Source organism: Hemiscyllium ocellatum, chromosome 44 (assembly GCF_020745735.1).
Source record: "Hemiscyllium ocellatum isolate sHemOce1 chromosome 44, sHemOce1.pat.X.cur, whole genome shotgun sequence".
In the NCBI taxonomy this organism is placed as follows: Eukaryota; Metazoa; Chordata; class Chondrichthyes; order Orectolobiformes; family Hemiscylliidae; genus Hemiscyllium; species Hemiscyllium ocellatum.
The window spans coordinates 2,599,507-2,742,009 of record NC_083444.1 but is presented as its reverse complement, the minus strand read 5'-3'; the positions used below and the strand labels follow the sequence as shown (position 1 = coordinate 2,742,009).

The 142,503-nt window shown below is 48.1% G+C and overlaps 4 protein-coding genes across 5 annotated transcripts; all 4 read left to right on the top strand.

The window, feature by feature from the left end:
• Positions 1-8,616: 8,616 nt before the first annotated feature.
• On the top strand, positions 8,617-42,257 carry polr2a (RNA polymerase II subunit A). Its single transcript, XM_060854457.1, has 29 exons — positions 8,617-9,335; positions 14,844-14,976; positions 16,981-17,117; positions 17,490-17,663; positions 18,996-19,277; positions 19,887-20,048; positions 21,400-21,620; positions 21,873-22,005; positions 22,397-22,521; positions 23,062-23,272; positions 23,761-23,970; positions 25,005-25,173; positions 27,156-27,250; positions 27,358-27,561; positions 27,867-28,089; positions 28,652-28,835; positions 30,614-30,785; positions 31,484-31,589; positions 32,517-32,722; positions 33,806-34,030; positions 34,439-34,685; positions 34,867-34,967; positions 35,385-35,492; positions 36,608-36,790; positions 37,465-37,668; positions 38,401-38,587; positions 39,055-39,168; positions 39,263-39,412; positions 40,359-42,257. Exons 1-29 carry the CDS (start codon positions 9,249-9,251, stop codon positions 41,471-41,473), a joined length of 5,868 nt encoding a protein of 1,955 aa, XP_060710440.1. The 5' UTR covers positions 8,617-9,248; the 3' UTR covers positions 41,474-42,257.
• A 3,986-nt stretch (positions 42,258-46,243) lies between these two features.
• Positions 46,244-51,791, top strand: LOC132835193 (zona pellucida sperm-binding protein 3-like). The gene is made up of 9 exons (XM_060854558.1): positions 46,244-46,678; positions 47,237-47,352; positions 47,445-47,548; positions 48,865-49,042; positions 49,126-49,246; positions 49,835-49,926; positions 49,996-50,126; positions 50,822-50,953; positions 51,685-51,791. The coding sequence occupies exons 1-9, from the start codon at positions 46,244-46,246 to the stop codon at positions 51,789-51,791; spliced, it is 1,416 nt and encodes a 471-aa protein (XP_060710541.1).
• Positions 51,792-67,598: 15,807 nt separating this feature from the next.
• LOC132835176 (uncharacterized) lies at positions 67,599-114,279 on the top strand. Of its 2 annotated transcripts, none has more exons than XM_060854525.1 (11): positions 67,599-67,717; positions 83,645-85,041; positions 93,497-93,847; positions 94,347-94,458; positions 98,201-98,348; positions 100,641-100,688; positions 101,969-102,046; positions 102,673-102,810; positions 104,086-104,169; positions 107,966-108,016; positions 111,003-114,279. In XM_060854525.1, the coding sequence occupies exons 2-11, from the start codon at positions 83,760-83,762 to the stop codon at positions 111,111-111,113; spliced, it is 2,403 nt and encodes an 800-aa protein (XP_060710508.1). In that variant the 5' UTR covers positions 67,599-67,717; positions 83,645-83,759; the 3' UTR covers positions 111,114-114,279. The 2 variants fall into 2 exon arrangements, with proteins under 2 accessions (XP_060710508.1, XP_060710509.1); XM_060854526.1 differs by having other exon boundaries at positions 67,599-67,729.
• Positions 114,280-124,308: 10,029 nt separating this feature from the next.
• On the top strand, positions 124,309-132,794 carry LOC132835138 (eukaryotic initiation factor 4A-I-like). Its single transcript, XM_060854458.1, has 11 exons — positions 124,309-124,456; positions 126,292-126,343; positions 127,127-127,259; positions 127,813-127,952; positions 128,179-128,347; positions 128,955-129,064; positions 129,558-129,701; positions 129,990-130,127; positions 130,968-131,057; positions 131,551-131,630; positions 131,760-132,794. The coding sequence occupies exons 1-11, from the start codon at positions 124,431-124,433 to the stop codon at positions 131,902-131,904; spliced, it is 1,227 nt and encodes a 408-aa protein (XP_060710441.1). The 5' UTR covers positions 124,309-124,430; the 3' UTR covers positions 131,905-132,794.
• Positions 132,795-142,503: the final 9,709 nt, after the last annotated feature.

The following is a 142,503-nucleotide window of genomic DNA, read 5'->3' as shown; positions in this document are numbered from 1 at the left end:
AAAGACATGCAAGGTTAGGTGGATTGGCTGTGCTAAATTACTCAAGAGTCCAGGGACGCACAGCAAGGTGGATACGGCATGGGAACTGCAGGATCACAGAGCAAGGGTAAGAGGGTGGATCTGGGCAGGATGCTCTTCAGAGGGGTGGTGTGGACTCGATGAGCTGAATGGCTTGCCTCCACACCGTGGGGATTCTAGGAAAAAGCACAAAGCTGACAGATCTGAAAACCAAAAAACAACAGGAGAAAGTTCAGTGATCGCAACCTCAACAAGTTTGAAAGAGGACCTCAAAGTGTGTGACGGCTGAGGGAAAACGAGGCCTTGTTGGGGACAGGAGACACCAATCCGTCTGTGTTTTCAGGAATTGCTGGTGGGGTTATCAGAAAGCCAAAGGGATGTGCTTCCTCGGCTGGGATCTATTTTAGGAATTAAGCTCACCCAAAAGAATGCATGAATCATAACATTCCAACAGACCTAAACTCCCAACAGCAAGAACAGAACAATTACAAAAGGGAAACAGGAGTGAGGCCATTCAGCCAGTCCTCTTCCCTACTAGCCTCCTCATCTGTCACCAGAATGATTCAAGTTGTTCAGCTACAAAACCAAAAGCATTTTAAAAAAATCATGCAAAACCAAATCCAGTACATATTCCCTGGTACGTCTATTTTAAAACAGATGTTGTCATCCTACCATCTGTGTAGTAAATCCGTAAGTTTTTTGGGGGGGCCACTCCCTGTACGTGGTGTTTTGGAGCAGCTGGGTGCTAGGGTCTGCCACGAGTGGAGGGCACTCCCTGTACGTGGTGTTTTGGAGCAGCTGGGTGCTAGGGTCTGCCACCAGTGGAGGGCACTCCCTGTACGTGGTGTTTTGGAGCAGCTGGGTGCTAGGGTCTGCCACCAGTGGAGGGCACTCCCTGTACGTGGTGTTTTGGAGCAGCTGGGTGCTAGGGTCTGCCACGAGTGGAGTGACTTTTGGCTATCATTGTGAATAGTTTACATTCCCCAGTGTTTACACCAGTGATGGCTGGTTACAGTGCCTTTCCTTCAGTCATTGGCTGGTTGCACCCAAGTGTTGATTTTTAATACCACAACGTCAAGCAGGCAAGTTTCCTTTGAGCAGAGTTTTGGGCATCCTCTCCCTACCTTACAACACAGAAAATCCTTCAAGTATATCTACCTTCCACCCTGCGAGTACCACCCAAGCCAGCAGTGCCCTTTACTGGGGGAGTTTCTCCATACTTGGAGGCACTTGCTATCGAGGGGACTGCAACATTGGATTTTTTGATCTTCCCCAAAGTGCCCAAAAGCAAACAGCAACAATCAAACCCAGTCACCTTCCTTTCAGCCAGAAGAGGCACTTAGAACAAAGGCCTAATCAGACACAGCTCAGTCCCATGAGCAAGCTTGATCTTATTACACGCGTGGTTTGGAGAGTCAGGAAAAGGTGGTAGCTTTTCCCTGTGGACGTATCCTGTAGGCTTCAACATCTGTAGCTGAGATTTCAGAAACAACTTCTGAAAACCGCTGATTTCATCATCAACCAACAACAACAGAAATCAAAAATACTGCCAATAGGCTGTCATCTCAAAATCCATTTTCTTCTACATTAAATAAGCTGTGCAATTTCTAGTATCTTCTCTTTCATGATTGCAGTACCTGTAATAGTTATTCTGATATTATTTCTAAAGCCACAAGGTGATCTGGCTTTTTGCTAACTGAGATGGTCATTCAGCCCAAACCTGCTCTTGACATTAATTCTGATTCCGTATTCTATATCCACATTGGCTATGACCATCCACGGCTGGCTAAAACCTCAGATTTAAAATTACCAACTGAAGTGACAAACCAGTGTGTGTGCAGGAAGAGAGGACTGCAGATGCTGAAAATCAGAGTCCAGAGTGTGGTGCTGGAAAAGCGCAGCAGAGCAGGCAGCATCCCAGGAGCAGGAGATTCCTGATGAAGAGCTCTTGCCCGAAACATCAAGTCTCCTGCTCTTTGGATGCTACCTGACCTGCTGTGCTTTTCTAGCACCACACTCTCAAAATCAATACATGTGGGAGAATGCTAAACTTCTAACACCAGTAGGACTTAACAATCCTCCTGAAGGGCCCAGGAATAATTAACAATCCTCCTGAAGGGCCCAGGAATAATTAACAATCCTCCTGAAGGGCCCAGGAATAATTAACAATCCTCCTGAAGGGCCCAGGAATAATTTTAATAATTCCAACCACACACACACACACACACACACCCATTCCTAATCTCTATTATCATCAGGGCCATTGTCTCGATCATACAAACCAAAGCAACAGAAATAAACCATTTATGAGAGGCAGTGGCATATTGCTAATGTCACTAGACTACTCACCCAGGCCTGATGTTCTGTGGTCATGCAGATTGAATCTCACCACAGCAGAGTGTAAAATTTGAAATCATAGAGCTATACAGTATGGAAACAGACCCTTCAGTCCATGCCAACCATAATCTCAAAATAAACTGGTCTCACCTGCCTGTCTCTCCAAATCTTCCTTATTCATGTAACTTATTCAAATGCCTTTTAAACACGAATTGTACCAGCATCCATCACTTCCTCTGGAAGTTTATTCCACACATGAACTACCCTCTGTGTAAAAAAGGTTGCTCACGTCCTTTTTAAAATCTTGGGGAAGCACAGTGGCTCAGTGCTGCCTCACAGCGCCAGGAACCCGGGTTCGATTCCAGCATCAGGCAACCATCTGTGTGGAGTTTGCACATTCCCCCCGTGTCTGCGTGGGTTTCCTCCGGGTGCTCCGGTTTCCTCCCACAGTCCAAAGACGTACAGGTTAGGTGAATTGGCCATGCTAAATTGCCCGTAGTGTTAGGTGCATTAACAGAGGGAAATGAGTCTGGGTAAGTAACACTTTGGAGGGTCAGCGTGGACTTGTTGGGCCGAAGGGGCTGTTCCCACTCTGTAGGGAATCTAATCTAGTCCTCTCACCTTAAAAACATGCCTCCTAGTCTTGGAACCCCCACCACAGGGAAAAGACACCTGTCATTCAGCTTATCTATACACCTCATGACTTTAAAAAAAGGGGACTTCCATAAGGTCACCTCTCAACCTCCTACACTTCAGTGAAAAAGGTGCCAACCTATCCAGCCTCTCCCAATGACACAAACCTTCCATTCCCAGCAAAATCTCGGTAAATCTTTTCTAACCCTCTCCAGCTTGATATTATCCTTCCTACAACAGGCAACTCAAACTGGGCAGTCAATATACAATTAGTCTAGCACAGACCCGAAAACCACCTCCTACTGTTGTGAGAACCCATCTGATTCACTCCTTGGGGAAAGAAACTTACCGTAACCTGGCTTACATGACTCCAGACCCACACCCAATGTGATTGATTCTTAACTGACCTCTGGGCAATAAGGGATGGAAAAGAATTTCCGGCCTAGCCCATCTGGCCTGATTGTGGTTTCAACTCAAATTCCCATCAACCCCCAAGGGCATGCAATTTCCTTGTTAGTCAATAAGCTAACTAGCTCCACCTTAAAAATATTCAATTATTCCAGTTTCACTACCGTCGGGAATAGAGAATTACAAAGAGTCAGGAACCCCCAGAAGAAATAAATTCTCCTTACCTCCATCTCAAATGGAATCCCTCTTATTTGTAAACCCTGTTCTTGGTTCTGTCACTTCCACAACATCCTTTCAGCATCTGTATTCCCTCGGGATTTTCCATGTTTCATTAAGGTAGCCTCCCATTCTTCTAAACTCTCATGGATACACTCGTAAGATCACCTGCTCTCCCAGCTATCTATTAAGTGATCCTTCTCCGGACAGCTTTCACACCGCTGATATCCTTATTTAAATGAAGGAAACCAAAACCCTACACAGTGCCTCACTGATGCACTGAACAATGAAAGAAAGCCGGGAACAAAAACAGAAATTGCTGGAAAAGCTCAGCATGTCTGGCAGCATCTGTGGAGAGAACTCAGAGTTAACATTTCGGGTTAAGTGACCCTTCTTCAGAAGTTCTGTTTCTGATTTACCACATCCTCAGTTCCTACGGTTTTTAATAAAAGAAAGCCATCTGCACTGACATCCTTACAACAAATGCCATCACCCACTGGTTTTCCTAACCACTTTAACCCATGTACTAACCTTGTGACACTGGCTCCAGGACACCTAGATCCCTCTGTCCAGAGATCTTACTCCATCTCTGTTGGATTAATATGCTGTTGTTCTATCCATCCTGACAAAGTGGATACATTTTCCAAACTGCATTTTCCAAACTGCATTTTCCATGTGACAATGTGTTTCATAAGCCTTTTCAGACACTCTGTCCTCTTGAAAACTCACGAGTAAAAAATGAGGTCTGCAGATGCTGGAGATCACAGCTGCAAATGTGTTGCTGGTCAAAGCACAGCAGGTTAGGCAGCATCTCAGGAATAGAGAATTCGACGTTTCGAGCATAAGCCCTTCATCAGGATGATGAAGGGCATCATCCTGATGAAGGGCTTATGCTCGAAACGTCGAATTCTCTATTCCTGAGATGCTGCCTAACCTGCTGTGCTTTGACCAGCAACACATTTGCAGCTCTTGAAAACTCACTCTACCTAATGTTGTGCCAGCAGCAAATTTAGGAAAAACACACCAGACGCCTTCATCCAAATTAATAATACCAATCGTGGAATGTCAAGGCCCCAGCACTGATTCCTGTAGCACTCTACTTGTAACAACCTACCAAGCCAAAACAGATCTATTTGAGACTAATCAATTTCCCTACAGCTAACCAACCATCCATCCACCAATTCTAACGAGTTACTCCCTACACCGTGAGCTGTTAGTTTACACAGTAACCTTTGATGTAGCACCTTATCAAATTTGGAGATGCCGGTGTTGGACTGGGACGTACAAAGTTAAAACTCAGACAACACCAAGTTACAGTCCAACAGGTTTAATTGGAAGCACTAGCTTTTGGAGCGACGTCCTTCATCAGGTGGTTGTGGAGGACACAATTGTAAGACACAGAATTTGTAGCAAATAAGTTCTGTGCCTTACAATTATATCCTCCACAACTACCTGATGAAGGAGCGTCGCTCCAAAACCTAGTGCTTCCAATTAAACCTGTTGGACTCTCACCTGGGGGTGAGATTTTTAACTCTGTACACCCTATCAAATGCCTCCAGGAAAACCAAGTACAGCACTTGCTGGCTGCTCCCTCAAAAGACTCAAATAAGTTATTCAAATATGACCTCCCTTTCACCAAGACCATGTCTCTGCCCGAGTTCAATGCCCCATTGGTAGCACATGAAAACACCTAACCTGCTGACCAAACATTGCAAATTTGGATAAACATATCAGAAGACATGCTTCCAATTCTCTAATACCTTTCATGACTGCAGAACAACCCATAGCATTATACCTCAACTGATGTAGCTTTCCAAGTGTTGTCATTATCATAACACAAGATATCCAGCATCCAACTTTTGCATAGTAAACGCCCACAAACATGATAATAGAATGACTACAGCCTGGAAACAGGCCATTTGGCCCAACAAGTTCACACCAAGCCCGAAAAGAGTATTCGACCCAGACCCATTCCCCTACCGTGTTACTCTACATTTCCCCTAATTGCCCATGCTAAATTGCCCATAGCATTAGGTGCATTAGTCAGAGAGAATGGGTCTGGATGGATTACTCTTCAGAGGGTCGGTGTGGACTTGTTGGGCCGAAGGTCATGTTTCCAAACTGTAGGGAATCTAAATAATCTAATGTCCCTAACCTATACATCCATGAACACTGGGTAATTTAGCATGGCCAATCCTCCTAACCAGCACATCTTTGGACTGTGCGATGAAACTGGAGCACCCAGAGGAAACTCACGCAGACACGGGGAGAATGTGCAAAATCCACACAGTCGCCGGAGGCTGGAATCGAACCCGGGTCCCTAGCGCTGTGAGGCAGCAGTGCTAACCATTGAGCCACCATGCTGCCACCCCCCCCACCCCCCATGACAACGACATCCATTTTTTGAGATATTAGTTGGGAGATAAATACTGACCCCAGGGAGTACCCTCATATTCTTCTTTAATGGAATATTTAATCATCACGAAACTACCTTAGTTTGAGATCTCACCTGAAAGACGCATTTCTGGCACTGCGGAAATATCTCAGCACTGAACAGCCAAGTCAAGGATGCTACCAGGGCTGGAGGATCTCAGCTATAGGGAGAGGCTGAACAGGCTGGGGCTGTTTTCCCAGGACCGTCAGAGGCTGAGGGGTGACCGTATAGAGGTTTACAAAATCATGAGGGGCATGGATAGGATAAATAGACAAAGTCTTTTTTCTGGAGTCAGGAAGTCCAGAACTAGAGGGCAAACATTTAGGGTGAGAGGTGAAAGATATAAAAGAGACCTAAGGGGCAACTTTTTCACGCAGAGGATGGTACGTGTATGGAATGAGCTGCCAGAGGAAGTGGTAGAGGCTGGTACAATTGCAACATTTAAGAGGCATTTGGATGGGTATATGAATAGGAAGGGTTTGGAGCGATATGGGCCGGGTGTTGGCAGGTGGGACTAGATTGGGTTGGGATATCTGTTCGGCATGGATGAGTTGGACCAAAGGGTCTGTTTCCATGCTGTACATCTCTGACTCTAATTGAGTGTGTGGTGCTGGAAAAGCACAGCTGGTCAGGCAGCATCCGAGGGACAGGAGAATCAACGTTTTGAGCAAAAGCCCTTCAACCAAGGTTTTTTTCCCCAGACTGGGGAGCCCAAAACTAGAGGACTTAGGTTTACGGTGAAAGATTTAAAATGGACCTACGGTACAACATTTTCACGCAGAAGATGGTGTGTACATGGAATGAACTGCCAAAGGAAACGGCAGAGGCTGGTGCATTTAATAGCATCCGATGGGCACATGAATAGGAAGGATTTAGAGGGATACTGGCAAATGGGACTAGATTAATTCAGGATAACTGCTCAGTGAGTTGGCCTGAAGGGTCTGTTTCCATGTTGTACTTCTCTATGATTCTAGTCACGATGATGTGAATGTGCTGGCATTGGACTGGGGTGGACAAAGTTAAAAAATCACAACAGCACTGCGAAAGCCCATACGCCCAAATAAACCTGCTGGACTATAAACTGTTGTTGTGTGATGTTTAACTCTCATAATGATGGCATCTTTAATACGAACAAGAAGGCAGGCAAGACCTTGGTTTGAGATCTCACCTGAAAGTGGCATCTCTGGCACTCCCTCACCACTGAAGTGATTACCCAGGGCTAAACATCAGACCAATGGCTCCCCAAACATCCTGGAATGGCAATACAAGAGGGATTCTAACAACACAGCCATCCTAATTCAGTCTCCCAGAAATATTTCAACAAAAAAAAAGACATTGCTGGAAAAGTTCTGCAGGTCCGGCTGCATCTGGGGAGACAAATCAGAGTTAATCCTTCAGATCAAATGAACCCTCCTCAGAAATATTGGCCATGCCTTACACCTCTAGTACTACACTGTTCAAAAAGATGTCAAAAAAAATGAAACATTAGAGCAGCAAGGAAAGATTACAGTAACAGGAAGCGACTGAAAGTGCCAACTCGTAATGGTCTTGAACTGTTCAACCATACACAGAGAGAAAATGAACAGATTCACTGCCTTAGTTTTGTAAAAAAAACAAACATGGGAACTTACCCTGTAGGACAAGTTACACCAGAGTGTCAAAGTGTGGGCATGGCAAATTCTCAAAACTCGTTAAGCAAATTATTTTTATTTTTAGAAGTAACCTTGGTAGGTTTGAAGCCTCAGGAAAATTTGGTCCCCCACCCTCAAGAAATACTTTAAAAAGATGGGCAATGATCCTTGTTTTTTCAGATAAACGTGGGTCAAAAAGATTTGAAGAAAAGAGATTTTTAAAGAGGTGTTTTTGTTTTGACAAAACACCCAAGATATAGGAGTTTGAACACGAAAGAGAAAAGGTATTACGACATACTTTGCCTGGAGATATTTGTCTGATTTTTTGGGGTTAATTGGATGGTGATGGGGGAGGGGGTGGTTTTTGTTGAAAGATTTCAGGAAATGAGTGACGAAATGGATCTTATTCTTTTAAAAAATTAAAAAGTTTGTGAAATTAAAAAGGTTGGGGGAGGTGTTGGTGGAAAGACCAAGTTCATTGTTGTCTCAGGAGCTGTCTCTGAAATCACTCGCCTCCATTTTCTGGCGAAACGCACAGATCAGGAACATTCCCACAAAATGTCTCTCCCTTCTGTTAAAAGGAATTCGAAACTAACTCCAGATCAGACAGGAAAAACAAAACAAACAAAACGCGGCCGCTTACGAAGGGGCGATAAATCCGTTGCCCACACCAAAACCCCCCTCGCTCCCCCGATAACCCCCTCCAAGACTCCGGCCTCGCATCCAGGCTTCCAGCGGGTTTTCCTAGAGGCGCCTCGGGGCCTCAGCGACGCTCAGCCCCGGGGCGCCTCTTACGACAGGCCGAGGCTTCGTTGAGGTACCGGATTTTTTTTTCCGACGACGACGACAGCGATTTGGGTGATGGGGGGGGGTGCTGCGTGGAAAACAAGAGTCGACTTTGGGTGGGGAGGAGGGGATTGGGGTAGCGGAAAGGTTAGGGTCGGCCGGCCTGGGATCGGCATAACCGAGTGAGGTAGAGGCGACGGCAAACGCGGCCTAGGCCTCAGGCTCCATTAACGCATCCAAGCAGCTCGAGCCACCGAGCGCTCGCGTTCTCTCTCTTTCGCACACTCCCTGGGTCCGCCAAAAAAAACCCGCTTCGGCCGCGATCGGGTATTTCCGTCAGACCTCCCCCTTCCCACCCGCGAGAAAAGGGGGCGGGTTCCCGATGATTAATCGGATACGAGCGGCTCGACCAATCGCCGCTGTACCGGCCGCCTCATTTCCATACGCCGGCGTTCGAGCCCGTGCGGTGCCGGCGATGGTGACCCCGTAGCCGACTGAAATCTATATAAAGCGGCGCACAAGCGCTGGAGCTTTCAGATGCGCTTTGAGCGCACCCGGAGTAGGAGGGAAAAAAAGGGAGGGGGCCAAATCTTAGGTTGGGGGCGGGCTAGTTCCTTCGAAGGCTGGCCCACGGTTGGGAGGGCTTACCGGTGCGGTTGTGACCGCTTCGTCTGTGAAAGTAGGGGTTTTTTTAACCGTTTTCGCTTTTAAAGAAAAATTACGCTTTTATATCCCTCTCTCTCCGCCCCTGACGAGACGCCGCTTGACTGCTGGGAGTTTGAACCATGCAAGGACCTCCTTCCGGAGATAGCGCATGCCCACTGCGCACCATCAAAAGGGTCCAATTTGGAATCCTCAGTCCAGATGAGATGGTATGTGCTGGGTTTGATTTCTACTTTGCCAAAGGTGAAGAGAGGGGGTTTTAGAGGTTTTTTCACTTGCTATTGGCTTTTCTCAACTCAAATTGCACCTAACTATTAATTTTTTTCTTTTAATTTGTGTAATGCTACCCTTTATTAAGCTAGGTGGAAAGTCTTGTCTGTTACTTATCTTATTTCCTTTCAGTATGTATGTCAGACCAAGCATTTGCTTGCGTTTTACATATAATCTATCTTTTAAGACTTGTAAAAGTGTTATAATTTGTGTAAATTCTTCAAATGAGTTACTCTTGGGGTAACTGATGTATAAAGTGTGTTTTTACACTGAATGCTTTCTCTCTGCCCCCAGCCCTGTTCCTTTTAAAACTTTTCTTTACGCAACTCAGATTTACATGTGGCATGGTTTTGGACTGTTGCCAGTTCAGTGTTGACTTTATCTGGAGAAAGTGGAGCCTCGTACACTTCACCCATCCAGTTGTATAATCCTCCTTTCATAACTGATTTAAAGGGATGTTGTCTTGGACCCAGTGCGTGTTCTTTCATTGAGTCGGCAAATTACTGCCTTGACTGTGGAATTCAGCTGTTGCACTTCAGAAGGTTTTTTGTTTTAAACTTAAAAATATTAAGTCTCATTTTTGGGCCACTTTTTTAAAAAAAACACTTTCCCAGTTTTTGTGATCAACTTGTAAGCTCTTAAACTGATTTGACTAGGACATGATATGAAATTTTTAACCCTTTATTTCTTCAGATGCACCTGACCCCTGAATATTTTAGCACTTTCCATTTCACTTGAGTTTGTGATATGAAAGTGTTCGCTGAGCTCTTCCATTTTAGTATTGATTAAAATGGCGCAAAGTACTGATTTCCCCAATTTATACCCTGCAAAGCCATTGAGGCACAGATTCTTGAAGTCAAGTAGGCTGTCTTTGCTGTCAGATTGTAATGTGCTTGCACGCCTTTGGAGGCTTGCTATTTGGACTGGGCTAATTGGTCTGGCTGCAGATGATTCCATTTGGGCTACTGTTCTCAATCCCCATGTTCCTCATTCTGTAATGTATCAGGCTTCAACTGTAAACCAGCCCAAATTGATGTTGCCATCTCAATGTGAAAAACTGGATGTAGATGGTACCCACTTCCTGGTTTAACCAGGATTGTAAAGATGCTTCGTGGTCAAGTTCTAGACAGGGACTAGATTATTTTTAGACTTGCTGCAAACCTTTGTGCCTTTACCTGCATGGGGTAGCACAGTGGCTTGGTGCTGAGCACTTCTGCCTCCCACTGCCAGGGAGCCAAATTTGATGCCAGCCTTGGGCAACTGTTTGGAGTTTTTATTCCCCCTTTGCCTGTGTGGGTTTCCTGCCACAGACCAAAAGTGTGCAGGTTAGGGTGAGCTGACCATGCTAAATTGTCCCATAGTGTCCAGGCATGTGTAGGTTAGGTGAAACTGAGAAAATGCTGGAAAATCTCAGCAGGTTTGGCGACATCTGTAAGGAGAGAAGAGCTGACGTTTTGAGTCTTACTGACCCTTTGTCAGAGCTTTGATTAAAGGGTCAGTTAGACTTGAAACATCAGCTCTTTTCTCTCCTTACAGATGCTGTCAGACCTGTTGAGATTTTCCAGCATTTTCTCTTTTGGTTTCAGATTCCAGCATCTGCAGTAATTTGCTTTATAATGTGTAGGTTAGGTGCTTAAGTCAAGGTAAATATTGGATAATAGGGTAGGGGGAATGGATCTGGGTGGGTTACTCTTCAGAGGGTTGGTGTGGACTTGGTTGGGGCTGAAGGGCCTGTTTGCACACAGTAGGGATTCTATACATTGTAATGTTCTTTCAAGGATTATGGAAACCTGACTGGTAGGTGTCAACATGATCTAGTTGAGTATTGGAGCAAACTTGAGCCTGAATTGTATAAAGTGCTCTTCCAGTTGGATAATCTCTAACATTTTTCTTTGAAGTTGCTTGGAATGTTGAAAGTGTTGAGTAAAGTGCTTTGTTTCTCCGTCCTGACCTTTCATCCCCTTTAATGGCCACAAATGGGGTCCTACTGCAACATCCAATCTTCTGCAGGGTGATCTAATCTTCCACTTTGGACCTTCCACAGCTGCCTGAGAGTCAGAAATGGTGTTTCAACAGCAATCAGAAGACTGGAAATGTTTGTGCTGCTTTTTAAGCAGGGATGCTATGGAATGTTATCCTCAGCTGTGTATTGACCATATATGATGGACTGGTTCATGCATTAACTTACATAAATGCCCCTTCAGAAATGCTCTAAATTACTCCTGGCATCTTGGACCTCCATCTATCTGTGCTACCCTGAGGCTTGTACAGCCCCAGTTTACTGACACCAGGAAAGTCTGCAATTATCATAGAATTGTACTGCTCAGTTCCATTGGTGATGCACAAGCCAGACCCAAGCTCTGAAATCCAGGCAACTACTCTGGATTAATGTGTATATTCTACTGGAGGTATCTTGGAATGTTGGTTGAGACTGATGTTGAGTGTGAAGTGCTGTAAATGTACAAAGATTTGCTCTCCGTGGGGTATATTAATGATTTTTGTATTCTTGAGTCTGTGATAAATAAAGTGGAAATTACTAATTGAACTCTGTCGCAATTGTTTTATATTTTGCCCCATTCTTACCTGCCCTCACCATTGCTAGTTTCAAAACAATGCTATTCTATGGTTATCACTGGACAGAATCCATTAAGGTAGACAACACTGCTTCCCTCGCTCCAGCTAGCTTTCCACGTTCAGTGCAATAGTCCAGACTAACTTGCATATTGTACTTCACAATCCAGCCTTCTGAATGTGCTGATTGGCTCCCCATCAATAATACATTTCCATAATGTACTTTACTACAACAATAGTTCCAAGAGTGAAAGTTCAGTATCACAAGAGCACATTGTAAACCCCTCTAGCCCAAATTAACCAGAAAGTTCCAGAGCTCAGACAGCTAAGGATGAAATTGGAGGCTGGATCTCCAGCAAACCCTGGCTCCAATCTGGTAATTTAGTAGTAAATGCTTTTTGTGCGGTCTGAGATATTGTCAGTCTGCTCATAAACTTCACAGCACAGATGACTGTTCAGTCTGTCAGCTTGTCTCTTCGACAATTCCTTGTTATCCCACTCAGTTTCCCCACAGCCCTGCAAAATGTTCCTGTGAAGTAAAAGTCCCGTTCTACACTTAATCTGCTTGTATCTCTCTCTACAGTGGTGAAATGTTTTATAGATAGCTACAGACCTAATTACAAACAGGTATATTAAAGCAAACCCAACTTACCTTTGAATTCGTTATCTTCCCTGAACGCAACTTTTACAACAATGCCTTTTTTGTTTGAGGTGGGCACGTATTCATTCCATCCAATTAGTTTCATGTTTTTAGATCCCTGCCTGTGATTCATAGCTCACTCCTTGTTCTTTGGGTCAGACCTGTTGAGAATGCAGAGTTATAGCTAACTGCTCCCAGTGGTCTGCATTGAGTGGTTAGAACTGGGATTGACCAGAAGCATAAAGGAGATGGAGTAGAGATACTCCTATCATGAGTGGCTTTGATAGAGTAAACCTGGAGAAATGATAACCACAGTTGGTAGGGTTGGGAGCTGGAGGGGTGTTGCTTTGACCAGCCCTCATGGAGCTGAATGGAGGCAGGATGTGTTTCCATGCAACATGATTCAGTACATGTTATCTGAAGGAGTGTTCAAAACTGCTTCAGTGGAAATTTGCTGAAGGAAATTGGGTCAACTCAAACATGAATTGAGCCAGGGTATGGTTTCAAGAGCCAGTCCAGGCATAATGGGCAGCACCTATTCTATGGATTGTACCCAGTATTACTGGGGTTTCTGACCTAACCCCACAAGGGCCTACTGACACAGTCCAATGTGCTGTCTGGTGGAGTTGGCTTCTGTGAAATGATCTGTGACTGAGTAATGGCTCCTGAGTTCTCTGGAGGCGACAGTTCCTACATCCCAGAGAAAACAATCCTGCATAACCCACTTTGGTACACCTGTAGCATTTAACAGGCTAACTGAATCATTGATCCATTTGTTGCTGTCAAGGGGCCGGTTAGTGGTTTCCTTGCACCTTCCATTTGTTTCACTCAGAGCCTCTACACCTTCTCTTCCCCACCCTGACCCCACAAAAAAGTATGGTGAGAGCTGTCTGAGATTGTACACTGAATCTCCCAAGAGTAGAAGAGACTGGGGTTTCAACCTTTATGCTTGATCTGACTTTACATGGCATGCAGCCAGCGCTGGTCATCTTTCCCCAGGAGATCTGTCTTGGAGGCTTATGTCCCATGCCATTGCTACAAAATGGTGTATAGCTAAAGGCTGCTTTGAGCCTATTTTTCCTGAGCAGGCAATTTATGTGGACCCTGAGAGGGCAAGAATCACATGATCTTGTGCCATTGCAGTTCTGAGACTTAAATGTGTTGGGACATCTCACCAGCTCTAACCCTGTCCAGACTTAAGTTGTGATTGGTTCTTTGAGCAGTCTCACAGTAACCTCTTAAAACATCAACTGGCCAAGCAGCATGAGATCAGAAAAGTGGATAACTTTTTTCAATCTGATTCTAGTTGGCAATTAAAAGGCCATTCTCTGAAGTGCAGAGATGAGCGTAGGAAGGTGAAAGCCCTAGGTAGGAGTGATGGTATGACCAGTTGGGTGATGGCCTAAAGGAGCCAAGGATTTTTTTAAAAAAGTGGCTACACCTGGGAGCAGTAGTTACCATCTGAGCCCAGAATAGAGGTGCTGCTTTAGTGTGTGGTGCTGTCACTGTTGGTACAGAGGTGAAAAATGAGAATTTGGATTTTGTCAGTCTGGCCTGTTCACAGAGGCCCTATCCTCTAAAACAGCTTGTTGAGTTCTCTGATCTTCCATGAGGAAGACCCATGTAATGGGGGCGGTTTGTGCTGCCAGTCTAACGATCGTTGTGCACCCTTCTGGTTGTTCCAGTATTTACACGATTCCTTGTGTCTGATTCCAAAGCACTGGCCAATCGGCTGTTCAGTCTGGAAGCTATTGGAATGTAAGAATAGCTTGCTACACAGCAAGATACCACATGTAAATGAACCAACCGACCCCTTTGACCTTGCTACTGCTAATAATCATAGTCAGGAGTTAAGGCAAGTTTCTTTACCCAGAGATTGCTTTCTCTTTCTGAGCAACTCCCATCTCTGACCAAGTCTTTTGGCCATCTTCCCTTACATCCCCTTACTGGGGTTGGTATCCATTTTTGTTTATCATTTAGTTGTGTAAAGAACTTTAGCATTTTTACCATAACATTCCATGTAAATACAAGCTAATGTAGAAATCTAATGGCACTAGTTTATACTTCTGGGGACAAGATAAACCAGGGAGAAAAGGGAACTATACTGGGAGGGTGACATGGAGAGTGTGGGCTGGAGGGAGTGCATGAAGGCTTGCATAGACCAACTGTAAGAAATTGGCATGTGTGTGCTGCAGACCTGCAGGTAAAGAATTCCTGTTTTACTGCCTTTCCCCAGAAACGAATGTCTGTTACTGAAGGAGGGATCAAGTACTCGGAGACCACAGAGGGAGGCCGGCCCAAACTGGGTGGCCTGATGGACCCTCGCCAAGGAGTCATCGAGCGCACGGGACGATGCCAGACCTGTGCAGGTGTGTGCTTTCCCCTGGAAACGTACCTCCCAGTGCTTAAAGCCAGATCTCTCGACACTCCCCATACTTCCTGTGTCCTTGTTTGATGGCTATTTCTGTCATGTCTCTATCATCTGTGCAATAATCCCTTTTATTTCTGTTGTCCTTCTCTTAATCAGATTTTTGCATGTTCTTGGAAACAGTTGTGATACTGTAATGATACTGGGTTTGTGGATCAGAAGACCAAGTCAAACTCCTGAAAGGTGGAGAATTTAAAGTTAATGCAATCAATTTTAGAATAAAAATGCTCAGGAATAGTGGAACTACCAGATGTTATAAAATTCTGCGTTGTGGGTCTCTAGGGCCTAAAGGAAAAGTTCCCGTCTTGGGAGGGAGATGTAGGGTTGGTGGCTAATATTCCTATCTCTAGTCGGTGTTATCTTGTTTGTGATGAGGTCCAGTTACACTGTTTACATTAGAAGTGACAATTCTGGAGCGTTTCCTGTTTTTGTTGGGAGTTGGAGCGTGCACACTTCCTGAAACAGGACTACCTGATCCAGGTCTGCACTGTTTCATTCCAGTTATAGGGAGAGGCTGGGCCTTTTTACCCTGGAGTGTCAGAGGCTGTGGTTGATGGAGGCTTATGAAATCAGGAGGGGCATGGATAAGGTGACTAACCAAGGTCTTTTCTCCAGGCTAGGGGTACCCAAAACTGGAGAGTGTAGTTTCAGCTGAGAAGAGTGGTTTTAAAAGGGACCTGGATAGTATTTTCAGTGGAGCGTGTATGGAATAAACTACCAGAAGATATAGTGGAAGTGAGTACAACTAGAACATTCAAAAGCTGTTTGGACAGGTATGTGGACAGAAAGGTTTAGGGATAACCTCATGACCGTGGTTGAATTGAGCTGTACGGTATAGTTTCTGTACTATATGACTTGACTCTGCTCAATACTCCCAATAGAGCCAACCTATAATAAGCTGCTAACACAGTAGAGTATCCCAGGATGTTGTACAGCGTTGCCAGGCTAAAGTCTGGCCCCTGACCGAACAAGAGCTGTTCCAGCAGGTAACCAATACCTACTTGTTGATCTTTGGAAGGAGGATAGAGTGAGTGTCCTTAAGGGATGAGTTCCAGAGCTTGGGGACCAGACAGCTGGAAGCAAGGCCACTGGTGGAATGAGGGAAATTGAGGGGAAGCGCCAGAGATTTGTAACCAGAAGCCAGGGTGGGTCAGTGACATCAGATGTGTAATTCAGCTTTTTGAAGTCAGTCTATTCTAGTCGTCTTACACTCCCCATTTCTCCAGGGTGTTGTAATTAAACACACAGCTTTCAAATGGTATCAAAAGGGAATTTCTCTTTTGATATTTGTCAGACTATCTCTGGTCTCCGCTCTCTCCAATACCCTCTGGATATCTCAAACCCCCAAATATTCTGGCTGTTTTCCACCAGCTGAGTTGGGGAATGAGGGGAAATTCAGACAGTTTGAACTTTCACCCACATTTCCTGCATTTCTCTCTCTTTTGGATTTGTAAGTTTTGAAATGATCTTGTCATTTCTAGCATCTATTTTGTACAGCACTCGTCCACTGGAAGTCACCAGTAGTTTTGTGTAGAGTCTGTGTCATTGACACTCTGACCCATTGTCGTTCTCCCTCCTTGGTGTGGAGGAGGTTTCTGGGTGGGGATTGGTGAGGGGGCTGGTTTAAGGTGGATTTGGATAGACCCTGTTGGGGAAACCTCTAGTTCTACCTCAGTAACATCCTCTGGCCTTCTCAGTATATGGAATGATTTAGTGGGTGGGATATGAATGAAATGCCTCTCAGAAAACAGGACATCATTTTAAAGCCATTCATTGTGGAATTGACTGGCCCCCTGTGTTTGTGGTTTCTTTAACTAGACCTGGTTGTGTTTTTGGGTGGCCCTCCTGTTCAGGAATAAGGAATCCTGGCTGATATTGCCTGAGAGGATCAGAAGTGAGCCATGTTCTCCGGTGTATCTGACAGTCTGTTGTCTCCACTTTGTAGGTAACATGACTGAATGTCCAGGTCACTTTGGACACATCGAACTGGCAAAGCCTGTCTTTCATGTTGGCTTTCTTACAAAGACGATGAAAGTTCTCCGATGTGTCTGTTTCTTCTGTTCCAAGTTGCTGGTAGATTCTGTAAGTAGCATTTTCTTTGCATTATATTTCCAGTCTCATGAGCGAGCTTCCTGCTAGTATTTCTGTTCCGAAGGATGGCAGGAGGCACATATCGGACTGTCCTATTCCTCCCTCCCCCTGTGTTTATCTAGCTTCCCTTCAATGCATTGATTACTGTAGAGTCTGTTGAGGGTGGGCAATGGTGCATTTCCTCATCATGTGGGACTGCTGCTGCTCTGTAGCTCCCTGAGGGTGAGAACTGTTGGTATCACTTGGTGAGAAAACTGGGCAGGAGGACACCGTTTGGGTTGCTTCACCTGTGCTTCAGGTGAAGATACACGCGTGTGAGCGGTTGGTCTAACCATCAGGAGATCTGTCTCTTCTTGTCACTAGAATAATCCCAAAATCAAAGACATCCTGATGAAGTCGAAAGGGCAGCCCCGGAAACGCCTGACTCATGTCTATGAGCTGTGTAAAGGGAAGAACATCTGTGAAGGTGGCGAGGAGATGGACAACAAGTTTGGAGTGGAGCAGCAGGAGGGTGAGGAAGATCTCACCAAGGAGAAGGTAATCACCTCCGCATTCCTATAAGGCCATTCGTACACTGGGTCACAGGTCACTCCAAGCAATCCGGTTCGATTCCCTTTCACCACACGTTGGCCCCTTGCGATGCTCTTTCTGATTTCATACCTTGCTGCTAAACTTGTCAAACCACTCCCTGGTGCCACATGGTTGGCATTCTCACCACTTCATTTCTCCTGAATCCCTGTTGGTGGGGGGGGGGCGGGGTATAAAGTCAATGTACAGCACAGGAACAGACCTCTAGGTCCAACCAGTCCATGCACAGCAGATATCCAAAATTAATCTAGTCCCATTTGTCAGCATTTGGCCCATATCCCTCCAAACCCTTCCTATTCTTATACCCAAACAGCATTTAAAAGGCATCTGGAATTGTACTAGCCTCCACTTCCTCTGGTAGCTCATTGCGCACACGCACCACTCTCTGCATGAAAATGTTGCCTCCTACGTCCTTTTGTTTTTCCCCATTCACCTTTAAATGTATACCCTCTAGTTTTGAGCTCCCCTACCCTGGGGAAAGACCTAGGGTGAATAGCTAATCTATGCCCCCCATTGAGCTTCTATATGGTCACGTGTCAGTTTCCAGTGCTCCAGGGAAACAGCCGCAGCCCACCCAGACTTTCCTCATTGTTCAACCCTCCAGCCTCTCTCTGGGTTATCAGTGTTTGTTTCTGTCTTCCCCATTAGGCCACTGTTGGAATATTGTGTGCAATTCCAGTCTCCTTCCTCTCGGAAAGATGTTGTGAAACTTGAAAGGGTTCAGAAAAGATTTACAAGGACATTGCTGGGGTTGGAGGATCTGAGCTACAGGGAGAGGCTGAACAGGCTGGGGCTGTTTTCCCTGGAGCGTCGGAGGCTGAGGGATGACCTTATAGAGGCTTTCAAAATTGAGGGGCATGGATAGGATAAATAGGCAAAATCCTTTTCCCTGGGATCGGGGAGTGCAGAAATGGATGGCATATGTTTAGGGTGAGAGGGGAAAGATAAGAGACCTAAGGGGCAACTTTTTCGCACAGAGGGTGGTACGTGTATGGAATGAGCTGCCAGAGGAAGTGGTGGAGACCGGTACAATTGCAACATTTAAGAGGCATCTGGATGGGTATATGAATAGGAAGGGTTTGGAGGGATATGGGCTGGGTGCTGGCAGGTGGGACTTGATTGGGTTGGGATATCTGGTCGGCATGGACGGGTTGGACCGAAGGGTCTGTTTCCATGCAGTACATTCTGACTCAGTGACTCTATATCAACCTGGCCAAGTCTTTATTAGTGGAATGTGCTGTGGCTGGTAAGTGTGAGTTGTGTGGTTTGTCCCTGCTTCAGGGTCATGGAGGCTGTGGTCGCTACCAGCCTCGCATCCGGAGGGTGGGTCTGGAGCTCTACGCAGAATGGAAACACGTAAATGAAGACTCTCAGGAGAAGAAGATCCTGCTGAACCCCGAGAGGGTGTACGAGATCTTCAAGCGGATAACAGATGAGGAGTGTGTGATCCTGGGCATGGATCCTAAGTACGCCAAGCCAGAGTGGATGATTCTGACAGTCCTTCCTGTCCCACCACTCTCTGTGCGTCCAGCTGTTGTCATGCAAGGCTCTGCCCGGAACCAGGTACTGTCCTCACTGGGAGTTGCCATCAGAGCATTGGGCATTTCATGGAAAAGCAGAATATAATGGGTAGTGCAGAGACAGGAGGGCGGACAATGGGGAGAAGTGAGGAGGCACAGACTAGGGAATGAGGGAGACACGAGGGACAGGCCTCAGGATTGGGGTTGTGGTTGAGTGGAAGTCGGGGTGGGTGGGGAGGAGGAGAATGATTGTTTTTTTTTGTACAGGGATGAGTGGTAAGGCATGGAGCCAGAGTAGGCAGCATCAAGCGCAGAGCAAGAGATGGGTGTGTGGTTCCAGAGTAGCAATTTGCCAGTGTTTGTCCTCCTGAATGGTATCCAAGTTGAACATCCACTTAGATGGCTGGGGTCTGTATCCAGTCAGCTTTGGATTACTGAGCACTGGTATATACACATGGCTGGTCGTTTGTGTGGGGAATCACGGCAGCTGTCTCCCAGCAGGACTCTGTCATATGGAAAATGAGAAAGGGGGTCAGCGAGAAAGGGAGCATGAGCAGGATGGGGTAAGCCCAGTGTTTCCAGCTGCTGTTTGCCAGTCAGGGTTGGCGTGCTTGGTGACAACTTGGAAATCTAACCTGGAGTTTTCTTTCAGGATGACCTGACCCACAAACTGGCTGACATTGTGAAAATTAACAACCAACTGCGTCGGAATGAACAGAATGGAGCTGCAGCTCATGTCATTGCTGAGGATGTCAAACTCCTGCAGTTTCACGTGGCCACCATGGTTGATAATGAGTTACCTGGACTACCGAGGGTAAGTGTGGCTGGGCACTGTCAACTGCTGAGGGGAAGAGGGGAAAAGCAGAGATCGCTTCATCTGTGTTCCCATCTGTGGGAATGGATGCCAGTCATGAGTTCCAGCTGTGTCACATTAAAGCTATAAGGACAGTGGTGAGGCCTGTTCCGGAGTACCGTGTGCAGTTCTGGTCACCCTGTTACAGGAAGGAGATTATTAAACTCAATAGAGCGTTCAGAAAGAGATTTACCAAGATGTTGCTGGGACAGGAGAGAGTAGACAGATCGGGACTTCCTTCTCTGGAGTGGGGGTGGTTGAGAGGTGACCTTAGAGCTTTATAAAATCATGAGGGCTATAGAGAAGGTAAATGGCAGGTTTCTTTTCCCTTGGGTGGGGGTTCGAAGACTAGGGAGTATATTAAGGTGAGGGGAGAAAGATTTTAAAGACAAGGAGCAAATGTTTATGCTGGTTCAAGTGTGGAATGAACTTTCTGGGAAGTGGTGGGTGTGGGTACGTCTTGAGAAGGACATTTGGATAAGTGCGTGAATACAAAATGTTGGGAGGGATCTGGCCAGGAGCAGGCAGGAGGGACTGGTTTAGTTTGGGTTTATGCTCGGCGTGGATTGGTTGGGCCATCTCTTTCTGTGCTGGATGACTCTTGGTTCCTAACCAGTAAGTGTTGTGGGGAGTAGAGGAGAAGCTGAAAGTGTTCACCTTTGGGAGTGACAGTTTTAAAGACTGAGAATATCAGCTTAGCCCACTGACCAGAGCTAATGTCCATGCTGGATCTACCAGGATCAGCATCCGAATCCAGGACTTCACCCTGGACTCTCTGAGCATGGGCTGCCCTGTGAAAGTTGCCACTGTTTGAGGCATTAAAGCAGGGTCATGTGTGGCATGAAGGATCCCACCACTGTGGTAGAAAGGAGAGCTTATTCCTCAGTGATGTCACGATGCTGGATTCTCTTTTCAAATCCTTTGAGATGTGGGCACTGCTGGCTGGGCCCAGGAATTATTCTGTCCCTAATTGGCCCTTGGGACGATTGTGGACTGTCTCCTTGAATCACTACAGTTTGATTACTTGATGTTTATGGAACCTTAGTGCCCAAACATCATCTTAAAAAAGCCACCAGGCTGACAGCTGTGGATTATTTGTGCTTCAGGATGTGGGGAGTCAAGACAGGTGCTATACAAGGGACCAAGCTTTCACTCTGGTGCTCATGAGGTAACATCTGTTCTGTGTTTCAAACCAGCAGCAGTTTGAAGTCTTACCATCCAGTCGTGAGAGCAAGTACCCGGTTTGCCGAGTCAATGCTGCCACTCCTGTGCTGTGGAGTTCTGCTGATTCTGCTTTTGTTTTAAATCTCAGGCGATGCAAAAGTCAGGCCGCCCACTGAAGTCCCTCAAACAGAGGCTGAAGGGGAAGGAGGGGCGTGTCCGTGGGAACCTGATGGGCAAACGTGTGGATTTCTCAGCCCGTACTGTCATCACACCTGATCCCAACCTCTCCATCGATCAGGTCGGTGTGCCACGGTCCATCGCTGCCAACATGACCTTCCCAGAAATCGTCACACCATTCAACATCGACAGGTTGGTGCATCTCGCCTGCACAGCAGTGGCTGCCTGGTTTTATTCCCTGTTGGATAGGGAGTATCCCCTCTCTGATCAAAGTGTCTCTGAAATGCCTTGACCATGTGGGGCAGTTAACACATTGATAATGATGCTCATTGAAAGATCACTGGTTAACCCTGCAAGGCCTGGGTCATTATTCAGCATCATTGAGGGGTCTCTGATGCTCTGTGCTGTACAGCAGTTTGACTGTTGGTTTGTGATTTCTTACAGACTCCAGGAGTTGGTGAGGAGAGGTAACAACCAATATCCAGGCGCCAAGTACATCATCCGAGACAACGGGGATCGAATCGATTTGCGATTTCATCCCAAACCCAGCGACCTTCATCTGCAAATTGGCTACAGGGTCAGTGGGAAATGCTTGTTTTAAGAGGTGCCTGTAGCTGGGGTTTAACCTGACCAGAAGTGTCACTGCTACTGTAGAACTAGAGCACAGTCCAGATCTCAAATGTGCTCTTGCTTGGTGTTGTGGGCGCAAAAGGTGCTACAGAAATGCACATCCTTCCCCCAGCATGTTTAGAGTTCTCAAGATTGTTTGGCCTTTAGGAAGGGAACCTGTCCTGTCAGCTCAGCCCAGAGTAAACTATCCTGTTCCTCAGGTGTTTGTACTTGGAAGCTGCAGTTCAGACCAGGCTGAACGTGCTGTACTGTGTGGGAGAGCAGGATGTTTAGTCTCATTGAAAGCTGCCTTGTGCTGTGCGTGCACCTGCCACTTACAGTATGTCCGTACATTCTAGGTGGAAAGGCACATGTGCGATGGTGATATTGTCATCTTCAACCGACAGCCCACCCTGCACAAAATGTCCATGATGGGGCACAAAGTGCGGATCCTGCCCTGGTCAACCTTTCGTCTCAATCTCAGGTGAGTGTCTGTATGTTTCTGTCGATGTTAGCCCTGTATATGTGGCTGTGTACTCAGCCCCTCAGCCTTCTGCCATTACCCTCAATCGTGCAAGTGCTTTGCAATTGGCTAGTTGGTCAGTGTCTTTGGAAGGGGGGATTGACTGCATGTGACATCTGTATTTGTCTGGAGTATTGCGGGTGCTTTAGCTGACTGAGATTACCCTCTGTTGAATTGCTGGCCATGGGAGCAGAGTCTGCTTTCAATCCTTATCGTGATGACTTCTCACTCAGCTCATGTTGCTGATCTAGAATATTTCTGACTCCAGATTGATGCATCAATGAGGCACTGAGTTAAGAACTAAAGCAAAAACCAGGTATAATGTGCAATGTCTGTGCAGTAAAAGAACCAGGTGATGGTAAAACATGACTGGCTTGGATAATCCAGCCAGGACTCCATGTACAGACTGCTGTACTCTTGTGGTCTCTGGCAGTATATTGTTCCGTAGGGTTGGCAGTGTTTTTAAAGGAGTCTCAGCAGCTTTTCTTTGTCTCTGTACAGTGTGACCACTCCGTACAATGCCGATTTTGATGGTGATGAAATGAATCTTCACTTGCCCCAGTCCCTGGAAACCCGAGCTGAGATCCAGGAGCTGGCCATGGTGCCCAGGATGATCGTCACCCCTCAGTCCAACAGACCCGTTATGGGCATTGTGCAGGACACACTGACAGCTGTCCGCAAGTTCACCAAGCGAGATGTCTTCATGGACCGGGTAAGACCTGCAGTTTGTTTTCAAACAGACCGTTCAAGTTCTGGGTTCTAAATTGTCCTTCTGATGCCATCCCCCTCCATTCCCTATCAGCTTTGAGCTGAGTGAACCAACTGCAGTCAGGACTGAGAATCAAAGATGGTCATTCTCATCGGCGACAAAATCCCAGGCTGGTTCCCGATGCTTCCGTGGGGTTTTACTGGGGTGGACTCGGCAGCAGCTTAGCAGGGGAAGCCATTTCTCAACCAGCGCTCGAATCTGTGGAGAGTTTCCCAGCACGGGGAACACCCATTACTCCAGTGCTTCAGAACAGTGACTATGCAGGGTGGCTGTAATGCCCTTCATGGTAGAATAGCCATCCAATGTTAGTATCTTCAGGCTGAGTCAATATCTGGAACACACACTCCCTTGGGGTGTAAGTGGTAATGCCATTGATGTTTGATTCCAGGAAACCTCTGACTTATCTTTTTTTTTGTTCCTCCTTGCCCCAGGGTGAAGTCATGAATCTTTTGATGCATCTCTCAACCTGGGATGGGAAAGTTCCCCAGCCTTCCATCCTGAAACCAAGGCCACTGTGGACTGGCAAGCAGATCTTCACCCTGGTCATCCCAGGCCACATCAACTGTATCCGGACACACAGCACCCACCCAGATGAAGAGGACAATGGCCCTTATAAACACATCTCACCGGGTGATACAAAGGTCAGTCCCAGCTGCTTTCTGCCTGAGTCCCCAGTTACTCGTGCCCAAAATTGTGCAGTTTTCAGTCTTCTTTGATTATCTGATTGGAAGATTTCTGGACCAGATTCTGCGCAGGAGCTGAGGATGGAGTTGGTTGTTGTATTTCCAGCAGCTGACATGGCTGTCCACTCCCCACTTGGCCTTCCTCCCTATTCCACCCTCCCATCCCCAAAACCTTCCTCACCCCATCAGCATAACCTTGTCCAACTTGTTTTTTGTTTTTGTTTTAACATGTATCAACATTCTCCTTGCCCTGAATGGGGCCAGCTTCCACATTGTGATCACTCTCTCTCTGGGTGAAAAAGCTTACATTGAGTTTGATTTGATGGCCTGTAGTTTTGGTTACCAAGTGGAGACTTGTCTCTGTCTACCCTATCAACACCTCCCTACCCCTGCACACCAAAATCATACGGGGCCTCTCCCATAGAGTCGCAGGAGCCCTAACCTGTTTCTGAAGTAAATTACCCTGTTCCCGAGTCATTCCCCTCCATGTTTATTGCCTCTATACCCTTGCTGTATGATGGAAACTGGAGCTTTGCACTGTATGCCACGTATGGAGTGTAATCCCCACTGGAACCGTCATTGTCACTGTCTCTTGGTTCTTGTTGGGATAATGTTAACGCTAGGGCAGTGAGAGTGTGGCAGCGGAGGTGGAGAAATATAGGTGAGATTACAACATATCCAAGCTCATTCTTTGTCTTTTTGTAAATATTGGAAGATTAAATTAGTTAGTTCCAGATCTGAGTAACACATTATTAAATATCTGAATCTTAGCGGCCTCCTCCAGCAGAGTTGGACAAAGCAAAGCCATCTGGGCCCCTGAAGTGTTAGTCCTGAGTTTGTTCCCTGGTACTGTAGAGCAGAGACTGTGCCTAATGCTGCACTGAGGAGGAAAGCAGCTTCAGTAAACACAAGGCAGGGTTGGCTCCTTGTGGATATGACTGACCAGCTGCCTCTGGTTGTTTCCTCTCTTTAACCCCCTCCCCCTCATTCAGGTGATTGTGGAGAATGGAGAGCTGATCATGGGTATCCTGTGCAAGAAGTCGCTGGGCACATCAGCTGGCTCCCTGGTCCACATCACCTTCCTGGAGATGGGTCATGACATCACCCGGCTCTTCTACAGCAACATCCAGACAGTCATCAACAACTGGCTATTGATTGAAGGTAACAGCTCACTGCACACTGGAGAAACGAGCTTGCCAACGTAGCTCAGCATTCAGCTCTCACTCTTCTGGCTTCTGTGCAGATTTCAAGCTGCTTTTTGTTCTGAGCCACCGTATACAAAAATCTGTCCCTGAGATCCATTCTGATCGGATACACTCAGACGGAGCTTATCGCCTGCAAAAGTCAAGTCAGGTGATCAGCTGGTCACTGGGAGGAGGGTCCCAGAGTCCCTTCAAAAGGGAAAGCAGGGCAATGTTTGAACAAAGGATCGACAAACACCAATCCACAGGGAAGTGGTTTTAAGAGCCCTTGCCCTCTGAGATAGCACAAGAGACTGATAGGCCAAATGGCCTCTGCACTGTAAACACCAGTTTGCAATTTGTCCGATACTTCTAGCTGCCCACTCCAGGATGACCATTCCGAGAGCTTGTCCCAAGGTGGGATGGGTTTAAACTAAGTCTCACTGTGGTCTGATCCTAGCTCACCGGTCTGCGGATTTCCATGGGTGCTCATCAAATGATTGTCTGGCTTTCTCCGTGCCCTGCCTCGCTGGTACTTTTTTGTCTGGCTTCTGCTGGGTGAGGGGTGTTCCGGGGGCAGGGTAGGGTTGGAATGAGAGTTGTTTCAGGAAGCTGAGTGGGATGGAGTGAGGGGAGGAGCACGGAGTTAAAGGGACACCAGGGACAGTGGAAGCAGATTCACAGAGCAATTGACCAAGTACATGGACGGGGGGGGGCCATGGCAATGAGACTTTAAGGGTTGGTCTCTGGCATTCTCCTCCCTAGACTGCAGTGAAGGCCAGATCATCGTTTTGAATATTTTCTGATCCTTGACCAAAAGGGCTACTGGAGAGCAGACAGTTGACATGAAGCTATAATCAGTTCCATCTTTAGTGAGTGCCATAAGCAGGAATGGGGTCTCCACCAGCTCCTGTTCAGTTTCCTGTGGAAGACTGGTCCGAACAGCAGCCTTCTGTGTGCTCTGGTGAACCCTCCTTCCCTCACATGGCTGTGTTTTAATCACACCGGTGTAGATTCATATAGGAGGTACAGTAATCCTGGAGTCAGTTACTGTGCTGCTCGACAGAATCCTACCCTGTGATCAGCGAAGCTGTTACTCCGACAACTTGGCAAGTTCACCTGTTGTTAGGCCTGAGGTGGGAGGGGGAGCCAGGGTTGTGTCGCTTGAATCTTATCTGTCACTGTCTTTCTCCTCTTCATCTCTGTCTCTCTCCAGAGTCAAATGATCTGTTCTGTGGGGTGCTCAGGCCTGATCAGTACATAATGTAGAAATGAGAGTCGAAGGTGAACACTCAGACCTGTGTGCACTGCAATAGTCAGTGGTTGGCTTTACCATCAATGCCTCTGTCATCTGTCAAGCCAATCCTTTGAAACTAAACATTTCCTCTATAATAAAGTGTAACACTGGATGTTGAAGATTGGATCTAAGAAAACATGCTGGTGAAATCCAGCAGGTTGGGGGTGGCAGTGTCTTGGAGAGGGAAACAGTTATTGTAGAGTCCAGTGACACTCGTCCTGAAGTCATGTTAAACTTGAAACATAAACACTGTTTCTCTCAGTCTGGATGCTGCCTGACCTGCTGAGTTTCTCCAGCATTTTATATTTATTTCTGTCTTTGAATATTCCTGCCACTGAAGAGTTCACCACCCTCCTGGGACAAAGCTTCCAACACTCTAAAGGAAATCTCGTTGTCTCCATCCTAAATGATCAACAACTTCATCTTTTCTAAAAAGTGTTCTTTGGAAGTAATTAGCTTTACTCTTGCCTATGTTATATTGAACATGTGTAATCCTAGTGTTAGCCGTGTGCAGGAATGAGTGATCCTCCTGAGATATATTTTGTCATCTTGCCAGGGTTGGAGCTTTGTAATCAGCAGGGGCACTGGCTGAGTGGCTCGTGCCTGGCATTCACAATCTTCCAAAGCTTGACAGCAATCTCTTATTTTGTTTTACCTTGTGACAGGCCACACTATTGGTATTGGAGACTCCATTGCTGACGCTAAAACCTACCAGGATATTCAGAACACTATCAAAAAGGCCAAACAGGATGTGATTGAGGTGAGTTTGCTGCCACAGTGCTTTGATTAGAAGGGAGCAGCCCTTTGCATGCTGGGACCTTTCTGTTTCTAGGCTGTCACTTGGCATTCTCCATTTTGTCGTTGTAGGTCATCGAGAAAGCTCACAACAACGAGTTGGAACCCACTCCTGGTAACACCTTGAGGCAAACCTTCGAGAACCAGGTCAACCGAATCTTGAACGATGCCCGTGATAAGACCGGTTCCTCTGCTCAGAAATCTCTCTCTGAATACAATAACTTCAAATCCATGGTGGTGGCTGGCTCCAAGGGATCGAAGATTAACATTTCACAGGTGAGGTTGGGAATTGGATGTCCCATACCCAGTGTTGGTTACTTCTCAGTGACCACTCTGGTAGAGAATTGGAGTTCTAGTGTGCTACCAACCTGGCGGTCATTACAATAAAGCTCCCTCTACTCTGTCAAACTCAAATTCTCTTCGCCTGTCTCCATTGAACACTCACGACACAGCACTGGGTCAGCTCTGCGGTAAAGCTGCCTCTACTTAGTTTCAACTGAAAGTAAAGCTCCCTCTGCACTGCCCCAGGACAGGGACAGATCTGGATGTGATAGAGTAACAGATCTCCTTTCTGCTTCCAGGTTATTGCTGTTGTCGGGCAGCAAAACGTGGAGGGGAAGCGAATTCCCTTCGGTTTCAAGCACCGCACCCTGCCGCACTTTATCAAAGATGACTACGGCCCCGAGAGCAGAGGCTTTGTGGAGAACTCTTATCTCGCTGGGCTAACCCCCACCGAGTTCTTTTTCCATGCTATGGGAGGCCGCGAGGGTCTGATCGATACTGCTGTCAAGACTGCTGAAACTGGTAATCAACAGTTTAACCACTTCACTCTTCCTGTTCCCCAGCCAATCTACCATTCCCAAACTAACGAGGTAGAATTTCACAAATCCTCCTTTCCTGCAATTAAAACACTTGGTGTCCTGTTGCATCTGCCACTACTGTGGGATTTTTCTGTGAATCCTCCCTAGCTGGTGAGATGTAGGAGAGGCCGTGGGTAATTTAAGCACAGCCCTATCCCACAGTGAGTGTATAATTCAGCTCTTGTTGGGGTGAAGGATGCAAATCTCCCCCTGGTCTTTGGGTTGGAGCTGGAGGGTGAAGATGGTCTCCTCCAGAGATGGACAGTGCAGCACTCTTTCCCTCCTGTACAGATTAATCAGTCAGGAGGGCAGATGGCCCCACAGTAACGACACTTCAAGAACCACCAAGCTGGGCTGGAAAGAGCTCTTGGGTGTGAGATTATTAAGTGCTGCATTAAACTCCTTTTACTGGCAATGTATTTTTCATCTTTTGGGGCTGGTGGATTGATGCTGCTGTTGCCTGATAATTTTATAATGGCGGGTTCTCCTCTTCCCCTGCCCCTCAGGTTATATCCAGAGAAGGTTAATCAAGTCCATGGAATCAGTGATGGTAAAATATGACGCAACGGTTCGCAACTCCATCAACCAAGTGATCCAGCTACGTTATGGAGAGGATGGGCTGGCAGGGGAGAGTGTGGAGTTCCAGAACTTGGCATCAGTGAAACCATCCCACAAAAACTTCGAGAAGAAGTGAGTGTTCTCTTTGCCCCCTGACTAGGTTCACGGGCATTTCACCCTCACTCCGTATCTAATGTTGGAAACGAACACGGGGCTCGGCAGGTCTCTGAAATGGCAGGAAAGAAACATCATGTTTCAGGTGATGACCATTGCGAAATGAACAACGATGCAGTACTGGGCCCGCTGTGGTTAGGGGGGGGTCTCTCACTGGGACACTGTGCAGTACTGGGCCCGCTGTGGTTAGGGGGGTCTCTCACTGGGACACTGCTGTACTGGGCCCGCTGTGGTTAGGGGGGGGTCTCTCACTGGGACACTGTGCTGTACTGGGCCCGCTGTGGTTAGGGGGGGTCTCTCACTGGGACACTGTGCTGTACTGGGCCCGCTGTGGTTAGGGGGGGTCTCTCACTGGGACACTGTGCAGTACAGGACACACTGTGGTTAGGGGTGTGTCTCACTGGGACACTGTGCAGTACAGGACACACTGTGGTTAGGGATGTGTCTCTCACTGGGACACTGCTGTACTGGGCCCGCTGTGGTTAGGGGGGTCTCTCACTGGGACACTGTGCCCGCTGTGGTTAGGGGTGTGTCTCACTGGGACACTGTGCTGTACTGGGCCCGCTGTGGTTAGGGGGGGTCTCTCACTGGGACACTGTGCTGTACTGGGCCCGCTGTGGTTAGGGGTGTGTCTCACTGGGACACTGTGCAGTACAGGACACACTGTGGTTAGGGGTGTGTCTCACTGGGACACTGTGCAGTACAGGACACACTGTGGTTAGGGGTGTGTCTCTCACTGGGACACTGCTGTACTGGGCCCGCTGTGGTTAGGGGGGTCTCTCACTGGGACACTGTGCCCGCTGTGGTTAGGGGTGTGTCTCACTGGGACACTGTGCTGTACTGGGCCCGCTGTGGTTAGGGGGGGTCTCTCACTGGGACACTGTGCTGTACTGGGCCCGCTGTGGTTAGGGGGGGTCTCTCACTGGGACACTGTGCTGTACTGGGCCCGCTGTGGTTAGGGGTGTGTCTCACTGGGACACTGTGCAGTACAGGACACACTGTGGTTAGGGGTGTGTCTCTCACTGGGACACTGCTGTACTGGGCCCGCTGTGGTTAGGGGGGTCTCTCACTGGGACACTGTGCCCGCTGTGGTTAGGGGTGTGTCTCACTGGGACACTGTGCTGTACTGGGCCCGCTGTGGTTAGGGGGGGTCTCTCACTGGGACGCTGTGCTGTACTGGGCCCGCTGTGGTTAGGGGTGTGTCTCACTGGGACACTGTGCAGTACAGGACACACTGTGGTTAGGGGTGTGTCTCACTGGGACACTGTGCAGTACAGGACACACTGTGGTTAGGGGTGTGTCTCTCACTGGGACACTGCTGTACTGGGCCCGCTGTGGTTAGGGGGGTCTCTCACTGGGACACTGTGCCCGCTGTGGTTAGGGGTGTGTCTCACTGGGACACTGTGCAGTACTGGGCCCGCTGTGGTTGGGGGTGGTCTCTCACTGGGACACTGTGCAGTACAGAGCACACTGTGGTTAGGGGTGTGTCTCACTGGGACACTGCAGTACAGGGCCCGCTGTGGTTAGGGGGGGTCTCTCACTGGGACAGTATAGTCTTGGCTGCTGAAGATGACAAGCTTTGTTCAGTTAGATTGACACTGCGGAAGGTGTGGGCGGTTTTCATTCCTTTGGATCTGGATAATGCTGGTGAGAGGTTTGAAGTTAACCCAGTGGAGGAACGATGTGGCAGGTTTTGGGGAAATTCTGACCCTATGACTGATTTGATCTCCCTGCAGGTTCAAACTGGAGTACACTAATGAGCGCAGTCTACGCAGGACCTTACAGGAAGACATTGTGAAGGAGATCCTCAGTAATGCTGCCATCCAGAATGACCTGGAGGTGGAGTTTGAGAAGATGAAGGAAGACCGAGAGGTTCTGAGGGCTGTGTTCCCCACTGGAGACAGCAAGGTAGGAGAGATGTGGTGTTTGTTTCTAATACATCTTGGAGCCCACTAAACAGCAATTAATCCATCCCCCTCTTGTGTTGGTAGGGAGTTCCCTCCATGGGGAGTAAGGCTGCTATCTCACCTATATGCTACATTCTCCCCACTCACTTTGTGCTGGCTCCCTGGGCAGTGCCGCAGGGGAGGGTGTGCTCCTTGTCAGTAATGCTTTCCCACAATTGATTCCCTTCCCTGCCATGTCTTGCCAGTTGATGCCAATCTTCTGTCCACCTGGGGGATGTCTGTGCCCTGAGGTTCTAGGTGGTGGTTTTGCTATCCATGCCATGTCAGTAAAGTTTTGTCAATCACCTCGATGTCTTTGAGACTTATTAACCAACACTACACCCTCTGCATTCTGTTCTCTCACCGGGACAGTCTGGAAGGTATGGTTTGTCTGGTTAGTGAGCATGTGACAATATTAAATCAAATTGGTGTGTTTTGAATAATTGGTGCTGAAGGTGGTTTTGTGGTGCATTTAGTGTCCCAACTTGGGACCAAGAAGCCTGGATTCACGTTCCATCTGCTCTGGGGATGTGAGAACAGCTTGGTTGAATATTTGAGGATATTTGATGGAAATTGCATTCTCCCCTGGTCCGGTCCAGTCCGAGACTGGTGATTTAGGTGCAGGATTGCTGCTTGCTAACTATCTTTCCCTGCCTTCAGGTGGTGCTGCCCTGTAACCTCTTGCGTATGATCTGGAACGCACAAAAAATCTTCCACATTAACACCCGGACAGTGACTGATCTGCATCCGATCCGTGTGATTGAAGGTCAGTAAGGTTTTGAAGCTGCTCTCCCTGTTAGGAGCTTAGTGTGAGAGTTGTTCAGCTCAGTGAGACTGGCTGGTGTTACTGAATGATCCGGATTTACCCGTGTGTGCACAGCCCCCTCTCTCCCACAAGAAAACCGGCATTTAATTCTAGTGAAAATGGAAAGGACGTTGGAGCTCTGCAAAGATCCATTGGAGTGCAGGGAGCTGAAACTATGGCTGAGTGGAGGGGTGAGAATTGAAGGAATGCAGAAAACTGGGCATTGGCAGAGCTTAAAGATGGAGAACAGCAGGAGGGCCTGAAGATGTTACACTGGGCTCGAGTGTTAAATTCTGCTCTTAGTTTTCCTACTTAGAAACATCTCAAGATTCTTCTGAGAAAGGGCAGCATTTGTTGGTCCTTCATTGCTCCTGAACTGAGCTGTATAGCCAGGCTGTTTTTTGTAGCCACTTTTGCAGTGGCTCTGGGCAGGAATGGCAGCTTTCCCTCCCCCAAAGGACATTAGTGAACCAGATGGATTTTTAAGACAACAGACAGTAACATGGCTGCCATTAAACTTTCTCAATGTGACACTTGAGTTCAGATTTCACCAGTTACAGCTGTGGGATTTGAACTTGTCCTCAGAGATCGGTCTGGAGGCTAGGCTGTTGGACCAGTGACTACACTAGCACCTCCCCATTGAAGGAAACATTTGCTGTTTTGTGAGGAGAGAGACTGAATTCCTTTACAAAGAGCTTGCTCTAGTCAGAGAGGCTGCTTCACTTTCCTCTCTGGTGGTTAGGGTCTGGAATAGGCTGTGTCCGGCTCTGCTGGAGGTTCCATTCAGGCTAGGAGAGAAACGCTCATTCACAGAGCCAGCACAGGCAGAGTAGGCCAAACAGCCTCTAACCATTCTGTGGTTTGATAGTGAGAATGCTGTCTTTGCAGGGGTGAAGGAGCTGAGTAAGAAGCTGATCATTGTGAACGGCGATGACCCACTGAGTCGTCAGGCTCAGGAGAACGCCACGCTGCTGTTTAACATCCACCTGCGCTCCACCCTGTGCAGCCGGCGGATGACCGAGGAGTTCCGACTCAGCGGAGAGGCCTTCGAGTGGCTGCTGGGGGAGATCGAAGCCAAGTTCAACCAGTCCATCGTACGTATTTGGCTGGGCGGGAGGGAGACCCCTGACTTAACAGGGAGAGATGGCCCACTCTGAACCAGTTCTCCAATCTCTTCCGTTGTGGCTGACCAGTGTATGTTTAACTCCATTGTCCCTCCTTGAAACTGGGCTCCTTGCCTAGTACTCCGTTCTGGAATGGCTGGGCCCTCATCCTGGGTCTGTGACCCTCCTCCGCTCTAACCTCCCATCAGTGAATCACCTGCCAGCTTCTGTCTGAACCTTGTATGTTTCAATACAATCACTCTTTGTTCCTCTACACACTCTAGACAATTGAAGGACAACTGGAACTCAATCCCTGCTATCCCAGGAATCAGGCTAAAATCCGTGCTGGGTCTGCTCACTGACAGTGTGGGGATCCTGCTCCTCTCTAATTGTACTCTGATGGCCAGCAGTAGGCACGGTCTCACCAGAGAATCCAGAGCCACCTTGTATACGAGGCTGAGGGTTGACCTTGAGAGGTGTATAAAAATGGAGGGGCATGGATACGGTGAATAGCCAAGGTCCTTTTTCCCCCAGGGTAGGGGAGTTCAAAACCAGAGAGCATAGGTTTACGGAGAGGGGGGAAAGCTTTTAACCATCCCTGAGGGCCAATTTATTTCAGGGTGGCTCACATGTGGAATGAGTGAGGGGAGGGGTGGGGGAGGAGGAGAGAGATGTGGCAACAAATAGAAATGTTGTAGAAGTACATGAAAAGGAAAAGTTTGGAGGGATGGAAGGGCCAGGAGCAGGCAGGTTGGGACTAGTGTCGTTTGGGATTATGATCAGTCTGGAGTAATTGGGCCCAAGGGTCTGTCTCCATGTTGCATGACGGTCTGTCTGTGTCTTGTGATGTCCACTGCAGTCAAAGGACTGGTCGTTGCCAAAAATGTCAGATGAATAAGGTCTAGCTGAGTGATCTACTGGACCTAGTCTGTGAAAACAGCTAGTAGTTGTTGTACTAAGATAGGCAGGGTTACCCATCTCGGGAGAGATGGTATCTGTTCAGTTACAGAGTTGAAGTCTGTGCTTGAAACCTCACTAACTACTTTTCCCCTTCTCTCTGGTTCTGCTGTGTAGGCCCACCCTGGTGAGATGGTGGGTGCTTTGGCTGCCCAGTCGCTGGGAGAGCCTGCCACACAGATGACCCTGAACACCTTCCACTATGCTGGAGTGTCAGCCAAGAATGTCACCCTGGGTGTTCCCCGTCTGAAGGAGCTGATCAACATCTCGAAGAAGCCCAAGACCCCCTCCCTCACTGTCTTCCTGCTGGGCCAGTCTGCCCGGGACGCAGAACGTGCCAAGGTATGTGATCAAGCCTCTTGTACCAGGAGCAAGGGCGTTACAGTTTCAGACGGAGATGAGGTGATGCTGAACTTGTATATGGCACTGCTTTGACCCCAGCTGGAGTAGGGTGTGCAGCTGGCATCTCCAGGAAGGATAGTTAATTGCTATTCTGTTTAAGTAGCTGGTCGGGTGTAAATGGGCTTCTGCCTGTATAACAGCAGTGACTGCTGAAGTACCGAGGTTGTAAAAACACCTTGGGATTTGGGAAAGGTGCTGCTGCGTGCGCTTGTCCCTGTTACCTGAACATTGTGTTCAGTCTCGACTCTGTGTGAAGCAGAATACCCAGGCAGCCCTGTCCCAGTGTGAGGTGGTATCCCCAGGTCCAGAAACTTGCTGTGCTATGATGCCTGCTACCTGTTCTTCCAGGATATTCTCTGTCGATTGGAGCACACCACCCTGAGGAAGGTCACTGCCAATACTGCCATCTATTATGATCCTGACCCCCAGAACACTGTGGTGTCAGAGGACCAGGAGTGGGTCAATGTCTACTATGAAATGCCAGACTTTGATGTGACCAGGATCTCCCCCTGGCTCCTCCGTATCGAGCTTGACCGCAAGCACATGACTGACCGAAAGCTGACCATGGAGCAGATCGCAGAAAAAATCAACGCTGGTGAGAAACTTGGCAGTTATACTCTCCTTTCGGCCTGTCTGAAGGGATAATAGATGTGGGTTTCCTACTCAGCAGGGTGAAATGTGGCCAGTTGTGTTGTCAAAATCTGTCAATATAATGTCAGTCTCTAGCTCCGTGCCATCTCACAATATAACCTCACGTGATACATTGTACCCAACAGGTTTCGGTGATGATTTAAACTGCATCTTTAATGATGACAACGCGGAGAAACTGGTTCTCCGAATCCGGATCATGAACAGTGACGAGAATAAATTTCAAGAGGTGAGTTTAGATCTGGGACCCTGGGAGTGCTGCACCAGTAATGAGGGGGACAGTGTAGTGGGAGCTTTGTGCCTTACCCTGTACTGTCCCTGTTCTGGGAATGTAAGGAGAGCTTTACTCATAACTAACCCCATGCTGTCCCTGACCTGGGAGGGTTTAGGAGAAAGCGAAGATGACAGATGCTGGAGATCAGCGTCTCGTGTGCTGCTGGAAAAGGGCAGCAGGTCGGGCAGCATCTGAGGAGCAGGAGGATGCTGCTTGGCCTCCTGTGCTTTTCCAAGGGCGCACACTCGATTGCGAGGGTTTAGGCAGCGGGAGCCTGAGTGAAGCAGGAAGGATTGCCTTTTCTGTCCTGTGGAATGCTTTTGCCGGTGGATTTTGCCTGAAGTGACTGTAACGCTGCCTGTTTGGTTGCAGCAAGAGGAGGAGGTGGTGGATAAGATGGATGACGACGTATTCCTTCGCTGTATCGAGTCGAACATGCTGACCGACATGACACTCCAGGGGATAGAACAGATCAGTAAGGTGAGTCCCCAGATGGTCAGGGTGGTAATAGCCTGACCCCTGGTATCTGGATTGGAATGCTACATTCAGGTGGATGAAGCAATGCAGCATGTAATATAGGAACCAGGAGCAGAAGTAGGCCATTGGGCCTTTTCAGCCTGTTCTCCCATTTTAGTAGGATCATGTTAATCGTCTAAATTACCCCATTTTCAATCTCTCCCCTGTGTCCCTTGATTCTTAGGATTTAAGAATTATACCTTTCTTCCAAAGCAGAGGTTTCCCGGATAGTGGTGCACGTCGCTTCCATTCACTGGGGCCTTCGGTGAAATCCCGGCACTAACTCGTCAAATCTGAAATCTTCACATGGATAGGAGAGCCGGAATGGAGTTAAATAAAGTACTCTGCTGGTGTGAACCCGATGGGCTGAGTGGCAGCCTGCACCAGAACTATCTAGTGGTTCATTGGCAAACAAAATGCTGCCCGGTCTGCCAATCCAATACATGCCAGTTTACTTTGAATTGGAAAGTGGGGGAGTTGGTACAAGCCAGTGACAGACTAATTAATCCCATGAGGACCAAGGAGAAGCCATTTCATCCAGAGTGTGGGTAAATGTGGAATTCACTCCCCCAGGTAATGGCTGAGGCATTGACCCCCCCCCCCTCCCCAATACCCTCAACAGGCTGATGGATCAACATTGGAGGGAGGATAGAGACCAAGCATGCTGTGGGAAGGGTGAGGGCTCATGTGAAATGCCATCATGGAACAGATGGGCCAAATGGCCTGTGTGGGTGCTGTAGACCCAGTGATCGAAAGTTAGTGCACTCTAAAAAGCAAGGGTCTTTCTAAACTGGGACAGTGGCAAAATATCCTCCTTAAACAGAACACTGCAAAAATCCGGATTCTGCTTTATCAACATGGTTTCTCCCTCCTACCTCCTTCCTCTGTATTTACTCCAGCTTCAGGACATTGTCCTGCTCTGAATTACTCCTTACCTCGTGACAACCATAAACTTTCCCCTGGTGTCTGCCGTCTACCCTGGGCATTCTGGAATAGAAATGATAGCTCCCTGTAATAACCTGCCTGGTTTGTTGCTTTAATGTAACACACTCTCTCTCCCCCGTCTCTGCCCACTCCAGGTGTACATGCATCTCCCTCAGACTGACAACAAGAAGAAAATCATCATCACTGAGGATGGGGAGTTTAAGGCTCTGCAGGAGTGGATTCTGGAAACCGATGGAGTCAGCCTGATGAGGGTGCTGAGTGAGAAGGATGTGGATCCGGTCCGTACAACGTCTAACGACATTGTGGAGATCTTCACGGTAACTCCAGGATTCTGCTCCCTGTCATCCTGGGGTGAACCTTGATTAATTATGTTCAGCAGTGTTCCTGGTAATGCCTTGACCCCCACCTCACTGAGAGGCCCGGATTGCAGCTTTCCTCCGATTCCAGCCTCTTACACAATCTGGCTCGGAGTCACCGAGCTGGACAGCACGGAAACAGACCCTTCGGTCCAACTTGTCCATGCTGACCAGATATCCCAACCTAATATAGTCCCATCTGCCAGCACCCGGCCCATATTCCTCTAACCCTCCTATTCATATCCCCATCCAGATGCCTTTTAAATGCTGTAATTGTACCAGCCTCCCCCACTTCCTCTGGCAGCTCATTCCATACACGTACCACCCTCCCCATAAGAAAGATGCAACTTTTTAACGTTCCCCTTTCACCCTAAACCTATGCCCTCTAGTTCTGGGCTCCCCTACCCCAGGGAAAAGGCAGTGTCTATTTACCCTATCCATGCTGACGTTTTGCCTGTCCTCTTCTGTCCCAGAGTGGCTTTGTGAGATTGTCATTAAGTACTCGCCGAGGGGCTGTGAGACATTGAATTGTAAATTGGGCTCCTTAAAAGGTCTTGATTTTCAATGTCTGTGATCTTTTGACTGTTAGTATAATTTGAGGGTGTGGATTTGTTGATGGAATCTTCTTGTTTCAGGTCCTGGGGATTGAAGCAGTGCGGAAAGCCTTGGAGCGGGAGCTGTATCACGTCATCTCCTTCGATGGCTCCTACGTTAACTACCGCCACTTGTCACTGCTGTGTGACACCATGACGTGTCGGGGCCACTTGATGGCCATCACCCGTCACGGGGTGAACCGACAGGATACCGGGCCACTGATGAAGTGTTCCTTTGAGGAAACTGTAAGTGTGTGCGAGGAACATTCTCTGCATGGTGCAGTCAAACAAGCTGGGGTTTGCTACACGGGTTAAATGTGCTTGGGAAGGAGAGGGAAGCTGTCATTGAGTCCCTCCTGTAGTACTGGGGGAAGAATAGACTCTGAGGTGACATAGATGTGAGTCATGTGCTAATGATGGTGGGAGGGGAATGCTGGGAAGTCAGTGTCTCAGACTTGGCCTTCCTTTCACTTTTATATCTTGCCCACCCAAAATGGCTATAACAGTCCCCTGTTTTGGAGACGCGTAGGGAGCTCCGCACAAATGGGGCATTGTTTCCTTCAGGATACCAGCTGGGGTCTTTCCGTGAGGTTTTCATAGAGTATGGGAAGGTGTTTATAAGACTCCGCTTCTTCCCCCCCCCCCCCCCCCCATTGCAAGATGCTACCCAGCAGAGCAGAATTCCAGGTGAGAGTCTAGAGTCCTGCTGGAAAAGCACAGCAGGTCAGGCAGCATCTGAGTAGCAGGAAAATCAACCTTTTGGGCAAAAGCCCTTTATCAATCCTCAGTTTGCCTAGAATCCCAGGTGATCCTGATCCTGGTCTGGGAAGGTTTCGGGAAAAGACAGTGGATTACATCTCCAATAAGCAAGCTGAAGAAATGAAGGGGTCTGCTGGTGTATTCTCCTGGCCTGCTGCTCACTCTCTCTCTCTGTTCCTCCTTCCTCATCACTAACCCTTTGTCTCTGTCTGTCACCAGGTGGATGTTTTAATGGAGGCCTCAGCTCACGGGGAGATGGACCCAATGAAGGGGGTGTCTGAGAACATCATGTTGGGTCAGCTTGCCCCAGCAGGAACCGGCTCATTTGACCTGCTGCTCGATGCTGAGAAATGTAAATACGGCATGGAGATCCCAACCAACATCGGAGGCCTGGGAGTTGGAGGCCGTGAGTTTTCCCTTTTCATTTTCCAAGTACACATCCAACAGCCAAGTCACCCGGCTGAGGGTCTGCAGGCTGCTGCTATCGTCGGAGAGGAGAGGCATTCGGGCTGAGCTGAGTGTGAAGGGGTGCAGAGGTGGAGGGAAGGGAAGGTTAGCTTTTGTTTGGGAATTCCATTTGATCTCTCTCTCTGGGCACTAACACTCAACAGAAAGTGTGTAAAACAAGAGTCTCCAAGCAATGCTACGTGTGGTCAGGGGCAGAGGGAGAGGAGCAGGGTTTGGACACTGGCCAGTTAAACACTGTACAAGAGGCTGGAACAGGAGCTGGCTTGGGGTTGGCATGGGTGGGAAAGATTGTGGAGAGATTTGGAAACATAAATTTCAAAGTGAAGTCCTAGAGCTAATGGAGGCCAATAGCAGTGATCTGGTCTCTGGTCTGAATAACAAATGTTTTTTGTCTTTAATTTCCAGCGACTGGGATGTTCTTTGGTTCTGCCCCCAGCCCAATGGGAGGGATGTCACCAGCTATGACTCCATGGAACCAAGGGGCAACTCCTGCCTATGGAGCCTGGTCCCCGAGTGTGGGTAAGTTTCTCCCGATGCTGAATACTACCTTCACTGTGGCTTCACCATTTGAGAAGATTAATTTTTTTTTCCTTTCCCGTTCTTTCTATTCCAGGCAGTGGAATGACCCCAGGAGCTGCCGGCTTCTCTCCCAGCGCAGCATCCGATGCCAGTGGCTTCAGTCCCGGATACTCTCCGGCATGGTCCCCCACACCTGGGTCTCCCGGATCCCCTGGGCCATCCAGTCCCTACATTCCATCTCCAGGTCAGTGATATTCCCAATCCTGGGAACAGACTGATCAAGTTAGCAAACAGCAGATTAACTGCTGCAGGGTTTCCAGACCATTTGGCCTGACTGTGGTCACCGTTGTATACAAGGTTGAGGGCTGCGTATAGGATAGGATTGGAGTCATTTGAATTAAACTAAGAACTGTTTGTTCTAGTTGTAATAATGAAATCCTTCTGTCTACCTTTTTGTGGGCTGGTTGGGCCCATCTTTAGAGTTTGGAAGAATGATTAGTGATCGTTTTGAAAGCTAGAAGGTGAAGGGACTGGACAGGGTGAAATGCTGAATCCTCTCCCTGTGGTACTGACAGAAGGGACAGGACAGGGTGAAATGCTGACTCCTCTCCCTGTGGTACTGACAGAAGGGACAGGACAGGGTGAAATGCTGAATCCTCTCCCTGTGGTACTGACTGAAGGGATTGGACAGGGTGAAATGCTGACTCCTGCCCTGTGGTACTAACTGAAGGGACAGGACAGGGTGAAATGCTGAATCCTGTCCTGTGGTACTGACTGAAGGGACTGGACAGGGTGAAAATTGAACATTGAGACCAGGAGGTGGACAACCCCACCTCCTGGGTCTGTGAAGCTCTGTCTTCCTTCACTGAGGTAAAGGGAGATGTTTGACTAACAGCAGGGACTGGGTCCAGTTGAGACCACAGTCAGATTAGTCGTGATCTTATTCTGTAATGTAACTGCGTCACACAGCAGCATGGCTGCCTCCACTTGCCTTTCCAACTTGTTCTGAACTTTGGGAATCTCCCAGGTCCTGGCTCGTTCTAGTTTCTAAAGGGTAAAAGTACCCCCCCTGTTTGGTCTTTGCCAGTCGCTGTGACATTTTGTTTGGTTCACGTCCATGATGATTTTGGGTTTTCAGTTTGTCTGCACAGTGACTGACTATCTCTCTCTTTGGTTTTACCCTTTTCTAGGTGGAGCGATGTCTCCGAGTTACTCACCAACCTCTCCTGCCTATGAGCCAAGGTCTCCTGGTGGTTATACCCCTCAGAGCCCCAGCTACTCACCCACCTCCCCCTCATACAGTCCCACCTCCCCCTCCTACTCACCCACCAGCCCCAATTACAGCCCCACCAGCCCCAGCTACAGCCCCACCAGCCCCAGCTATAGCCCCACGTCCCCCAGTTACAGTCCCACTAGTCCGTCATACTCACCCACCTCCCCCTCATACTCTCCCACTAGCCCCAGCTACTCTCCCACTTCCCCGAGTTACTCACCAACTAGTCCCAGTTACAGCCCGACCTCACCCAGTTACTCACCAACCAGTCCCTCCTACTCCCCCACCTCACCGTCTTACTCCCCCACTTCTCCCTCCTACTCCCCCACCTCTCCATCTTACTCCCCTACAAGTCCTAGTTATTCCCCCACCTCCCCCAACTATACCCCCACCTCTCCCAACTACAGCCCCACCAGTCCTAGTTACAGCCCCACGTCCCCCAGTTATACCCCCACCTCTCCCAACTATAGTCCCACCTCACCCAGTTACAGTCCCACATCTCCCAGTTACAGCCCCACCTCACCCAGTTACTCCCCATCCAGCCCTCGCTACACCCCTCAGTCACCAACCTACACTCCCAGCTCTCCCAGTTACAGCCCCAGCTCTCCCAGTTACTCTCCGACCAGCCCCAAGTACTCCCCCACCAGCCCTTCCTACAGCCCCAGCTCTCCCGAGTACACGCCTACATCTCCCAAATACAGCCCCACCAGCCCCAAATATTCCCCCACCAGCCCCAAATATTCCCCCACCTCCCCCACCTACTCTCCCACCACACCAAAGTACTCCCCCACCAGCCCGACCTACTCTCCCACCTCCCCAGTCTACACACCCACCTCCCCAAAGTACTCCCCCACCTCGCCCACTTACTCTCCCACCTCCCCGAAATATTCGCCCACCTCTCCCACCTACTCGCCCACCAGCCCCAAGGGCTCGACCTACTCTCCCACTTCCCCGGGCTATTCCCCCACTTCCCCAACCTACAGCCTCACCAGCCCAGCCATCAGCCCAGAGGACAGCGACGAGGAGAACTGAGCGAGGACCTGGCTCTTCCACAGCCTGTCTGTGCAGTCAGCACCTGCCTGCACGACTTACTCTGGAGACTCTCGCCCGGTTTCACCTGGACTTGGACTTGCTGATGTTTCACAATGTTATTGGGGGAATGAAGGAGCAGTGCAATTCTGGAATGCTTTTTAAAAATAAATGCAAGATACGGAAGAAGGAAAAATCTAAACTGTATAATTTTGAATATATACTTTTTGTTTTGACCTTTGCGTTCTGGGTGCAGTCCCTGGGCTGCAGTGAGAATTTTAGACACTGTTTTGCTGTCCCCCTGCACCTGGATCAGTGTGAATTTCCATTCTTGTGTTCTGTGGGGAATAAATGCTCCTTGCCATTTTTGGTCAGGTGTTCCCTGGGTAACCAGGGCTCTGTCCAGCTCCTAATGGTTTCTTTATACATGGATGTAAAAATGCTTTAAGGATGGTGACCAGAGAGAGTGTAACCCCATTTGAGGGGAGCCCATGCCCTGGGTTACACTCGAGAGGGTTGGGCATCAGTGAATGAATCGAGTGGTCATGTGAAATAATGACCATTTCCTTCTCCTCTCTCCGGCCCACGTTCAGTGGAGAATGGGCCCTTGTTTTTTGAGGGTTGGGTGGGGTACTGGGCATTTCTTAAACAGACTTATTCTGATGTGACTCTTGTGACTTAACTGTAAAAACAGGATATGAAAGGTGTTTAAAAAAAGGGGCAGCATTTGCCTGCCTGATTTATGTACAGAACATTTACTAGTCTTTTCCTGTTTTCTCTTTGGAAATGTTGGAAATATACTTAAATAAAGTTTTACTAATTTTTGTGGAGTGTGGGCTCTGTTCTTACATTTGAAAAAGTTGTTTTTGTGCTTTTCAAATATCCTCCTGACTCTGTCCGTCCAACAACCTGGCTTTGTTTGTGATGAAATCACCACTGCGTAGCCCTCACGACAACATCCTGGGGGCTTTCCATTGACCAGGAATTGAACTGGATCAGTCATATAAACACTGGCTACAAGAGCAGATCAGAGGCTGGGAATCCTGTGGGAAAACTCACCTCCTGACTCCCTTTAATGCTGAGACAGTGGCATCTGCTCCAAGACACTACCACTAGGGGAAAATTCCTTCCTCCCCACTTGTCCTAGATGGGGGCAGCTCCAACAACACAAAAAGCTTGACACCATCCAGGGACAAAGCAGCCCCCACTTGATTTGGCCCCACACCCACAAACATCCCCTCCCTCCCTTACCCACCGATGCTCAGTAGCAGCAGTGTACCATCCCCTCCCTTACCCACCCCCCTCAGTAACAGCAGTGTGTACCATCCCCTCCCACCCTTACCCACCCACCCCCCCTCCTCAGTAACAGCAGTGTGGACCATCTACAAGATGTGCTGCAGAAACTCACCAAAGACCCTCAGGCAGCACCTTCCAAACCCACAGCCCCTTCCATCCAGAAGGACAAGGGGCAGCAGGTACATGGGAACCCCACCCCCTGCATGTTCCCCTCTGAGCCCCTCACCTTCCCGACTTAGAAATATATCACCGTTCCCTCAGTGTGGTTGGGTCAGAATCCTGGGATTCCCTCCCTCAGGGACATTGTGGGTCTACTCTCCAGCACATGGACTGCAGCAGGTCAAGAGAGCTCAACCCCCACCACCTTAAGGGGGGCAACTAGGAACAGGGTGATAATTGCTGGTCTTAAACATGCTGATGTCATAGGAATTAATATTTCAAAAAGACACTCTGCTTCAAGGAGTGAAGGAAAACTGCTGCAAATCGGAAATAAAAATAAAATGATGCAAATAGTCAGCAAGTCAAGCAGCCTCTGGTTTGAACAACTGGTGATGGTGTGGATTCTCAGCAAACCTCCCACGCTCTGCAAGGCTTGGCTTGACTGGGTGTGTGCTGTGTTGCTGTTATCCAGGCTCGAACATGAGAACTAGGACCAGGAGTAAGCTGTTCTGGCCCCTCAAGCCTGCTCCACTACTCCCATCACTTTGTGGACTCCACTCCACTCCACTCACCCACATTTTCACCGTATCCCTCAATTTATTTTCAAAGTATCTACCTTAGCTTTAAAAGCAATTACTGAAGTAGTGTCAACTACTTCCCTGGGTAAGGAATTCTATAGATTAACAAACCTTTGGGTGAAGAAATTCCTTTTCAGCTCAGTACTAAACCTGCTTCCTTTAATCTTGAGGCCACACCCTCTTGTCCTCGTTCCACCAAACGGCAGATACATCCTATCTATTTCTATTTTATCGATTCCCCCTTCATAATTTTGTGTTTCGACAAGATCCACCTCATCCTTCTAAATTCCAAATAACAAAATCCAATACACTTAGTCTCTCCTCATAAGCCAACCCCCTCAATTCCAGAATCAATCTCGTGAATCTCCTCTGCACCCCCTCCAGTGGCAGTACATCATTTCTTATGGAGACCAAATCTGCCTGCAGTAGTCCAGCACCTTGTACAGCTGTAACATTACCTCTCTGCTTTTAAACCCAACCCTTTTAGCAATGAAGGAGAAGATTCCATTTGCCTTCCTCATTACTTATAGTATTTACAGACCACCCCTCTGCAATATATACACCAAGACACCCAGGTCCCTCTGCAAGTCAACCTGCTCAACAAGTTGCAAGTTAGGGTAAAAAATGAGGTCTGCAGATGCTGGAGATCACAGTTGAAAATGTGTTGCTGGTTAAAGCACAGCAGGTCAGGCAGCAGGCTTATGCCCGAAACGTCGAATTTCCTATTCCTTGGATGCTGCCTGACCTGCTGTGCTTTAACCAGCAACACATTTTCAACAAGTTGCAAGTTAGGGCTATTAGCTAGATAGAAAGACCTTGAGGGGAGTGCCACATTGGTAATGTCATTGAACCTGTATTCTGGGAATGTGAATTCAAGGCCTGCCAAATCAGATGGTGAAATTTGATTTGACAAATTAAAACCTGTCCAATGTTGACTACATAATCACTGTCCATTGACATTAAGTCACACAATTGTTACAGTGCAGCAGGAGGCTGGTCTCCTCCCTTTCCCCCTTCTACCCATCCCTGTGCCATTTCTATCCAAATAACCATCCACTGCCCCTGTCAAATGCCTCAGTTGAACCTGACTTCTATCTGGTTCTCTAAGGGGGGGAAATCTGCTGTTCTTACCCAGTCTGGCCTACATGTGACTCCAAACCCACAACCCAATGTGGATGCCTCTGGATTCATACAAGTCTTTACAAATGGGTGGGTGGGTGAGTGGGATGAAAGGGTCTATTTCCATGCTGTAAAGCTCAATGGCTCTATAACTGAATGGAATCCACCTATACTGATGTACATATCAATTTCCACATATTGTCCATTGCAGTCTTCCCCAGAATTTCATGTTATACTGCTCATGCTGTTTCTGTGATAGTTTTACAAATTATCAAATCCACTTAACTTTGACAAAACCGTGAACCAGTAAATAATAGCAAGTGAACTTCAATTTAATCCAGCTGACACTATCAGAATAATTATTGGCCATGCAAATCGTCCAATAAAGTATCCCATGACTGTTTTCATAGCTTTGGATCATATGAGTCACATGACAGTAAAAATTCTACAGAGACAGATTAGTAACAGGAAGAGGCCATTCGGTCCCTCAAGCCTGCTCCACTGTTCAATAAGATCGCAGCGGCCCTGTTTGTGTTCCGAATCCCACATTGCCAGCAGTTCCATCGTACCTACTGATTCTGTGAAACGTGATGAGCAATGAGAAGGTACAAGTGATACCTTTATAATCATCACACACAATAAACCATTCATTATACATGCACAATGTTGACAATTTTCATTTTCCAAATGTGAATGTTGGTGGGAATGGGGAGTCAAGGATGAAAATGTGACTCAGGCACACCGAGCTGAGAGAACAAGCCTTTGGCCCGTCTGCTCTGTGCTGTTCCTGCTCCCTGATATATTTAACCACTTCAATGTATTGACACTATTCCCCTCAACCACTCCCTGAGGGAGGGAGTCCCACATTCCTCCCACTCTGGGGCAAAGCATTTCTCCTGAATTCTCCCATGTGATAGTAGAAGGAAGTAACACAAAGTCCTCGCAGTATGGAAGCAGGCCATTCGACCCATCAGGTTACACCAACCCTGCAAAGAGCATCCCACGTAGACCCAACCTCCTACCCTATCCCCATAACCTTGCATTTCCCTGGACTGTGGGAGGAAACTGGAGCACGCAGAGGAAACCCACACAGACACGGGGAGAGAGCAAACTCCACACAGACACCTGAGGGTGGAATCAAACCCAGGTCCCTGGCACCGCCGTGCTAGCCACTGAGTTAACATGACATCCCTAACCACAGAGTGATGAAGCAATCTTGGAAGAAATTTCACTTTGGGAGGTGGAAGAGTCTCCAAATTTCCTCCTGAACAGTTTTTGTTTGAATATACTTTTGAATTAAGATCAGAGTGGTGCTGGAAAAGCACAGCAGGTCAGGCAGCATCCAAGCCCTTCATCAGCAGTCCTCACTATCGCCTATATTGTTGAATTAACCTGTTCAGATTTGGAGCAAGAGGGACTGGCTCAGAGGGAGGGACACTACCACTGCACGATAATAGCCCGTAATTTCATCCTTAGATTCTCAGGGATCCCTCGTCGGAGGTTAATAAAGGGCCTATTGGGATGAGTTAGGATTTCCACATCTCAATCAATTAATGCTGTGATTGACCAGGTAATGCCTGGGTATTTTGTGGGAGGGAGTAAACTGCATTGAGCCTAAACGATGAATAACGGGAGGGCTCCAGATGCTCCATATAAACGGACCATTCGGCCCCCTCCCTTCATCCTATCAGGAGGCTTTCTAGTGATGTGGTTTCTGGGTAGACTCACTGTGTTCCTAGGGCTGCTTTTAGTCCTGCCAGCCCGTACCGCGAATGGCAGGAGAGGTATGAGACCACGGGGAGATAAGCTGGCCTCGGCTGGCCGTTCGGCCCTGCTGCTCCATACTAGCGCCGCCACCGGAGTGAAGCCCCGGGTTACCGTCCGGTGCGACGAGGGCTCCATGTCGGTAGCTGTGCCCTTGGATTTGTTTGGGACGGGTTACCTGGTCAATGCCAAGCACCTGAGACTCGGTAGCTGCACTTTCAGCCGAGTGGTGCCCCGGAATGGGACGCTGCTGTTCCGTACCCCACTGCATCAGTGTGGCGCCAGGAGGACGGTAAGTGGCTGGCTCTGGTTTCTTCCGAGGAGGAGGGGGCTGAGGGAGGCCCCTTAACTAAATCGACAGTGTCGATTCTATATCTCTATCTAAAATGGTCTCTTCTTGGTAAGATTGTCCATCGGTTCTAGCCCCTTGCCCATGGGTGGGGTGGGGAAGGGTGAGATCACTTTTTCTAAAATGCCACTGAATACAGGCCCACTCTCCTCACTAACACCTCCCATCCTCCTCCAATGCTGCAGAACCTCTCCCTTCTCCTATTAGTTGGGGAACTTTGAGCTTGTTCAAAGTTCTGACTTGCTCTAGTGCCGAATTTGACACTCCTCCCTTTTTCTCTCTGTAGTGGACCACTCCCTACAAACCCTCCATCGTATTACCCTCCAGAATCCATTCTGTTATAGTCTCTAGCTTTCTCTTCTTGGGAGAACCACAACAGAATTGGAATGGATTCTAATTCTACTCTTATGTAAAATATTTTTTCAGGATTTCTTAATGTTTTATTTCCCTCTACAGTTAGAATCTCTAAGTGGGTGATCTTTACTGTTTCTATCCCTGTAGTTGGATGTGGATGATCTTATTTACAAGACCAGCCTGCATTACCTGCCCCCAGTGAGGCAGCAGGTTATTGTTCGTACCAATCCAGTCAGTATTCCCATTGAGTGTCATTATCCCAGGTAGGTCTGTGTGTGTTTTTCCCCCTCCTTTCCTAGTTCTCCTGTTACCTCCCTTTGTCTATCTGATTTTTTTTTCCCCTGTATTTTTTTAGGAAGGGGAATATCAGTGGTGAAGCTATTGAACCAACCTGGGTGCCATTCAGCTCTACTCATGTTGGACACAACTCCCTGAAATTCTTCCTTGCCCTCATGACCGGTAGGTGTAGGGAGTGGGAAAGGTGGTCACCAACTGGGCCCCTTGAACAGACTCCACCTCAATGTTGTGTGCACTTGCTGGAATGGGAGCAGCAGAGAGACCAATCGAATTACATCACGACTCTTACTCCTGACCATTCTCCACCCGTGCCCCCCCCCCCCCCCCCCCCCCCCCCCATGTCTGAATTCATCAATCTTGGTTCTGAATGATCATCTCCCAGTCTCTATGGGAGAGAATTCTTAAGATCCACCACCCTTGAGAAATTCAAATATAAAAGGTCTCCTTTTTTAATTGGAGACTGTGTCCCCTGGTTCTTGAACCCCATAGTGGGGAGGAGGAGAGACGAGCAATGTTTCTTCCTGTACCTATCTTGTATGCTTTTTTTCAAGAGCTCCTCCATTCTGGGAAACGATCCAAGAATACAGACCCACTCCCCTTGTTAGTATCCTTGCCCATTCTCATACAATGTTCCAGAATCTTTCTCTCTCTCAATCTCTTGGGAGAGAATCTACATCAGATGTACAGCACGGAAACAGACCCTTGGGTCCAACCGGTCCATGCTGCCCAGATATCCCAATCTAGTCCCACCTGCCAGCACCCAGCCCATATCCCTCCAAACCCTTCCTATTCATATACCCATCCAAATGCCTCTTGTACCAGCCTCCACTTTCTCTGGCAGCTCATTCCATACACTCTCCACCCTCTGTGGAAAAAGTTGCCCCTTGGGACTCTCATCTTCCCCTCTCCCTAAACCTATGCCTCTCTAGTTCTGGACTTCCTGACCCCAGGGATAAGACTTTGTCCATTTTATCCTATCCATGCCCCTCATAATTTTGTAAACCTCTGTAAGGTCACCTCTTAGCCTCTGACGCTCCAGGGAAAACAGCCCCAGCCTGTTCAGCCCCTCCCTGTAGCTCAAATCCTCCAACCCTGGCAACATCCTTGTAAATCTTTTCTGGACCCTTTCAAGTTTCATAACTCCTTTCCGATAGGAAGGAGACCAGAATTGCATGTAATATTCCAAACGTGGCCTAACCAATGTCCTGTACAGCCGCAACATGACCTCCCAACACCTGTATCAATACTCCTCTCTGGGATCTGAATGGATCTTAAGGTCAGTCAGACCTCCTAGTAAGGGGAGGGAAGGAAAGAAAGACTGTCTCCCCTCCTTCAATCTCCCATCATGGGACAATCTCCATGTTAGAGATTGAGACTCTTTATTCCATGGATCAATCCCTAGTGACTTGGCACATTGATATGTAAAAGTTGATATTAGCAATTCTGCTTATGGAGACTCGCCTTTCTCCATCTTGCAGAGAACTGGGCGGAGAAGCGAGATTCAAATGTCTACTACCTGGGCGATGAGATTCACATTGAGGCCTCTGTTGTGACTCTGAACCATGTGCCACTGAAACTCTTTATCGATCGCTGTGTGGCCACTGTGGGGCCTGAATGGAGCTCCAACTCCAGTTACACCATCATTGACCACAATGGGTATGTGTAGAGCCTGAAATGCTGGTGGAATCCTTGTCTGTCTCTTTCCCCCTAACCATCCATCCCCTCCCTCCCTTTTTCAGATGCCTCCTGGACAGCAAAGCTGGTTCCTCAACCTCTTCTTTTGTCAATCCAAGAGTGAAGCCAGACACAATCCGTTTTGTCCTAGATGCCTTCCGCTTCTACAGGATTCCCAGCAGCTTGGTATGGACAGCAATGGGATTTGGGGAAAGTTAGTTTGGGGTGCAAGACACTGCTGAGTCCCTTAAATCCTGGGTCCTACAGTTCAATCTCCTCGATCCTCATTGGAACAGCTGGTCTATACCTGTGGAGGCCTTGAGCTCTGATTTGGGAATCCCTCTTTTGCTCCTTGCATACTCTAACTGCAAGACACCACTAACTCCAAGAAGTCTGGTCAACCCTGGATTATGGCTGTGGCTAACTGTTACCCCTCACCAGGGACCTGGGTGGGATTCTAGCCTTGGGTGGTCATCTGTGGGGAGCTCTTGTTTTCTTCTCCATTTCTACCAGTGCTCTGGCCTGAATGGCCTGAATGGCATGAAAACTGACCCTTTGGTCCAATGTGTGCATGCTGACTTGATAACTTAATCTGGTCTCACTTGGGCCAAAATCACGACTATTCCAGTATTTGGAAATACTGGTGATCTCTCCTAATAAGTGGGAGAACAACTTAACATACCTGTGGTGGTTTGGGTGGGCAGTTCCCCTCACTGGGACCATTAGACTGAATACAACCCAGGTATAACATGTGTACCTTTTTTAATCTTCCAGATTTACATTACTTGTCACCTGCGAGTTTCTGCACTCCAGCTGCAGCCAAACCCCCTGAACAAGGCTTGCTGGTTTCAAAGGGCCAGCCGAACGTGAGTAACCGTTTCATGGGTTTATACTGCTGTTGTGTGAATGTACTAACTTTGTTTCTGTCTTTTTAGCTGGTCCCTGGTCACTGACAGCTGGGCCCCTCCAGTAGGAGAGAGTGATGGCCAATCCATCTGTCACTGCTGTGACACACTCGGATGTGGATCACCATCCAGGGCCATGAGGAGAAAATCACGGGCAGCAGGTACAGTGGGTAATCCCTCTCTCTCTGATTTACCAGCTTTGGGTTAAGGAAAGGCTGGCACTTCATTGGAGTGTAGGAGGTTGAGGTGACCTTCTTTAGAAGATCATGAGGGATATAGATGGGATGAGAACTACCACTAACCCCAAGACTAGGGGTGGCAGGTTAAGGTGAGGGAGATTTTAAAGGTGGTGGGGGGGGGGGGGGGGGGGGGGGTGTGGCTTGTGTCAAAGGAACTTGAGGAAATGGTGGATGGATTACACTTACAACACTTCCAGACACTTTAGATATTTCTGAATAGGGAAAGTTTGGAGAGCTATTAGGCTACAGCAGGCAGGTGGGGCTAGTTTAGTTTGGGATTATGGTTGACATGGACTTAGGCTTGGAAAAACAGACTGTGTCCTCCAATGACTATGAACAGAAGTATGACACTTTGTCCATTGAATAGCAGAGTGGGCTGATCACATCTGATCAGCTCCTGCAGTTCCCCTTTCTGCTACTGACTTAAAAATCTCTCTGCTTAGAATGTGAGTGAAGGGAATATTTTTGGCTTGCCAAGTGTTCCATTTGGCAGTGAAGGATTGTCACAAACTGGCATCGCAGCAATACCTTACCCATGGGCTCTAGCTCCACCAGTCTCTGACCCACATCTTCTGAGCCACTTGTCCCACTTGCCATCTGTCTCTCTGCTTCCCCAGAATTCTCACCAGCAACATGGGAAGCGGATTCAACACTTGGACCCTTAGTCATTGTGGATCCCAACCGTTTTAGTGCTGCCAAGTCTGGATCTTCAGTGGGAGACTTTGCTGAACAGCACCAAGCTGTCTCTGGTAAGAACACTTCTGTGAATTATCGCTCAACAGCACTCCATTTTGAGGTTGCATCTTACCAGTGTCTAAACCCTCACGTGATAGTTTAACTCTGTATTAAATAGTTCTGTTAAAGGTGCCTCACCACACAACACCGACTGTGGTAGTGCTACTACCTGAGCTAAAGTCTAGGTTCACCTCTTATTCTGGAGATGTACTAATATCTCAACAATTCAATTAAGCACTTGCAAAGCAATGGGTTAGTCCCCACCTAATTCTATAAAATGCTCTTCCTCCTTCAAACACTGACCCCTCATGGTCTCTAACCTCCTTCAGCCCCACAATCTAATTGCCAACCATCCTTCCACTGACACCACTGAACTTTCAACATGAGCCTTGAATTCACAGCCCTCTGAAAACACTTCCCCACCCCCATTGTTCATCACCTTGACCTATCTAATAGAGGGTTCAGTCAGCATCATAGTCCTGTCACTTTTTTCCCTTGTACTCTTATTGCTGGAGTCTGCTCATTATTACAAACATTCTCTGACCTACTGAGCACTTGTCTGTCCCACACTGTTCCTGTAGCACCTATCCCACCTGGGGTCATGATTCTGTGCCTCACTTTGGAACCCACTTTACGATGTTGGATGTCTTTCTGATTGTGAGCTGATCAAGTTTGATGTTTGTCACTTACAGGGAACTGTCAATGCAGAATTGGTAATGCTTCTAAATGCTTTTTGTCCCTACAGATGGACACTTTCTGGTCGGTCTTGCTCTGCTGGGTGCTTTGATGATCCCAGTAGCAGGATTTACAGTGGCTACCTACAGGAGATGTGTTGGAGTCCAGTTATGTTGACCTTTTGTCAAAGCTGATTAAATGCAGTTTAACAATTAAAACTAATTAGATTTACTCTGTTCATTTACACAACAGCACAGGAATAAGTTCTCCATCCCATGTTATATCAACAATGATCCACTCCAATCCCATCTGCCTGCACATGCTCTGAATCTCTCCTCTAATCCCTGCCTGTTCATGTCTAAATGCCTCTTAAACATGTAAATCACTATCCCAGTATAATCCAGATACTTTAACTTTAAAGTCTAACCTTCCCTTCCCATCTCTAACCTTCCCCCAGATTTCACTTTCCCAGCCTAGAAGGGAATGCACTTAATATCCTCTTTATCGATTCCTTTATCAGGCCACCCCTCCAGCCTCTCTCCCAGCAAAGAATCCAAGTTTGTCCAACCTCTGGAGTGCATTTTAGCTAAACATCTGGCAGATCCTAGTAAATCTTTGCAGGATGGAGACTGGAGTGCAATCAATACTGCACACCATTCCCAATGTAGCCTGACTAAAGATTCTCTTTATGCTGTTGCAACATGACTTGCCAGCTTGTGTCCCCTTGCCCTGACTGGTGAAGCCAAGCATACCAAGGCCTTGACTACCTTGATGCACTTGTGACCACATGCAGGGAGTTATGGAGTGGCCGTGAGTTTGAGATGAGTTAAATACTTACCCGATCATACACCTGGCTTCAGCTGAAGAGCATCCTTTAGTTTTTCTTTCTGTTCAGGATGTTGTGCACTTTCTGGAGCAGGTGTGACTTGTGTAAACCTCCTGCCCCAAAGTTAGGGACACTGCCAATGTCTCAGCAGCCTGAGCATGTTTCTAATTCTACAGTAACACTACTTACCTCGAACAGTTTTTTATTTTGAATTGCTAGCTTCCCTCCTATTGGCTGTACGTGATCCGGCTTTAATCCCCTTTGTGGACAGCCAAAGTTTGGAAAACATTAATCCAGACTTCAATAGGACCAGGGAAACTTGATCTTCCCTTTGTCTCTAGTTTTGTGGGCTGTGAACTCCGAACAGGAAAGAAACGCTACTTTGGATTATTAGGATTGTGGTGGACTTTAAACTTCAGTCAAACTCTGAGAAAGAGGAGAAAGTAAGGTCTGCAGATGCTGGAGATCAGAGCTGAAAATGTTGCTGGAAAAGCGCAGCAGGTCAGGCAGCATCCAAGGAACAGGAAATTCAACACTTCGGGCATAAGCCTTCTTCCTGAAGAAGGGCTTATGCCCGAAACGTTGAGTTTCTTGGATGCTGCCTGCCCTGCTGCACTCTTCCTGCAACACATTTTCAGCTCTGAGAAAGCAGACCACTGGACAGCTATCCACCTGAGCTCTGCAGCTGGGTCCAAGACCATATAAAGGGTAAAAAATGAGGTCTGCAGATGCTGGAGATCACAGTTGAAAATGTGTTGCTGGTTAAAGCACAGCAGGTTAGGCAGCATCCAAGGAACAGGAAATTTGACATTTCGGGCATAAGCCCTTCATCAGGAATGAGAAGAGTGTGCCAAGCAGGCTAAGATAAAAGGTAGGGAGGAGGGACTTGGGGGAGGGGCGATGGAGATGTGATAGGTGGAAGGAAGTCAGGGTGAGGGTGATAGGCCGGAGTGGGGTGGGGGTGGAGAGGTTAGGAAGAAGATTGCAGGTTAGGAGGGCGGTGCTGAGTTGAGGGAACCGCCTGAGACAAGGTGGGGGGAGGGGAAATGAGGAAACTGGAGAAATCGGAGTTCATCCCTTGTGGTTGGAGGGTTCCCAGGTGGAAGATGAGGCGCTCCTCCTCCAGCCGTCATGTTATGTTCTGCCGGTGGAGGAGTCCAAGGACCTGCATGTCCTTGGTGGAGTGGGAGGGGGAGTTAAAGTGTTGAGCCACGGGGTGGTTGGGTTGGTTGGTCCGGGTGTCCCTGAGGTGTTCTCTGAAGCGTTCCGCAAGTAAGCGGCCCGTCTCCCCAATGTAGAGGAGGCCACATCGGGTGTAGATGATGTGTGTGGAGGTACAGGTGAACTTGTGGCGGATATGGAAGGATCCCTTGGAGGGAAGTGAGGGAGGAGGTGTGGGTGCAAGTTTTACATTTCCTGTGGTTGCAGGGGAAGGTGCCGGGAGTGGAGGTTGGGTTGGTGGTGGGTGTGGACCTGACGAGGGAGTCACGAAGGGAGTGGTCTTTGCGGAACGCTGATAGGGGAGGGAACTATATCCCTGGTGGTAGGGTCCGTTTGGAGGTGGTGGAAATGACGGCGGATGATACGCTGTATACAGAGGTTGGTGGGGTGGTAGGTGAGAACCAGTGGGGTTCTGTCTTGGTGGCAGTTGGAGGAGCGGGGCTCAAGGGCGGAGGAGCGGGAAGTGAAGGAGATGCAGTGGAGGGCATTGTCGATCACGTTTGGGGGGAATCTGCGGTCCTTGAAGAAGGAGGCCATCTGGGCTGTGCGGTGTTGGAACTGGTCCTCCTGGGAGCAGATGTGGCGGAGACGAAGGAATTGGGAATATGGGATGAAGTTTTTACGGGGGGCAGGGTGGGAGGAGGTGTAGTCCAGATAGCTGTGGGAGTCAGTTGGTTTATAGTAGATGTCTGTGAGTCGGTCGCCTGAGATAGAAATGGAGAAGTCTAGGAAGGGGAGGGAGGAGTCTGAGACAGTCCAGGTGAATTTGAGGTTGGGATGGAAGGTGTTAGTAAAGTTGATGAACTGTTCAACCTCCTCGTGGGAGCACGAGGCAGCGCCGATACAGTCATCGATGTAGCGGAGGAAAAGGTGGGGGGTGGTGCCAGTGTAGTTGCGGAAGATGCACTGTTCCACATATCCTACGAAGAGACAGGCATAGCTGGGGCCCATGTGGGTGCCCATGGCAACTCCTTTAGTTGGAGGAAGTGGAAGGATTGAAAAGAGAAGTTATTCAGGGTGAGGACCAGTTCAGTCAGTCGAAGGAGGGTGTCAGTGGAAGGGTACTGGTTGGTGCGGCGGGCTTTGAGTCCTTCGTGATGGGGGATGGAGGTGTACAGGGACTGGATGTCCATCGTGAAAATAAGGCGTTGGGGACCGGGGAAAGCGAAAATCCTGGAGGAGGTGGAGGGCGTGGGTGGTGTCCCGAACGTAGGTGGGGAGTTCTTGGACTAAGGGGGACAGGACCGTGTCGAGGTACGTGGAGATGAGTTCGGTGGGGCAGGAGCAGGCTGAGACAATGGGTCAAACCTGAATGCCCCGGCCGACCCATTGTCTCAGCCTGCTCCTGCCCCACCGAACTCATCTCCACGTACCTCGACACGGTCCTGTCCCCTTTAGTCCAAGAACTCCCCACCTACGTTCGGGACACCACCCACGCCCTCCACCTCCTCCAGGATTTTCGCTTTCCCCGGTCCCCAACGCCTTATTTTCACGATGGACATCCAGTCCCTGTACACCTCCATCCCCCATCACGAAGGACTCAAAGCCCGCCGCACCAACCAGTACCCTTCCACTGACACCCTCCTTCGACTGACTGAACTGGTCCTCACCCTGAATAACTTCTCTTTTCAATCCTCCCACTTCCTCCAAACTAAAGGAGTTGCCATGGGCACCCGCATGGGCCCTAGCTATGCCTGTCTCTTCGTAGGATATGTGGAACAGTCCATCTTCCGCAACTACACTGGCACCACCCCCCACCTTCTCCTCCGCTACATCGATGACTGTATCGGCACTGCCTTGTGCTCCCACGAGGAGGTTGAACAGTTCATCAACTTTACTAACACCTTCCATCCTGACCTCAAATTCACCTGGACTGTCTCAGACTCCTCCCTCACCTTCCTAGAACTGGAAAGGTCTATCTCAGGCGACCGACTCAACACAGACATCTACTATAAACCAACTGACTCCCACAGCTACCTGGCCTACACCCTGCCCCCTGTAAAAACTCCATCCCATATTCCAAATTCCTTCGTCTCCGCCGCATCTGCTCCCAGGAGGACCAGTTCCAACACCGCACAGCCCAGATGGCCTCCTTCTTCAAGGACCGTAGATTCCTCCCAAACGTGATCGACGGTGCCCTCCACCGCATACCCTCCACCGCATCTCCTCCACTTCCCGCTCCTCCCCCCTTGAGCCCCGCTCCTCCAACCGCCACCAAGACAGAACCCTACTGGTTCTCACCTACCACTCCACCAACCTCCGTATACAACGCATCATCCACCGTCATTTCCGCCACCTCCAAACGGACCCCACCACCAGAGGGATATTTCCCTCCCCTATCAGCGTTCCGAAAAGACCACTCCCTTCATGACTCCCTCGTCAGGTCCACACCCCCCACCAATCCAACCTTCCCCTGCAACCGCAGGAAATGTAAAACTTGCGCCCACACCTCCTCCCTCACTTCTCTCCAAGTCCCCAAGGGATCCTTCCACATCCGCCACAAGTTCACCTGTACCTCCACACACATCATCTATTGCATCCGCTGCACCCGATGTGGCCTCCTCTACATTGGGGAGACAGGCCGCTTACTTGCGGAACGCTGCAGAGAACACCTCAGGGACGCCCGGACCAACCAACCCAACCACCCCGTGGCTCAACACTTTAACTCCCCCTCCCACTCCACCAAGGACATGCAGGTCCTTGGACTCCTCCATCGTCAGAACATAACAACAGGACAGCTGGAGGAGGAGCGCCTCATCTTCCGCCTGGGAACCCTCCAACCACAAGGGATGAACTCCGATTTCTCCAGTTTCCTTATTTCCCCTCCCCCCACCTTGTCTTAGTCGGTTCCCTCAACTCAGCACCGCCCTCCTAACCTGCAATCTTCTTCCTAACCTCTCCGCCCCCACCCCACTCCGGCCTATCACCCTCACCCTGACTTCCTTCCACCTAAGTCCCTCCTCCCTACCTTTTATCTTAGCCTGCTTGGCACACTCTTCTCATTCCTGATGAAGGGCTTATGCCCGAAACGTCGAATTTCCTGTTCCTTGGATGCTGCCTGACCTGCTGTGCTTTAACCAGCAACACATTTTCAACCAAGACCATTTAAACCCCTGATAGACTCAGCTCTCCAGCTGGAAGCAGTGACATGTGCTTGGCATAGTGCCAGCTGCTTTAGTGATCTTTTCCCCCCCGGATAGGGGTTCACAATAGTTTTAGATGATCACTTTTTTTCCTTGTACTCTTAACAGGAGAAATGTTGTTCCCTTGCAAAGGAGGGGAAAATACTATTTGAGAGACACAAGGCCATATCTTCAACTGCTGAATGAAAATGTTCTCCTTCAAGAACTGAAAGGAAAGCCCCTCCCCCAGAAATCCAGGCTGGTGCCAGAATTGTGCTCCGCTGACTTCTGCTTTCTCCACCCCCCACCCATGTCTTGTTTCTGTCAATTGTGTGACTTGCTAAAATACAATTGGTTTTCAAAACTGCTATTACAAAGTTTTCTTGATTACAGAATTTTTTTTATTTCAAACTTGGGTTTACGAGCCATGTGAACTGGGACTTTGAGATCTGGTTATGTTTGTGGTGACTATGTGCAGCAGTGCACTACACAGAACTGCATCTGCCTTACATTCAGGCTAGGAAATGCAGACTGGTGAGTTTGAGTGAGGAAGAGACCATCTCATCCAAGATGTCACATGTACCTTTATCTCTCAAATTACTTTTGCCCACACTCTTGTATTTAATGTGGGTGGGGGAAGCTCCACTCCAGTGAGCTGTTCCAGTTTAAATCCCTCTTTGGGAGGGGAGGATGTTAAAACTTGCTCTCAGGGGCAGTGGTTACAAGGTGAAGTGATGCTGTCCAAAGGATGGAGATGGATGAATGTGCATGGAAAATAAAACTCCATGTTGGAAGCCCCTGGGCCACAGTAGTCCCAGGTTAAAGTTCTTCTGCCCCAGGGTGCTCCTAAATTTTAGAAATACAAAGTATCTGTGGAGATGGAAAGACTTAGTTACTGTAATCTCACAGGAGAGGTTCAAATCACAGTTTTTTTAGATTAGACTTACAGTGTGGAAACAGGCCCTTCGGCCCAACAAGTCCACACCGACCCGCCGAAGCGAAACCCACCCATACTCCTACATTTACCCCTTTACCTAACACTACGGGCAATTTCCCATGGCCAATTCACCTGACCCGCACATCTTTGGACTGTGGGAGGAAACCGGAGCACCCGGAGGAAACCCACGCTGACACGGGGAGAACGTGCAAACTCCACACAGTCAGTCGCCTGAGTCGGGAATTGAACCCAGGTCTCTGGCGCTGTGAGGCAGCAGTGCTAACCACTGTGCCACCGTGCCGCCCAGTTTGCTCCTAGCTCTCCAAGCTATTGTGCTTCAGTGATGTAATGCCTGATTTGATTGGGTCCAACCAGTCTGTGCTGCCCATGTTCCCAAACTAGTTCCCCCTGCCTGTACTTGGCCTGTATCTGCCCAACCCCCTCCTATCCACTCGCTGCACCAAATGTCTTTTGGATCTTGTAACTGTACCCACATCTGCCACTTCCTCTGGAAGGCTATTCCACAAACAAACCAGTGTCTATATTTTTTTTATATAAAATTCCCTCCACAGCTCCCTGGATTACACCTCCCAACCTACCTCCTGCAAAAATGCCATCCCGTATTCCCAATTCCTCCACCTCCGCCGTATCTGCTCCCAGGAGGACCAGTTCCACCACAGAACACACCAGATGGCCTCCTTCTTTAGAGACCGCAATTTCCCGTCTCATGTGGTTGAAGATGCCCTCCAACGCATCTCGTCCACATCCTGCACCTCTGCCCTCAGACCCCACCCCTCCAACGTAACAAGGACCTGGTGTCACCTTCCACCCTACCAACCTTCGCATAAACCACATCATCCGCCGACATTTCCGTCACCTCCAAATGGACCCCACCACCAGGGATATATTTCCCTCCCCACCCCTTTCCGCCTTCCGCAAAGACCGTTCCCTCCGTGACTACCTGGTCAGGTCCACGCCCCCCCACCCCCAACAACCCACCTTCCCTTGCCACCCCAGGAATTGCAAAACCTGTGCCCCCCCCCCACCCCACCCCACCCCCAGTGGGTTTGGGAACTGCTGCTGAGGAAGATTGGGCACGTTAGTGCAGCACACCCTTTTGGTGGTGTGTACTTGTTATGGAGGAAGTGAATGCCTAAAATGATTGAACATAGTGCTAGTCAAGTGGACTGCTTTGTCTGGAAGATTTGAAGTTCTGGTGTTGTTTCAACTGTATCGTCCAGCTAAGTGTCATAATGCCAACTGGGGTTAATATTGGACATGGTGGATCCTAAACTGAAATTGAACTTGATAAATTTCTGGTTTTAGCTGAAAATGTGTTGCTGGAAAAGCGCAGCAAGTCAGGCAGCATCCAAGGAACAGGAGATTCGATGTTTCAGGCATAAGCCCTGAAGAATCTCCTGTTCCTTGGATGCTGCCTGACCTGCTGCGCTTTTCCAACAATACATTTTCAGCTCTGATCTCCAGCATCTGCAGACCTCACTTTCTCCTTGACAATTGCTGGTTTTAACCAAGTGATCAATCACTAAAACATACACACACATTGCAGGTTTAGTTTTCATAAAACAGAAATCCATCGTGCAAAAGGAATGAAGGATAAACTGAACTATTTACATATAACACACATTTAAAGATTTTGAAACACATGGTACAATATTATCCCATTAAAACCCCAAAATATTCTTACTCCCACTACAGAGATTTCCTTTCTCTATCACATCCATTGGACTTAATGTAATTGTGAGTTCAACGCCTGTGTTTTGAGAGTCTGCTAGCCTGTTCCTTGGAGCCTTTGTCCAACTGTGCTTATACTTTCTCAGCTTCAAATAACACTCTTGACATTATAACCAAACACTTTGGGTCTGAAACTTGTACTAAATTTCTGATACTGAAGTAATCTGTTTCTTAACACATCTAACTAAACTTCAACTAACTCTCTTTTTCGTGAGAAACTGCTTCAACAAGACTCCTACAGAATTGCTAAGTAAAACTAGGGAACATTTTTTGCAAGTTTTAGGTACTTCCCTCATTAAAATTTTACAAAAATCAATTTCTTACTTTCTCAACTTGAATCTAAATGTGCGATTGATTATTTTGTACCTCTGTTAAAAAAAATAAACAAAAACTCTTTACTCACCCGGAAGCATCTGTTCTTGGAGAAATCGGCATGAAAACAAGAAATACCTAAAAGTTAAACATTAAACCTCTTCACATACATCGAAAATCCATATGTACTCAAAATTCAAATCTCCAAACTCAGAAACAATGTTTAAATCCAGATAAATCTCACACCCTACGTCACACAGACAGCCTTCCATCGTTCTCCTGATTTGTGTCGTGTTCAGGAGTCACTAAGTGAATGATGTGGTCCACAGTATTTATGTGCCTTGTCAAAACTATACTTTATTCATAAAATATCTTTATATAAGTACAGACACTAACAAATGCCATTTAGCATTTCATGGAAGTAAACATTCTCTCCCCCTCTCCCCCTCCTCTCCCCCCTTCCACATCTGCACCTTCACCTGCCCCTTTCCCACACTGTCCCCTTAAACCCCTCAACTGCCCCAACACTCAATCAACCCACCTCTCAACCTCCCCATTCCCTCATTCCCCCTCCACCCTCTTCTGCATTCCATCCTCATTCACCCTTCCTCCAATTCCCCCTCCTCTCTCATTTCCCCATACCTTAATTTCCCCTGCCCCTCATTCTTCCCTCTCCTCATTCCCCCGCTCCCCCATTGCCCCGCTCCCCCATTCCCCCGCTCCCCCATTCCCCCGCTCCCCCATTGCCCCGCTCCCTCATTCCCCCGCTCCCCCATCCCCCGCTCCCTCATTCCCCGCTCCCCCATTCCCCGCTCCCCATTCCCCGCTCCCCATTCCCCCGCTCCCCAATTCCCCCGCTCCCCCATTCCCCCGCTCCCCCATTCCCCCCCCCGCTCCCCATTCCCCCGCTCCCCCATTGCCCCGCTCCCTCATTCCCCCGCTCCCCCATTCCCCCGCTCCCCCATTCCCCGCTCCCCATTCCCCGCTCCCCATTCCCCCGCTCCCCCATTCCCCCGCTCCCCCATTCCCCCCCTCCCCCATTCCCCCGCTCCCCCATTGCCCCGCTCCCCATTCCCCCCGCTCCCCCATTGCCCCGCTCCCCCCATTCCCCCGCTCCCCCATTGCCCCGCTCCCTCATTCCCCCGCTCCCCCATCCCCCGCTCCCTCATTCCCCCGCTCCCCCATTGCCCCGCTCCCCATTCCCCCGCTCCCCCATTCCCCCCGCTCCCCCATTCCCCCGCTCCCCCATTGCCCCGCTCCCCATTCCCCGCTCCCCCATTCCCCCGCTCCCCCATTCCCCCCGCTCCCCATTCCCCGCTCCCCCATTCCCCCGCTCCCCCATTGCCCCGCTCCCTCATTCCCCCGCTCCCTCATTCCCCCGCTCCCCATTCCCCCGCTCCCCCCATTCCCCCGCTCCCCATTCCCCCGCTCCCCCATTCCCCCGCTCCCCCATTGCCCCGCTCCCTCATTCCCCGCTCCCCCATTCCCCCGCTCCCTCATTCCCCCGCTCCCCATTCCCCCGCTCCCCATTCCCCCGCTCCCCCATTCCCCCGCTCCCCATTCCCCCGCTCCCCCATTCCCCGCTCCCCCATTCCCCCGCTCCCCCATTGCCCCGCTCCCCCATTGCCCCGCTCCCCCATTCCCCCACTCCCCCATTGCCCCGCTCCCCCATTGCCCCGCTCCCCCCATTCCCCCGCTCCCCATTCCCCCGCTCCCCCATTCCCCCGCTCCCCCCATTCCCCCGCTCCCCCATTCCCCCGCTCCCCCATTCCCCCGCTCCCCCATTGCCCCGCTCCCCCATTGCCCCGCTCCCCCATTCCCCCACTCCCCCATTGCCCCGCTCCCCCATTGCCCCGCTCCCCCATTGCCCCGCTCCCCCATTCCCCCGCTCCCCATTCCCCCGCTCCCCCATTCCCCCGCTCCCCCATTCCCCCGCTCCCCCATTGCCCCGCTCCCTCATTCCCTCGCTCCCCCATTCCGCTGCTCCCTCATTCCCCCGCTCCCCCATTCCGCTGCTCCCTCATTCCCCCACTGTTACCTCACTCCCGCATTCTCTCACTCCCACATTCCTCTCTGCTCCCTCAGTTCCCCCATTCCTCCCCACTCCCCCTGCTCCCTCAGCCCCCCATTCCTCCCCACTCCCCCTGCTCCCTCAGCCCCCCATTCCTCCCCACTCCCCCTGCTCCCTCAGCCCCCCATTCCTCCCCACTCCCCCTGCTCCCTCAGCCCCCCATTCCTCCCCAGTCCCTCACTCCCCTACTGTTCCCTCAATCCCCCCACTCCCTGATTCCCCACTTACGCACTCATTCCCACTCTCATCCCCCCTCATCTCGCCTTCACTCCCACGTCTCTCATTTCCCTCACTCCCTCATCCCCTCCAATCCCTCATTCCCCCCGCCTCCTTAGTCCCTCATTCCCCCGCAATTTCTCCCCGTCCATTTCTCCCCCTGCCATTTCTATCTGCCAGCCCCCAATCCTCACATTTCTCACCCTCTACCTCCATATTTCTCTCTCTCATTTCTCCCCCTCCCTAATCACATTTCTCCCCCCCCAACCATTCCCCATCCTCCATATTTCTCCCCCACCTCTATATTTCTCCTTCTCATTTCTCACCCCTCCCACATTTCTCCCTCCCCCATTTCTCTCCACCCCACACATTTCTTTCCTCCCCCCCCACATTCCCCCCATATACCTGTCTCCCCTCACCACCACCCACCCCCACAGTTCTCACTCCCCACATTAACCCTCGCCACATTTCTCCCCCAACCCTTAATGTTTCTCCACCCCAACTTCTGTCCCCCCATTTCTCTCTCTCCCCCACCACACTAATTTCTCTCTCCCTTCCCCGATTTCCCCTGGCCCACTCAATTTCACCCCCCCTCCTTATTTCCTGATTTCACCCTATTGCCCCTGATTTCACCCCCCCCTCATGATTTCTCCCCCACTACAATTTCTCCCCACTCTGGTCTCTCTCAACCTGATTTCTCCCCCAGATTTATCCACCCCCAAGATTACTCCCCCACCCCCACCTGATTTCTCCCCACCCCAATGTCTCCCCCACATTTCCCCAATTGTTCCCACACCCCAATTTCACCCCCTGCTTTCTCCCACCCTCCCCGATTTCTTCCTCATCCCCCTGATTAATCCCCCCAGATTATTCTCCCGGAATATCCCCCAATTTCTCCCTGTCATGATTGACCTCGTCCGATTTCTCCCGCACCCTACTCACGATTTGTCCTCCCCCCCCCCCACCCCTCATGGTTTCTACCCCCGGGATTTCTCCCGGCCAATTTCTCTCCCCCCTTGTTTCTCACCCTCATTTAGAGTCAGAGTCATAGAGATGGACAGCACGGAAACAGACCCTTCGGTCCAACCCGTCCATGCCTACCAGATATCCCAACCCAATATAGCCCCACCTGCCAGCACCTGGCCCATATCCCTCCAAACCCGTCCTATTCATATACCCATCCAGATGCATCTTAAATGTTGTAATTGTACCAGCCTCCACCACTTCCTCTGGCAGCTCATTCCATACACGCACCACCCTCTGTGTGAAAAAGTTGCCCCTCGGGTCTCTTTTATATCTTTTCCCTCTCACCCTAAACCTATGCCCCTCTAGTTCTGGACTCCCCGACCCCAGGGAAAAGACTTTGCCTATTTACCCTATGCATGTCCCTCATAATTTTGTAAACCTCTATAAGGTCACCCCTCAGCCTCCGACGCTCCAGGGAAAACAGCCCCAGCCTGTTCAGCCTCTCCCTGTAGCTCAGATCCTCCAACCCTGGCAACATCCTCGTAAACCTTTTCTGAACCCTTTCAAGTTTCACAACATCTTTCCAATAGGAAGGAGACCGGAATTGCACACAATATTCCAACAGCGGCCTAACCAACGTCCTGTACTCAATACTCTCCCTCTGATTTCTCTCTCACTCCATTTCTCCCACCGTCATTTCTCCTCAACCTGAATTGTCCCCGCCCCAATTTATCCCAATTTCTGCCCTCCTCCCCCACACCCCCAATTTCTTGCCCCTTGATTTCTCTCCCACTGACGATTTCTACCCCCTGCCCATGATTTCTCCCCTAACCACCCCTGCCCAGTCCCCCTCATTTCTACTCTGATTTGTATCCCATGATTTCTTGCCCCCTGATTTCTCCCCACCCGAGTTCTATCCCAATTTTTCCCTACCTCCCCTATTTCTCTCCCCAGATTACTCCCCCTCCCCAATTTCTCCCCACTATGATTTCCCCCCTCACTTGATTTCTCCCCCCATTGCTCCCCACCCCACTCACGATTTCTCCACTCTCCTATTTCTCCATCCCAATTTCTCTCCCCACCCCATTTCTGAGGCCCCTTCATTTCTCACCCCCCATTGCTCCCACCCCCCATTGCTCCCACCCCCCTACTTCTTCCCCCTTTCCTCCCCTACCCTCCATTTCTTCATTCCCATTTTCCCCCCTTCCTCATTTCTTCCCCCTATTTATACCCCACCCCACCCCATTTCTCTACACCCCCCAACTTGCCCACATTTCTCCCCCACACCCTACCCAGACATTGCTCCCAACCCCAGCTCACCCCCACAATTCTCACCCGCCCCACCCCACCACCATGTTTCTCTCCCCCCCACATTTCTCTCTCCCCCCACACCCTACATTTCTCTCTGCCAATACATTTCTCTGTCTCCCCCCACCCCCCATTTCTCATTGTCTCCACTCCCCATTTTCCTCTGTCTCCGCCCACCCCCATTTCTCTGTCCCCTCCCATTTCTCTGTCCCCTCCCATTTCTCTTGCCCCCATTTCTCTGTTGCCCCCATTTGTCTGTTCCCCTCCATTTCTCTGTCCCACATTTCTCTATCCCCCTCATTTCACTACTCCCCATTTCTCTGTCCTCCCCCTTCTCTGTCCCCCCATTTCTCCGACTCCCTCCCCCATTTCTCTGCCCCCATTTCTCTGTCCCTCCCTCCCACTCCCCCATTTCTCTGTCCCTCCCTCCCACTCCCCCATTTCTCTGACAAACCTCCCCCTCCACCCCCCTCCCCACGCCTCTCTCTCCCCTTCCCCCCACCCCCGTCCATTTCTCTGCCCCATCTCCCCCATTTCTCTTTCCCTCCCCCTCCATTTCTCTGCCCCCTTTTCTGTTCCCCCCATTTCTCTCTATCCCCATTTCTCTGTTCCCCCCATTTCTGTTCCCCCCATTTTTCTGCTCCCCACATTTCTCTGTCCCCTCCCATTTCTCTGTCCCCTCCCATTTCTCTGTTCCCCCCATTTCTCTGTTCTCGCCCCCCATTTCTCAGTTCCCCCACGTTTCTCTGTTCCAACCCCATTTCTCTGTCCCCCCATTTCTCTGTTCCCCAATTTCTCTCTTCCCCCCATTTCTCTATCCCCCTCATCTCACTGCCCCCCCATTTCTCCGTCTCCCCTGCTTCTCTGTCCTCCCCCCTTCTCTGTCCCCCCATTTCTCTGCCCTATCTCTCTCATTTCTCTTCCCCTCCCCTTCCATTTCCCTGCCCCCCATTTCTGTTCCCCCATTTCTCTGTTCTCCCCATTTCTCTGTCCCCCCCTTTCTCGTCCTGCTCCCCCTCCCCCATTTCTCTGTTCTCCCCATTTCTCTGATCCCCCATTTCTATGTTTCATCCCCATTTTTTCTCCTACCCCTATTTCTCTGTTCCCCCATTTCTCTGTTTCCCCCATTTCTCTGTCCCCCCCTTTCTCGTCCTGCTCCCCCTCCCCCATTTCTCTGTCCCCCCATTTCTCTGTCTCCCCATTTCTCTGTTCCCCCATTTCTCTGTTCCCCCCGTTTCTCTGTTCCCCCGTTTCTCTGATCCTCCGTTTCTCTATTCCCCCATTTCTCTGTTCCCCCCCATTTCTCTCTCCCCCCTTTTCTCTGCCCCTCTGTCCCCCCATTTCTCTGTGTCCCCCCATTTCTCTTCCCCCCTTTTTCTTTCCACCCCATTTCTCTGTACCCCCATTTCTCGGTCCCCCCCATATTTTTCAGTGCCCCCCCATATTTCTTGGTGTCCCCCCATATTTCTCGGTGTCCCCCCTCCCCATATTTCTCGGTGTCCCCCATATTTCTCGGTGCCTCCCCAATATTTCTCGGTGCACCCTCCCCCATATTTCTCTGTGTCCGCCCCCATATTTCTCGATGTCTTCCCCCATATTTCTCGGTGTCCCCCCTCCCCATATTTCTCGGTGCCCCCCCATATATCTTGTGTCTCCCCCCTCCCTCATATTTCTCAGTGTCTCTCCCACCCCATATTTCTCGGTGCCCCCTCCCCCATATTTCTCGGTGTCCCCCCCATATTTCTCGGTGCCCTCTCCCACATATTTCTCGGTGCCCCCCATATTTCTCAGTGACCCCAATATTTCTCATCGCCCCCCCATATATCTCGATGTCTCCCCCCTCCCCCATATTTCTTGGTGTCTCTCCCCCCCATATTTCTCGGTGCCCCCCCATATTTCTCGGTGCTCCTCATATTTCTCAGTGTCTCACCGCTCCCCCATATTTCTCGGTGCCCCTCCCCCATATTTCTCGGTGCCTCCTCCCCCATATTTCTCGGTGCCCGCCCATATATCTCGGTGTCTCCCCCCTCCCCCATATTTCTCAGTGTCTCTCCCCCCCATATTTCTCAGTGCCCCCCATATTTCTCAGTGTCTCTCTCCCCCCATATTTCTCGGTGTCTCTCTCCCCCCATATTTCTTGATGCCCCCCCATATTTCTCGGTGTCTCACCCCTTCTCCATATTTCTCGGTGCCCCCTCCATATATATTGGAGTCCGCCCTCCCTATATTTCTCGGTATCCCCCCCATATTTCTCAGTGTCCCCCCTCCCCATATTTCTTGGTGATCCCCCCCATATTTCTCAGTGTTCCCCCTCCCCATGTTTCTCAGTGACGCCCCTATATTTCTCGGTGCCCCTCCCCCATATTTCTCAGTGCCCCCCCATATTTCTCGGTGCCCCCACCCCATATTTCTCGGTGTCCCCCATATTTCTCGGTGCCCCTCCCCCATATTTCTCGGTGCCCCTCCCCCATATTTCTCAGTGCTCCTCCCCCATATTTCTCAGTGCCCCCCATATTTCTTGGTGACCCCTCCCCCATATTGCTCAGTGCCCCCCATATTTCTCAGTGCCCCCCCATATTTCTCGGTGCCCCTCCCCCATATTTCTCGGTGCCCCCTCCCCCATATTTCTCGGTGCCCCCCCATATTTCTCGGTGCCCCCTCCCCCATATTTCTTAATGCCCCCCCATATTTCTCAGTGTCCCCCCCATATTTCTCGGTGCCCCCCCATATTTCTCAGTGCCCCCCATATTTCTCGGTGCCCCCCATATTTCTCGGTGACCCCCCCATATTTCTCAGTGCCCCCCATATTTCTTGGTGACCCCTCCCCCATATTTCTCGGTGCCCCCCATATTTCTCGGTGACCCCCCATATTTCTCAGTGCACCCCCATATTTCTTGGTGACCCCCCATATTTCTCAGTGCCCCCCATATTTCTTGGTGACCCCTCCCCATATTTCTCGGTGCCCCCCCATATTTCTTGGTGACCCCCCCATATTTCTTGGTGACCCCTCCCCCATATTTCTCAGTGCCCCCCCATATTTCTCAGTGTCCCCTCCCCCATATTTCTCAGTGCCCCCCATATTTCTCGGTCCCCCCCCCAATTTCTCGGTGTCCTCCCCCCAGACTGAGATTATGGGAGTTAAGCGCGCTCTCGCAGCGGTATAACCCGCGCGTGCCCGAGCCACGTGGACGCGCACTGCTGCCGGCGGTCTCGCGGCCGTCGTCAGACGCACTGCGGTGACGTCAGAGAGAGCGCGTCTGCGGCGGTGACGGTGGGAGAGAGCGCGACCGAGAGGCAGAGACACAGACCCAGACACACAGGGAGACACAGAGAGAGAGAGACCACCGCCCCCCACCCACACCCAGCACCATGGTCAGGAGGGCGGTGAGAAAGAGGGTGGGGGAGTGAGGGTGGGGGGGTGGAGTGGCGTGAGGACGGTGAGGGTGGGGGGGTGGAGTGGCGTGAGGACGGTGAGGGTGGGGGGGTGGGGGTGTGTGAGGACGGTGGGGGTGGGGGGCGTGAGGACGGTGGGGGGGTGGAGTGGCGTGAGGACGGTGAGGGGTGGGGGGGGCGTGAGGACGGTGGGGGGTGGGGGTGAGTGAGGACGGTGGGGGGGTGGGGGTGAGTGAGGACGGTGGGGGGTGGGGGGCGTGAGGACGGTGGGGGTGAGGGTGGGGGGAGTGATGACGGTGGGGGTGAGGGTGGGGGGAGTGATGACGGTGGGGTGTGAGGGGTGTGTGAGGACGGTGGGGGTTGGGGTGAGTGAGGACGGTGGGGGGTGGGGGGCGTGAGGACGGTGGGGGTGAGGGTGGGGGGAGTGAGGACGGTGGGGGTGAGGGTGGGGGGAGTGATGACGGTGGGGTGTGAGGGGTGTGTGAGGACGGTGGGGGTTGGGGTGAGTGAGGACGGTGGGGGTTGGGGTGAGTGAGGACGGTGGGGGTGAGGGTGGGGGGAGTGATGACGGTGGGGGTGAGGGTGGGGGGAGTGATGACGGTGGGGTGTGAGGGGTGTGTGAGGACGGTGGGGGTTGGGGTGAGTGAGGACGGTGGGGGTTGGGGTGAGTGAGGACGGTGGGGGTTGGGGGGAGTGAGGACGGTGGGGGTTGGGGGGAGTGAGGACGGTGGGGGTTGGGGGGGAGTGAGGACGGTGGGGGTTGGGGTGAGTGAGGACGGTGGGGGTTGGGGGGGCATGAGGACGGTGGGGGTTGGGGGGGCATGAGGACGGTGGGGGTTGGGGGGGCATGAGGACGGTGGGGGTTGGGGGGGCATGAGGACAGTGGGGGTGAGGGTGGGGGGAGTGATGACGGTGGGGGTGAGGGTGGGGGGAGTGATGACGGTGGGGTGTGAGGGGTGTGTGAGGACGGTGGGGGTTGGGGTGAGTGAGGACGGTGGGGGTTGGGGTGAGTGAGGACGGTGGGGGTTGGGGTGAGTGAGGACGGTGGGGGTTGGGGGGAGTGAGGACGGTGGGGGTTGGGGGGAGTGAGGACGGTGGGGGTTGGGGGGGAGTGAGGACGGTGGGGGTTGGGGGGGCATGAGGACAGTGGGGGTGAGGGTGGGGGGAGTGAGGACGGTGAGGGGGGAGTGAGGACGGTGGGGGGGTGAGGGGTGAGTGAGGACCGTGGGGGGGTAAGGGGGGAGTGAGGATGGTGAGGGGGGAGTGAGGATGGTGGGGGGTGAGGGGGGAGTGAGGACGGTGAGGGGGGAGTGAGGATGGTGGGGGGTGAGGGGGGAGTGAGGACGGTGAGGGGGGAGTGAGGACGGTGGGGGTTGGGGTGAGTGAGGACGGTGGGGGTTGGGGTGAGTGAGGACGGTGGGGGTTGGGGGGGCATGAGGACAGTGGGGGTGAGGGTGGGGGGAGTGAGGACGGTGGGGGGGTGAGGGGTGAGTGAGGACCGTGGGTGGGTAAGGGGGGAGTGAGGATGGTGAGGGGGAGTGAGGATGGTGGGGGGGGTGAGGGGGGAGTGAGGACGGTGAGGGGGGAGTGAGGACGGTGGGGGTTGGGGTGAGTGAGGACGGTGGGGGTTGGGGTGAGTGAGGACGGTGGGGGTTGGGGTGAGTGAGGACGGTGCGGTTTGGGGGTGAGTGAGGACGGTTGGGGTGGGGGGGTGTGAGGATGGTGGGGGGTGAGGGGGGAGTGAGGATGGTGGGGGGTGAGGGGGGGAGTGAGGATGGTGGGGGGTGAGGGGGGGAGTGAGGATGGTGGGGGGTGAGGGGGGGAGTGAGGATGGTGGGGGGTGAGGGGGGGAGTGAGGATGGGGGGGAGTGAGGATGGGGGGGAGTGAGGATGGTGGGGGGTGAGGGGGGGAGTGAGGATGGGGGGGAGTGAGGATGGTGGGGGGTGGGGGGGGAGTGAGGATGGTGGGGGGTGAAATGAGGATGGTGGAGGGGGAAATGAGGATGGTGTGGGGGGAGTGAGGATGGTGGGGTTGGGGGGCGTGAGGACGGTAGGGGGTTGGGGTGGGGGTGAGTGAGGATGGTGGGGGTGGAGTGAGGAGGGTGGGGGGTGGCGGGGCGTGGGGGTGGTGGGGAATCAGTGGGAGTGAGGATGGTGGGGTGGGGTTGGGGGGGAGTGAGGACGTGGGGGTGGGGGGAATGGTGGGGGTGCGGGGGGAGTGAGGATGTGGGGGTGGGGGTGAGTGAGGATGTGGGGGTGAGTGAGGATGTGGGGGTGAGTGAGGATGTGGGGGTGGGGGGGGAGTGAGGGCGGTGCGGTTTGGGGGTGAGTGAGGACGGTTGGGGTGAGGGGGGGTGGGGGGTGAGGGGGGAGTGAGGATGGTGGGGGGGTGAGGGGGGGAGTGAGGATGGTGGGGGGTGAGGGGGGAGTGAGGATGGTGAGGGGGGAGTGAGGATGGTGGAGGTGGGGGTGGGGCTGAGGGGGGAGTGAGGATGGTGAGGGGGGAGTGAGGACGGTGGGGGGTGAGGGGGGAGTGAGGACGGTGGGGGGTGAGGGGGGAGTGAGGACGGTGGGGGTGAGGGGGGAGTGAGGACGGTGGGGGGTGAGGGCGAGTGAGGACGGTTGGGGTGGGGGTGAGTGAGGATGGTGGGGGTGGGGTTGGAGTGAGGACGGTGGTTTTTGGGGGACGTGAGGATGGTGAGGTTGGGTGTGGGGGTGAGGGGGGCGTGAGGATGATGGGGGTGAGTTGGGAGTGAGGATGGTGGGAAGTGAGGATGGGGGGGGAGTGAGGATGGTGGGAAGTGAGGATGGGGGGGAGTGAGGATGGTGAGGGGGAGTGAGGATGGTGGGGGTGGAGTGGGGATGGTGGGGGGTGAGGGGGGAGTGAGGATGGTGAGGGGGGAGTGAGGATGGTGGGGGGTGAGGGGGGAGTGAGGATGGTGGGGGGTGAGGGGGGAGTGAGGATGGTGGGGGGTGAGGGGGGAGTGAGGATGGTGGGGGGTGAGGGGGGAGTGAGGATGGTGGGGGGTGAGGGGGGAGTGAGGATGGGGGGGGGTGAGGGGGGAGTGAGGATGGTGGGGGGTGCGGGGGGAGTGAGGATGGTGAGGGGGGAGGGGGGAGTGAGGATGGTGGGGGGTGCGGGGGGAGTGAGGATGGTGGGGCGTGCGGGGGGAGTGAGGATGGTGGGGGGTGAGGGGGGGAGTGAGGATGGTGGGGGGGGAAATGAGGATGGTGGAGGGGGAGTGAGGATGGTGTAGGGGGAGTGAGGATGGTGTAGGGGGAGTGAGGATGGTGTGGGGGGAGTGAGGATGGTGGGGTTGGGGGGCGTGAGGACGGTAGGCGGTTGGGGTGGGGGTGAGTGAGGATGGTGGGGGTGGAGTGAGGAGGGTGGGGGTGGGGGGGCGTGCGGGTGGTGGGGAATCAGTGGGAGTGAGGATGGTGGGGTGGGGTTGGGGGGGAGTGAGGACGTGGGGGTGGGGGGAATGGTGGGGGTGCGGGGGGAGTGAGGATGTGGGGGTGCGGGGGGAGTGAGGATGTGGGGGTGGGGGGGGAGTGAGGATGTGGGGGGGTGGGGGGGAGTGAGGATGTGGGGTGAGTGAGGATGTGGGGTGGGGGGGAGTGAGGGCGGTGCGGTTTGGGGGTGAGTGAGGACGGTTGGGGTGGAGGGGGTGTGAGGATGGTGGGGAGTGAGGATGGTGGGGAGTGAGGGGGGGAGTGAGGATGGTGGGGGGTGAGGGGGGGTGGGGGGTGAGGGGGGAGTGAGGATGGTGGGGGGTGAGGGGGGAGTGAGGATGGTGGGGGGTGAGGGGGAAGTGAGGATGGTGGGGGGTGAGGGGGGAGTGAGGATGGTGGGGGGTGAGGGGGGAGTGAGGATGGTGGGGGGTGAGGGGGAAGTGAGGATGGTGGGGGCTGAGGGGGGAGTGAGGATGGTGGAGGTGGGGGGGGCTGAGGGGGGAGTGAGGATGGTGGGGGGTGAGGGGGGAGTGAAGACGGTGGGGCGTGAGGGGGGAGTGAAGACGGTGGGGCGTGAGGGGGGAGTGAAGACGGTGGGGGGTGAGGGCGAGTGAGGACGGTGGGGGTTGGGGGGGAGTGAGGACGGTGGGGGTTGGGGGGGAGTGAGGACGGTGGGGGTTGGGGGGGGACGGTGGGGGTGGGGTTGGAGTGAGGATGGTGGGGGTGGGGTTGGAGTGAGGACGGTGGTTTTTGGGGGACGTGAGGATGGTGAGGTTGGGTGTGGGGGTGAGGGGGGCGTGAGGATGATGGGGGTGAGTTGGGAGTGAGGATGGTGGGAAGTGAGGATGGGGGGAGTGAGGATGGTGGGGGTGGAGTGAGGATGGTGGGGGTGGAGTGGGGATGGTGGGGGTGAGGGGGGAGTGAGGATGGTGGGGGGTGGGGGGGGAGTGAGGATGGTGGGGGGGGGGAGTGAGGATGGTGGGGGGGGAGTGAGGATGGTGGGGGGGGAGTGGGGATGGTGGGGGTGAGGGGGGAGTGAGGATGGTGTGGGGGGAGTGAGGATGGTGTGGGGGGAGTGAGGATGGTGTGGGGGGAGTGGGGATGGTGGGGGTGAGGGGGGAGTGAGGATGGTGGGAGGTGTGGGGGGAGTGAGGATGGTGTGGGGGGAGTGAGGATGGTGTGGGGGGAGTGAAGATGGTGGGGGGGGAGTGAGGATGGTGGGGTGGGGGGGCATGAGGACGGTAGGGGGTTGGGGTGGGGGTGAGTGAGGATGGTGGGGGTGGAGTGAGGAGGGTGGGGGTGGGGGGGGCGTGCGGGTGGTGGGGAATCAGTGGGAGTGAGGATGGTGGGGTGAGTGAGGATGTGGGGGTGGGGGGGAGTGAGGATGTGGGGGTGGGGGGGAGTGAGGATGTGGGGGTGGGGGGGAGTGAGGATGGTGGGGGTGGGGGGGAGTGAGGATGGTGGGGGTGAGGGAGGGGAGTGAGGATGATGGTGGTGAGGGGGGAGTGAGGGAGGGGAGTGAGGGTGGTGGTGAGGGGGTAGTGAGGATGGTGGGGGGAGTGAGGATGGTGGGGGTGAGGGAGGGGAGTGAGGATGGTGGTGGTGAGGGGGGAGTGAGGATGGTGGGGGGGAGTGAGGATGGTGGGGGTGCGGGGCGAGTGAGGGAGGGGAGTGAGGGTGGTGGTGAGGGGGTAGTGAGGATGGTGGGGGGAGTGAGGATGGTGGGGGTGAGGGGGGAGTGAGGATGGTGGGGGTGAGGGAGGGGAGTGAGGATGGTGGGGGGGAGTGAGGATGGTGGGGGTGCGGGGCGAGTGAGGGAGGGGAGTGAGGGTGGTGGTGAGGGGGTAGTGAGGATGGTGGGGGGAGTGAGGATGGTGGGGGTGAGGGGGGAGTGAGGATGGTGGGGGTGAGGGGGGGGAGTGAGGATGGTGGGGGTGGGCGAGTGAGGGAGGGGAGTGAGGGTGGTGGTGAGGGGGTAGTGAGGATGGTGGGGGGAGTGAGGATGGTGGGGGTGAGGGGGGAGTGAGGATGGTGGGGGTGAGGGGGGGGAGTGAGGATGGTGGGGGTGGGCGAGTGAGGGAGGGGAGTGAGGGTGGTGGTGAGGGGGTAGTGAGGATGGTGGGGGGAGTGAGGATGGTGGGGGTGAGGGGGGAGTGAGGATGGTGGGGGTGAGGGGGGAGTGAGGATGGTGGGGGTGTGGGGGGGGAGTGAGGATGGTGGGGGTGAGGGGGGGAGTGAGGATGGTGGGGGTGAGGGGGGAGTGAGGATGGTGGGGGTGAGGGGGGGAGTGAGGATGGTGGGGGTGAGGGGGGGAGTGAGGATGGTGGGGGTGAGGGGGGAGTGAGGATGGTGGGGGTGAGGGGGGAGTGAGGATGGTGGGGGTGAGGGGGGGGAGTGAGGATGGTGGGGGTGAGGGGGGGGAGTGAGGATGGTGGGGGTGAGGGGGGGGAGTGAGGATGGTGGGGGTGAGGGGGGGGAGTGAGGATGGTGGGGGTGAGGGGGGAGTGAGGATGGTGGGGGTGAGGGGGGGAGTGAGGATGGTGGGGGTGAGGGGGGGAGTGAGGATGGTGGGGGTGAGGGGGGGAGTGAGGATGGTGGGGGTGAGGGGGGGAGTGAGGATGGTGGGGGTGAGGGGGGGAGTGAGGATGGTGGGGGTGAGGGGGGAGTGAGGATGGTGGGTGTGAGGGGGGGGGAGTGAGGATGGTGGGTGTGAGGGGGTGAGTGAGGATAATGGGGGTGAGGGGGGGAGTGAGGATGGTGGGGGTGAGGGGGGGAGTGAGGATGGTGGGTGTGAGGGGGTGAGTGAGGATAATGGGGGTGAGGGGGGAGTGAGGATGGTGGGGGGGTGAGGTTTGGTGAGGGGGAATGGGGAGGGAGCGGGGAGTCGGAGGGGGTGTGGGTGTGTGTGGGGAGGGATGGTGAGTCGGGAGGGGAGAGGTGGGGTGCCTGTGCTTGTGGGTATGTGGATTGTGAAGGGGAGTGGGGGATGGGTTATGAGTTGCGGAGGGGTGTGGGAATGGGGTGTCGGGGCAGGGGGCTGAGGGCTGGGGTGTGTGTGGGAGGGGAGGAATGGGGGGGTCCGGGTGGGGAGTCGGTGGGGGAGGGGAGCGGAGCGTTGGGTGTAATCGGTGGGGGTGGGTGAGGAGCATGTGTGAGGGTGATGGTTGTCTGGAGGAGTGCCGTGGGGTCTGAATGTCGGACAATGTGCAGTGGCTTGGGGAGAACGATGTGCAGGGGAATGGGTGGGGGTGGGGTCTGGGTCAAGGGGATGAGGCAGTATAGGGAAGAGGGCATGCAGTGGGGAGTGGGTGGTGGAGGATGAGGAGTGAGTTGGGGGAGGGGTGTGAAGGATGAGTCGTGAGGTGAGGGATGAGTGGGGCAGAGTGAGGAGGTGGGTGAGTGATCATGGGGGAGAACAAGATTGGGGGCGGGGTGGAGAGGCTGAGGGGTGAGTGTGGTGGAGTGAGGAATATGTGGGGGCTGAAGGGTGTGTGAGGGAGGGTGGCAAGGAGTGGGTGGGAAGGGAGAGGTGTGGTTTTGGAATGGGGGGGTAGCAGACTGAGGAGATTATGAGTGTTGAAGGTGACGTTGTGGCCTTGTGAGTAGGGAGGGGTGGTTGTGGACCGTTGCACAATTTGGGGGTAAGAGAGGTGAGTCATGCGGAGGGATGTGAGGGGATTAGGCAGGACCAGCCATGGGAGGAGGTCACAGGAGCTGGGGGAAAAGGGGATGCAGGAATGAGGGAGAAGGGGCACAATGTTGTGGATGTCTGGGGGAGTAAGTGGTGCTAAATAGAGTGTCAGGACCAGGAGAGGACTTTGGGTTAAGGTGGCGAAGTGTGTGAGCAGATGGGGGAAGGGGTAGAAGGGGCTGGGGAACAGAGCAGTTGAGGGAAGTGGGTGGTGAGGTGAGAGGGCTGGGGGGTTTGCTGGTGAATGGTGAAGAATGACTTTCTCTGAAGACTGGCCTTCCAAAATGCTTTATTTAGATCTGATATGACTTATTTGCACGGGAGATGTCTGTGTTTTTCTTCATGTTGATAAAAAATCTCTGTTGGAAACTTCATACCCATTTTATATATAACTTCCGGGATCAGGGGAACAGGAGCATCCAGCCACCCTCCTTCTCATCCCATCAGTTCCTTCCCTTCTTGTGTATTTATCATCTCATTGAAATGTAATGACAGTATTTGCTGAGGTGCTCCCTGTGGGATCAAGTTGCACATCCTCTTGGAAATTTCTCCAAATTGTCTTGAAATTGTAGCCTCAAAAAAAGATTCTTTTTTTTAAGAAACCCTGCAATGTAGAAACAGGCCATTTGTATTGAGTACAGGGGTTGGGAGGTCATGTTACAGTTGTACAGGACGTTGGTTAGGCCACTGTTGGAATATTGCATGCAGTTCTGGTCTCCTTCCTATTGAAAAGATGTTGTGAAACTTGAAAGGGTTCAGAAAAGATTTACAAGGATGTTGCCAGGGTTGGAGGATTTGAGCTATAGGGAGAGGCTGAACAGGCTGGGGCTGTTTTCCCTGGAGCGTCGGAGGCTGAGGGGTGACTTTATAGAGGTTTATAAAATCATGAGGGGCATGGATAGGGTAAATAGACATAGTCTTTTCCCTGGAGTGGGGGAGTCCAGAACTAGAGGGCATACGTTTAAGGTGAGAGGAGAAAGATATAAAAGAACACATTTTCACACAGAGGATGATACGTGTGTGGAATGAGGTGCCAGAGGAAGTGGTGGAGGCTGGTACAATTGTAACATTTAAAAGGCATTTGGATGGGGATATGAATAAGAAGGGTTTGGAGGGATATGGGCCGGGTGCTGGCAGGTGGGACTTGATTGGATTGGGATATCTGGTCGGCATGGACGGGTTGGGCCTAAGGGTGTGTGTTTCCGTGCTGTACATCTCTATGACATGCCAACTCTGGATTCAATGCATCAGTGTATTGAAAAAGCAAGTGCACCAAATGCTGTGCTCACTACCTGTCTATCTGTGGCTCCACTTTCAAGGAGCTATCAACCTATACCCCAAAGTCTCTTGGTTCAGTAACACTCCCTCGGACCTTACCATTAAGTATAAGTCTTGCTCTGATATGCCTTGCCAAAATAAAACACCTTGTATTTATCTAAATTAAACTCCATCTGCCAGTTCTTGGTCCATTTGCACTTTGGGATAGCCTTCTTCGGTGTCCACTACGCCACCAATTTTGGTGTCAGCTGCAAACATACAAACCATACCTCCTATACACACATCCATATCATTTGTATAAATGACAAAAAGCAGTGGACCCAGCACCCATCCATGCAGCACACACTCGTCACAGGCCTCCATCCAACCCTGCACCACCACCATCCTCTGTCTCCTACCTCCTAGCCAATTTTGTATCCAACTGCCGAGCTCCCCCTGTGTATTCCAAGTGATCTAACCTTGCTAACCAGTCTACCATGTGGAGCCTTGTTGAATGCCATGCTGAAATCCACATAGACAGGGTCTACTGCTTTGCCTTCATCAATCATCTTTGTCATTTCTTGAAAATAATTCAGTAAAGTTAGTGAGACATGATTTCCAATACACCACCTCCCACCACCAAACCATCATCTCCCAGACCATCCATAACCTCATCTCCTCAGGGGATCTCCCATCCACTGCCTCCAACCTCATAGTCCCACAACCCCGCACCGCCCGTTTCTACCTCCTGCCCAAAATCCACAAACCTGACTGCCCGGCTGACCCATTGTCTCAGCCTGCTCCGGCCCCACTGAACTCATTTCTGCATACCTCAACACGGTCCTGTCCCCCTTAGTCCAAGAACTTCCCCACCTATGTTCGGGACACAACCCACACCCTCCACCACCTCCATGATTTTCGCTTCCCTGGTCCCCAACGCCTTATCTTCACCATGGACATCCAGTCCCTGTACACCTCCATCCCCCATCACGAAGGACTCGAAGCCCTCCGCTTCTTCCTTTCCCACCGTACCAACCAGTAACCAAAGGAGTTGCCATGGGCACCAGCATGGGCCCAGCTATGCCTGCCTCTTCGTAGGATATGTGGAACAATCCATTTTCCGCAGCTACACTGGCACCATCCCCCACCTTTTCCTCCACTACATCAATGACTGTATCGGTGCTGCCTCGTGCTCCCACGAGGAGGTTGAACAGTTCATCCACTTTACTAATTTACCTTCCACCCCGACCTCAAATTTACCTGGACCGTCTCAGACTCCTCCCTCCCCTTCCTAGACATCTCCATTTCTATCTCGGGCGACCGAATCAACACGGACATTTTCTATAACCCAACCGACTCCCACAGCAACCTAGACTACACCTCCTCCCACTCTGCCCCCTGTAAAAACGCCATCCCATATTCCCAATTCCTTCGTCTCCGCCGCATCTGCTCCCAGGAGGACCAGTTCCAATACCGAACAACCCAGATGACCTCTTTCTTCAAAGATCGCAATTTCCCCCCACACGTGATCGACGATGCCCTCCACCGCATCTCCTCCACTTCCCGCTCCTCCGCCCTTAAGCCCCGCCCCTCCAACCGCCACCAGGACAGAACCCCACTGGTCCTCACCTACCACCCCACCAACCTCTGCATACAGCGTATCATCCATCGTCATTTCCGCCACCTCCAAACGGACCCCACCACCAGGGATATACTTCCCTTCCCTCCCCTATCAGCGTTCCGAAAAGACCACTCCCTCCGTGACTCCCTCATCAGGTCCACACCCCCCACCAACCCAACCTCTACTCCCGGCACCTTCCCCTGCAACCGCAAGAAATGCAAAATTTGCGTCCACACCTCCCCCCTTACTTCTCTCCAAGGCCCCAAGGGATCCTTCCATATTCGCCACAAATTCACCTGTAACTCCACACACATCATCTATTGCATCCGCTGCACCCAATGTGGCCTCCTCTATATTGGGGAGACAGGCCGCCTACTTGCGGCACGTTTCAGAGAACACCTCTGGGACACCCAGACCAACCAACCCAACCACCCACGTTAACTCCCCCTCCCACTCCACCAAGGACATGCAGGTCCTTGGACTCCTCCATCGTCAGACCATAACAACACGACGGCTGGAGGAAGAGCGCCTCATCTTCCGCCCAGGAACCCTCCAACCACAAGGGATGAACTCAGATTTCTCCAGTTTACTTGTTTCCCCTTCCCCCAGCTTGTCTCAGTCCCAACCCTCGAATTCAGCACCACCTTCCTAACCTGCAATCTTTTTCTTCTTCCTGGCCTCTCCGCCCCACCCCCACTCCGGCCTATCACCCTCACCTTAACCTTCTTCCACCTATCGCATTTCCAACGCCCCTGCCCCAAGTCCCTCCTCCCTACCTTTTATCTTAGCCTGCTGGACACACTTTCCTCATTCCTGAAGAAGGGCTCATGCCCGAAACGTCGATTCTCCTGGTCCTTGGATGCTGCCTAACCTGCTGCGCTTTTCCAGCAACACATTTTCAGCTCTGACCTCCAGCATCTGCAGTCCTCACTTTCTCCTTCCAATACGCAAAGCCATGTTGACTATCCCTAATTATTCCTTGCTTTCTAAGTGTGTGTAAATCCTGTCTCTCAGAGTCACCTACAACAACTTGCCCACCACTAATGTCAGGCTCATCAGTCTGTAGTTCCCTGGCTTTTCCTTACCACCTTTTTTTAAATAATGGCACCACATTAACCAACCTCCAGTCTTCCGGCACCTAACCTGTGACTATCGATGATACAAATATCTCAGCGGGGCACAACAATCACTTCCCTAGCTTCCCACAAAGTTCTGGGAAACATCTGATCATGTCCCAGGGAGTTATTCAACTTTATGTATTCCTTCCTTCGCCACAGTAAATACTTGGGAGAAATACTCATTTAGTATCTCATTCCATCTTCTGCAGAGATCTTATTGATCTTGGAGGGACTCTGTTCTGTCTCGAATTATTGTATTTGTTGAATCTCTTTGCATTTTCCTTAACCCTTTGTCAAAGATATCTCATGTCCCCTTTTTGCCCTCCTGATTCCCCTCAAGTATCCTCCTGCCATGTACTCCTTGAGGGATTCACTCAATCCAACTGTCTATACTTGACATATGTCTCATTCTGTTTCCTGAACAGAGCCTCAATTTCTCTAGATATCCAGCATTCCGTACACCTTCCAGCCTTGCCCTTCACCTTAACAGGAACGTACTGTCTCTGAACTCTCGTTATCTCATTTCTGAAGGCATCCTACTTTCCACCCGTCCCTTTACTTGTGAACAGCCTCCCCCCAATCAACTTTTGAAAGATCTTTCCTAATGCTGTCAAAATTGGCCTTACTCCAAATTAGAATTTTAACTTTTAGATGAAGTGTATCCTTACTATTTTAAAACTTATAGAATTATGGTCACTGGCCCCAAAGTGCTCCCCCACAGACACCTCAGTCACCTGCCCTGCTTTATTTCCCAAAAGTAGGTCAAGTTTTCTCCTTCTCAAGTAGGTACATCCACATACTGAATCAGAAAATTTTCTTGTACACTCATCCAAACCCTTAACACTATGGCAGCCCCAGTCTATGTTTGGAAAGTTAAAATCCCCGACCATAACCACCCTATTATTGCTTCTCAATTTCCCTCTGACTATTGGGGAGCCTGTAATACAATCCCAATAAGGTGATCGTCCCTTTCTTATTTCTCACTCTGCCCACATAATTTCACTGGACGTACTCCCAGGAATATCCTCCCTGAATGCAGCCGTAATGTAATCTATAAACAAAATGTAACCTCTTACCCTCCTTTCTATCTTTCCTATGGCATCTATATCCTGGAACATTAAGCTGTGGAGAGAGAGATAGAGTTAATGCTTTGCATCCAATGCTCTTGGAATTTGTAACATTTGCTTTGTTTCTCTCTCCTGATCCTGCTTGACCTGCTGAATATCTCCAGCATTTTCTGTTGCTGCTTTATTGGCTGTAACATTTGTTGGGACAGCACTGAGGAGATGAAAGACATTGTAGAAATGTAAGCCTTTATAAAATTGTGGAAAATTGATGCCTGATTTATGTAGTGGAACAGAGTTGTTCCTGTAGTTTTATATGTAGTTTTGTGGAGCAGGTAGGCCATTTGGTCCCTCAAAGCGGCTGTGCGTTTTGGTGTGATCAAGGCTAATCTGGTAACTTCACACACCCCTGTAATGTACACTCCCTTGCTTTTCAAGAAACTTTCCACCTCTACCTTATAAAGAGACGGAGACTCTGCTTTCACAGCCTTTAGAGTCATAGAGTTGTGTAGCAGGGAAACAGACCTTTCATTCCAACTTGTCCATACTGACCAGCTATCCTAAATTAATCTAGTCCCATTTGCCAGCATTTGGCCCATCTCCCTCCAAACCCTTCCTATTCATATACACATCCAGATGCCTTTTAAATGTTGCAATTGTACCGGCCTCCACCACTTCCTCTGGCAGCTCATTCCATACACGCACCACCCTCTGTGTGAAAAAGTTGCCCCTGAGGTCCTTTTAAATCTTTCCCCTCTCACCTTAAACCAATGCCCTTAAACTCCCTTACCCTGGGAAAAAGACCTTGACTATTTATCCTATCCCTTATGATTTTATAAACCTTTGTAATTTCACCCCTCGGCCTCTGACGCTCCAGGGAAAACAGCCCCAGCCTGTTTAGTCTCTCCCTGTAGCTCAAACCCTCCAACCCTGGCAACATCCTTGTAAATATTTTCTGAACCCTTTCAAGTTTCACAACATCCTTTGTTGTGGTTCTGCTCGCCGAGCTGGAAGTTTTTGCTGCAAACGTTTCGTTCCCTGGCTAGGGAACATCATCAGTGCTGTTGGAGCCTCGTGTGAAGCGCTGCTTTGATGTTTCTTCCGGTATTTATATTGGTTTGTTCTTGCCGCTTCCGGGTGTCAGTTTCAGCTGCAGTGATTTGTATGTGGGGTCCAGGTCGATGTGTCTGTTGATGGATGTTCTTGCCGTTTCCGGGTGTCAGTTTCAGCTGCAGTGATTTGTATGTGGGGTCCAGGTCGATGTGTCTGTTGATGGATGTTCTTGCCGTTTCCGGGTGTCAGTTTCAGCTGCAGTGATTTGTATATGGTGTCCAGGTCAATGTGTCTGTTGATGGAGTTTGGGGATGAATGCCATGCTTCTAGGAATTCTCTGGCTGTTCTCTGTCTGGCTTGTCCTATGATAGTGGTGTTTTCCCAGTCAAATTCATGTTGCTGGTTGTCTGAGTGTATGGCTACTAGAGATAGCTGGTCGTGTCGTTTTGTGGCTAGCTGATGTTCATGGATGCGGATTGTTAGCTGTCTTCCTGTTTGTCCTATATAGTGTTTTGTGCAGTCCTTGCATGGTATTTTGTAAACTACGTTAGTTTGGCTCATGCTGGGTATTGGGTCCTTTGTTCTAGTGAGTTGTTGTCTGAGTGTGGATGTTGGCTTGTGTGCTGTTATGAGTCCTAAGGGTCGCAGTAGTCTGGCTGTCAGTTCTGAGACGCTCCTGACGTATGGTAGAGTGGCTAGTCCTTTTGGTTGTGGCATGTCCTCGTTCCTCGGTCTATCTCTTAGGCATCTGGTGATAAAGTTGCGTGGGTATCCGTTTTTGGCAAATTTATTTTACTCTTTGCTACCTTCCCTCACCCTCCTCTCTGACCTATTACCTGAATCCCCACCTCCCATTCACCCATTGTATTCTTTGTTACCTTCCCCCACCCTCCCCTTTGATCTATCACCCCCATCCCCATCCCCATTCACCTATTGTACTCAATGCTAGTTTCTCCCCACCCCCACCCCCTCTTATTTATCTCTCCACTCTGCAGGCACCCTGCCTCTATTCCTGATGATGGGCTTTTGTCTGAAATGATTTTCCTGCTCCTCGGATGCTGCCTGACCTGCTGTGCTTTTCCAGCACCACTCTAATCTAGGCTCTGAGTTCCAGCATCTGCAGTCCTTGTTTTTACCAACCAGATTGGTTTCTTGCTGACTTTGGCATGAATAATGTGGAAGAGGAGATGGAGAGCAACAACAGCTACATCTTGTGTGTTTATACAACTTCACTGGATGGGTGTTGTCATAGAGTCATAGACTGTCAGACAAAGAATTGACACTGAGCCACATAGATTAGATAGGTTGGGTGACTGAAAGCTAGGTCAATTGAAGTGGATTTTCTGTCTTTGTCTTAAAGAAGGAGAGGAGTAGAAAGGGAGAGTTTAAGAGGAGACGTGGTGAAGGATGCAGGACTGGCCTAAGATGAGAAACTTGTTCAATCACAGAGAGTTGTAAATGATGGAATTCCCTGTCCCAGAGAAAGAGCTGTGGATATTTGGGGATTCCCTATCTTTCAGCGCTCTGGATTCTTTGTCATTGAGTGCATTCAAGGTGGAGATAGATCATGTTTATGGACCCAGTTACCAGTTGGGAGGATGGATGATGCTGAGGATGATTGAAATGGCAGCACAGCCTCCGTATAATACATGGAACTAGACTTGCTTCTGTTTTTGATGTTCCTTCATGTGGTTTCAGGAGGGACTTTCAGAACTGCGGAGCCTGGTAGTGCCACTAATAGTGAAGTGATTGGAAAAGGATGCTCAAATGAGCTCCAAATGGACTGTAATGGGTTCTCAGGGGTGGAGGGGAGGGGGCGCAGAGATTGTGGGTTCTCTAATGCTGAAGGTGGTGGTTACGGAGATGGCAGGCTATGGGGTGAGGTGGTACAGGCTGAGCGGTGACCTTACTGAGGTTTATAAAATCATGAAGGACATGGATAGGGTAAACAGTCTCTTCCCTAGGGTGGGGGAGTCCACAGCTAGAGGGCATAGGTTTAGGGTGAGAAGGGAAAGATATAAAAGAGACCTAAGGGCCAACTTTTTCGCACAGAGGGTGGTGTGTGTATGGAGTGAGTTGCCAGAGGAAGTGGTGGAAGCTGGTACAATTACAGCATTTAAAAGGCATCTGGATGAGTATATGAATAGGAAGGGTTTGGAGGGATATGGGCTGGATGCTGGCAGGTGGGACTAGATTAGGTTAGGATATCTGGTCGGCATGGACAGGTTGGACCGAAGGGTCTGTTTCTGTGCTGTACGTCTCTCTGACAAACATGAAGAACCGCCTGACAGCCGCAGCTGAACTCATGAAGCAGTTAGAGGGTGAAAACTGATCTGAGCTTTACTTTGTCCTTTTCTCAGGTCAGGATAAAGTGTAGCTTTCTCTACTTGCATGCAGCTGATTTTAATCCAAGTTATCGGAATGGTGTGGGTGAAATTCCTGGTGCTCGTCTGTGTTTAGTGGACTCTGCAGGCAGGCTAGGAACGTGAATGTATCCTGTGTTGGTCTTGTTTCGGCTGCAGCATGCAGTCAATGCTGCTTACTGCCACAAGGACGATGGAGTGAGGTATCAGAGGGATCTTTCAGAATTGTGACACGAAGTGGGAGAGTATAAAATTCAAACTAAAATCCCCAATTTCTCACCTCCAGGTCGCTGTGAAGTATGCGAGATAACGCCCAAGGACAGAAGCACCAGCAGCAGATTGATCTCACACATCCCATCCCATTGTCCTCCAAACAAGAGTGACCGTCCCTCAGCAGGGAGATGGAGTTCCAAGGTAGGAGTGAGAAGCCTCCATCGATAGAGGGCTGGTTCCGGGAACACAAGGGATACAGTGCTTCAAATTCAGTGGAGGGGAGGGTGCAGAAGGATGGCAGCCCCTCCTCAGCCAATCACAGCACCTGCAACAACCTGTCGAGAAAGAGGAAAGCGGTCTTTGAGGTGCTGTCGGAAAAGGCCGTGAGCGACTGGGGGTTGGCAACCGACTGGGAAGTGGCAGGGTGCAGTGTTCCCTTTCAGAAGGCCATGGACTCTCGGGTTAGTTCCAATCAGTCAGACAGGAAGTGTACCTTCTCCAACAACAGTGCGGCGTGTGGTCTGTTTGCTGGAGCTGCAGACCAACAAGGGACCCTGCTGAGCAGGTGCAGGGTGACACCAGCTGCTAAATCCTGCAGAGGCCTGAAGAGGCGGCGCTTTCGGAAAAGGTGGAAGTTGATGCAGGCCTTCCAGATGCTCCTGTATCGCCGGATTTCCCCGCTGACATTCCACTGGAGGGTCTGGAACCTGTTCAGGAAGAGACGTACACCTCGTCTTCATGGAGCCAAGCACAGCCTGTCCACTGCTCAGCAATCAGTGGACGAGCCATCAGAGAATGCTCAGGAGTGGGAATCGCATGCAAAGTGCCTGGAGGCAGGCGAGATGTTCAGACCCAGGGTGGCTCCTGACTTTGTGCCGGAAATCATGTGCTCAGAGAGTCACCGGGCCCCCCGTTCACTGGAAGGCAGCAGCAACAACATGTGGTTGAAGTCTGGCAGCAGAAGCCCCACCATGAGGCTGCAGGGTCTGTCCTCTGGCAATTGTCAATCCTGGCCCAAGGACTTCCGACTCCCAAACCAAGGGAGCGCCTCGGAGAATGCCAGCAACTCGATGACAGCGTCAGTACCCGGCTCGTTCAGGGGCAGTGCTTCAGCCGACCTAGCAGAGAAGCCAAAGGAGGGTTTAGGTACGTTGGCACAGAGCAACAGCCACACGGTTTCCAGAGCTGGCCTGCCACTGGCTGGCATTGACCATGGAGAAAACGCTCACCAAGGCACGAGGTTGCTGGGAAAGCTGTTCCTGGACCGAGATCATCCCTTGTATTCCCGGTACGTGGCCCGGCCCAAGGAAGCCCTTCACATTTGTCGAGATGAGGCCGCTGGAGACACTTTGAGTCATGGCTCGATTAACCTTGGTGCTCAGGAGCAAGCGCGAGGACATCTGTCCAGCCGGACAAAGCCAGAGGAGGCTGACCTCTCTGTTGGTCAGACACCGTTTGGTGGCGTTGGAGGTAACTGCGGGTTTGGCAAAGTTGTTTAAACCTCTCGAATCGTGCGGTGGGGACGTGTGCGCTGTACTGAACAGGAGGTACAAACACTAAGCTTGACTTGCTGCCCATGAATTTGTGTCTGAAATTGGAGGGTTTGTGTGGAACTTGCAGCACAGGAATGGGCCATTCGGCTCAACGGCTCTGTGCTAGTCTGGCCCAGGATCCATTTAAGTCTGTTCCCACTCCTGCTTATCTCATCAATTAACAAATCTTTAAGATTCCTTTCTCCCTCACATGTTTATCCAATTTCCTTTCAATGGGAAATCAAACCGAGAGCTGTGGATGCTGGAAATCTGAAACAAATTGCTGGAGAGACTGATGTAGGTCTGGCAGCGTCAATGGTGAGAGAAAGCAGAGTTAATGATAGTTAATAAAGAAAGGGTCACTGGATTTGAAATGTTAACTCTGCTTCTCTCTGATTCTCCACAAACACTGCCAGACCTGCTGAGTTTCTCCAGCAATTTCATGTTTTCATTCCCTTAAATGTATTTATGCCATAGGGGTGGCACAGTGGCTCAGTGGTTAGCACGGCTGCCTCACAATGCCAGGGGCCTGAATTCAATCCCCACCTCAGGCCACTGTCTGTGTGGAGTTTGTACATTCTCCCCGTGTCTGTGTGGATTTCCTCCAGGTGCTCCGGTTTCTTCCCACTGTGCAAAGATGTGCAGCTTAGGGTGGATTGGCCATGCTAAATTGCCCATAGTGTCCAGGTGGATTGACCATGGGAAATGCAGGGTTACAGGGATACGGTAGGGGAGTGGGTCTGGCTGGGGTGATTTTTGGAGGGTTGCTTCCACACTGTAAACCAATCAATAAAACAATAAATATCCTCAAGTACTTCATTCCGTGGAATAGATACAGTGCAGATGGAGACCATTCAGTTCATCAGCTGCTCTCTTTCCCTGCCTGCAAACTTTTTCCTTTTCAAATAATTATTCCAATTCCTTTTACCAATGGAATCTCTGTCCATCACACTGTCGGGCTCTGTACTGCATCCTTCCCTAGAATAGTTCGGGATGGATCACAAATACTGCTACCCTCATGTTGCTGCTGAGCCCTTTGTCTTTCACCTAAAATCTGTGTCCTTCTGATCGGGATCAGTTTCTCCCGATTGAATCTGTCCAGCCTCTCCCTGTTGAATCTGCCCAGCCCCTCCCTGTAGAATGTGCCCGTACCCATCATGATTTTGAACAGCTCAATCAAATCTCCCCTGCACTCTCTCAGCTGAAGAGTGCCAGATTGTAACCTCGTAACTGAATGTCCTTGTCTCTACAATACTTCATGTGAATCCTTTGTGTATCCTGTCACCCAGGGCACACAAAAGTACACACCACCCAGAAAAAGACACGTACTCCAAACAGTGCTGCACAAGTGTTTCATAAAGGTCCTCAGTAACTTGTGCCCCATCTCTACCATCCCAGAATGTCTTATTAACCACTTTCTGAACCTGTCCTGCTACCTTCACTCGAGCCCCACCATCACATTTATTACATCCCTGGTATTCATAGTCCTCAATGCCATCTGATCAAAGCTCCGATTATTTTTACCATTCACAATCTCAAAACATTTAAAGCCCTGACAATCTGCACTAGTCAGCGAAGTCACTGCCCTTTGTAAGCAGCAGTCAGGGTGTATTTGTGTGTGCTAGATATATTGGAATTGGAGTCAGTGGGAAACTATAGCTTTGCAGTTGAATGTTTGATTATGTTGTGATGAAGATGGTGCTGCCTTTCTCTCCCTGGTTGGCACAAAGGTGGGTGCTGGTCAAGCTGAGATCTCCATTCCTGGCACCAAGAACCTGGGAGAAAGTGAGGTCTGCAGATGCTGGAGATCAGAGCTGAAAATGTGTTGCTGGAAAAGCGCAGCAGGTCAGGCAGCATCCAAGGAACAGGAGAATTGAAGAAGGGCTCATGCCCAAAATGTCGATACTCCTGCTCTTTGGATGCTGCCTGAACTGCTGCGCTTTTCCAGCAACACATTTTCAACCAAGAACCTGGGACCATTCAAGCTGCTCCTGGGCAGAGAAATGACAGGGTGAAGACCCCCTGATGAAACAGGTCTCACACATGGAGGGAGCTGTGATAACAGAAAAGCAGACAGTTGGGAACTGAGGCTGAATGAGAGGAGGATGATGTGGGGTCAGGTAAGGGAGGGGGGGGAACTGCAGAGCATATCATGTGAATGAGAGAATAGTGTGGAGGGAGGGTGTTAGAGGAGGGGTTGTGGATGAGGAGAGCGATGGAGGAAGGAGGTCTAAAGGGGAGGGGGGACAATGGGGAAAGGTGGTTTATGGATTGGGGGGGGTCATTGGTGGGACGGTGGGTGATAGAGGTGTGGTGGAGTTTGGTGGTGGTGAGGAAGCTGTTGTTTGTGACAGGGGCAGGATTGGAATGGTTGACTGAGTGATGACCTGAAAATAGTGATGGAGATGGACAGGGCTCATTCAAGGCCGTGAGCATGTAAATAACAACGAGCAGGGGGCAGTGAGGGTATGACAAATGGAAATGTTTGAAATCAGTCAGAGAGGCCGTGTCAAAGTGATAATATCACTGGGCAGGAATCCAGAGAGCCAGGATGCAATGGAGACACGTGAAAACAGTGACACTTCAATTGTAGTCTTGATTGTTGGTGGACAATTAACTGGCTGGAGATGAAGTTTCCACAAATTGGGATTGTATTATAGACCCTCCCCCAATAGTCAGCGTAAAATTGAGAAACAAATTTGTAAGGTGATCTCAGCTATCTGTAGGAATAATAGGGTAGTTATGGTAGGGGCTTTTAACTTTCTAAACATAGACTGGAACACCAAAGTGTTAAGGGTTTAGATGGAGAGGAATTTGGTCAGTGTGTCCAAGGCAATGTTCTGATTCAGTATGTGAATGTACCTACTAGAGAAGGTGCAAAACTTGACCTACTCTTGGGAAATAAGGCAGGGCAAGTGACTGAAGTGTCAGTGGGGGAGCACTTTGGGGCCAGTGACCATAACCCTATAAGTTTTAAAAGTGATGGAAAAGGATAGACCAGATCTAAAAGTTGAAATTCTAAATTGGAGGAAGGCCAATTTTGATGGTATTAGGCAAGAACTTTCAAAAGTTCATTGGGGACGGATATTCACAGGTAAAGGGACGGCTGGAAAATGGGAAACCCTCAAAAATGAGATAACGAGAGTCCAGATTTATCTACCTTTATGCATTTTAAGACATCCAGCACTTCCTCCTCTGTAATATGGACATTTTCCAAGATGTAACCATCTATTTCCCTACATTTACGCTGACTATTGGGGGAGGGTCTATTATACAATCCCAATTTGTGGAAACGTCATCTCCAGTGAGTTAATTGTCCACCAACAATCAAGTGTTTACTGTGGACATAGAAGATATAGAAAATGGGAAAATAGATGGTGACATCTTGCAAAATGTGCAGATTGCAGCGGAGGAAGTGCTGGATATCTTGAAACGCATGAAAGTGAATAAATCCCTAGAACCTGATCAAGTGTACCCTAGAACACTGTGGGAAGCTGGGGAAGTGGTTACTGGGAATCTTACTGAGAAATTTGTATCATCGATAGTCACAGGTGAGGTGCCTGAAGACTGGAGGCTGGCTAATGTGGTGCCACTATTTAAGAAGGGCGGTAAGGAAAAGCCAGGGAACTATAGACTGGTGAGCCTGATGTTGGGTAAGGGGTGGGCAAGTTGTTGGAAGAAATCCTGAGGGACAGGATTTACATGCATTTAGAAAGGCAAGGACTAATTAGAGATAGTCAACATGGCTTTGTGCCATGTCTCACAAACTTAATTGAGTTTTTTGAAGAAGTAGCAATGAGGATTGATGAGGGCAGAGCAGTGGACGTGATTTATATTAACTTCAGTAAGATAATTGACAAGGTTCCTTATGGTTGATGGTTAGCAAGATTAGATCTCATGGAATATAGGGAGAACTAACCATTTGGATGCAGAACTGGCTCAAAGGTAGAAGACAGAGGGTGGTGGAGGTTTGCATTTAAGACTGGAGGCCTGTGACCAGTGGAGTGCCACAAGGATTGGTGCTGGGTTTTCATCGTTTATATAAATGATTTGGATGTGAACATAGGAGATATAGTTTGTTAGTTTGCAGATGACACCAAAATTGGAGGTGTAGTGGACAGCGAAGACGGTTACCATGGGATCTTGATCAGATGAGTAGCAGATGGAGTTAGATATGTGCGAGGTGCTGCATTTTGGAAAGGTAAATCAGTGCAGGACTTAGCCACTTAATGGTAAGGTCCTAGAGAGTGTTGCTGAACAAAGAGATCTTGGAGTGCAGATTCATAGTTCCTTGAAAATATAGTTGCAGATAGATAGGATAGTGAAGAAGGTAGGGGAAAGTGAGGACTGCAGATGCTGGAGATCAGAGCTTAAAAATGTGTTGCTGGAAAAGCGCAGCAGGTCAGGCAGCATCAAAGGAAAAGGAGAATCGACGTTTCGGGCAGTGAAGAAGGTGTTTGGTATGCTTTCACTCCCAAAGGCAGATACTGGAGAGTCAGAGTTGATCAAATGTGGCTCTGGTCAGGCAGAATCTGAGGAGTAAGAGAGTTAATGTTTCAGGTATTACCCTTCATCAGGACTGATCCTGCTTCGGCTTGATCCGCATATTAGCAAGAGAAGGGAGTTTCCGAGTTGAGGGGAGGACGATTGCTCTGACACCAAGGCCACATTTGACTGTGTGTGGCATTAAGGTGCCTCTGGTGTTGATGTGAATTGGGATGGGGAGTGGGAAGCTCTCTTCTGGTAGCACACTTCCTAGTAAGATGGTAATAATGATTGTTGGGAGGTCATTCATCTCAGTGCAGGGCATCACTGCAGGAGTTTTATCATCATGTTAAAGAGAGGGATGTTTGTTGGTCACATTGGAATGTTGGACATCATTCATGATTCCTCTGAAGTGTAGCAGTCCTTGTCCAAATGCAGCAAGATTTAGATGGCATCCAGGTTTGAACTAATAACCAGAAAGGAACCTTTTATGGTACACCAATGACTTTTTCAATGCGAGAGAGAATTCAAGCATTGCCCCATGACTTTCAGTGATGGATCATCGCTGAATTTCCCACCACTGTCAGTAGACTGTGATGGCTACTATATAATATTGTGGTTACAACAGCAGCTCAGAGACTGGGAATTCTTAAATGAGTTACTCACCTCTTGACCCACTAAAATCTTACAATTCACAAGGATCAAGGCAAGAGTGCGATGGAATACTCCCCACTTGCCCGGATAAGTGCAGCTCCAACAACACTCAAGCTTGAAAACAAGACCAAGCAGCCCACTAGATGGAGTGCCAATCAAATGCATTCCACCATTACCAGTCACAGCAGTGTCATCTATCTCCAAGGTGCAGCAATTCACCAAGACATCTCCAACAGCATACACATGACCTCTGCCACCCAGAGAGAAAGGACAACTGGGGAGGAGCACCACCCCCTGCAAGTTTCCCTCTGAGTTACTCCCCATTCCAGCTTGGAAATATATCACTGCTCTTTCAATGTTGCTGGGCCAAACTCCCTGCCTGAGGGCACTGAGAGTGTTCCTACAGCACATGGACTGCAGTGGTTCAAGAAGATAGCTCACCCCCACCTTCTCAAGGGGCAATTAGGGATGGACAAGAAATGATGACCCAACCAACAGTGCCCACATCCCATGAGTGAATAAAATAAACAATCTTGACAGCGTTCACAGGGGAAGGGGTATAGAAGAATGAAGGAGTATAGAGGGGTGTTTTTATAGCAATCTTCCTCTGAATTGTCCTGCTGTAATGTGGGTGCTGATTGCATGCATGGAGGAAGTGATGGTTTGCAGTCAGAGGCTGTGGTATATAAGAGAGGGTTGGGCATTGTACTTAACAAAGATGTCCACTGTGCAGAGTGTGGGCTCATTCAGGATAAAGCTTACCTGTTCAGTATAGATTAGTACCGTTCCATTCAAAGCAGAGTTTTCACTACTCTTTGGCTCACTGTGTTCTTGTAATGACTGCCCCATTATTACAAATGTCTTTTCTCTACATACAAACACACTGTGGAAGCGGTAAATTACACAAGAACACAGGAATTAGGAGCCATTCAGTCTGTTCCACCTTTCATTAGATCATGGTTGATCTGATAGTGATCTCAATTCCATTTTTATATCGGACCTGAATAACCCTCTGACCAGCAGATTATACTCAATCTCCAACATCCCCTGCTCTCTGGGGTAGAGCTTTCCACAGAAGAACAATCATCCAAGGGAAAGCAAGAATCTCCTCATCTCAGCTTTAAAAGGGAGACCCTGAAATGTGGAAGTGGAGCTTCTTGGTTCCTGGTTTCACTAAGCATGCCCCTGCCAACGCCCTCAGCACCACCAGCATTTAAATGTCTTTCAGCAGGTCACTTCTCATTTTTCGGAACTTAAACAAAATGGGTAGAGGCTCAATCTGATCAACCTTTGCTTGTAAGATCACCCTTTGACCCAGGGATCATTTGAGTAAACCTCTGAACCAGTGTGAATGCAATTATGTCCTTTTTTAGATGTAAGAAAATTGGATATAATATTCCAGATGTGGTCTCATTGAAGCCTTGGAAACGTGTGGCATAACTTGCCTACTTGTATTTCCTATTCCCCTCTCAATAAAGGCAGCGTTCCATTTGCTTTGCCAATCACTTACTGCACCCCCATCCCAATTCTTTGTGATTTGTACACCAAGACCTTCAGATGATTGTGTACCGTAGAATTCTGCAGTTTCTCTCCATCGAGACAATACTCTTCTATTCTTCCTCCCAACATGACTTACTCCACCTTCCCATGGAATGCCTCTCCCTCACAATTTGCTTAATGTCCTCAATAGCGTCTTAGACTTGCCAGGATGTGGAGGTGCCAGTGTTGGACTGGGCTGGGCAAAGTCAGAGGCTGTGGTGTCATGTGACTTCTGACCTTAAACTTGCCAGAACAGTGGTCCCAGCTATAGGTGAAGACCATCCCAATAGTACAGTTCAGGTTTTTCTGATACTGGTGACAGTGCCACATCAGCCTCCCAAACCAATCCCTGCCTTCGTCTAATTTAGCCCATACCAGTTTGTTTGTGCCTCAAGTATTAATCCAGAGATTATTACCTTTGTGGTCCTGCTTCTTAACTGAGCAATGGGTACTGTTTATACTCTGAGCAGAACCTGTTTTTGCAGGGCTTTCTGTGATGCTGCACCTGCATGGAGCTGCTGGTGCCTGCCCTTTCCACTGTGAGCTCCTCTCCGTCCCAAACCCTAGGCCTGAGCAGACACTGTTCCCTTCTGGCCTCCCGCTGTCCATTTCCTGTTTGAGTCCGTGTCTCATGTGGGCAGCCCTTTCTTCTTGTGTGGTTATAAAGCTGTCTGCTGAGTCTCTAGCTCGGCTCCCAGCTACAGTAACGATGCTTTGTTGAAGGCAGCTACTTTCAGCTGATTGTCAGTAACCTGCCAACGCTCAGCACTGTCCTGCCTGTGTAACGGAAAATTTGAAATTTCAGTGTCTGACCCTGACTTTTAATCTGAACTTAAATTGAAAAACATGATGTAGAGGTGCCAGTATTGGCCTGGGGTGGACAAGGTCAGAAGTCACGGGTCACCAGGTTATAATCCAACAGGTTTATTTGAAGTCCCAAGCCTTTGGGGTGTAGTGCCTTCGAGGTGGAGTCCCTTCACTTGACAAAGGGGCTACGCTTCAAAAGCTTATGATTTCTGATAAACCCGTTGGACTATCACCTGGTGTCATGTGACTTCTAAATTGAGAAAAAAAACCTTACAGAACTGTTAATGTGAACCAAATGATGAGTTTCCATCTTTTTTAGAGTCGTAGAGCTGTATAGCAGGGAAACAGACCCTTCAGACCAACTCATCTGTTCTGGCCAGATATCTTAAAATAATCTCATCTCATTTATCGGCACTTGGCCTATATCCCACTAAATCTTTCCTATTCATATACCCATCCAGATCCCTTTTAAATGTTGTCATTGTACCAGCCTCCATCACTTAATCTGGCAGCTCGTTCCATACACGTACCACCCTCTGTGTGAAAAAGTTGCCCCTAGGTCCCCTCTAAATCTTTTCCCTTTCACCTTAAACCTATGCCGTCTAGTTTTGGACTCCCCACCCCTCTCCATGTCCGTCGTAATTTGATAAACCTCTATAAAGTCACCCTTCAGCCTCTGGACTTAGTGGTTCTGTATCTGCATCTCCTACCTGAGACGGTCTATTTCACAAAGGATCTTTACAGGCTGTGGGAATTTTTGCTCTTTGTGGCTGGCTGTATTTAAGCTCCGGTTTTGGAATTAAAATCACATCGTCAATGTGTTTAACCTATTGCATTCTCTAGTCTGGCCATGGTTTGTTTTATCACAGCTGATCTTGCTTGTTCTGACCTTTGGAATAATGTTGCAGATATGCTGGGAGTAAATGGTCACCCCCTGAGTGACCCGGATGAAATGCTCCCCTCAGACGGTGGCGCTGAATGCCAGCGGGTGGTCAGAGAGGATGATGGCATCGTCATCAGTCATGTGTGCAGCATTGGCTCACAGATGGTGGAGCAGCTGTTTGGCAGCGAGGACGACAGCAGGGAGGGCAGCTCAGCGAGTCTCAGCAAGCACAAGTGTGAGTCTGATAGCCAAGCAGGTGGTACCGGAGAATCAGAGACTGATGGAGCTGCCGTAGGGCAGCAGTGCAAGACCAGTGACCGAGCCAGTGTGAACCACGTGTCGGCAATGAGCAATGAACACATAGCTTGCATTCATGGTAAGGAACCCATTCTCCGTTGGTCAGAGAATGTGACTCTTGCTGTAGCTTGGCCACCCCACAACCCTTTAACAATGGCGGCCACTCCTTGGGGAATTCAGGATTTGGGAATATTTGTTCTTTTTGAGAGTCTGATTCCCCTGCTCAGAGGATTGGGTTGGTGGGAAAGACTTGGAGAGGGGCACAGGGTCATGATTTCTGTTTTCAATCCCCACCCCACAGGGTGTGTGTTTTAGAAACCAGCCTTGCTGACCAAGAGGGTTTTACTCTTTGGTCACAGTCCGCGCTGATGTGGGTTAATGTCAGAGTTCCTTTCTCCAGGGTTTATCCAGCTGATGGTAAGACTGGGCCTGATCTTTACTTGGTGCTTCATTGCTTGTGCATACTCACTGTGTTCAGTTGTCCTTGGAAGCCCCAGGAGAGAGGGAGGTGAAGCCACAGGCCTGAATGTTTCGTGAGTGGAGCTTCGAGGTGCACTGATGGTGACCTTCCTTTCCAGGGCTTCTAGATGAGTATATCCAAACCTATGGCAGCTTGATACCCCTGAACACTGATGATGTGATTGAGAAGCTCCAGGCTGTTTTTGAAGAAGATTTCTCAACCCCACACAGGTATACTTGAGACATTGATTTTACCAGCTTGGAGATAGACTAATATCAGGTGGCTTGAAGCGGAACTTTGGGTTAAATTACAGAATGGTGGTTTATTGAGTTGGCATTATTATCCCTCATCCCATTTCCTTTGGGAGCTCCACCCTTTACCTTTGCATTCCTTCACCACTGCATTCGTTCACCACATGGCTCCCTGTTCCTCTGCTGCTTTGTCCCCCCCTCTCCTCTTTCAGCATCCCTTTTCAGAGCACTGGCTCATTGCTGATTGATTTATTGTTGTCACGTGCACCAAGATACAGTGAAAAGTGTTATGTGTACTTTACAGGCAGGTCCCACCATACAAACTGCAGTACAGTGTTACAGCTGCACAGAAGGTGCAGAGACAGAGATCAGCATGAACATTTGAGAGGCCCATTCAAAAGTGATAACAGCTGGGAAGAAGCTGTTCTTGAATCTATTTATCATATATTCAAACCTTTGTATCTTCTGCCGACAGAAGAGGGATGCAAGAGAGTATAACTGGGGTGGGAAGAGTCTTTGATTATGTTAGTTGATTTCCCGAGGCAGTGGGAAGTATAGATGAAGTCAATGGATGGAATGTTCCTCACAGGTTGAAAGGTGGGACCAAAAATGGTAATTTCACTTCATCACAGTTTCTTGCAGGGTAACACCCTGGACCCAGACGGATCAGGGGAAATGATGAGTTTGATTCCCTGATGCTCTCAGGCAGGGAATATAGTTGTCCATGAGTTACAGTCATGAAGATATACAGCATGGAAGCAGACCCTTCACTCCAGCTCATCCATGCCAACCAGATATCCCAACCCAACCTAGCCCCACCTGCTAGCGCCCGGCCCAAATCTCCTCTAAACCCGTCCTATTCATATACCCATCCAGATGCCTTTTAAATGTTGTAATTGTACCAGCCTCCACCACTTCCTCTGGCAGCTCATTCCATACACGTACCACTCCCTGCATGAAAATGTTGCCCCTTAGGTCTCTTTTATATCTTTCCCCTCTCACCCTAAACCTATGCCTTCTAGTTCTGGACTCCCCGACCCCAGGGAAAAGACTTTGTCTATTTAGCCTGTCCTTGCCCCTCATGATTTTATAAACCTCTGTAAGGTCACCCCTCAGCCTGTTCAGCCTCTCCCTATAGCTCAAACCCTCCAACCCTGGCAACATCCTTGTAAATCTTTTCTGAACCCTTTCAAGTTTCACAACATCCTTCCGATAGGAAGGACACCAGAACTGCACATAATATTGCAAAAGTGATCTAACCAATGTCCTGTACAGCCGCAACATTATCTCCCAACTCCTGTACTCAATACTCTGACCAATAACGGAAAGCATACCAAACGCCGCCTTCACTATCCTATCTACCTGTGACTCCACTTTCAAGGAGCTATGAACCTGCACTCCAAGGTCTCTTTGTTCAGCACACTCCCTAGGACCTTACCATTAAGTGTATAAGTCCTGCTAAGATTTGTTTTCCCAAAATGCAACACCTCACATTTGTCAAAATTAAACTCCATCTCCCATCCCTCAGCCCATTGGCCCATCTGATCAAGATCACCTTGTAATCTGAGGGAAGCTTTTTCGTTGTCCACTGCACCTGCAATTTTGGTGTCATCTGCAAACTTACTAATATACCTCTTATGCTCACATCCAAATCATTTATATAAATAAATATAAATAGTGGACCCAGCACTGGTCCTTGTGATACTCCACTGGTCACAGGCCTCCAGTCTGAAAATCCCTTCACCACCACCCTCTGTCTTATAACTTCAAGCCAGTTCTGTATCCAAATGGCTAGTTCTCCCTGTATTCCATGAGATCTAACCTTGCTAATCAGTCTCCCATGGGGAACCTTGTCCAACGCCTTACTAAAGTCAATATAGATTATGTCTAGTGCTCTGCCCTCATCAGTCCTCTTTGTTACTTCTTCAAAAAAACTCAATCAAGTTTGTGAGACATGATTTCCCACACACAAAGCCATGGGGACTATCCCTAATCATTACTCACACTTCCAAATACATGTACATCCTGTCCCTCAGGATTCCCTCCAACAACTTGCCCACCACCAACGTCAGGCTCACCGGTCGATAGTTCCCAGTTTGTCCTCACCACCCTTCTTAAATAGTGGCACCACCTTTGCCAACCTCCAGTCTTCTGGCACCTCACCTTTGACTATCGATGATATGAATATCTTAGCAAGGTTCTCAGCAGTCACTTCCCTAGCTTCCCACAGAATTATAGGGTACAACTGATTAGATCCTGAGGATTTGTCCACTTTTATGTGTTTCAAGACATCCAGCACTTCCTCTTCTGTAATATGAACAATTTACAAGATATCACCATCTATTTCCCTACAGTCTATATCTTTCATGTCCTTTTTCACAGTAAACACTGATGCAAAATACTCGTTTAGTATCTCCCCCATCTCGTGTGTTTCCACGCAAAGGCCGCCTTGCTGATCTTTGAGGGCCCTGTTCTCTCCCTAGTTACCCTTTTGTCCTTAATGTATTTGTAAAAACCCTTTGGATTCTCCTTAACTCTATTTGCCAAAGCTATCTCATGTCCCCGTTTTGCCCTCCTGATTTCCCTCTTAAGTATACTCCTACTGCCTTTATACTCTTCTAAGGATTCACTCAATCTATCCTGTCTACACCTTACATATGCTTTCTTCTTTTTCTTAACCAAACCTTCAATTTCTTTCTTCATCCACCATTCCCAAAACCTACTAGCCTTCCCTTTCACCCTAACAGGAATATACTGTCTCTGGATTCTCATTTTCTCATTTCTGGAGGCTTTCCATTTTCCAGCTGTCCCTTTACCTGCGAACATCTGCCTCCAGTCAGCTTTTGAAAGTTCTTGCTTAATACCGTCAAAATTGACCTTCCTCCAGGTTAGAGCTTCAACTTTTAGATCCTTTACATCCTTTTCCATCACTATTTTAAAGCTAATAGAATTATGGTTGCTGGCCCCAAAGTGCTCCCCCACTGACACCTCAGTCCCCTGCCCTGCCTTATTTCCCAAGAGTAGGTCAAGTTGTGCATCTTCTCTAGTAGGTACATCCACATACTGAATCAGAAAATTGTCTTGTATGCACTGAACAAATTCCTCTCCATCTAAACCTTTAACACTATGGCAGTCCCAGTCTATCTTTGGAAAGTTAAAATCCCCTCCCATAACCACCCTAATATTCTTACAGATGACTGAGATTTGCGCACAAATTTGTTTCTCAATTTCCCTCTGACTATTAGGGGGTCTATAATACAATCCCAATAAAGTGAGCATCCCTTTCTTATTTCTCAATTCCACCGAAGTAACTTCCCTAGATGTATTTCCAGGAATATCCTCCCTCAGTACAGTTGTAATGCTATTCTTAACAAAAACTGCACTCCCCCTCCTCTCTTGCCTCCCCGACTGTCCTTCCTGTAACATTTGTATCCTGGAGCATTAAGCTGCCAGTCTTGTCCATCCCTTGTCGGGCACTAGGCTATAGTCTTAAGACTGGGGATGTGCTCGTGAATAGATTGACAGGACCTTTGTAAATGTAGATGACAGGCCTGGACTCTATGGTGACTTGATGTGTATGAAAGTTGGGGAGTGGGTGGGGAGGTGGCTGTGTGTGTGTGTGTGTGTGTGTGTGTGTGTGTGTGTGTGTGTGTGTGTTAGAGATTGCCAAGAGTCCAAGCTTTTGAATTTTGACTGTGATTTCTCCTGGTTTTGCACACAGAAAGAACCTGATTCAGCATGTGATGCAGTCATACCACCGAATGATGGGGAATAATGCTGTTCGAAACTTTCGAGTCACATACAAGAGGCATGTGCTCACCATGGATGACCTGTCCACCTTGTATGGCCAGAACTGGCTGAACGACCAGGTTATATTTCTTCAGCTGATTATTTAGGTTTGGTGGGCTCTGACTGTGCATGTATTAATACCAGTACAAGTTGGTATTGTGATATTGCTGAAAATATGTTGCTGGAAAAGCGCAGCAGGTCAGGCAGCATCCAAGGAGCAGGAAATTCGATGTTTCGGGCATAAGCCCTTCATCAGGAATGATGAAGGACTTATGCCCGAAACGTCAAATTTCCTGTTCCTTGGATGCTGCCTGACCTGCTGCACTTTTCCAGCAACACATTTTCAGCTCTGATCTCCAGACTTCACTTTCTCCTCGAGGTATTGTGATATTGAAAACTTTTAAAGCCTTATGCCAGTTTAAATTTACATAATGCAATGGCTGGCTCAGTGGCTAGCGCTGCAGCTTCACTACGCCAGGGACCTGGGTTCGATTCCAGCCTCGGGAAACTGTCTGTGTGGAGTTTGCATGTTCTCCCCACGTCTGCTTGGGTTTCCTCCGGGTGCTCTGGTTTCCTCCTCCAGCCCAACGATGTGCAGGTTAGAGTGGATGGGCAACACTAAATTATTTCATAGTGTCCAGGGTTGTGCAGGCTAGGTGGGTTAGGCATGGGAAATGCAGAGTTACTGGGGTAGGGTAGGGGTGGGCTGCACTTCGGAGAGTCGGTGTGGACCAAAGGGTCTGCTTCCACTCTGTAGGGATTCAGTCATTCTAAAACCTGGCCTAGATAGTCACGTGTAATGACAGTCATGCAACTACAGAAGAAAACATTTATTTCACAAATTTCAGGAAAAGCAGAGAAGGCAGGAGGGAAGCTGTAGAATTGAAGGCCAGGAGCATCAGCAAAGTAATGTGAGGCAATGCCCTGGAGAGATGTGAAAGGCAAGAACTTTGGAGATGAGTCCTTGAATAATCGGGGAGGTTTCCCACCGTGTTTTGGGATAATTTGAAAGCAGAAGGTGAAAGCAAGGAGGTTTGGCTAGGAGACGGCTAACAGCCAGCCTTCTGAGTGATGTGACCATTTTGATGGAGGAGTTCGAAGCCAAGGTCAGCAGAGTTGCAGGCATGGAAGAAAGCGGGTTGGGAATACAAATTAGGCTTTAGGGACTGGGCACTACAACAATAGTCCTTAACTCCTGAAAAAGTGTGAATTAAAGCCAGCAGCAGCAGGTAAACTACTGCTGAGCTGCCTTATGATAATGGCAAGGTGATCATTTAACTCTGGCTATTGGAAGCAATTCCAAAATATGGGAAAGGCCTTTGATGAATAAAAGAGGGGGAGGGATGGATAAAGTATCTAAGTCAAACAGGAATTAATGTTTTGCTTGCCAATGTTGTTTAGAGGGTGGGGATTGTGGTGGTAGGGTCAACTGTAAAATCACAAAAGCTCATTCTATAGTCTTACCTCATACAGGAACAGGTGCCTCTCGTGATCTTTGGCAGAACCTGATTTGAGGTGCTTTGTCCCCACCTAAGCAAGCAATGGGAAAAAACAATTAGCTTTGGACATCGGAACCATGAAGAAGATTACACTGCAATTTTCTTTCAGAGGGAGGAGGAAGAGAGTGAATGGATTTTTAAAAATTCATTCATGGGAGCTGGGTGTTGCTGGCTACGCCAGCATTTGTTGCCTAACCCTAGGTGACTTGGAGGTGGTGGTAGTGAGCTGCCAGTTTGAACTGTTGCGGTTTGTGTGATCTGGAGACACCCGTACCATTGTTAGGGAGGAAATTCCAGGATTTCAGCCTAGTGACACTGAAAGGCCATGATCTGTTTCTATGTCAGGATGGTGATTGGCTTGGTGGGGAACTTATGGGGGTATGTTCCCGTATAGGTACGTCTATAGCAGCTATATACTCCTTTCAGGTAGTCGGTCACAGATTTGGAGAGTCCTTTTCAGGGTGCTTGGTAAGTTGCTGACGTACATCTAGTAGATAATACATATTGCTGCTACTGTCCCATCAGTGACGAAGGGAGTGAATGTTGATGGGCTGCTTTGTCTGGAATGGTGTCAAGCTTCTTCAGTGTTATCAGAACTGCACTCATCCAGACAAATGGCGAGTTTTCCCTCACACTCCTGGCTTTGTCTTGTTGATGATGGACAGGCTTTGAGGAGTCTGGACATGAATTACTTGCTGCAGGATTCCTCCACTTTGACCTGCTCCTGCAGCAACTGTATTAATAAGGCTAGTCCATTCAGTTTCTGGGCAATGGTAACCCCTGGGGTGTTGATCAGGACATGTTATAAAGTAATTTCTGGGGTAGTTCTTGGTGTTAGAGATGTGAGATGAAGTACTCTTCCTTGTTCTGCAGGTTATGAACATGTATGGAGACCTTGTTATGGACACAGTGCCTGATAAGGTGAGACAGTTCACTCAGTAATCCAAACTATCAGGACTGGGGTGGGAGGAGTAGTGTGTGTAAACTTTAAACACTGACCACAGTAATATTTTGAATAAAGATAGAAAATATTGGCAACATACGAAAGTTCCTGCTCTTTACTCTGAAAATCCTGAAGGGAGAGAGAATGGAAGAGGCAGTTGAGGGAAAATTCAGGTTAGTGGATCTGGCTTGCAGAGCACAACCATAGGACTGCAGATTCTTGTTTCCCATTGCTGTGCCCATTCCCAGATAATTCATAATAAAAAGATCTACTTCTACAACCAATTGAAAGGTCATAGAGATTTGCAGCATGGAAACAGGCCCGTTGGCCCAATTTGACCACGCTATCCAATTGTCACAATTTAAATGAGTCCTATTTGCCTGCATTTGGCCCATATCCCTTCATACCTATCGCATCCATGTACCTGCCCAAATGTTTCTTAAATGACAAAATTGTATTCGCTTACACCATTACTTCTGGCAGCCTGTTCCAGACATTCGCCACCTTCTGTGTGAAAAACTGCCTCTCTGGACCTTTTTGTATCTGTCCCCTCTCATCTTAAACCTACCCTCTCAAGTTTTAGACTCGCTTACAATAGGGAAGAGCTGTTAACTCTATATCAGGTGTTCAGTCTGTATAAGGTGAAAGGGTTTGGAATGAGAGCCAAAATTAAAACAACGCTTTTCATAAACTTTGTTGGCCATCTTTGCCTCTTGGAATTGCAACGTTATGATCTTCTAATTCCATTTTTTTGCCAATCACCATCTTCAATCTGTGTCTCTGCTTAATGACTGACTGTCCTGCCATGTCCATGCCAAGTTTGTCCTTGTCTTATCTATCAAAGCCCCTCCTGGTCTTCCTTTTGAGCTTTGCTGTTTGAAGGAGAACAGCCCCATATTTTCCAGTCTCTCCTTCCTGGAACTGGGCTGGGAAAGCTCAGGTCAGACAGCATCACTGGAAAGTACCTGGTTAACATTTCAGGTCTATAATCTTCTGGTAAATGTCCCTTGCTTCCTTATTCTGAAGCTAAATATCTTGCTGGAAAGGTCTGTTAGGGAAGAATAAAGATTTGTTGGAATGAGAAGTGAAAGACAAGATTTATTTGGCTTGCATGCTCTACATGAGAGCGGCTGGGTTGGGGTGAGCTGTTGTAGACTGTGGTGAGTGATTGAGTTGGTACAGTGGGTGTGATATTGCAGGGAGATCAGCCCCAAGTGAAGCTGTGTTTAAGAATTTTGCATCTGTTTTCTGTACTCAGGTTCACTTCTTCAACAGCTTTTTCTATGACAAGCTGAGAACCAAGGGATATGATGGCGTGAAGAGGTGGACTAAAAATGTAAGATTTCCCACCTAACATGAGCTTTAGGTACGGCATGGATTAAAAACTGAGCAAAGCTCCATGTGACCTTTCCCTGAACTGCCAAGCCCACTGCATACAAGACTGGCTGTGGAATGAAGCAAGTTTATAAGCCATTGCAATATTCCCAAATTTGGATTGGGTGGAATATTTTGATTTTGCTTAAACCTCCAAAAGAGTTCCCATTATGCAAATGTGAAATCTTCTTTCATTTCATTAGTGCTAAGAGAGATGATGAGATAGCTACTGGATAATAATCCAGAGGCCCGGCCAAATGCATTGGGGGCATAACTTGACATTCCACCTTTGCAGTTGGTGGAATTTAAATTCAGACCAGTGGTGAGCAGGGATCCATCACTGATTGCTATAAAAACTCGTCTGGTTCAATAAATGTCTTTGAGGGAAGAATATCTGCCATACCAGCAAACAATTAAAGATGGGCAGTGAATGCTGGTTTTGTTAATGACATCCAAATTCTGGGGAAGAAAGAAAGAAAATAAAAGCTTTGTGGCTCCTTTTCCCACTCTCAAGGGGAGAGTTTGGAAATCATTAATCCATTTCTAAATCCACTTTGTTACACTATTTATTATATTTTCTTCTTGTAGGTTGACATTTTTAACAAAGAACTGCTCTTGATCCCCATTCACCTGGAGGTCCACTGGTCACTGATCTCCGTTGATGTACGTGAGAAGACAATAACGTACTTCGACTCCCAGCGAACCCTAAACAGGAGGTGCCCCAAGGTACAGGGACAGGGAACGGGTTCCTACCATCCAGCTCACTCTTACTGCCTCGTTTGTGGCAAAGTACAGTTGATGGCTTTATTTTCCCCGATATCTACATGGGAAGCTAAAAAGGATCAAAATACAAGCCCCTACACACACATGCACGAACACACACCAGAACTATATCCCCATTATACAGGGACAGACCTGTCCCCACCAGTACTGTACCCCAGTGTAATACGGTGACAGACCTGTCCCCACCAGCGTTATACCCCATCGTTATACAGTAACAGACCTGTCTCCACCAGTACTGTACCCCAGTGTTATACAGTGACAGACCTGTCCCCACTAGTAATGTACCCCAGGGTTATACAGTGACAGACCTGTCCCCACCAGTACTGTACCCCAGTGTTATACAGTGACAGACCTGTCCCCACTAGTAATGTACCCCAGGGTTATACAGTGACCGACCTGTCCTCACCAGTACTGTACCCCAGTGTTATAGTGACAGACCTGTCCCCACCAGCGTTATACCCCATTGTTATACAGTGACAGACCTGTCCCCACCAGTACTGTACCCCAGTGTTATACAGGGGCAGACCTGTCTCCACCAGTACTGTACCCCAGTGTTATACAGTGACAGACCTGTCCGCACCAGTACTGTACCCCAGTGTTATACAGAGACAGACCTGTCCCCACCAGTACTGTACCCCAGTGTTATACAGTGACCGACCTGTCCTCACCAGTACTGTACCCCAGTGTTATAGTGACAGACCTGTCCCCACCAGCGTTATACCCCATTGTTATACAGTGACAGACCTGTCCCCACCAGTACTGTACCCCAGTGTTATACAGGGGCAGACCTGTCTCCACCAGTACTGTACCCCAGTGTTATACAGTGACAGACCTGTCCGCACCAGTACTGTACCCCAGTGTTATACAGTGACAGACCTGTCCGCACCAGTACTGTACCCCAGTGTTATACAGTGACAGACCTGTCCCCACCAGTACTGTACCCCAATGTTATACAGCGACAGACCTGTCCCCATCAGTACTGTACCCCAATGTTCTACAGTGACAGACCTGTCCCCACTTGTACTGTACCCCAGCATTGTACAGCAACACACCTGTCCCCACGAGTACTCTGGAGATAAACTGGAAGTGATACCCAGTTTTTAGCAAGCATAGTCTAACTATATCTGGGATAAGTAGTGATATGAACTGGTTGGGGTTTACAATCGAAGATCTGAGGTTGATGTTTTAAAGCAATCTGAAATTCCGTTTCCCTTTTAGCATATTGGGAAGTACCTCCAGGCAGAGGCCATCAAGAAGAACCGCCGGGACTTCTATGATGACTGGAAAGGATATTTCAAAATGGTGGGTAGCCTGCAAATTCCGTTTCGGGAATTGAGAGTCGTTCACCTTCATGATATGTGAAGGAAGAGTCATGAAAGACTGTTTATGGTGTGCCCAGGAGAAAGAACAAGGAACTTGTTCCTTGTCAAGAGATAAGACATGCTGATATTTTTCATATCAAAAACAAGTATAGGGTTAGCTACACAGTAAAGCCCACTCCACACTGTCCACTGCAAACACTCCCAGGAGAGGGACAGCACGGGGTTGTATACATGGTAAAGCTTCATCTACACTGTCCCCCAATCAAACACTCCCAGGACAAGGACAGCAATGGGGTTAGTTAGAGTAAAGGTCTCTCCACACTGTCCTCATCAAAAGGAGGGTTGCTTTTCAGACTGGAGGCCTGTGACCAGTGAGGTGTCACAAGGATTGGTGCTGGGTCCACTACTTTTTGGCATTGATATAACTGATTTGGGTGTGAACATAAAAGATATAGTTAGTTAGTTTGCAGATAGCACCAAAATTGGAGGTGTAGTGGACAGAGAAGAAGGTTATCTCAGAGATCAACAGAATCTTGATCATATGGACCAATGGGCTGAGGAGTAGCAAATGGAGTTTAATTTAGATAAATGCGAGATGCTGTATTTTGGAAAGGCAGATCAGGACAGGACTTAGACACTTAATGGTAAGGTCCTGGGGAGTGTTGCTGAACAAAAAGACCTTGGAGTGCAGGTTCACAATTCCTTGAAAGTAGAGTTGCAGGTAGATAGGATAGTGCAGAAGGTGTTTAGTATGCTTTCCTTTCTTGGTTAGAAACAGAACCCAAGAGGCAACTTTTTCACACACAGGATGGTGCATGTATGGAATGAGCTGCCAGAGGAAGTGGTGGAGGCTGGTACAATTACAGCATTTAAAAGGCATCTGGATGGGTATATGAACTGGAAGGGTTTAGAGGGATATGGGCAAAATGTAGGCAAATGGGACTAGAGTAATTTAGTCTGGTTCCGTGCCGTACATCTCTGTGGGATCATGGTCAGTGCTAACTGATGACATTAGGAGAAAGTGAGGACTGCAGGTGCTGGAGATCAGAGTCGAGTGTGTGGTGCTGGAAAAGTACAGCAGGTCAGGCAACGTGGGAGGAGCAGGAGAATCAACACTTCTGGCAAAAGCCCTTCATCAGGAAAGAGGCACGTCAAGAGGCCCAAAGTATTGATTCTACTGCTCCTGGGATGCTGCCTGACCTGCTGTGCTTTTCCAGCACCACACACTCTTCACTGATGATGCTATCTAGTATGTTGACGAAACGTCTGAAACCAAACCTTCCAGCTCAGCAAGCAAACTCCTATCTAGAATCTTTATGACTCCGGGGACAGGATCAGCATGGGATTTGATGCAGAGTAAAGCTCCCTCTACATTGTCCTCCATCAAACACCCCCAGGATAGGGACAGCACGGGGTTAGATACAGAGTAAAGCTCCCTTTACACTGTCCCCCATCAAACACTCCCAGGGACAGGGGCAGCACAGGGTTAAATACAGAGTAAAGCTCTCTCTACACTGTCCCCCATCAAATCCTCCCAGGACAGGGACAGCATTGGGTTAGATGCAGAGTAAAGCTATTTCTACACTGTACTTATCAAACCCTCCCAGGACAGGGACGGCACACTTCCAGGCTGGTTACAGCAGTGTTCAGTATACAATAAAGTCTTAGCTTTTAACCTGAGTAAACTAGGTGAAGACACAGGAACCTGAATGCCATAAGGGCTCCCTCAAATATCCCGCCATTATCTCTCCAAATCTTTTCTGTCTTTTCCCGGCATCTTTGTTTGTTCCTTTAACTGACCATTCTGCAGATACTGTAAAACTCAGCAGGACAAGGACATTTGTATCATTCATGTCTCTGGGCTTGGAGATGGGGTATTGGGTCAGCCCAGTTTGTGTCAAATTAAAAGCTGATCTAGTGCTGAAAGAGGCGACCCCCCCCACCACATCCACACCCACCAATTCTCTGAGGAGTTGCTCACGAGACCGAGTGGTATTAATCAGATGTCTTGTCCTTAGGTACTTTTTGACTGAGAGCTGCAGCAAGGTGATCTGTGACTGAGAGGGTATAATTACATTTCAAACATTAAAGACTTCAAAAGAATTATTCAGCTTTTGAATTGTAGATCGAACAGATCAGTTTTGTGGATTATTAATTATTTGTGAGATGTGACTTGTCAATGAGAAGGCCAGCATGTATTGTCCGTGTGTAATTGACCTTGAGGATGAAGTGGTGAGTGGTGTTGGTACAGCTGCCGAGCCCTTGTGTAAAGAGTTGCAGCGTTTTCAGCCAGTGACTTGGAAGAAACAGGTGATATATTTCCAACCATCTTTAACATTGTTGAATCCAGGCTGTAAAAAATCGGGAAGTTTCATTAATGTTGCACTCTATCTGATTTTAAAAAAATAATGATTTAAGATGATTGGCAAAAGAACTAGAGGCAGTTATAAAGAAACACTTTCTCAAACGACAAGTTTGTTGTGTTCTGGAATGCACTCCTGAGAAGGCGGTGGAAGTAGTTGTAATTTTCAAACGGACATTGGATAAAGAATTGAAGGGAGAGGATTGACAGGGCAATGGGGAATGGGATAAATTAAATAGTTCTTTCACAGAACCAGCACCAACAAAATGTGCTGTATCAGTGTATGATCATTAATAAAACACTGCTGCACAATGATGTGGGCAAGGATTACAAAAGGAAATTTGCATGAAATGTTCTTTGCCCAAAATGAAAATATCGACTTCTTCAAGCAAATACTTTCTTCCACTTTGGTGTGGGTGGTTGGTCGGGCACTGTTTATTATTTGGATGGAACTCTAACCACCCAATAATGATTACCTTTTCCAATCGGGTTTTACTTACTCCGTCCTTTACAATATACTGTAACGACTGCCACTGAAAGAACAGTGACTGCTCCCCTCATTCCCTTCCGCCACATCCTCCCAAACAAAAACACAAGTGGTCAGCCTTTAACAGAAGATTCTGATGCCCTGGATACTGAGATTTTGATTTGGTTGCCAAGATGATGACATTCAGTATCTTACAAGCTATGTTCAAGTATTCTGTTCAGATGAGATCCCTAATCAGTGATTACTCAAATGCATCTGGGGCCTGCCATGCCAGTTTGTTCCACTATCCACTTCCATACTTACAATGAGTGTACATCCAACCTTCCCATTCTGGGGTTTGTGGTACATTTGTAGCTCCAGCTATTCCTGCTGTCTTTGTGAAGGGAAAGGAGTGGTTAGCAGGGTAATTCAGCAATTGTGGAAAATGAATGTGTACTATATATCTCATCTTGTGACAAGTTCCATTTGGGTATCTGCACATGGTGACAGTGAAATCTGGAGGTGATTGTATGGCTGCAGCATCAGACTTCAATCCTCAAACACAATGGAGCATTAATGAGAGTGCTTTATCAGGATGAGGTTAGGCCCATTATGAAATCCAGTGTTGTACCATCTTTGTTAATTTAATCCAAGTTATTTTTAAAAGTAACAATTCTGTTGTTGATCTGTTATTGTTTGATCTATTAGCTTCCTGATTCTACACACTGAGTCTGCTCTGCCATTCAGTCATGGCTGATATGTTTCTCAACCCTTGCCTTTTCCCTGTAACCTTTGATTCCCTTACTAATCAGGAACCTATTTATCATTAGGAAGGATTTTAATATTTGTGATGTGCACTCACGAGTAATATTCTCTGCATGCGTTATAAAGTTACTTTTGACTTTGGGATTGTAGCTATAAAGTAATTTGCTTCACTTTCCTTTCTAGAATGTCGCAAGGCAAAACAATGACAGTGATTGTGGAGCTTTTGTACTTCAGGTGTGTGAAACAACAGTTTGTTGATTAAAAAAAAATCCCTTCAAATCTGTTTGGCCACAACGTTAGATAATGGGCTTTTCTATATTTTGACTCCATCTGGCTATCTCGGTTCTTCACGCCTATACAACAAAATTTTAAATGCTTCAATTAATTCATTCCTCAGTTTTCAATTTTCAAGGGAATACATGTCTAGTGTAAGTAACCTGTCCTTGTAATACAACATAATAACACTTCAGAAAAGACTCATTGGTCCATAGATCTTGTCTTCTGTTGCTATGGTCTGGCCTGACTGCTTTTAGTAATAAAGGTGTCACACAGGTCCCTTGTTAATCTGCTACAATAATGCTGTTGAAATGCATTAAAAGCTGGGTTGTGAATGTCCTCGGTGAAAGCTGTCAGGGGCAGCAACCCATCGGTTTTGGCTCGGACTGACTGTCACTTTCATGTTCTCAGTGAACCTGTTGGTTGAAAATGACTTTGTTACCAGATTGCCTAATTGCTGTTCTTCTCAATCTCCCTTTAGCTGCTCCAGTAGAAGCTTTATCTCCAAAGCCATTGATATCTAGCCCTCATTCTTTTCAGGGCAACTTGTTCTCAGCCAATAAAAATGCTTTTATTTAAGTATGATTTGTTGTCTTGAGCAGCGAGTTAGTTGGGTTTGACCATATTGATTTTACTCAAAGGGCGTGCTTAGCTTCTTTTTGCATATTGGTATTTTGAGGTCAATCCACTTTTCAATAATGTGTTAGCCCTGCCTGAGAGGACCACCACTCCAATCTTCAAGTAATCTACAGTTTTTTGCAAATTTACACATCGTCATATTAAAATCTATTGGTAGCACAACATTTTTGGCACCCCTGCTTTCAAACAAAGAACCATTGAAATGGTTTGAGGCCGAAAAATGGCCTCTCCGCCTATTGTACCATAACAGTCCTTCAGATGCCAATCCAGGTCCCTTTTAAACAAGCTGAGGGTTTAGGCCTTCACCACCAAACTGGGCAGTAAATTCCAAACACCCACAAGTTCTCCTCATGTCTTTGTCTAATCCAAGTTCATTCTAATATTATGGTCACTGTTGTAAATGATAGCTACTTTTATTGACTGACTCGTCACTATTCTTTTCACAAAAGCAAACTCCACATACAACAGCTCTGTTTCCTATTTGGGCCTGGGCAGTTATGAGTCTGGCTTATAGAAAGGGTCATGTGTGCCATTATAAAGAAACCTCTTAGGTCATCTGGACAAATGACTGCAGCATCCAACTAGTTAATAATCTTTCACTGTAAGTAGAAGATGCCTGATGCAAAATGTTCAGAGCATATGGTGGGCAAGTTGTTGGAGGGAAAGAGTTACATGTATTTGGATAAGCAAGGACTGATTAGGGATAATCAACATGGCTTTGTGTGTGGGAAATTATGGCTCACTAACTTGATTGAGTTTTTTGAAAAAGTAGTGAAGAGGACTGATGAGAGCAGAGCGGTGGACGTGATCTTCAGGAAGGCATTTGACAAAGTTTCCCATGGTAGACTGGTTAGCAAGGTTAGATCACATGGAATACAGGGAGAACTAGCCATTTGGATACAGAACTGGATCAAAGGTAGAAGTCAGAAGGTGGTGGTGGAGGGTTGCTTTTTAAGCTGGAGGCCTGTGACCATTGGAGTGCCACAAGGATTGGTGCTGGGTCCACTGCATCTCGTCATTTATATAAGTGATTGGATGTGAACAGAGGAGATATATTTGGTAAGTTTGCAGATGACACCAAAATTGGAGGTGTAGTGGACAGCAAAGAAGGTTATCCAAGAGTACAACGGGATCTTGATCAGATGGGCCAATTGACCGAGGAGTTTTAATTTAGATAAATGTGAAGTGCTAGATATTGGAAAGGCAAATCAGGGCAGGACTTAATGGTAAGGTCCTGGGGAGTGTTGCTGAACAAAGAGATGTTGGAGTGCAGGTTCGTAGCTCCTTGAAAGTGGAGTCGCAGGTAGATAGGTTAGTGAAGATGGTGTTTGGTATGCTTTCCTTTATTGGGGAGAACGTTTGAGTACAGGAGTTGGGAGTTCATATTGCAGCTATCCAGGACATTGGTTGGGCCACTTTTGAAATATTGCGTGCAATTCTGGTCTCCCTGCTGTAGGAAGGATGCTATTAAACTTGAAAGGGTTCAGTAAAGATTTACAAAGATGTTGCCTGGTTGGAGGGTTTGACCTTTTCGGCGAGGCTGAATAGGCTGGGGCTGTTTTCCCTGGAGTGTTGGAGGCTGAGAAGTGACCTTAGAGATTTTTAAAATCTTGAGGGGCAAGAATAGGGTAAATAGATCAAGGTCTTTTCCCTGGGTTTGGGGAGTCTAGAACTAGAGAGCATAGGTTTAAGGTGAGAGGAGAACATTTAAAAGGGACCTAAGGAGCAACTTTTTCACACAAAGGATGGTGCGTGCTAGAGGAAGAGGTGGTGGCTGGTACAGTTACAGCATTTAAAAGGCATCTGGATGGGTACATGAATAGGAAGAGTTTAGTGGGATATGGGGCAAGTGCTGGCAAATGAAAGAGGCAAGAAGTGAACTTAGTCAGTTTTCTACATTGGCCATGTAGAAAACTGACTAAGTTCACTTCTTGCCTCTTTCATTCCATTTTGGTTTGAGGCGAAATCCACCAGGCTAGCTCATGAAACTCTTTATACAATGAGCTGATGTTAAACTCAGACCATCAGGAGAGCCAAGGTTTTTTGGAGCGGAAATGAGTAGAATGCTTATTCTTATGTGGAAGAGCATTCACTAGAGGTTGTCACTAAGGTAGTCACCTCATTACTATTGGAACTGGTTGAGGTGAATAGAAGGGAACAAAGGATTGCAGTGGTCAATTTAAATGAGGGTAAATGGGAGGAGCTTTCAATGAGGTTGGGACTAGTTGGTGCCAAAGAGAACATAATCGAAATATTTAAAACCCTAAATGTGCAGCTTTGCTAAAGTTATTATGTGTTGTTTCAGTTCTGTAAGTGTCTGGCTCTGGGACAACCGTTCAGCTTCACCCAGCAGGACATGCCCAAGCTCCGGCGCCAGATCTATAAGGAACTTTGCAACTGCAAGCTGACCGTGTGAAGAGCCTGCTCCCAGAAGTTGGCCGACACAAGCCTAACATTGGGTGACTGACCAGACAAACGCACCCTTTTGTGAACAATACGAAGACGGCACAAGTTAAGAAGGCTTGATACAACAATTCTGGTCTTCAAATGTGTTGAAACATGAAATGTTTTTTTCCCCTTTTTTAAACAAGCAAACTTTTTTTTTCTATGCCATATTTTTTCAATTATTTAAGTGTTGTTCAAATTTGAAATTCTGGTTACCTATGTTGTATTATTAAACAAGGATCACAGCACTAAACGGCAGCAATGGATTTATGTGAAGGCATTTGGGTATTTAGCATCTTTAAAGCTGTCTAATAGCTGGCCTGTGAACTAGGGGAGGAAGTGATTATGCAGGATCGGTGACTCTCCATGTGGATTGTCAGATTTTAGTTCCAAGGCTTGTCACTTGGGATTATTTTCTATGAACTCTCAATCAGCAGCTTACACAAAGTGGCTCGGTGCAGAGATGTCTCCCATTTTTGGGATTGCTAGGAGACCGAGCATGGTGCTGTCTGTTTTCTATGGCTACACTGACATTATTGCCCCACATAGTCATGGAGAGGTTGTGGCCTAATGCTGTGGGGTAGGGTTAGGAGGGGAGTAAGCCGTCTTCGATACCTGTGAAGCTTTTGAGTAAAACAAAAGGTTGCATCTATTGAAATTCAGTCAAATTAGCTTGAAAGTGATGGTTAGTCACTGTCCAAATCCACCAAATCCTCTTAAAGACGTTGTTTGGTGTTTTGTTCTGTTTGGTGTCTTTTTTCAGTTTGTATGTTTTAAAAAAAAGCTGGGACTTAATATTGTGACCAAAATGTGGATTTGTAAGGCTTTTGGGTTTGCTTTTGAATGGAGAAGGAAAATGCAGTAGCCTGACACGATAAACCTCATGTACCTCACTAACTGCGTGTGGTAGCAATGTGCAACAGTGTGATGCCCCAACACCTATAATAAAAATCTGATTGGTTACATCATAACTCTCACCAAGCATCCTTCTAAGTGTCCATACAGTTCAGCTTTAACATGTTAGTAATTGTGTTTCTGTATGAAGAATATAGGGTGTTGTGTTGGGGATAGGGAATTGATGGAATATCAGTTTTACTTGAAATCTTTGTTATCAAATGAATTCAGCATGATAAGCATTAAATGGATTACCTTCTGCTGTTCCCCATTTCACGCTGCTTAGTATGGGTTTAAAAAATAAAATATTGGATAGCTTTTCATCTTTTATTTAAAGTTCCTGGTGTGAATTCAAAATGGTGGTAGCATTTTGACTGTGATTGCACTTGTCCATGTTTGCAGTCTATGGTAATGTCTGACTGATAGCTCCATCCCAGATTTAATTAATGAAATATGTTTTGTGGTGTCTTCTTTGCCAATCTGAACGCCAGTTCCTTGAGCAGTTTGGGCATTGCTAACACCTCCTATTGTCACCCCCAAAGGCAGAGCTACAGAGCAACACTGCTCACTTTACCGTTTCATCCCCCGGGTTCAAGTTCAAACACACAGACCAAGAAAATGAAGGATTCTTCTGTCTGCTGCCTGCATAGCACTTCAGTAAAGCAAAGCACAGAGACGTGAGCATGGGTGCTTACTTTTGAATGAACAGTCTCACTCAATCCAGAAATGGAAATGTCAGTCGGGATTGCTGTAAAATTGAAGGGACTTCTGTTGGGACAGGGTTGAGGGAGCTTTGTTTGGTATAAGTCCATGCTGTATCTAACTTGTGAGTTCTTGATAATAGCTGCCAGTGGGAAAGTATTCCATCTCTCAGTACTGGGAAGCTCAATCATTGAAATTTAAACTGGTAGAAAGGCAGTGTCAGCTATTCTTGGAAAGTGTTCAGTGTGTGTTTAACATGCTGTGGTGTTTTGTTTTGTGCATTCGCTGTTCAATCTGGCTGCTTCATGAAGGGAATGAGGGGTTTTAAAAGGCACTGAGTTAATCTTGAAACCCTATTATATCTAGAGATGGAAAGATGAAGGCTCAGTGAGATAATTCAAAGGCCTGAGATTTGATTTTGGGCTAATTCTGTGCCAAAACTGATACTGATTTTACACCCCTTGTACTCTTCCAGTGACTATTTATTAATAAGCTCAGTTTTTGATTGGAGATATTAGTCCAATTCTATTGCCTAATTTTAGGGACTTTGGGAGATAAGTCTCCTGCATTTTGTAACTCAATCATTCTGTGACCTGAATCTTCATAACACTCCTCCAACTACATGTAACATAGTTCAGATGTGAATGTAGCAATCTTGTAGCTGAGGAGAAGAAAGCAACAGTTGGATGGTTGCAAACTTTTAGTCTGTTTTTTCATATGTCAAGGGAGCAGGAATTTTCTTGAAGTGAAGGTTTTATATTCTGGGAGTAAGCACCAGTGTTGACATTGTGGGGGGGAACTGGTGGTGGTGCTGAAATCTAGTCTGTCACAGTTGAATTATTTCATGTTAATTGCCTCCATCTGAAGTAGTGAGCAATTGGTTTTAGAGCTGGTGAAATGTAATGTATGAAACTGATTTCTGTCAGTCTTCCTCCCCATCCCTCTGCAGTTGTATAATACCCTGTCATTTCACTATTGTTAAAATATAGAACCTTCATAGGAAAATCCATAAAATGAAACAGTCAAATCTCTTGCTGGATTATTGTGGGGAGGGGGGAGTGATTATTGATGGTTTGCATGCTTCCTCCTGCTCTTTCTCCAGCCCTCTCAAAATCTGGTCACATTTGCAAACATAACATTTGAAGCTGTGTCCTAGAGATTCGGTCTGAAACCTAACCACCTTACTGTGGAACTTAATTTGTCAGAATCAGTGGAATTGCTCCTCACAAGTGAGTTGATTTTTTTTCAACTTGAGTGTCAGTTGAATCTGCCACTAGTTGTTATGTGATAACTTTGTTGTAGAACAAGCAAACGTGGAAACTATTTAAGGTGACAGAGATTTCCAGCACTTACTCTTGTAAGCAGAGATTTGGCTCACATTAAACCTGATTTGTCAGATAGTTTTTCACAAGTAGTGTAACTTGTACCTGATTTACATCTGTAGCATTGCGTGCTTTAGTGAATTCAGCTCTGTAATGTTCACATCTGTACAAAATGGTGCTGGGAGTGATGTTTTTGAAATATACAGTCAAGGAAGCTACTGTTTTGTCTTGTTCCTTTGAATCTGGAAGGGTGAGAACTATTGTGTTAATTTGTCAAAACTCTGTCCAAATAAACATCAAAAATATTGTAAAGGGTGTCTATAGGTCTGAGCAGAGAGCTAAGCCTTCAGTCATTTGCATGAAGGCACTTACATGAGTTTGCAGCTGATGTGGCCTTTGAAGATGGAGGTTGCAAGAACATATTTTCATATGAGGTTTTGTGACTATTGTGCAATCACAGTTACATACTGTTCTGTTAAATTTGTAACAACCGTTGATATTGTGCTGCTGTTGATTAGACACTTGCCTGGTGGTTTGAGAATACTGTGCATATATGCTGTACATGGTCAGTGAATGTTAAATGTTTGAAAGTGCAAGTAGGAGCAGCTGCTTTCTCAACTTCAGAGAAACTCTGGAGTGAGTTTCCAAAGTGCCTAGAAGATCCATTGGAGCCAGCCACACACACACACTCAACTCATTATGCTTTAATAAAACAGAAAATGTTTGTAAATGTTCAGCAGCATTAATGGAGAGAGGAAAACAGTGAACATTTCAAGTCAGTAACCTTTGGATTAACTCAGTCTCTGTCTCCACAGATGTCTGACCACCTGAGTATTTCCAGCCACCTCTGTTTGGTTTCAGCCTTCCACATCTGCAGAACTTTACTTTTGGATTGGGGTCACACTTGGTCAAGCTCTCAAAGGTGTCTTGGTCTCTTTGGCTTTACAGTCAGGATGTAATCATGGCCTGGATTATTGTGCCATTATTAATTGCATGCTGATCCTGGAATTGAATGACTCCACTAAGGAGAAAGAGGAAGGCTACAAGTTGAAAGGTGTTCATCTGGAGAAAGGCAACCATGGAAACAGTTTCTGACATGGTATTCAAGGTGCCTTCGGTGCTTTAAATCCTGTTCACTAAAAAATGCCCTTTAACTGAAGGAATTGAACCTCCAAACAAAAAAGACTTCGGATTTCAAACAGTGATTTTGTGTTCCATATGTTTGAGATTCTTTTTCATAAGTATTTTCAGGATGACATTCCAAGCTTAATCTCTCAACACTATAACCCTATGACCTTGCTCATTTTCTCATGTGGGGTTGGGGAAGAGAGGTTTGCTAGAGTGAAGAAACTGATGCAGCCAACTGGTACTTTGGAGCCATTGCTTTAGGGACTCAGTAAAACAGGAGCTAGAGGCAAGGGGGAGAATTTTCTTGTCCTACATTGCTTGTCCAATCAACCCTTCCTTCCCCACAAAAAGAAGTCTCATCTTTGCTCATCCTGATAATCTGATTGCAGCTGGCTTTAATTAGACCGAGATGGATGGATCCAGTGGTAGTGGAAATTTTGCCATGGGAATGTTTCTAAAGCCAAAAATGTCCACCTGGGCCTAACTGCCGGTGTTCAGGTTATATCCCAGCTTGGAATTAGTTACTTGACAGCTTCTAGTTTTGTATCTGAATATATCTCATTGGGTATCGAAAATGAGATGGAGAGGAGTCATTGATGTTCTAATAATTGTGGGGAATTTGGGGTTCTGCTCCTGACCTCCTCTGTCTGTTTTGGACTCAATGGCATTACTTCACACCCAATCAAAACCATCCTTTATTCCCAAGAAATCTGCAGCCCTTTCTTAGGCTGCAGCTTCCCATCTGCACATCAGTGTCAGTGTGAGAGATTCTCAGTTACATTTCATGGTGTTTGAGTACTGATAGGAATATGTACTAATTGTGGGAGATGGTGGGATGGGATGGGTTCTCTTACATTTGAGTATATCTGATATAATGCAGACATGAAGGTTTATTGTTGTTTAAATCTCCTGCTGCCAATGTTCTTCATGTATATCACTGTTGTATTGAATTGGATTTCCTATCCCTTGTATTGACACAATAAAGATTTGAGTCTTGAGCATATAGCAAATGTGAAATGTGGTTTCTGGTTGAGATCTAGTATCAGTGTCAGAGTATGATGAGAGGGGTATCTTTGCTGATGGACAAACACAGTTTCTCCTACATCCTAAAAAGTCTAGTGGTGCTCCCAAACTGTATATACTGAACCATTCTGTTCTCTAGTCCCCTCTCTGAGACAGACTCTCATAGGAATGCAAGTCATTGGCAATCTTCAAAGACCATTTCAATTCTTGTATTTGGGTAGGCTCTTTGGCTGTGATATTCCTCATAACTACTAAAAGAGAGGTTGCATTGGCTACAGTTATTTTCCTTGTTTTGAGGGGGGGGGGGGGGGGGGGGGGGGGGAAGGAGGTAAGAGTCTGATGCACAAATATTAGGGGCATAGATAAATCTTTCCCCTTAGTAGAGGGCTTCAATTTCCAAGCAGCATGGATTTAAAGTATGGAGCAGGAGGTTTAGAGAAGACTTAAGGAAAAATGTTTCAACCCAAAGGGTAGTGGATACTGAGAACTCCCTGCCTGAAAGAGTGGCAGAAACGTACAGAATAGGAGCAGGAGTAGGCCCTTCAAGCCTTTTCTGCCATTCAATATGATCATGGCTGATAGGGTAAATCAGTATCCTATTCCCACTTTTTCCCCTGTACTAAAAGGAAGTCTTTAGCCTGAGAATGAGATCTAATTCCATCTTAAGCGTTCAGATTGCATACAGTTCTGGTCACCACACTACCAAAAGGAAATGGATGTTTTGGAGAGGGTCCAGAAAATGTTTACCAGGACGTTGCCTGGTATCAGGGATTTTAGCAATGAAGAAAGGTTGGATAGACTGGGTTTGTTTTCACTGAAATGCAGGAGGTCGAGGGTGACCTGATAGAAGTTTAAAAGATTGTGACTTGTATGGATAGAGTGGGAAGTACGAGGCTTTTTCTCCAGGGTGGAGGGGTCACTTACTAGGGGGCACAGGTTCAAGGCGTGGGGGTGGGGGTATGTTTAGTGCGAGGCAGGTTTCTCACACACAGGATGGGGAGTGTCTGGTATACACTGCCAGAGGTGCTGGGAGCAGACAGAATAGCAGCATTCAAGCAGCACCTGGACAAGGACATGAATAGGAAGGGAATACAGGGAACCGGATCCTGTAAGTGAAGACACATTTTGCCCTTCCGTACAAAAATTGTCGGCGCAGACTTGGAGGGCCAAACGGCCTGTTCCTGTGTTACATTGGTCTTTATTCTTATTCAATGTTTTGGCCTCTAACACTTTGTGGTAGAGAATTCCACAGACTGACCAATCTGAGTGAAGAAATGTCTCCTAATCTCAGTCCTAAATGCCCTTCCCTGTAACCTTCAACTGTGATCCCTGGTTCTGGATTCCCCAGTCACTGGGAACATCCTTCCTGTCTTTACCCTGTCAAAACCTGTTTGAATCATATTGTTTAACAGACCTTGCTGTCTGAAAATTGGCTGCCATGCTTCCGATATTATAACTTGGCTGCCTTTAAAATTGTATTAAAATGTGCACCTTGGGTACTGCAACGTGGTGTTTTTCTTACAATTTTCTGGCCTACTGAAGGTATGGTCTCTAAACTGGATTAGATGGGCATTTTACACTTGCGTTTTGCAGTGAGGGGAAGAAAATTGTGCTGCAATCACCCATAAATGTATTTGTGTCTCTTCCTGCTGAGTTACCTGGTTCCTATAGCTTAGCTCCTTTTAAAATTAAATTCTGTTCTGGCAAAGCATACCATCATGAATCATCAGAATTAACCTATGTTTAATGACTCACAGATTACTGTGTCAACGCATGAACATTCTGCTGCAAGCATTTTCAATTTAAAGAGACTAAAAGGCTTAACTTTGTTCCTCCCTGCCTTTAAAGGTGACCGTTCCTATAGTTCTCCTGATACTGTTTTTAACAGTTAGACTCGAGGCCAACTATTTTTTTGCTGCTTCATCAATGATCTTCCCTCCATCATTATAGTCAGAAGTGGGGCTGCTCATTCTGTACCATTTGCAATTCCTCAAATACAAAACGAGTCCATGTGGAAATGCCGCAAGACTTGGACAAATTCAGGTTTGGTCTGACAATCGATAACTAACATTGTAAATGTTATGTTGCAAATCATCATTGAATTCTCCATTATCAACATGGTGGGGTTTACTATTGAATAGAAATTGAACTGAACCAGTAATCAACAGTAAATACTGTGGCCAAGAGGTCAAGTCACAGGCTAGGAATCCTGTAGCAAGTAACTCCCCTCTTGTTTCCCCCCGTTGCCTGTGCACCATATACAAACACAGGTCAAGTGTATAATGGAATACTAGAGTCATAGAATCCCTACAATGTGGTAGCAAGTCATACGACACATTGCACCAACCTTCCAAAAAGCATCCACCTACCCCATCCCTGTAATCCTGCACTTCCCATGGCTAACCCACCTAGTCTGCTCATCTTTGTACACTTTGGGACAATTTAGCATGACCTGCACATCTTTCCCCTCAGACCTGTGAGAGGAAACCCACCCACACGTGGGGGAAATGTGCAAATTCCTAATACACTTGCCAGAGGGTGGAATCTAATCAAGATCCCTGATGCTGAGAGGCAGCAGTGCTAACCACTGAGCCACCGTGCCGCCCTAAATACTCTACATTTGTCTGGTTGGATGAAGCACCAACAAAGCTCAGGAAACTCCAAATCAGGTTGGTTGGCATCCCATTCACCACATTCAAAATCCACTCCTTCCATCACCAATGTCCAGTGCCTGCAGTGTGTACCTTGTACAGGATATGCCTCAGTAAGTCACTAAGGCTTTTCTGACAGCAGGTACATGGGAACACCACAACTTGCAAGTCCCTCTTCGTGACTTTGAAAGATTTTGGCTGTTCCTTCACTGTCATTAGGTCAAAATCCTGAAACTTCCTTCCTAAAAACAGTGTGTGTGTCACTTTACCACAGGGACTGTGGTGGTACAAGGCAGCAACTTGCTGCCATTTTCATTGGAGATTAAATATGAGCTTAAAATGCTGACCTACTCGATGATGTTCACATGCTGTGAACTATTTTTTTTAAATGTTAATATGGAATGGACTTTGATTCAAAGGCTTGGTTTCTCTGAACCTACTGATGGATGCTACAGTGAGGGGTCACTGCTTTTTGTTTACAGAAGGACAGAGACACTTCACTGAGTTCAAATAGCTTTAGGAAAAACAATTTGGCAAAAGTTGAGGGTGAACAGTGTACTATACAAGAAACCAGTAATCAGTGACCATCCGGATTGATCAATCATTCAAGCGCATCAGTTGATTGTTCTTATTATACCTTGGGAATCAACAGAGCCGGTCTGCCTCCGAGTCTTGGTTCAGTTGCAATTTTTTTTATCACTTGGAATGTTTGTTCCCCTTTCCTTGATGTAGGATCATCCAGTAATCATTAGTTAGTTAGGCTTAACAGTAGCTGTAGAACGAGTAGAACCCAGTAAAGTCTCAAAATAAAGGGCAGGCTGTTTGGGAATAAGGTGAAATTGACCAGAGGGTGATGAGTATTTGAAATTCTCTACCCAAGAGAACTGTGGAGGTTCAGTCCTCAAGTATATCCAAGACAGCGATCAATTGATTTCCAGTTATTAAAGCTGTCAAGGAATAGAGAAAAAAAAGAGTGCAGGAAAATGATGTTGAGGTAAATCAGCTACGAGCTAGAATGATAAAGAAGGATTAAGAGGCTGAATGGCCTCTTCCTGCTCTTAAGTTTTACCTAAACAGTGCAAATGCAAGCACTTGCTATGTGGACAGGAATAGAACAGGCAGCAGCATCACACGCTATGCAGAGGAGTACATTACCAGCATGTCCCTAACTGTATGGTTTCAAGATATAGATTAAAGTGTTTAACAACAGGTTTTTCTCCTCTGACTAATGTACATCAAACTCTGGTGACATAGGATGGTTCACAAACCATGCCTCAAGCCATTATCATCTCCATTTCCCTCATCAGTGCGAGAAGCAGCAAGTACCTTTTCGATGGTGAGAGGGTTTATGCAACACACTTTGTAATGTGCCAGCATGGTCTTGACATTTGAGATGTTTACTACTTGGCTCATTTCAACCATTGTTTTGCGAGACTAAATTTTCTCTCAGACTCCTGGGACAAAGGCTTGCTGAAAACCATCTTGTAATTGTTTTCCATATTCCACCATCCATTTGGATCTTAAAGATTGAAGAAGCATGCCTGGGTGTGCTATGCAAAGCCACATGTGTGATCACTGGCTATCCACTGATTCGTGCACTGCTTCAGCTAAATGATTAACCCTCCTCGGCTCAATGTACCTTTATAGCACCTCTTGATTAAAGATCAAATCACATTCCTTCCCTTTGCAGTTATTTCAATGTTCAATAATTAAACAACTATCATGCAAGGCAATCTTAGCCAGGTTAAATGACATTGGATAGTAAAAAGTGAGGTCTGCAGATGCTGGAGATCAGAGTTGAAAATGTGTTGCTGGTTAAAGCACAGCAGGTTAGGCAGCATCCAAGGAACAGGAAATTCGACGTTTCGGGCCAGAGCCCTTCATCAGGAAATCAAGCCTTTGATTTCCTGATGAAGGGCTCTGGCCCGAAACGTCGAATTTCCTGTTCCTTGGATGCTGCCTAACCTGCTGTGCTTTCACCAGCAACACATTTTCAGCTCAGTAAATGACATTGGATAACAAGGGGTGGACAGATAATCGAATAGAATCTATAGCCAAAAAAAGGATTTTTATCCACCTGGTGTTTTCCTACCTCTAATATACTTCCTTCAATCTACTCTACTCCATTCACTGTTCATAATGTGGTCTCCTCAACATTAGCAAGACCCAAAGGCAGACTGGGTGACCACTTTGCAGAAAGTCTCCACTCAACCTGCAAGCATAACCACAACTTTCTGGCTGCTTGCTATTTCAATATCCTGTCTTACTCTTATCTCCCCTAGGTCTACAGCAGTGTGCCAGTGAAGTCTGGTTCAAGCTAAATGAATAGTACCTCATTTATCATTTAGGCACTTACATTTTGGATTCAATGTTGAGTTCAAGAGTGTCAGAACATGAACTCTGCCCACCATTTTGGTTAATTCAGCCATTTTTATTTTGCATGATTTTGCACTCAGAACAGCTGATGAATATTCTGCTATTAACTCCTAATCTAGATCTAATTTGCTTCTCTACAACCATTTTGTTTCACTTGATGCTCCCCATCTTTCTCTACAACATAAAATCCACATTTCTGCTTTCCTTCAGTATCAGGCTTGAAACGTTAACTGTTTCTCTATCAACAAATGCTGCTTGACACGGTTTCTATTTTGAAAATGTGTTGCTGGAAAGTGCAGCAGGTCAGGCAGCATCCAAGGAACAGGAAACTAATTTTCTGTTCCTTGGATGCTGCCTGACCTGCTGCGCTTTTCCAACAATACATTTTCAGCTCTGATCTCCAGCATCTGCAGACCTCACTTTCTCCTCGAAGACTGTTTCTATTTTAGCAAGACACTTGATTGACAAGGGAGTCAACGGTTAACAAGGGACCAGTAGTAAAGTGGGTTGAGGCCACACTCAATAGACAATAGGTGCAGGAGTAGGCCATTCAGCCCTTTGAGCCTGCACCACCATTCAATATGATCATGGCTGATCATTCCTAATCAGTATCCGCTTCCTGCCTTATCTCCATAACCCTTGATTCCACTATCTTTGAGAGCTCTATCCAACTCTTTCTTAAATGAATCCAGAGACTGGGTCTCCACTGCCCTCTGGGGCAGAGCATTCCATTCAGATTAACCACGTTCTTATCAAATCACAGAGCTGGCTTGAGAAGCTGAATGACTCTTGCTTCTAAGAACATAAGAACTAGGACCACTCAGCCCTTTGAGCCTGTTCCACCATTCAATACGATCATGGCTGATCTCATCTCTACCTCAACTCCACTTACTATAGCCCTTCAACCTGTTACTAATTAAAACCTCTGTCTCTCTCCTCAAATTTACTCTGTTGTAGCATCCATTGCACTTATAAGGTAGTGAATTTCACACATTAACAACTCTGAGAAAAGTTCTCTTCATCTCAGTTTTAGGGTAAGTGGTAAGCAGATTTAAAACAATGCCCTCTCATCTTAGACTGCCCTATGAGGAAACATCCTTTCCATGTATACTCTCAATCCCTTTTAGAATTTTTCACACTTCTAGTTGATCACCTCTCATTCTTCTGGACCCTTGGCAATATAGACCTCAACTACTCAAAAGCTCTTCATAACACAAATCCCTCATATCTGGAATCAATCCTCCGAATTGTCTCCAATACATTACACCCCTCCTTACGGGCTGGCCCACATTTAAACAAAGTACTCGAGGTCCAGTCTCAGTAATGCCTTTTACAGTTGCAGCAACAATTACTTACTTATTTATCCTTTAGCAGTGGGTGCCAAAATTCCATTTACCTACCTTTTTAACACAGTTTTCTGTGATTTCATGCTCAAGGAAACCCAGAGCATGAAGCACTCTGACATTTCTCTCCATTTAGATAATAAGTTGCCTTTCTGTTCCTCTGACCAAAACCGATAACCTCAAGCTTTTCGTGTTAAACTCCATTTGCCAAATTTTAGCTAATTCTAATTTTCACGGTTGTAGACACACCATAGATGACCTAGGTGACAAACTCTGGCTGAGAATAAGGGACACTGTGTGCTATCAGAAATGCTGGTGTGAACTTGAACAGTGTCAGTGCTAGCTATGGTCTTGAACAAGGTGTAGGGGTGCTGACCAGGACAAAATATGTCTCCAATTGGCCCAAAGGTCAACTCATAGGATATTCACACAATCTCACTTATTTTTAATAAAACCTTAAGTTATCTCAGTACTGTGACTTGAAAGAAGTTCTGGGATTTACATATTAATCAATCTAAACCTGCATCCTTATTCTAAGTGATTAAAGACATAACAGGAATCTAGGTTTGTTCAATACACCTGAAGAGCTTATGCCCAAAATGTCGATTCTCCTGCTCCTTGGATGCTGCCTGACCTGCTATGCTTTTCCAGTACCATACTCTCAACTCTGATCTGCAGCCCTTACTTTCTCCTTGTTCAATACTTTGCATCAATTGTATAACACTTTGATCTTTTACTATAAATTCTGTGTCCTATGATCCTGTCCCGCTAGCTACCTAAGGAGCAGCACTCCGAAAGCTTGTACTTCCAAATAAACCTGTTGGACTATAACATGGTATTGTGTGATTTTTAACAAAAATCTGGGGCAGTCAATTACACTGACACTGACAGCACCTGTGGAGAGACAGAACTAACCTTTTGTTAAAACTGCAAGTCTACCTAAAGAATGTCCCACTTTCTTTGAAAGCCTTTTCACTGTCCGAGATATAAACTGCTCCTAGGCCAATCACCTAATCCCTAAGTCGAGAATCAGTCTGGTGAAACTTCATGGAGTCCCTTCTTAACCCAAGAGAGACCAGCAAGTCTGAGTCATCTTGCATACTTCAAAATGGAGTTTTGGTACGTTAATTTACAAGTACTACTCTTAATTCCTCCACCCAAGTCCCGGGTAGGCAAGTCTAACCTAGCCAGGAGGGTACCAAATTTTCTTTGTACAACTGCTGCTCGACTTGCAGGCATTCTGCACCTCACTGGGGCCAGAATGTCAGCTCACATTCCTTTGTTTGCTAATGAATGGGACTTTGTGACGAGATGTCCCAGACACGTGGTCACCTCAAAGAGTGGGAATACCCATTTAATCCATCACACGCTAAATCTGGGAGAGAGGCATTTCTCAGATGCCCAAACAAAAGATGGTTGTAAAGCGGTGAACTTCGCGCCCAGCGGGCCTGAAACAATTCTTTTAAAATGGCATTTTTTCTGGGTCTCTGTCTCTCTTTCCGGAAGTGATCAATTCGCGACGTGTCGACCGAACATGTTGATCAGGGCGGGGCGACGGGACGTCGCCGCTGAGGGTGGGCGGGACCGGACGTCCGCGGGACCAATCAGGGCCAGGTCACGCGCTGAGCGACGGGGGACAGCGCCAATCGACGGGTCGGGGTGGGCGGGGCCGGGGCGGCCAGCAGGTTCGACTGCGCCCGCCGGCCGCCTATAAGAGGGAGAAGCAGCGTCGCCCCCGCTCTCTCTGCTGTGGCGGGCGCGGCGGTTGAAGGCGTGTTTAAAAAGAGAGAGAAAAAAATTAATTAAAAGTCTTTGTCGCTATCCAACCTTTAAAAACGGAAAATTTATAATGTCAGAAGACGGCGCGGAATACAGGTATCAGAAACAGGGGGCGGGAGAATGCCTTAAAGAAAAGGGCTGGTGAACGGAATCGGTCTCCATTCATAAATCGGATTCGTGTTGAATGACATGAGTTAGGGAAAAAAAACCGTGCCACAAAATGGCCGGACGCTGGGAATGGCAGAGGGGGAGAAAAAGGGAGATTTTCCTGTTGCTGTCGTCTCGGTTTTCCCTTTAAACACCGCTCCCGTCAAAACTTATTTCTTTTTTATTATATATTTTTTCCTCTCTCAAAATAGAATTGAGTGGGGGGACGATGGCTTTTGACTTGGCCTTACCTCGTGTCTCCGTGTCTCGCCCGCGAGCGGTTGGTCGGTTAGAACCAACGGCCGTTTTATTTTGTATTCGAACGGGCGGCGGACCGTCCGAATTGGGGCGGGGGTGGGGGGGATGGTGTGTCAGAGCTTGCCCCCGCATCATATAAAATGGAGGGGGTCATTTTTTTCAACCCCCCCCATTCTTCCCCCTATGGTGGTATTTACCGGCACCCGCACATGGCGGGAGATTGTGGTCGGGATGGGGGGGGTGCAATTCGTGGGGGGGGGGCTGTTCTTTAAAGGAGAACGCCGGCTCGTGCCGCACTGCGCCTGCGCAGATGTGTTCCCCCCTCGTGCGTCCTCTCCGACCGGGCACTTTCTGGGGCGGGTGCCGCACTGCGCCTGCGCAGTTGTGTTCCCCCTCGTGCAGCTTCTCCAACCGGGCACTTTGTGGGGGGGGGTGCCGCACTGCGCTTGCGCAGTTGTGTTCCCCCTCGTGCATCCTCTCCAACCGGGCACTTTCTGGAGGTGGGGGGGAAGAGTGGGCTGGGCCACGCGTCTCGCCAGTGCGCAGGCGCTGCGCTGCACCTCCCGCCTCCAAACCCGCGCCGTGGAGTCCGCATGGTCCCCGCGCTACGCATGCGTGCTCACTTCCGCATCTCTTCCAAGTTAGGTTGGAGGGGGGCGGCGGGAGAGAAGGAAGATGTATGATGCATTATATAGAGAGGCCTGACGACAACCGGCGCAAAGGGTTTGAGACACAGGGGTGTGATGATACTGGGTGGAGAGGGTTGAGCAAGTTATAAGTTTGCGGGTAGAGATGGGGCTTACGAAACGGTACACGGGGTGAGGGGTGATAACCAGTCAGGGAGCATTTTTAAGAAATTAAACGGTGGTTAAATAGGTCTTGAGGAATTCTACAGGTGCAGCTTTGAGTTAGACAAGGGTGTGATAATGCCATTGGAAGGTTTAAGGAGTTGTACAGGGATACAGTAATATCCTGTTGGGGGGGGAGGGGGGAAAGAGGGGAGAGGTTTAAGGAGTTAGGGTTACATGGTCCTTAATGGGGTTTCATGAAGTAGACATGGCTGTGACCAAACCCTGAAGAGGTGTCAGTGGCGTTTGATTGCCTGGTCAGTCTCTTGAGACTAACTTCCCCATCCTATTTGGGGACATCAGGAATCAGCGATTTGAGCCATTGTCTGAGCAATGTTTGCTCCATAGAGGTGAAAATCTTCCCCTTTCTTATAAATCTTGTGTAATACTTGTCAGCTTGTTTTGTAAGTGGAAGTTCAGCTTCTGATTGCTAATGTGTTATTACACCATTTGAACACTGCAATGACCCTGTCAATCTCTCCTTTGTGGTCATTTCCTTTTCTTTTCCTGTTCCCAATCATGTCTGTTGCATCTTGGGTCTTGGAATCCTCACTCTTATTTGCATTCCCACCTTTTTAATACTGAGCAATTGTGTACCAGTGTTGAATTTCTTAAAATGTTGTCTTGATTTGAAATGTGGCAGGGTGTAACAAGACACTTACTGATTTTGCTTTTCAGATCTAATGATCATGGTGGACCTGATAGAATGGAACCTGAGGGTGTTATTGAGGTGAGTGAAATGAGGCTATGGACTGAATGTGTTGGTGAGTAGTTTTGTACAGTTGCAATAATGTGTATGCTAGACTGTATTTCCATGTGGCCTTGTTCGCTTAACACTTGGTGTGGCCCCATTCATTTGGCAAGGAGGTACCTTTTTGCTGTGGTACTGTAATTTGGTCTCCGTTGGGGTATACTAATGAATCCATGTTCATCCCAGTGTGTTGTAATGAATCTACACTGGTTCATACTATGGTCACAAGATGTTGCATGAGACCATGTATACTGAAATTTATTACACTGTGAATCTGCATATCCTGGGGAAGGGAATTCAAAAACCATTTAACCTCTGGGGAAAGTTCTCATCTTGGTCCCAAATGGGCACACCTATCTAGTGCAAGGGGCCCTAGTATTAATTTCTCCACTTCGAAATCAGCATTTGCCTGTTTGGCTCTGTTGTTCATTGAGATGTAGTGTAGTAGGAGACCACTCTTGGTGAGATCTCTACAGTGGCTCTTTGTCCTGTTCTTACGCCCCCATGTCTTTGGTGTGACTGAGTGATTGCTTCATGGAGGACCATTGTGAAATCAAAAGCTGATTTCCATCTGGAAGTGTCTACAGATTTGTCTTTTGTTTTCTCTGTGGCTGTTGGTATGTTTTAACACTGGAGAGGACCCTTCTGGTGTTTTCTAGAGTTTCTCTTATGATCAGTGAATCTTGAGGGCTTGAAGGCTGATACAGTTGAGCCAAAGCATTGCTTTGCTTCCATTGACATTTTGATTGCTTGCATTTGCAGAGCAACTGGACTGAGATTGTCGATAACTTTGATGACATGAACCTTCGGGAAAACCTGCTCCGTGGAATCTACGCCTATGGTTTTGAGAAGCCATCTGCCATCCAGCAGCGAGCCATTCTTCCCTGCATCAGGGGTAGGGATTGCACTGCTGTTTCCTGGCCAGTCACAGGGGCATGTTTAGTAACAAGGTGATCACAGCATTGAGTGCTTCTCGAGAATGGTTGGCACTACCATGTGTTTGGAAGTTCATTCCTGGATGTGCAGAGACCTCATAGGGATGGGTTTCATAACGTGAGGAATTGTTTTAGCATGCAGCATGATACATTGTAATTTGTATTACAATGCTTTGTGCTGGTTTCCAGTTTATCCCCAGTCATTGGGCAAGGAGGTACCGTTTGCTGTGGTACTGTGACTTAATCTGATTTGGGGTATACTAATGAATCCATTATTCATCCCAGTGTGTTCCAACAGTGAATCTACACTGGTTCATACTATGGTCACAAGATAATTGCATGCAAGCACCTGATCATTATTGTAAAGGGGAGCAAGTCCACTGCAATGGAACCAAGGTGGGAGATGAGCAGGTTGAGAGTTAGACTTAGTAATGGGAGCTTTCTGCCCCAGATTCCTGAGCAGTTGCATTGAACGGGAGAAAGTAACTTGTGGCCTATCTTCCCCTCTTCTAGAGTATGATGTCATTGCCCAGGCACAGTCGGGTACAGGAAAAACTGCCACGTTTGCCATCTCTATCTTGCAGCAGTTAGATGTGGGCCTGAAGGAGACACAAGCCTTGGTGTTAGCCCCAACGAGGGAACTTGCCCTACAGGTAAGTGTTTTGTTTTCGCTTGCAGACTTTAGTTTGTTTCTGCATGTAACTTTAACTTGGTTGTGGCCCATGGCTAGTACAGACATTTAAAAATGCGCACACAATCGCATTGCTCTCAGAGCAGATCTTTGGATTTGTAAGCCTCTCTCCTTTGTAGAGTTCTTGCAATGTACAGAAAACTCCTAGGTAAGCTTTATTTTCTTTTTCTCTCTTTTTATTTTCTTAGATTCAGAAGGTCATAGTGGCTTTGGGTGATTACATGGGTGGGACCTGCTTCTCCTGTATCGGTGGCACCAGTATCCGATCGGACATGCAGAAATTTCAGCTGGAGGCTCCACACATTGTGGTTGGGACTCCAGGCCGTGTATTTGATATGATGAACCGGCAGCATCTTTGTAAGTACATGGGTGGGAAGAGTTTAATTTGGGAGATTGTAGAAGTGTCTCGAGCTTTATGGAAGGCACACAAGAGGCTGGAAGAGCACAGCAAGCCAGGCAGTATCAGGAGTTGACACTTTTGGATAACCCTTAGGACTAGGGAGTAGCAGAATGTTGAGGTAGTGACTGGTGAATGCAGGTAGTGGGTACAACCTGGTTAGTTGATGGGAAACCAAGCTTTATAGAGTTTACTTTGAATATCTCAAGTGCTTGCTACCTGCATGTACATCAGTGTAAGAAGCAGCTCATTAAAAGCAGTCCCTGTTTTTGACTCCAACCTAAAGTTGATCTTGAGCAGGATCGTTGTCTTTGAAGTCATGGCATCAGGCTACAGTCCAACTGGCTTATTTGAAATCCCACTTTCAGACCATTGCTCCTTTTCTCTCGTGAAGTGACTAATTTTTTTTTATAAATGAAATGATGGCACCTTTTAATGGGGGGGGTGGTGGTGTGGGTTCAGGGTATTGTTGGGCTTGTTTTGGGGGTTGGGGGGCAGGGTGTGGTGGTGGAGAGATCTCTTTAGCGATGAATTGACTTGTTTTAACAGTTTTATTTTAACTTTTAGCTACAAGATACATCAAGATGTTTGTTTTGGATGAAGCAGACGAAATGTTGAGTAGAGGGTTCAAGGACCAAATCTATGAAATATTCCAGAAACTCAACACATCCATTCAGGTACAGCAGCTGTTTGCTGGAGCAGGACACTTGTACAGTTTAAATCATGTTTGCAGTCCTCTCTAAAATGAGTTGGTGACTGAAATGGGTATTCCTGGCAACTTGGAGGACCCATCCTGCAGATGCTGTTCAGGATAAATTGGTGAAATATCAGGCACATTGGATCTGAATAACTTGGGTTTTTTGCATCCATCTGCCACTAGGCTTGAAAGATTCATTCCTCCTAGTTCCAGCTACTTCTATGTTACTAATGTATAAATTGTCCTTTGCAAGCATCCTGCTGTAGCTGGGAACATTGGTTAATTCTGATGTTCTTATCAATGACAGTTGGATTTGTTGGGACATAGATTAATGTCCCACCCACATTGACTTGGGAGAAGTGGACCTCTTTCTTAATGTCCAGTGCTTTTGCCTGTTGATGTGGTGGCACACTCGCCAAAAGAGCTAACTGAGTGCTGATCAGTGTTTGAATACAGTCTTCTATATCTTCTAGGTGGTTTTGCTTTCTGCCACAATGCCTTCTGATGTGCTGGAAGTGACCAAGAAATTCATGCGTGACCCAATTCGCATTCTTGTGAAGAAAGAGGAGTTGACGCTGGAGGGAATCAGGCAGTTCTACATTAATGTGGAGCGAGAGGTGAGATACATTGGGACCTCTGCTTCAGTTGAGAGTTCCAGTCCAATTCAGCCTCCAGAAAGCTGTTTGTTTCTGCATGGCTTTGTGCCCTACTGGATTTCAGCTCTCTGGTAGAGAGACCAGCTGCACTCCACTGTGGATTACAATGTCAGTGTTTTTATGCAACTAAAATGCAGTTGACAGGGTGAGCAAAATCGTGTAAGAGTGCCTCTTGGTGCTGGGGGTGTGAACTTAGAGTATGAGAGTATGGAGTTTGTCATGATCTTAACTTCCTATTTTTGTCTCAAGGAATGGAAGCTTGACACTTTGTGTGATCTGTATGAGACTCTCACCATCACACAGGCTGTTATATTCATCAACACCAGGAGAAAAGTGGATTGGCTGACTGAGAAAATGCTTGCACGAGATTTCACTGTTTCTGCTCTGGTAAGAATAATCAATTAATTGCACTTCAATTCATAAACGTTGTATTCCATTATTAAAATAGCCTGCCCCTGTTTGTAGCAATCTAATGACCAAGTCTGGGGGTGGTTGTTTTCCATTAGGTATTTTCTCTCCTATGCTGCCCTCTTCCTGCCAAAATCCCATCTTCCCCTGCCACTGCAGGAATTGCAAAATCTCTGCCTACACTCCCCTGCCCTCCCCCAACCTCTCTCCAAGGCAGAGAGGAGCCCCTCAAATCTAAACGTTTCATCTGCACTTCCCCACGTTTAGTGTACACATTGCTCCCGGTGTGGTCTCCTCTACACTGGGGAGACAGGACGCCTACTTGCAGAGTGCTTCGGAGAACATCTCCAGGACGCTTGTACCAACCAACCCCCACCATCCATGGCTGAATGTTTCAACTTGCCCTTCCCACTCGAAGGATATGTAATTCCTGGGTCTCCATCGCAACTCAACCATTTGAGTCCTGGAGGAAGAATGTCTCCTCTTACACCTCTGGACCCTCCAACCCCCTGGCATCACTGGATTTCACAAGTTTCCTTCTTTCCACTCTTACCTGTCCAGCTATTGCACTCAGCTACTCCCAGCCCCACTCCCCCTCCTTTATCTCTACCCCTTAGGCGCCCAGCCTCAGGGGCTTTTGCCTGAAACGTCAATTCTGCTCCTTGGATGCTGCTTGCCCTGTGCTTTTTCAGCACCCACACTCTAATCTCTAGCATTTGCAGTCCTCACTTTCACCTATTTTCTCTCCTTCCTGTTCCATGTATTATCAGGTTGTGGCTGCTTCTGTTGTGTTCAACTGATGGTCTGTGTCTCTTGCAGCACGGTGACATGGAACAGAAGGAGAGGGATCTCATCATGAGAGAGTTCCGGTCTGGGTCTAGCCGTGTGCTGATTACTACTGACTTGCTGGTGAGTTCAAGTAGATCAGAGTGGTAACAGCCTTGTACCACAGAAGGAGTACATGACTTGGTATTGTGGTGGTTTGCTGGAATTGTTTGAAGTAGAGCTCAGGGGAGCCTTGTGTGCCACATTCTTTGGATTTTGTAGATTTGGTGAAACATTTGCCTTGACTGCACAGTAGATTCTGGACTTGGCCCAAGATCACTAAATATACAGTCAACAGTGCTTTTTATAAAGCCTTGCCTAGAGCATTCAGTGAAGTGGGTCCTCTCCCTGTGCAGTGAATGCCCTTGCCTGTCTGGGTGGCTATGGTTGACATGCTTTGGATGCTGACTGCTGAACTGCTTAACTGTAACTGCTGAAATGGAAACCCAGCCTGGAGGAACCTAGCTGGTCTGGCAGTATCTGGAGAATGAAATGTTTGGCATTGGTTGGTTAAATCAAAAGAAATGTCCCATGTCTGTCTGTTGCCATCACTAATAGAGCGGCTGGTTTATTTTAGGCTCGTGGAATTGATGTGCAGCAGGTGTCCTTGGTTATCAACTATGATCTGCCTTCCAACCGTGAGAACTATATTCACAGGTAAGTGGTGAGCAGTGTGTTTTTATTTCACCACTGGCTGGTGCCTCTGCCTCTATGCAGGTAATCGTATCACCTTGCCCCTCGCTCTCTCTCACTTTGCCTCCTTGTGCTCCCTCTCTACCCTCGCAGAATTGGCCGTGGGGGCCGCTTTGGACGGAAAGGGGTTGCCATCAACCTGATCACTGAAGAGGACAGGCGAACACTTCGTGACATTGAGTCATTCTACAACACTACTGTGGATGAGATGCCAATGAATGTTGCTGATCTGATCTGATAGGTTTTCGGAGGCTGAGATTGAGGCTGTGAATGCTGACTGGCTTACTTGCAGTCAAGGTTTTCTTTTTAAACTCGGTGTTGAGTGTCGTCTGGATGCTCAGAACTGATCATATTGCGTACAACACTGTTGGTGATCAGCTTGCTTTTGGAAGAATTCCTCGTCCTTCCTCCTTGTAAGGTTCAGACTGGAAATGGAGGGGGGAGAGGAAATACTTATGGGGTCATTAAAGATTCTGGGTAAGTACTTTTTCAGGCCCAGTCTTCTCTTAGATGTAGTAGCATTAGATATTTTTCATCATGTAACCATGTATTTGCGGACCCGGAAGTATCACAGATGTTTGAAGTCTGCCAACTACGTAAAGCCAGCTTACTTCAGGATAATGTTTTGGGATTCGGAGTGGAGTGTGGGATATCATTCTTGAAATGTGTGCTAATCACGGACAGAGATCATGTACAAATCTTGCATTGTCTGTATAGTATTTATTAAATGCTGTTCAATAAATTTGTATTTGTTTACATGCATTGTCCTGGGAATCTTCAATGGTCTTAACTTTGCTTTGGAACAGGGATGACTTAACATGTATATGGAATTGTACCCTTGTTTTTCCAGAGTAGGAAAACCTATGGGGGTAGTGATGACCCTTCACTTCATGATGTCTGTGCAGAGAGCTGTTACTCTGCATGTTGATGGTGTGGGCTGTGTAATCTTGTTGCTCAGTATTTGTCAGATGAGTGTGCATAGTGCCTGTATAGGGCTTCCCACTTCATTCCTCATGGCCACAGTACAGTGAGTGGCTCTCCTATGTCTGTTCTCTTGTGCACCTGGATTTGGTTATTGCACTTTATAAAGTCATGTATTATTGAACATTAAACTTGGTATAAGAATCAGCACTGCTGTCTTCATATTCTTTCACTAATTGCTCCAACTCTGCTGCTGTTGTACTAAATGCAGAGCACGATAAAAGTTTTTGGATTTGTTTAAAATGGTCCCGAGGTCAATCAGCCAGCTTATACCAAAGATATACATTGTTACCGAGGAACAATCTCCAAGAGAGCTTTGTGTCAAGGAAGACCTATCAGTTTGGGCTTCATTACAACCTTGGGATGGAAACATGTAAACTCAAAAGCTTCCCTTTTTCTGTAGCTGATTTCAGACACCTCCCTGACCTTTAGGTGGTGCCATTTGCTTGTTTGGCTGCATGCCACAGATCAACACATTCAAGCCCCTTTTTTTAAGCAGCTATTTTTTTTTAAAAAGTGGACATGCTGTGATTTTTGTAACATCAGACTCCATATGCATTTCAGGTGTGTATGTGAGTGACTTGGGGGGCCCAAGGGGTGGGTGTGGGTCCAAAAGGCAGGCAGTTTTGAGGTAGGATGTTTAAGCTGTTGGAGGTTTGAGGTCAATCAGACAGTGTAAGATGGCTTAGTTATATTATCATACCATGAGCTTCTGTATAAGTCGTCCAATGTTCTGGTAACCTGAGTTTGAATCCCTCCATGAAAGATGGTGGAATTGAGAATGGTTTCACAACTGTTAATCAAGAATAGCCTCTGTTATCTGAACATCAATTATCCAAATCTTGGATTATCAGAACAATATCTCAAGTTCCTGTTTTTTTTAAACTAACACTAAGCAAGCCTCTTGGCCTGGTGGGAGCAGGATCAGAACCCTGTTCCTGTTATTGCTGCTATCTGAACAGAGTACTCCACACCCATTTTGTTTGGACAATGGAGGTTGTTCTGTACAGTGTCAGAAATAAGCATCTGGCCCACTAAACTCTTCAGGGAAGCGAAATAGCAGTTTGTCTGCTCTGGCTTAAATGTGATTCCAGACTTGCTGCAGTATGGTTGACTCTCTGCTGCTGTCTGACAGCCTGGCTAGTCACACCATTGCATTAACCACTCAAATATCAAAGGAATGAAACTAGGTAGACCACTGGGAAAGAAGAGCAGAAACAACATTGAGCCAAATGGCCTTCCTTCTGCTCCTGTCTTATGGTCTGAACCCTGTTGATCTGGCAAAGTATTCCTGAGTAACATTGTGGGGGTGTACCAAAATTGGGAGAGTTGTCAAGTAATAGCCTGATGAATGCATAGGTTGATGATGTCGGAGTGCCTATCCCACCCACAATCCTTGCCATCCCTGAATGCCCTGCCCCAATAATAGGGCAGACCCACCAGCATGTTATACAGTTGAGATAGTTGCCCTTGGGAGTCTGCAATATTGACCAGAATGCATGAAGTTTCATGGCTTCAGATTAAACATAGCCAAGGAAACAGGAATGCCATGTCCCATCCTCTCTTGGCTGGTGAATCATTACTTACCCATATGCAACAATTGGAGGAAGTTCTGAGGGTGTAGAATGATGTCATGTGGGCAATTTCACAAGTAGCTCAGCGGCACCCCTACCGCTCAACTGGTTGGGTCTGACAGATACATTTGTCCACAGCAGTATCAGTAGAAGTAACTGACTGTCTTTTGGAGATGAAATTCCACCTTTGCATTGAGAATGATCTCCAGTGTGTTGTGTGGCATTATCACCATGCTAAATGGGATGGACTTCAAATAGATCTAGTAACTTGACTAAGAGTCCACAAGGTGCTGTGGGTTATCAGCACAATCTGTGACCTCAGCCTGCCTTGGCCACCCCACTCATCCATTACTACCAAGCCATGGGTATTTGGTAGTTCAATGGAGAATGCAGAAGTAGCACCTGAAAATGAGTCAATCTGATGAAGCCACCAAACAACAGGACTAGTATGCTGAACAGCATACACAGCAAGAGCTAAGCAATCCCAAAAGTAACGGATCAAATCTAATCTCTGCAGTCAGTCATAGAGAAGCACAGCATAGAAACAAACCCTTAAGTCCAACTTGTATACGCTGACCACATACTCTGAATTAATTTGACCCATATCCCTCCAAACCCTTCCTATTCATATATCCATTCAAATGTACCAGCTTCCACCACTTTGTCTGGTAGCTCATTCCATACATGCATCACTACTGCCCCTTAGGTCCTTTATTAAATCTTGCCCCTCTCACTGTAAACCTTTGGACTCCCCCCCCCCCCAATCTGAGGAAGAAGCCTTGTTCATGCTCCTCATGATCTTTATGGTAAATTATACAGGGTCACCCCCTCAGCCCCCAATGCTTCAGGGAAAATAGCCCCAGCCATTCTGCCTCTCCCTATAGCTCCATCCCTGGCAAAATCCTTGTACATCTTTTTCCAAGTTCCACAACATACTTTGTAGTAGGGAAACCAGAATCTCATGCAGTATTCCAAAATTGCCTTATCAATATCCTGTTCAGCCGCAACATGACCTCCCAATTCCTATACTCAGTGCACTGACGAATAAAGGCAAGCATACCAAACACTTTCTTCACTGTCCTATTTACCTGTGCCTCCACTTTCAAGGAACTGTGTACCTGCCACATTTAGTCATGAAATGTAGTGGACAATTAAACAACTTATTGGAGGAGGAGGCTCTACAAATATCCCCATCCTCAATACTGGATCAGCCTGACACACCAGTGCAAAAGATAAACATGCAGCAATCTTCAGCCAGAAGTGTCAAATGGATAATCCATCTTGGCAGACTCCAGTGGTCCCCAGCATTGCAAACACCAGCCTTCAGCCAATTTGTTTCACTCCATGTGGTATCAATGAGGTGCTAGATTTTACAAAGGCTCCAGGCTCTGACAAAATTCCAGCAATAATACTGAAGACTTGTGCTCCAGAACCTGCTGCTGCCGTAGCCAAGCTGTTCCTGTTACGACATTGGCCTCCACCTGACAATGTGGAAAATTGCCCAGGTATGTCCTGTACACAAAAACGGGACAAATCCAACCCGGCCAATTACTGCCGCATCAGTTTACTCTCAATCATCAGTCATTACGGAAGTTGTCATCAACAGTGCTGTCAAGCAGCACATGCACAGTAATACCCTGTTCAGAGACATTATTACACATCTCTGGAGCAGGTGGGACTTGAACTTGGCCTCCCAGTCCAAGGCTAGGGATATTACCACTGTGCCATAAGACATCTTTAAGTTCCTCAATATAATGAACTGGGCCCATCAGCTTCAGCTATTTTATCAATGACCTCTACACCCTAAAGTTAGAAGTGAGGATGATTGCCAAAGATTGCACATTTCGTAATGCCTCCGATACTGAAGGAGTCCATGTTCAAATGCAGCAAGATTTGGACAATATCCAGGCTTGAACTGAGGTGACAAATAACGTTTACACCACACAAATGGCAGTCAATGGCCCTCTCCCAATAAGACACAACCTAACTATCATTCTTCAAGTTTCAATCGTGTTACCATAACCGAATCTGGAGTTAGCAACGTCCTTGGGTGTGGAAAATTATCCAGAAACTCGACTGGACATGTCACGTAAAAACAGTGACTACAAGAGCAGGTCAGAGACTAGGAACACTGTGGCAAGTAACTCACCTCCTGACTCCCCAAAACCTTTCCACTATCTGTAAGGCACAAGTCAGGACCGTGAGGGAATACTGCCCAATAGTCTGGATGAGCAGCTCCAACAATACTCAACAAGCTTGGCATCATCCAGGACAAGTCCATTTGATTGGAACCACATCCACAAACATTCACTCCCTCCAGCACTGGTGCTCAGCAGTGTATACCATCTGTAAGATAGCACTTGAGAATTCACCAAGGCTGCTCAGTACCTTCCAAACCCATGACCACATTTGCAAGAACAAAGGCAGCAAATACATGGGAACACCACCACTGCAAGTTCCCCACCCCATGCCACGCATCATCCTTACTTTGAAACATATCACTGTTCCTTCAGTGTCGCTGGGTCAAAATCCTGGAATTCCCTCTCTAAGGGCAGTGTGGGTCAATCTACAGCATACCAACTGCAGCAGTTCAATAAGGCAGCTCACCACCATCCAGCAGGGGCAACTAGGAATGGGCAGTAAATATTGGCCCAGCCAATGACGCCCACATCCCATGAGTGAATGTAAAAAAAGTTGCCAGTGTGAAGGAAGTATTGATCATCTGACAATTGTTATGAAGGTATAGAAGTGTACTGTACCTTTAAGAGAGTGAAGGACTTAGAGGGACACACAAGAGTGCTGGTGAAGTGACATTGTAACATTTGGTCCAGCAACTAGACTAGCTGGTTGTCTGGATACAAAAAACAAATTCGAATTTGGCAATCAGTTTAAAGTATATGCCAAAAATATAAACTCCAAACAATTGAGTGTATTGACAATATTAAAAGCCAATTAAACAATCCGATGCTTGTGGTATAAGACTGGGAAAAATGAACAGTTGAGGGGAGAACTGCCAAGTCACCAGCATGTACAGACTTCCCAAAACACAGCTCTCTTAAAGGTACCTTAACTATCGATGACCTATGAAACAGAAATCCTGAAGGAGAAGAAACTCTACAGAGGAAGATACGAAGGGAAGATTTGATAGCTGCCTGGCTTTGAAATTTGAATTTTGGTAAATCTTACCTGGAGGTTTATCGGACTAGGATTACAGAAGGGAAAGTAAAAGGTTGGAGGAAAGTGTTGTAAATAGTTGTTATTCTTTGTTATACTTGAAGACATAAAGTTGTCAATTTTTACTTTAAATAGTTCTTGGCCTCTTGAATTTTCACAGATGAATCTTTTCTGTGTTGCTGGTTTAAATTAAGCTGGAGGGTTTACCCATATCATAACAACGATGAAAAGATTTCTCTGACCTGATGGGTGACCAGCTCTCAGCCTGTTCACTCCCTTGCACTGTAAATGGCACAGTTGGCATGCTGATGCTTGCTTTGACCAGGAGAGACTTTCCACACTAATGTTTATGGGACAGGGTGCAAACGTTGGTGCAGAGCAACACGTAGCGGGACATTTTGAAGAAGGGCATTTGCCAGCAGTTGTCCAGGCAGCAGAACCTGACTACTTTCATCATTTGAGCAATTTAACATCAAAATGTAGACGAGGATAGGCTGTGAGGAAAGCTGAAGGGCTGCAAGAGGTTATAACTCGGAACGATGCTACCCCCTTCACTGTCGGTATTGAGGATGTGCCAGATTGTCAGACTGTCTGTACCAATTAACTGGATTATTCTCGTGTGTTCTTGTGGCTCAGTGGTTAGCACTGCTGCCTCACAGCACGAGGGACCCAGGTTCAATTCCAGCCTTGGGTGACTGCTAGTGTGGTGTTTGGATGTTCTCCCCGTATCTATGTGGGTTTCCTGCAGGTGCTCCGGTTTCTTCCCACAGACCAAAGATGGATTGACTGTGCGAAACTACCCGTAGAGTCTGAGGATGTGCAGGCTAAGTGGATTAGCCATGGGAAATGCAGTGTCATAGGGAGTGGGGTGGTGTTGGGATGCTCTTCATAGGGTCAGAATGGGCCTAATGGCCTACTTCCATTCTATGATAATGTGGTCTCATTTCCCACCCCAGCTCCAAACCTACCCTGTGGCCAGTTGAGAACGAAATTGGATTGTAAGTGATATGGGTGCTCCTCACAAACCTACTACTGCTAATGCAATTTAGCTTTTTGATTCTCTTCAACATCTCTGGGCTGATGAAATCGCTTTGTAAAAGCATTTGTGAACTGAGGGCTGGCAAATAGATAACCAAGGTAACTATGCCACAGAAATCTTGGGTCATGATAAGGCACTGTTCCCAGCTCTGAAGCTCACTGCAGCAGGATAGAATAGATTGCTGCCGGACTATCTGCATGTGAAGATTGGGTAGACATGGAACCAAAGACTGGGGCATTGAATTTGATTTGTTATTGCCACATGTACCAAGATACAGTGAAAAGTATTGTCTTGTGTGCTTACCAGACAAACCGTACCTTACACAAGAATAATAGAACAGAAGGCAGAATATAGTGTTCCAGCTACAGAGACGCTGCAGACAAAGACCAACTTTAATATCTGTGAGGTCCATTCCTGGACACTTACAAGTGAATGAGCTGAAAATGTGTTGCTGGAAAAGCGCAGCATCCAAGGAACAGGAAATTCGACGTTTCGGGCATAAGCCCTTCATCAGGAATGAGGAAAGTGTGTCCAGCAGGCTAAGATCAAAGGTAGGGAGGAGGGACTTGGGGGAGGGGCGATGGAGATGTGATAGGTGGAAGGAGGTCAAGGTGAGGGTGATAGGCCGGACTTATAAGTGAATGTCAGGTGACAGATGAATTCACTACTTAGAAACTGGCTGTTTTGAACAGATAAGGAACTGTTAACTGGAGAGCTGTTATTGATGCTCTGGTATGAAGTACATTCCTGAGTGAGATTGATTCAACATTTCCATGCTAAATTTGAAGAGTAGAACAGGAAATGGAAATTGGGGTCGATTATATGCCTACTGCCCCAATTACATTAAAGGCAGGTCGACATTCAGTCTCTGGAAGCATTGTCCAGCATTCATAGAGTCACACAGCACGGAAACAGCTTTAGTCCAACCAGTCCATGATAACCGTATCCCACTTGACTGCGCTTGGCCCATATCAGTCCAAATCTTACCTATTCATGTGGACTCAGACCCTTGGCTTCATCAGTGAGATAACCACTGAGAAACATAAAAACAGACGGTAAAAGATTCTATAGATATATAAAATGATAATAGTCATAGAAATGTTTAGCACGGAAACAGACCCTTAGGTCCAACTCGTCCATGTCAACCAGATATCCTCAATTCAACTAAAACCATTTGCCAGCATTTGGCCCATATCCCTCCAAACCCTTCCTATTCATATACCCATCCAGATGCCTTTTAAATGCTGTCATTGTACCAGCCTCCACCACTTCCTCTGGCAGCTCATTCCATACACATACCACCCTCTGTGTGAAAAAGTTGCCCCTTAGGTCCCTTTTAAATCTTTCCCCTCTCACTTTAAACTTATGCCCTGTAGTTCTGGACTCCCCCACCCCAGAGAAAAGTCCTTGTCTATTCACCCTATCCATGTCCCTCATGATTTTATAAACCTCTATAAGGAGAAAGTGAGGACTGCAGATGCTGGAGATCAGAGCTTAAAAATGTGTTGCTGGAAAAGCTCAGCAGGTCAGGCGGCATCAAAGGAACAGGAGAATCGACGTTTCGGGCATAAGCAACACATTCTTAAACCTCTGTAATGTCACCCCTCAGCCTCTGACGCTCCAGGGAAAACAGCCCCAGCCTGTTCAGCCTCTCCCTATAGCTCAAACCCTCCAACCCTGGCAACATCCTTGTAAACCCTTTCTGAACCCTTTCAAGTTTCACGACATCCTTCCTATAGGAGGGAGACCAGAATTGCAAGATAAACAAATATAAAAAAAGGGGCTTAGTTTGAAGCAGACTAAGCAGACATGATTATTGTATTACTTATCTTCCTGGAATGGTTCCCACAGATCTGAAAATGACAAATGTTAACCCACTACTTATAAAACAGAAACTATATCAACCTGCTAACAAATTCTCTATCCAGAGAAACAGATGACAGGAGGAATTTTCTCTCCCAGAGGGAGTAGAATTTGTGGAATTCCTTACTGCAGCAGGCTGTTGAGACTCAGTCATTAAGTATATTCAAGGTTGAGTAATAGTAATAGACATGTACAGCATGGAAACAGACCCTTCGGTCTTACTTGTCCATGCTGACAGTATTCTAAATTAATCTAGTCCATTTGGCAGCATATCCCTCTAAACCCTTCCTATTCATACACCCAGCCAGATGCCTTTTAAATGGCAATTGCTCTGGCAGCTTATTCCAAACATGCACACCCTTCAAAGTTTGTGAGAAGATTTGTAGCTCGGGTGCTCGTTGTTGTGGTTCTGTTCGCCGAGCTGGGAGTTTTTGTTGCAAACATTTCGTCTCCTTTCTAGGTGACATCTTCAGTGCTTGGGAGCCTCATGTGAGGTCATGCACACCCTCTGTGTGAAACAATTGCCCCTTAGGTCCCTTTTAAATCTTTCCCCTCTCTTAAACTTATGCCCTCTAGTTTTGGACTCTCCCACCCGGGGGAAAAAAGACCTTGGCTATTGACCCTATCCATGTCCCTCATGATTTTATAAGTCCGATGCTCCAATGAAAATAGCCCCAGCTTATTCAGCCCCTCCCTTTAGAACACACCCTGGCAACATCCTTGTAAATCTTTTCTGAACCCTTTCATGTTTCACAACACCATTCCTATATTGCACCCAATATTCCAAAAGCAGCCTAACCAATGTCCTGTACAGCCGCAACATGTCCTCCCAACTCCTGTACTCAGTACACTGACCAATAAAGTAAAACATACCAAACGCCACCTTCACTATCCTATCTACCTGCAATTTCCCTTTCAAGGAGCTGTGAACCTGCACTCCAAGGTCTCTTTGTTCAGCAACACTCCCTTGGATCTTATCATTTAGTATATAAGTCCTGCTAAGTTTTGCTTTTCCAAAATGCAACACTTTGCATTTATTGAAATTAAACTCCATCTGCCACTGTGGTGGAGAAAATGGAGAGAATCACCAGGAGACGCGGAGAGTTCTTCAAGGAGTAAGTTTTTTACTTGCAAACAAAAAACCGTGACACTCAGAAAGCAAATTCTTGAATGTCCCCGAACCTCAGGGTCCATGGCTCTTTATACCTTATTTTTATCATGTTTTTGTTACTTATCAGAATGCTTAACCATGTTAGTCAAAACTACCTCACTCCAGATATACAATCAACCAATAATGTTAGTTCCCATTATCTGTCCACTTCTGCCACTATGGTTTTTCCTACATTCTACTTAATATTATTCTAATGTCACGATTAGATATTTTACTGCCTCCTCTGCCACAATGATCCTCCATCCCAGACTAACCTGTCATGGTTAGATATTTAGCAACCCCGTCTACCGCAATGGTCTCCTGTCCCAAGCTGACTCCACTAACTCCTGATTAGATATTTAATGACAAGGGTCTCAAGCAGGCTGACTCTACTAATTCTTACTTAAATATTTAATGTCATCTCCTAAATATTTATTGCCACGACCTGTCCCAACCTGCCATGATGATATTGAGTAGGCGAGGCTGACTTTACTAATTGTTATCTCAGCCTGCTATAGTAACCTTTCAGCTCCCGTCTGACTCTGCTCATTGGTGTAGGAGCATTCTTATCCCACCCTGCCACATTTTGACTCGTGTAGCATTCCATAGACCCCTTGTAACAGATCGCCAGTGGTGTTCATGCTTTAACCCTTCCCATGCTTTCTTTATTTTCCACACCACTCCTCAGGCCATTGGCCCATCTGATCAAGTTCCCCTTATAATCTGAGGTAACCTTCTTCACTGTCCACTACACCTCCAACTTTGGGATGGTCTGCAAATCTACATGTTTACAGAAACCAGTAAGTGTGGAATACATCCTGTTTTTACATAGCCTGGGAGCAGTTTCCAATCCAGAGACAACACTAGGAGTACCTAGCTTTTTTTTAAAAAGGTTGTTTAAGAAAGTAGGCATTGCTGACTAGACCAATATTTATTGCCCAGCCCAATTATGTTTAAGGAGGTGGAGACAGACATTTTTAATCAGGAATGGAATCCATGGATAGAACATAGAACATAGAAAAATACAGCGCAGTACAGGCCCTTCAGCCCTCGATG

Excerpts from the sequence above, each read along its gene's own strand:
- polr2a (XM_060854457.1), top strand. The coding sequence starts at position 9,249 with ATGCAAGGACCTCCTTCCGGAGATAGCGCATGCCCACTGCGCACCATC. Across the intron at positions 17,118-17,489 it reads CCAAGTTGCTGGTAGATTCT|AATAATCCCAAAATCAAAGA; the intron begins GTAAGTAGCATT and ends TCTTGTCACTAG. Across the intron at positions 38,588-39,054 it reads AGGCCTGGGAGTTGGAGGCC|CGACTGGGATGTTCTTTGGT; the intron begins GTGAGTTTTCCC and ends TTTAATTTCCAG.
- LOC132835193 (XM_060854558.1), top strand. The coding sequence starts at position 46,244 with ATGAATAACGGGAGGGCTCCAGATGCTCCATATAAACGGACCATTCGG. Across the intron at positions 49,043-49,125 it reads ACCATCATTGACCACAATGG|ATGCCTCCTGGACAGCAAAG; the intron begins GTATGTGTAGAG and ends TCCCTTTTTCAG. Across the intron at positions 50,954-51,684 it reads ACAGCACCAAGCTGTCTCTG|ATGGACACTTTCTGGTCGGT; the intron begins GTAAGAACACTT and ends TTGTCCCTACAG.
- LOC132835176 (XM_060854525.1), top strand. The coding sequence starts at position 83,760 with ATGGAGTTCCAAGGTAGGAGTGAGAAGCCTCCATCGATAGAGGGCTGG. Across the intron at positions 94,459-98,200 it reads GATTTCTCAACCCCACACAG|AAAGAACCTGATTCAGCATG; the intron begins GTATACTTGAGA and ends TTTTGCACACAG. Across the intron at positions 104,170-107,965 it reads GGAAAGGATATTTCAAAATG|AATGTCGCAAGGCAAAACAA; the intron begins GTGGGTAGCCTG and ends TTTCCTTTCTAG.
- LOC132835138 (XM_060854458.1), top strand. The coding sequence starts at position 124,431 with ATGTCAGAAGACGGCGCGGAATACAG. Across the intron at positions 124,457-126,291 it reads GAAGACGGCGCGGAATACAG|ATCTAATGATCATGGTGGAC; the intron begins GTATCAGAAACA and ends TTTGCTTTTCAG. Across the intron at positions 127,260-127,812 it reads CATTCTTCCCTGCATCAGGG|AGTATGATGTCATTGCCCAG; the intron begins GTAGGGATTGCA and ends CCCCTCTTCTAG.